This window comes from Chanodichthys erythropterus, chromosome 8, assembly GCF_024489055.1.
Source record: "Chanodichthys erythropterus isolate Z2021 chromosome 8, ASM2448905v1, whole genome shotgun sequence".
In the NCBI taxonomy this organism is placed as follows: Eukaryota; Metazoa; Chordata; class Actinopteri; order Cypriniformes; family Xenocyprididae; genus Chanodichthys; species Chanodichthys erythropterus.
Genome location: NC_090228.1, coordinates 32345145 through 32458365, shown reverse-complemented (window position 1 = coordinate 32458365; position 113221 = coordinate 32345145). Strand labels below are relative to the sequence as shown.

Genomic DNA, 113221 nt, shown 5'->3' with positions numbered 1-113221 from the left:
CATATAGGTGCATATATATGTGCATATATGTACCTATATAGGTATATGTATGCACATATATGTGTACATATATGTGTATATATATGCGTACATATATGTTTATATATATGCGTACATATATGTACATATATGTACATAATATAGGAAAACGGCCAATTTTATATATGTCACATATATTAAAAACCTATATCAAAACCTATATTGAGGTTTTTTCCATGTGGGCCATTGCAAAATGGTCAGGCTAACGTCTTGTGTTTATTCCACAAGACTTATGGATAAGCTGTTTGATTAATTATTAGGTTATTTTCACAAATTTCACTTAACCTGCTGTGGATGAACAAAGCTTTTCCTCAATAAATTGTGTGTTTCCCATTTGAATGGTCAGCATATGAGGCGGCTGCTGATCGCGCTGGGAGATTTAGCTTCAATTTTGATCAAATTATTTTCTAATCTGTTGCATATTATGTTGTGGATATATCCCTCAAATGCATACTGCAGTCCCTTTTGTCTTGCTCTCTCAGATATTTCACCTGTTCGCCAAAAATGACTAATTATCTCCTTGAAAATATCTACTGCGGTCAAGTGGGCCGCGCGTCGAAAATACACGGTCAAGCCAGCCGCACTTTTTTTTAGGTCGCTCGTCTATTCCTGCACTTACGGTAAGGGTGCTGGAAACGGTCTAAATGCAATTAAAGATGGCAGTTTCCTTTATACTCTTTACGTTCTTGTCATTTTTACGGTTAACTGCAAGAGACATCAGATAAGTTATATATTGCTTTTTTCCCCATCTTATTATGTCTCTATATGTGCTATACATCATATGTTAATGTTAATGTTAATATTAATGGTAATTATTATGAATCATTTATTAATTTGATTTTTTTTTTATTGATTTTAATGTTTTATAAATATTATACATTAATTATTATACATTATGCATATTAATTAATGCTAATATGAGTTTTATACATAATTTATTAATTTTATTACATTTTTTTGTTGTAATGTTTAATATTCGTTTATTGTTCTACATTATTAATGTTAACATTAATCTTAATAGAAATATTAATTAATATTGATCATTAATTTTACTATTAAATTAAAATTTTTGATTTTAGTGTTTTTATATATATATACAATAATTATTTAAACATTATTTATTAATTTTAATGTTAATTATCATACATGCTTAATGTAAATTGTTTTATTTTTATATATAAAACATATATACATCAAAAATAAATATTGTAAAAAGTACCTTCATAGGTTAGCTCATTCTGTCAACTGATATTTATTCAGGGTCACCCTGGCTATTACTGTACCAATTTTCATATCATTTTACTGTACAGTTTGCGAGAAAATTAAAGTCAAACTCGCCCACAATATCCATTTTCAAACACTCATAAAAACTTTTTCTTTACATATTTGCTCATTCTGTCAACTGATATTTATTAAGTGTTACTCTGGCTATTACTGTACTCATTTCATTCGTATCATTTTACTGTACAGTTTGGGAGAAAATTAAAGTCAAACTCACCTATAATATCAAAGTGCATTCAAGCACTTGCACTGTAGCCCATATTCAAACACTCATAAAAATATTTTCTTTATAGGTTAGCTCATTCTGTCAACTGATATTTATTCAGGGTCACACTGGCTATTACTGTACTTATTTTCATACCATTTTACTGTACAGTTTGGGAGAAAATTAATGTTAAACTCACCCACAATATCAAAGTACATAAAGTTTGCACCATGGCCCATTTTCAAACACTCATAAAAATCTTTTCTTTATAGGTTAGCTCATTCTGTCAACTGATATTTATTCAGGGTCACACTGGCTATTACTGTACTCATTTTCATATCGTTTTACTGTACAGTTTGGGAGAAAATTAAAGTCAAACTCATCCACAATATCAAAGCTCATTTCAGCACTTGCACTGTGGCCCATTTTCAAACACTCATAAAAATCTTTTCTTTATAGGTTAGCTCATTCTGTCAACTGATATTTATTCAGGGTCACCCTGGCTATTACTGTACTCATTTTCATACCATTTTACTGTACAGTTTGGGAGAAAATTAAAGTCAAACTCACCTATAATATCAAAGTGCATTCAAGCACTTGCACTGTAGCCCATATTCAAACCCTCATAAAAATCTTGTCTTTATAGGTTAGCTCATTCTGTCAACTGATATTTATTCAGGGTCACACTGGCTATTACTGTACTTATTTTCATTCCATTTTACTGTACAGTTTGGGAGAAAATTAATGTTAAACTCACCCACAATATCAAAGTACATTAAGTTTGCACCATGGCCCATTTTCAAACACTCATAAAAATCTTGTCTTTATAGGTTAGCTCATTCTGTCAACTGATATTTATTCAGGGTAACACTGGCTATTACTGTACTTATTTTCATATCGTTTTACTGTACAGTTTGGGAGAAAATTAAAGTCAAACTCACCCACAATATCAAAGCTCATTTCAGCACTTGCACTGTGGCCCATTTTCAAACACTCATAAAAATCTTTTCTTTATAGGTTAGCTCATTCTGTCAACTGATATTTATTCAGGGTAACACTGGCTATTACTGTACTTATTTTCATATCGTTTTACTGTACAGTTTGGGAGAAAATTAAAGTCAAACTCACCCACAATATCAAAGCTCATTTCAGCACTTGCACTGTGGCCCATTTTCAAACACTCATAAAAATCTTTTCTTTATAGGTTAGCTCATTCTGTCAACTGATATTTATTCAGGGTCACCCTGGCTATTACTGTACTCATTTTCATATCGTTTTACTGTACAGTTTGGGAGAAAATTAAAGTCAAACTCATCCACAATATCAAAGTGCATTTCAGCACTTGCACTGTGGCCCATATTCAAATACTCATAAAACTCTTTTCTTAATAGGTTAGCTCATTCTGTCAACTGATATTTATTCAGGGTCACACTGGCTATTACTGTACTTATTTTCATACCATTTTACTGTACAGTTTGGGAGAAAAATAGAGAAAAATATCTTGTGCAAACATACTATGCTTATAAACATGAAATTAAAAGTCATTTTTTAGTGCAGTATTGGACAAAAATACAGGGAAATACATCAACAATACACAATACACAATTAGTCTTTTTTGCATTTTGTATCTTTATGCCATTTAATGTAGTGAAAACGTTTTTAATGCTGATAACTGATTAAGTTCATAATTAATTTGAGAACGCATTATTTGTGGCCATGGGTACTAATTTCTTAAGCTTAGTTTCTTATGTCTACGTTTTTATAGCCGAACAGTTTAGTCTCTGGTTGTCAGTTCTGTTTATTTACGTTGATTATGCCAGTGAAGCTGTTTTATTAAGTTGACCTTAATCTTCAGTCTATTAAATTAATCTGCTCAGCTGGAATTCCTCACATCTCCCCATCATTGACTGAATCATTACAGTTTTATATGGTATTATAGTATTAACTTTATCTATTTAAATGAAAATTTAGATACAACAAGTGACCGATAACATAAGGAAAGACATATAAAATAAAAGTGATGCAGTGTCATGTCTTCTTTGAATATGATCACAGTTTTATAATTGTTTTGCTTCTGTTATTTCAGGAAACAACTATGTGCATCTTGAAGAACAACAACACTTTCAGCATGCTGTTGTACTCATTTATAACCCACAAAACTGCACAAAAGTGTGTGCTGTGGCTTCAGCTCCTGAGGACAATTATTGACTCTCTGCTGCACACTACTGCACACACCTAATACAATCATATTCTTATATTATGTTTTTGTTTTATTGCTAAAAAAATTACACATTTGCAGTTGTATCTGTTGGGAAATGTCATAACACAGGTTACATAATACCTATAACCAGGTATTATGTATCACCATCTTTCTGTAATTCAGTCTTTATAAAACTCTCGTTTAAATTGCATTAGGTTGTACTACAGTCTTCTGTTAACCAGTCTACTTTTGTAAGATTTACTTTTGCCTATCTTTTTTAAGTCTTGAAATTTGCCTTTTACTAAAATGTATTATTTTTATCATTAAAATATTACAGGAGTAAGCTGGAGCAGAGGCTGTTGCAGAATGACACCAAGGAGTTCTGCAAAGCAATGAGGACCATCACTGGTTACAAGCTTTTGGCTCAATAAAAAAACATATACAAAAACAAGCACAGGAAAAAAAAAAAAAATAATAATAAATTATGTTTTTCAATCAAAACATGAGCATGACTGTTTTCTGCTATTCACACTGAAATAATAATAATAGCAAACTATAATATTTTAATGTCTTGATCTAAAGTTATGCATTTCCATTTGGGTATTTTACAGGGTGCAAGAGTCAAATTAGTTTAGGTCAATTGTTTTATTTTAATATAAAATATCTTTCCTTACTTTATTAGCTTTCTTAACATTGTTTTGAAACTTACATATTTTAATTTACAGTAGGTTATAAATATGTTTCTGTTAAGTTTAGTATAATTTAATTTCAGTCATTTATTTAGTTTACTGGCCTGTTTGTTGTGCATGTTTTTAAGCAACTTTTACTGTGTATGACAGATAGTCACCTTTCCAAGAATGTTATTGGCTTTCACAAGCTGTCAATCACTTTTTTCTGTGACGACCAGTTAGTGCATCGATTAATAGGCTATACTATAGCGACTTTTTTTCCCTTCTTTTTATTAAGTACTTTAACACAGATTTCTGTCAGTTGCGCTGCTTGACTGCTTGTGGATTGAGTCAATTCTTCGCATGAAACGTCTGTAAAGAATGCACATATTCTGCAAAAAGGATGAGCAATCCAAGCCACAGGTAAACAATTAGCCATGTATTATAAGGCCAACATAGGCTATCATGAAGCAAGACATATAGCCTAATGTATATATAAAATACTGTAGCCTGTTTATAACGGAGAACATATATGACATAACACATGCATGAGTGCACAAACATAAAGCATTTAATTACTGAAGAACTAATTTTAATGATTTTTTTTTAACAATAAATTGGGCATTCATAATTTTGGTTGCTAATTAATTTTATTAGACTAAATTAAACAGTAAGTCATTGTCTGATTGGCAATAAAAATAGTAATTATTTTAAATTATGAAATAAACATTTTAATACATCTATTCATTAGCTCAAAATAGAATTTGGTCCATCCCAACATAAGTATTATTCATTGTTTGACTTTGTTCACCAAAGTGCATGGAAATGCTAAAGAAAGAGGCTAAAAGGACAAGCTAAATGACTAGGCAAATCGAAGAGCTAATAGGAAAAGCAGCATGCCTGATGCCTGATTAAAACTTGTATTCCTAATTCTGTTTGTGAATCCAGTTATTTATTTCTCTTTTTAAATAGCATTTTTTACATTTTTAAATTTCACTATTTTTTTATGAATTAATTTATATTTATATAGATAATCTTCTCATTGAGTGTTTCATGTTGTTTTATTATGTTTTTTAATGTTTTTAATATTAACATATATAAAGAGTAATATTAAATAATATATATTGTAAACAAATGTATGAATGTGTGTTTTAATTGTACAATTATTTCTTAATGGAATGTTTTTTAACTATTTCTGTGACATGCTCCTCTAAATGAACAAACTCATAGACACACAATTAATGGGTGAATGGGTAAAGTTTTAAGATAATTTTTAGTTTTTTGTTTTGTTTTGTTTTTAAAAAGCATATTAGAAGAAAATAGTGAGTAATTTTACATTACAATTATTGTTAAAATTAAATCATTTAAAGGTAGAAAAAAAAAAACGTATACACTGCATACATATGTTTATTGCAATCATTTATATCATATATATTCAAATTAAATGATATAAACAATCACATCACTTATATGATTTTCAGACGGAAAAGGTAGAAGGACATCCCTTTTACCTACAGTTTACATTTATTTTGGCCCCTAATGCTTAGGGGGCCAAATATGAGACATCAATTATAAATGAGCCATGGCATATAGGCATGCATAATGGATTGCATGATTTGTTGAAACATTTGTATGCGTGTGTTTTTATTTCAGAACCTTCAGCAAGTATTACACTTTAAATTGATATTCCATAATGTCTTAGATTTGTGGGTTTCCTAATATATATATATATATATATATATTATCATTATTTTTTTATATGTCATTTTTTTACATGTCAAAGTCGAGGAGAGTTTCCAAAAGCCTGGACCAATTATTACAAAGCATTCAAAAATATGCTAGACCTGGAGCCAATATAAAGGACTATAGTGTTTATAGTGAAGATGATCTATGGGGAGATGTCTGCAAAGACTTGGATATGCCAAATACCTTTGCAAATCGGCTAAAAATTTATAAAGCCACTGCTCATCTTTGGAAGGTATTTTATCTTCTGTTAAAAAACAACAACAACAACAAAACATTCAAATGACATTTTAGTATTATTAAGGGTTTACATTGTTTTGCTGATCATGTCTATTTTCAGGGCTCTTGTGAGATTTTGGCAGCATCTTTAAAGGAAGTCTGTCCTCCTGCTGAAAAAGAGACTGAACCTTCAGGTGTAAAGGTAGTAAAATTATATGTACAATATTTCATAAAAACAGCTCTGTTTCTACGTCTGTAATAATGAGAAAGTCATGAATTAAATAGTTTCTAAACTCTTTAATGTACTTTAAAGAGTTTAAGAATATACCTTCTAAAATGTAAAAGAACAATATGTTACTCACAATGTTGATAAGTTACCATGAAGTTATTTCTAACTTTTTTTTAATCAGGAAACTTCAGGGGTCAAGAGTGGCAAAGTGAGATATGATGATGATGTTGAAGAGTGTTACAACCACCGGTTCCTGCACTACACTTCCCAGCATCCCCTCTGCCCTGCACCTGCACGTCATCTCCATCACACGCACCTGAAGACGATCTTCATCAGCACTCATTAGGACTTGTATATTACCACTCACCCTGCACTCTTGTCTTTGTCGGTAATTGTTGTATGCCAGTGTGTGTTTATCTCCTGTGTTCCCTGTATGCTACTTTGGATTATCTAGTAAAGTTGGACTTTGATCGTATTCTCCTAGTCGTGCGTTTTTCTACACACCAGTAACGTAACAGAATTACCGACCGCCCTAAATGGATGAATGGGCTAAATTCATCGCCTTGGCTCAGGAGAGCCCTGACTTTTTTGTTTTTTCTTCACGTTTTTTCCTTTTTGCCATCAACAGTCCGCTGGAGGATGAGGAATTGAGGAAGTTATACCAGATCGGGGCAAGCTACAATGGACCTTGTGTGCTGCCTGATACCACCGGCTTGAACTGGACGGAAGCCATGCTTAAATGCGTGGAGTTCAAGCTGCCCCGATCCGGAACCCCTCCGTACCCAGTTCCCAACCAGAGACCCACCGCCGATGGAAACGACGACCCCACCGTGACGTCAGAGCCCACGCCAGGAGGATCGACCGAGCCTGACATCACTCCGGAGCCTGAGGTATTTCCAACTGAGAAGTTCGAGTCAGGGGTCCCTGTCAGCGTCGAGGGAGTAGGTGTTGAGGACGTCGAGCTGGAGAAAAGACCCGCCCACCCGCCCGTCACTGAGAGTGAGTCCACCGACTACAATACTACTTCTCCGCTGTTTGAAAACTCTCTACTGGACTTATCGATTCCTACCAGCCTCTCTCTGCCACATCCTCTACTGGAATCTCCATCTCTGCCACCTTCCCTGACCCCAACCAAGTCCGCTGTTCTTCCCGAGCTGTCTCCCATCAGTCCCGCTACACCACCATCACCTCCTCTCAGTGACGTGGTGACACCGCGGGACCACTGTGAGCCATCTCCTCCGAGGTATGAAGTTCCCGTGGCTCCGCCTCCAACATCTGTTCCCGTCTCTCTTCCTCAACCCATCGACCTGACTCCTTCGCCTACGCTCCTCCCTCCCTCGTCGTCTGCTGGGACCTTCGAGCCATCGGCTTCGCGGAGCTGCCTCGGACCGTCAACGGCACCTGGGTCGGACGTCGCACCGCCTATGCAACGGACTTATGGGCCGTCCGTTACTCTCCGGCCCTCCACCCCTACTGCTCCAGCTAGCTCCGCCCTCCCTCAGGCCCCGTCTCCGCCCTCGGTCGATCCAGCTACACCTCAGCCCTCAGGATCCCTGCATCCTCCTCGGATGGTCGTCGCTGTGGCTCTGTCGCGGTCGCCTGGGTCGTCGTCATCGAGCCGCTCCATCTGTCGTCCATCTGCGCCGTGGTTTCCTCCTCCATCGCCGCGGCCGCCTTCGTTCGTCCCCAAGGTGGTGCTGATGCCTTCACCACCATGGCTCCTCCCTTCATCAGCGCCACCGCCGATGTACAGCATCCTGGTTGGGGAATGGGCCTCCATCAGACTCATCCTCCAGCCTCACCGTCCACCTCCTGAACCCCCTCCGGCCTGCCCCCATGGATGTTCCTCTACGGCGCGAGGACGCGCCTTGCCGGAGGGGGGGCGGTACTGTTACAACCACCGGTTCCTGCACTACACTTCCCAGCATCCCCTCTGCCCTGCACCTGCACGTCATCTCCATCACACGCACCTGAAGACGATCTTCATCAGCACTCATTAGGACTTGTATATTACCACTCACCCTGCACTCTTGTCTTTGTCGGTAATTGTTGTATGCCAGTGTGTGTTTATCTCCTGTGTTCCCTGTATGCTACTTTGGATTATCTAGTAAAGTTGGACTTTGATCGTATTCTCCTAGTCGTGCGTTTTTCTACACACCAGTAACGTAACAAAGAGAAACTTGGTGGAGAGCACAATTCCTCCTTGGTAATTTGTCTGTCAGTTCATTCAGAATGTTTTGCTATGGTGACTGTACCATGTTGTGTATGATGTGAAGTGGAGCCACGTCAGATGTTTTGAGTTATATAGAATCAATTTAGCTTCGAATGGTTTTGCACTGTTAGTTACAATGCTTTCTAATTGCAATGATTAGGATGAAAGTGATGTGGGAGACAGTAATTGGTCTCCACTTTTGGAGCAAGAGGATGCATGGTCATCTTCTTTTAAAAAGGTAAACTTCTTTCTTTTTTCTTTTAAATAGCATTCTCTTTGTAGGTTACATTTGTATTTATTTAAAATGTTTTTACATTCTCACCTCCAGGATGTGTTGCCTAACAGTGACGCTGCAATCACAGGTCAACTAGTAAAGCCTGAGACATGCGAATCAACGTTTCCTGATCAGAAGGTAATTCTATTATGAAGTAAAATGTATAATTTACCTGTTCTATGTTTAATTATTATCAAGGGTTAACTTTGTGTTGATGATGTGTATTTTCAGGGCTCCTGTGAAAATTTGACAGCTTCTTTAAAGGATGACAGTCCTCGTGCTGAAAAGGAGTCTGAATCTTCAGGTGAAAAGGTATATTTTTACCAAACAGCTCAGTTTCTGCTTCAGCAATAGGGAAAGCATACTGGCAGAATATTAAAAGAAATGCACTTCTTTAACCATTTCATTATCCTATCACATCCAAACAATTATCAGTTTATTATCAAAAAGCAAGTTTAGAAATTACATGACAATTTACAAGTATTCAATGGGAAAATAACAGCCAGAATTTAAAGAAAAAGAATCAAGAAAAAACAATAATTATTTGCTGCCACCTTTGACTCAAAAGGTGTGCTCTCTTTGGGAAATGTGGTACTATCACACATATAACATAGATTTCTGTTAGAAGTTCACCATTACAGAGAAAAAGTTAAAAAAAAAAAATAAAAATAAATAAATAATATAATTTATTGGTTAAATAGTATTGGATATCTATTTCAATCCAAAATTATCATTGGAATTATTTTTGTATTACAGGAAAATGACAAGAATTCTGACTTTGCTGAATCATCAAAAAGTTCTACAGAAAGCAGTGAGGCAGAAGATCCATTCTTTAGATGTAGTTTGCCACAGGAGCCATGTTTCTTTTTTGTTGACAAAAAAGAATGGCAAGACCTCAGGAAGCATCAGAAAGGAAGATGTTTTCAGGGATTACAGTGGACAAAAATAATTTCCAGGGGAATAAGATCAATTCACCCATACTGCAGTTTTGGTTTCAAACGCCACAGTGTCAGAAATCCTGCAGTCACTAAAAAACACACCCCTATTCAAATGTTGAGGCTACTGCCGGTTTGAAGACTGCCCGATTAATGTTGCTGTGGAAGTCACAGATGAGGTCACCCTGAAGGCATCTCCTCCTGTGAATTGCACAGCTGTGTGCCACAGTACCACTGAACTAAAAAGGAGGCCAGTGCGTGCAGATTCACGTACATCTGTTGGAGAAACTCTGGAAACCAAACTACCCAGAAGTGTGTATTTGGATTCCATGCAAAAACTCCCAGAGAAGGTTATGCAGTCTGGGTGCAGAGATGAAGCACCAACAAAAGAGGTTCTGAAAACTATAGCATGGAGCCAAAGACAACTTAAAAGACCTCATTCAAATGAGCTTCTGAGTCTCCAAATATTAATCAATGAAAAGAAGGGCTCAGACAGTGAAGTCCTGCAGAGGGTCATGATGCACCCAAAGGGCATAATGCTGTGGTCAAAGAAAACACTGTCAATGTTTTACAAAAGGTGCAAGGACGACATTGTCTATCTGGATGCAACTGGAAGCATAATTCAAAAAGGAAGCTCCACAAGTCCACCATACTATGTGTATGAATTAGTTGTGCGCAATCCTTCCAAAGGGGCATCTCCTCTTCCAGTTGCAACCTACCTAACTTGTGACCACACCACAGCATCTGTCACATACTTTTTGCAGGCTTTTCAAACGGACATGATCAAGCTGTATGGGAAAAAAGCAGTCAAAAGGCCAATTATGATCATTTGTGATGGCTCCCTTGTACTTCTAAATTCTATTTCTTTTATATTCTGCAAACTAAGTCTGGAGGATCTTCTGCAGAAGTATTTTGAAGTCATCACTGGCCAATACCACGCAGAAAAGTTTGATCTTCCCATCATTCATAGATGCTTAAGCCACATAATGAAAAATGCAAAGGATCTGTGCAAAAAACAGTAGGTATTTTTGGGAAGGGAGAGTAGTTAATAATGCATCATGAAATAAAATTAACTTTTAATAAAATTAATTTTGCCTTTTCTTGTTGTAATTTTAGTATGCAGAAAAATTACAAGCTTGGAATGCGCACATTCGGGCTACTTGCATGTTCAACAAATCTGAAGCAGATGGATGAGGTGCTTCTCAGTGCCACAGTGGTGTTTTGTAGTCCCTGCAGTGGCGACAATGTGGCGAAGCATTACAACAACTTACTAGTGCTTATGCAACAAATAGGAACACTGGAAGTTGAGGAAAAAAACATTGTTGCTGAAGACTACAAGGTAATCAACACAGTGTGACTTTTATTCATGTAGAATGTTGACAGCACACAGCCATGCAGTATGGTCTGTAATCTCTGCCTTGACCTGCTGTGGATTATTTTTGAGGACATTGCATTCACAAGCATGTGTGTCTTACATCATATACCTGAAGACAAGACAGTTAAGGTTTATATGTTAATATTAGTTAACTACATTAGTTAACATGAACTATCAATAAACTGCACTTATACAGCATTTATTAATCTTTGTTAATGTTAATTTCATTATTATTCACACATTATTAAAATATTTTTGGTGGACTTTTAAAATTAGTTAATGAACTAACAACAAACTATACAACTTTATTTTCATTAACTAATGTTAATGAAAATTGGTAAATACAGTAACAAATGTAATGGTCATGGTAAGTTCATGTTCCTTAATACTTTAACTAATGTTAGTAAACGAACCTTATTTTTAAAAGTGTTACCAAATATTTTATTCAGGATGCTCCCTACCTCTTGCTTAATGCTTCTAGGAGTAGCTGATCCACAGTTTGATGCTGAATTATTAATTCCTTCTGTTTATTTACATGAGTATAATTACCTATATTTAGTACATGTGCATAAATGTTTAATTTCTTACAAAATCATAGACACATTTTTATTTATGTTTGAAACAAATACTATGTCAAATTACAGAACGTAGTGTGCTAGTACATAAACTTTAGAACTTAATTGGATAAAATGAAAAACTTTTCTTTCAAGAATGATGTGGGAAACACACCTCTCCAGAGCCACTTCCAGCAGGTGATAGAGAGAGCACCTCTTGACCTTGATGGCGAAGAAAACAATTATCATGCACCAGCATTCATTGCAAGATTGGCCAAGTATTTCCTCCCGCATGCAACTCTGTGGTCTGGTCTGATGCTAGGTAGGTTTTACCTAGGAGTCTTTTCTAAACTTATTATTGTTGAAATTAAAAAAAAAAAGTGTAAAGTAACTATTATAATCTCATTATAATCTCATTTTACTATTTCGTAATGCTTTAGGCGATATTGGCCGTCATGGTACAGGCTCAGCATACCAGCATTTCAGCAAGATTTATAAAGAAGTCAGTCAGTCCAAAAAAACAGGTAAAAATGTTTCACTGATAAAAAAAGTTAATTTGTGCATTAATATGTTGCCTGAAATAACTTATTTTTTTTTTTTTTTTTAATTCAGAACTTTACTCTAGACAATCGAACTCAGGGCATTATGGAAAAAAGTCAGTGGGACCTCAAAAAAATTAGGTTCCAGAGAAGGAGACTCACACGCCTGGATGACTTTGTGCAGATATATCAAAGGATGCATGATGCACAGCTCCGTGAATATGAAGACACAGAAAGATCAAGAAAGAAAGTAAGGAAATATTTTTGGTATTTGTACCTTTTACAAAACATTGTCAATATAATGTCCCATAAATGCTTGAGTAATAATTTCTTAAAACTAGAAAAAAATGTCTGTTACATGTGCATATACTACATCTCTTCCAGTCATTTCGAGTGGAAATGGAACAGTGGAAAAAGAAAAGTCAAAAACGTAAAGGAGTATACGTTTCTCCACTAGTGAAGGGTCTGCCATTCAAACATGTGAGAAGCAAGGTACTCTTAATTAGAGGGTATAATAATAATAATAATAATAATAATGATAATAATGAACTGTTAAGAGTCTAGAAGAATTTGCTGTGTAATTTACAATTATTTGTTTAAAATCAATGATATATATGCTACAAATGATATAAATAAAAATTGTGTGTGTGTGTGTGTTTGTCAGGAGAAGTCTTCGAAGGCACCCCCAAAAGTACATGAGGAAAAACAAGAAGTTGAGATCCAAAATCAGGTATTTTTTTCTAAATATCTTTCATATCTGAAATAAAAGACTGTAATTGATCAGGTGTGCAAGTGAATGGTGTAACTATGATACCAGTATAGCCTTTCAAGACATTGTCAGCAAGTTGTGTAGATACACTATTAAGAATGCATTTGAACTGTCATGTCTTACAATCTAATCTCTTAAAACAACATTCACAGCTTGTTAAGAAAAAAACTGTAAAATTGTATGATTGTTTACTGTCAAATTGGTTATAGGGAAGCATATTTGCTATGTTCATTTATGTAACTATTTCACATCACAGACAGAGAGGCAAGGTGATAGTGCTGATCAAATGTGTGTGGAGCCCAAAACACCTCAGCAGACTGAAAAACAGAGAAAGGTGAAATAATTTGAATAATTAAAATAATTGAATTTATGCTTTAATATGATGGTATAATTGTATTACATGGTTTAATATTTCATGATTATGACTTATTTTAATTTCATGGGCCCTCACATTTATCTTGTGGTTTTCTAGAAGGTCCCGATCCAAACTTAACACTGACACTGCTGTGCCATGTTTAAAAAGACATTAACATTAAACAGTTAAAATATGTTATGTTTACATAGCATCAATTTTGATTTGTAAGTTGCATTAAAATCTTAAGCAATGAATTGTATCTTCTATATTTATAGAAAAGTCAAGTGAAGAACATCAGGAGAAGACGGTCAAAAAATGAGGGTCCAATCTGGAACCAGTTAAATCCTTCAGAAATAACTGCTCCAAGAAGACTATCCAGGCCACCAAAAGTAAGCATGCTGCAACAAATCCTTCACCAAGATTTCTGGTTGACCTCTGATGTCATCAACCTGGCCGGCTACATCATGGCAAAGGAAAATGAGCACATTGATGGGTTTCAGTCAGTTCTGCCCTTTAGTGCCATTGCAAATGGAGGGATTGTTGGAACACCACAAAAAAAAAAAATTGTACAGATATTGCACATTCGGCAAAACCACTGGATCACAGTTAGCAATATATTTTGTGATGAAAATCAGCTCTCTGTGTATGACAGTAAAAGTGCCCCTCTGGACCCAAGAACCCTTCAAACACTGTCCTGGATGGTGAGGCCACAGTCAGACCATTTTGATGTCCTGCAGCCAGCTGTGCAGCAGCAGTCAAATTTCAGCAACTGTGGCCTGTTTTCAATAGCATTTGCATATGCTCTTTGCAAGGGTCATCCACCAGAGCTGTGCAAGTTTAATGAGGGCAGGCTCAGGGCACAGCTATATTCATCATTAACGAAACAGAGCATCACATTTAGCATGAAGACTCGAGAGGGTGAAGCTGAGGCAAACGTGACCAAAACTGAAGTACCAGTTTACTGTGTTTGCCGAACAGCTCATTACAAGGAGCTCATGGTACAGTGCTCCAAATGCCAGCAGTGGTATCACCCTACATGCATACATATACCAAGAATTGTAATTGGTAATGATCAGGTCTGGCAATGTGCCACATGCCAATGATGGACATTATATGAGGCTGCATTTCTTAAAACAAATTTTAAGAAATGCCACATTGGATGGAACCCTGAATGAGTGCAATAAGAAGAAATCTTTATTACCTGAAAGAGTGCAATAAGAAGAAATCTTTATTTTATTTTTTTTATTTTAGGAATATTTTTAATTTATTTTTACTTTTGTAAAGTACTGCAGTATTTTAACGTCCATTTAATTTATTTTTATTTTACATTTATTTTTTCTATTGTTTTTGTTTGTTTTATTTTAAAAAGTGTAAAGTTCAGTGTAAAGACTGAAATACAGATCACTATTTATGTTCTAACTAAAAAGAAATCAAGATATTTTTCCCAAGTGTGAAACTTTTTCTTTTTTTTTTTTTCTTTTTTAAATTGCTTGATTTTTAATAAATACATGCGGTTTAAGAATGCACTTTTTGGAGTGAGTTTGCCTTTATTATTCTCCCAAACTATACAGTAAATATGAAAATGAGTACAGTAATAGCCAGGGTGACCTTGAATAAATATCAGTTGACAGAATGAGCTAACCTATAAAGAAAAGATTTTTGTGAGTGTTTGAAATGGGTCACAGTGCAAGTGCTGAAATGCACTTTGATATTGTGGATGAGTTTGACTTTAATTTTCTCCCAAACTGTACAGTAAAACGATATGAAAATGAGTACAGTAATAGCCAGTGTGACCCTGAATAAATATCAGTTGACAGAATGAGCTAACCTATAAAGAAAAGATTTTTATGAGTGTTTGAAAATGGGCCACAGTGCAAGTGCTTGAATGCACTTTGATATTATAGGTGAGTTTGACTTTAATTTTCTCCCATACTGTACAGTAAAATGGTATGAAAATACGTACAGTAATAGCCAGTGTGACCCTGAATAAATATCAGTTGACAGAATTAGCTAACCTATAAAGAAAAGATTTTTATGAGTGTTTGAAAAAGGGGCCATGGTGCAAGTGCTAAAATGCATTTTGATATTGTGGATGAGTTTGACTTTAATTTTCTCCCAAACTGTACAGTAAAACGATATGAAAATGAGTACAGTAATAGCCAGTGTGACCCTGAATAAATATCAGTTGACAGAATGAGCTAACCTATAAAGAAAAGATTTTTATGAGTTTTTGAAAATGGGCCATGGTGCAAACTTAATGTACTTTGATATTGTGGGTGAGTTTAACATTAATTTTCTCCCAAACTGTACAGTAAAATGGTATGAAAATAAGTACAGTAATAGCCAGTGTTACCCTGAATAAATATCAGTTGACAGAATGAGCTAACCTATAAAGAAAAGATTTTTATGAGTGTTTGAATATGGGCTACAGTGCAAGTGCTAAAATGCATTTTGATATTGTGGGTGAGTTTGACTTTAATTTTCTCGCAAACTGTACAGTAAAATTATATGAAAATTGGTACAGTAATAGCCAGGGTGACCCTGAATAAATATCAGTTGACAGAATGAGCTAACCTATGAAGGTACTTTTTACAATTTTTATTTTTGATGTATATATGTTTTATATATAAAAATAAAACAATTTACATTAAGCATGTATGATAATTAACATTAAAATTAATAAATAATGTTTAAATAATTATTGTATATATATAAAAACACTAAAATCAAAAATTTTAATTTAATAGTAAAATTAATGATCAATATTAATTAACATTTCTATTAAGATTAATGTTAACATTAATAATGTAGAACAATAAACGAATATTAAACATTACAACAAAAAAATGTAATAAAATTAATAAATTATGTATAAAACTCATATTAGCATTAATTAATATGCATAATGTATAATAATTAATGTATAATATTTATAAAACATTAAAATCAATAATAAAAAATAATAAAAAAAATCAAATTAATAAATGATTCATAATAATTACCATTAATATTAACATTAACATATGATGTATAGCACATATAGAGTCATAATAAAATGGGGAAAAAAGCAATATATAACTTATCTGATGTCTCTTTACGTTCTTGTCCTTTTTACGGTTAACTGCAAGAGTATAAAGGAAACTGCCGTCTTTAAATGCATTTAGACCGTTTCCAGCACCCTTACCGTAAGTGCAGGAATAGACGAGTGACATAAAAAAAAGTGCGGCTGGCTTGACCGTGTATTTTCGACGTGCGGCCCACTTGACCGCAGTAAATGTCTGACACCGGTGCTTATACTGTAAACGACTTGCCAGACGCGAAAGCTTGACAGGCGTAGCAACAGTAACTAAAGAGGGCGGGGCTTAGCGAAGGGTCCATTGAGCGGGAACAAAAAATATGTTTTCCGTAGAGCAAGTATTAAATAACACTAACACAATTATTTGAAAAATTTAAGTAATTTATGTCCTGAGTATCCAGGTTTTCTTTATTAATTTTTAACATAAAGAGTGCTTGTGTGTGTAGGACACGTTTTCCTTATCTCAAGAACCAGTGATATATGTTTGTGTTTGTTGCATTCGCATCAAAAGCTCATTTATTCAAAGCTCAAGACTGATTTCGTGTTTATGATAAACTTTTCACGATATAGGAAGCGAAATGAGACGCGTCTTTAATGTTACTCATGTGTTTACATTCTGTTACTCACATATTAACGTAAATGAATGTTAGATAAAGCAAAATAATGTTACATTTAAAACACTGTTTCTATAGGTTTAAACACCAGAAACGCTTTAAACACAAACCTTTCTTCAGCCGAATCACAACAGATGCAGAAGCGCGACGCAGCCTTATGACGTCACACCATTAGACCAAAACAAAAGTCCCGTTTACAATCACACAAATGCAGAGAAAATTTCTTCTTCTGAATGTTCTTCTCATGTGAATTATGTGCTGCTCCCAGCCAAACATCAAAAACACACAATGACAAAAGCCTTCAGGATCAATGGTGTGGAAGACGACTGCTCCAATCGTAGAGCTCCACATTTCAGGACCCAGAAACCTTCAAAAGCCTGAAGTTTGATCCTGCGGATGAGACCCTGCTGTCTTCTGCTGAAAGAGTGCAACCCACATTAGCGCTGATAAAAAGGCTATAATAGAGGACATGACATCTATTCTTCCCTTGTTGATGAAGTATTAAAATGCTAATTTGTTCAGTTCTGTCATGTTGTACTAGAAGTGTGAAATGTTGAAAATGTGCAAGGCTATATAATGTCATGCGTATATTTTATAATTGGGATCATTTAGTGCACACAAAATAGTTCTGTCATACAGTTATATACAGTTTTCTGTTTTATACACACTGCAGTCTATTTGTTTTTAGCCTTGCCAAAAGTACATACTAGTTCATATTGACCTCATATTGGTACTCTGTTGTGTTCATTATATTGTATCATAATTATATACACCTTTAGATTAAAGGAGATATTTCTACATGTGCTGTTTTTGGTCTGCTACTCACTAGTGTGCCACGTCACCCCCTGGGTGGTTTCTACCGCAACCACATAACTATCTTGGTCACAAGCCACTTCCTCTATTCATATTACTCAAGGTTTATCTTTATAGATTCAGGAAGAGTTAGGTAGGTGTAAAATATTATCTTCTTAGATTATATTATCTCAGGGTCTACTTCTGATCACTACCGTATCTCTTAGGTCTGCGGTTCAGACATCAACCAAGCCTTCCTGGTTGGGGTGGGTTATGCCGCGTTCCAGGCAACCCGTAACCCGTGTTTTTCCAACCTTCTACCCGTGAAAGTGCACTGGAACGGCAGTCAAACCTGTGACTTCCCATCCGTGAACTCGTACTAGATCGACGTACTCCCATTTCCTTGCTCTGACGTCACACAGCCTGTGAAACAACAATGGCAGCCCCTAACGTAAAGTAAAAGGTATAACAGCTTCTCTTGCCTTATATGCCGTTTTCCTCCTCCATTTCACTCAAATAAGCAAGGAGTAAGCACCTTTGGTGATAGAAATGATTGTAAATTACCTTAAGCCCCATACGGTCAGCCATGCTGGTTTGTTTACAATCAGGCAGTTTGGCGTGACTTGCCTTGAATGCTACAAAGTCATGAGCGGTGGTTTGAAGTCGTGACTTATGGGCTCAAAAACCCACTGAAAATGCAGCATAAGCTTTCCGCTCTTCGCCCTTAGAGGACAGCTATGCCTGCTAATGCCTGAGACAATACTATCAGAGTTTGAGGGCAGTCCTCTTTATTATTATTTCTTGCTAAGGCAAAAGCCAAATACACTACTCTATGCCAGCTAGGCTGGAAGTTCCTTGGGCCAGATAAATAATTACATTTTAAAGCTTCTCTATTCAGTATATGTTCTCTCTAAGCAAATCATGTGTCTCCTTTGATCTTCTGAGGGCTGTGGTCTGGCACCGGCTTCCGCTTGCTGCTTGCTTGTAAGCTCTTTCTCTCTTCAACAGATCTTCTACACATATCAGAGAGCTCTAAGGGCCTGTTTTTATATTCACTTTTGACGCACATTATCTCTTCATTACACACATGTGGCTTCTAATTGCATTAACATATTACCTGCATGCGTCAAACGCTATATTACTTGCATCCATCACCCTTTTTTTACTTGCATTGATGAATTTCCTGTTTGCCTCAATGGCTTTAGTAATTCACACATTTTTTTATTGTACGTTTTGTCAGATTTCTACTTAACTAGACATTTATTTCCTAACTGTTACACACAACAATATAGCTCCCAGAACCCATGTTCACCCACACACACATGCGTCATCTTTCATCTTTACAGGATGTGGTTTACACTTGAGCGCACAGCATTTGTGTTATCTTGTTACGTTTAAGAAAACTTAGGGTGTACTCACACTAGGTGCTCTGAACCGTGCCCGAGCACGTTTGACCCTCAAAGCCCAGTTTGTTTGACAAGTGTGAGTGCACCATTCAGTGCCCTGGCGCTGTTTGTTTAGTCAGCCCTGGCCCGCTTGGAAGAGGTGGGCCAGAGCGCAGTTTGCATGCAATGTGAGCACTAACCGTGCCTCAGCACAGAACAGCTACTACCTTTGTGTGTGCTACTGTCATCATTACGCTGGCAAACATCTTTAATCATCTTTAATCAATTCATGTAATTAATTCGAGTGTATTTGGGTTTATAACGGGTCTGATTCTCACCTTATTGATGAACAGAAATTGTAGTTTGCGAGTAAAGCTTTAAATTCCACCATTAATGTCAGCTTCTGTAATAATCGTCTGATACATGCAAGTGAAAATCGCTGCGCGGCATAAATGATAAATATATTAGGCAGTATCTGTGCATTTATTCCTGTTTTCTTCCAATCAAAAAGTTGCATCGTATATGGCGTAAGCGCGCTCCGGTCTGGAACATTAAGTGCAGTGTGAGTGTAGGCCACCGGGGGAGTGGGAACAATCGCTCTCGGGCTCGGTTCAAGGCAACCGTGCCTAGTGTGAGTACACCCTAACATACCTATTTGTCATTTCACGAGTTCACAGTTACACATAATCTGTGTGCTGTCCAAGGATAGGGCTCTGAGCTCTGTATTTGACCTGAACCCTGTGAACTCCCCCCGTATTTCTGGTTAGGAAAGTTACCAGGCAGAACTGTCGAGAAACATAGGTGAGTTGACTGTGTGTGTGTATATATAATATGAGAGAGAGAGAGAGAGAGAGAGAGAGAGAGAGAGAGAGAGAGAGAGAGAGAGAGATGTGTGAGGCAGTTAGTGTTTGCAATTCTTGAATTTGTGTGTAAAGTTTTGGGGAAAAAAAAAGAGGCAAACTTTTGAAAATGTGTGTAAGCAGTTGAAAAAACTAACATCAGTGAAATGAAATGCCACTAAATAAAGTTTCAGTGTTGGCTTTAAGACAGATGTAAGCAGAAATATTTCACAATTTTAATTAAATATTGTACATCAGGAAAAAATAGAAGACACTTGCATGACACTATATTGTTTATTGATCATTTTGTAGAGTGGAAACCCTACATGCTACTCTCAAATGAATGGCACAGTCACGATCCTGAGGCTGTATTTTGATGGGGAGTCTGAACTCCGCCCTGATCTGCATTCATACTGCACCTCATATGAGGTTCAACAGGGATGCTCAAAAGAAATGGATGTGCTATTGTTCATCTACTGGCTGGCACATGCTGCATCCTACAGGGTGGTTGCTTCAGCCTTTGACATCCATCAGTCTACAGTAAAAAGGCTTGCTGAAGAGCAAGATGTGAATGCTAGATTTGCCAGGCTGGCAGGCTCTCCTGTTTTCAGAATGGCAGTCGGAGCCATTGTCGGCTGACATATTCTTATAAAGCCCCCATCAGTCATCGCTGCCTGTTACTTCAACAGGAAACTGAAGTTTCAGGCTGTGTCTGACAACTGAGGAAAATTCTTGGAGTCTGCATAGGCTTTCCTGGCTCTGTGCATAATGCAAGGTTCCTGAAACACAGTGCAATTTATTGCAAACAACTGTACCCACCTGAGGACTGGTGCATCCTAGGAGATGGGGTTTCCCTGCCTGATATCCCCCATATGCATTATGAGCCCCTATTGTGAGCCTGTTGCTACCCTTGTTGAAGCTCATTACAGTAGGCATCACTCCAGGGTAAGGCATGTTGTTAATCAGGATTTTGACATGCCAAAGTCATGCTGGAGGTCAATTTTTTTCCAACTTTGTTCCCACTATAGTGACCTGCTGTGACATGTGCTTTGCCAATGGTGACGTAATTGAAGCTGGAGATGTTAATGTCACCAACCATGAAGAGAATGCAAATCCCCAAGAACCCTGGGTCAGTCATGACCTACTGGTAAGAGAGTCAGACTGGTAACTAGGGATGGGCGATACCAATTTTTTTCTTTCCGATCCGATACTAAGTACTTTCAAGACAAGTATCGTCGATATCGATACCGATACTCCAATGAAATATTTTCATGTGTTTTTATATTGTTTTTTGATAGCCATCATTATTAATATTAAATAAACTGCAAAGGACATGATTCTTTTTTTACATGTATTAAAAAATACTGAACAATCAATTAAATGACCAAAGATATCACTGTACACTATATAACAAAAAAATTTAACACATCTCACAAACTTTTTTCAAAGTAAAAAAATTAAAATACCAAACAAATAATAATAATTATAATAATAAAAACTAACAACAGTCAATGGACTGGAATGTACTGAAAATCAAACCATGGATGTCTGTGAGGCTACAAACTTTTCAAATTATTTAAATGTCAAATCAGCTGAACTTCAGGTTGAATCTTACATTCAAGTCGTAGTCTTCATTTGTGCATACTGATATACAAGCCTGTGTAAGCCATGAAAAACCATGAAAACTGGTTTACAAGTTTTTGTTAAGGAACAAGAGAATGTTGACATTATTTCCCTTTAGCCTGTTTCTTCTTTGACTGATCAACTCCCCTGCCTTTGAGAAAATTCTCTCAGATGGAACAGATGATGCAGTGATCCCAAGATATTTTTTTGCTAATTTGCTGAGAGTTGGGAAGGTTTGCTCATGATTTCTCCACCAAACTAGTGGGTCTTGGTTTCGGGGAACTACTTTCTCCTCAGCATAGCGACACATTTCAATTATAGAATCACTGCTTCCTGACTGTTGTTGTTGTGCTGATATAACCTGCATGTCAAAATCCTCCCATATGCCTCCTTTAAATGTAGCTGATGTAGTATGTGGGGCCACTGGAGGAGTCACTGATGAGGCACAGCTTGCTGTAGGTACTGACACAGACCTTAGGACAGATGTTGAGGTAGCTTCTAGTGGTGCAGCAGCTAACTCAGATGTGGCCAAGTGAACATCCTGCATTTCAGATAGGAGTCGCTTTTTCACTGCTTCTACATGATCTTTGTCACGAAATGCCAGGTGCTTAAACCTCATGTCAAGAAAGGTGCTGGTAGCGAGGCTGTGTATGGTTTCAACCCCACGGAATCTGCGCTGACATTGCTGTGCCAGTTCTGCGGCAAAAGAGCAACCTTGACACTCACTGGCAGCAGTTGCTCTAAGAAGCAGTGATATTAGGGGAATGACCTTTGAAATAGAAATGTGTTTTTCCCCTGATACTTCACGTGTTGCCTCTTCAAAAGGTTTCAAGGCCTGAATGGTCAGGCGGATAATAGCCTGCTCTTCATTTGAAAAGCACAGGTCACTCTTTCCAAGTAGACAGAGGGCTGTTGTAACTGCTTCCTTTTGTTCATCTAGCCTCTCCAGCATATAGAAAGCAGAATTCCACCTGGTTTCAACAGAAATTATAAGTTTATGTTCTGTCACCTTCAGCTGCTTTTGGATCTGTTTAAGCTTCTCTGTGGCTTTTGTGCTTTGGTGGAAAAATGATACAATGTTTCTGCATTTTTCCAGCAGGTGAACGATCTCAGGAGATGCTTTTATTGCATCTTTTACCACCAAGTTTAATGTATGGGCAAAACATGGGTAATGCTTCCAACCAGCCTTATGCACTGCAGAAACCATATTCGCACCATTATCTGTGACAACTGCAAGCACCTTTTGAGTTATGCCCCATTCTTCAGCTATTCTTTTCAGCTCTGCACTAATATTGTCAGCTGTATGCTGTGCACTGAAATGGCTGGTTTCTTGCCAGTTGTTAATAAAATGACAGGACACAGTTAGATATGCCTCTGTGGACCTTGAGGTCCACATATCCGTTGTGAGTATCACATGGTCTTCATTTTGTAATGCTGCCATTACTTTGGCTTTACATTCTTCATACATGTTGTTTATTGTACTCTCCATCAGCTTTTTCCGGCTAGGGATTTGGTAGCGTGGATCAAGAGTCTTGACAAGTGCAATAAATCCTCTGTCTTCTACCACTGAGATTGGCTGGAGGTCCCTCACAATCATCTCTCCTATGCTTCTTGTAATTGCTGATGCTCTCTGAGAGTCATCTATGAAATATAACATTTATAAATAGAAGTTCTTAAAGCTGTGTTACAGGCAGTAAGAAATTATAACGAGAGTAAATCTCTCCCAGCTCTAACTAGACACTTAAACTATTTAATTTATTTATATAAATAATATATAAATTATTGAATCAAGAATTCCCACCAGATACTAGGAAACAGAAATGGATATAGGCTAAAAAAAAGTATCAGAATCAAAATCCTAGTTTAAACTAAAATGTCCACTTTAAATCTTCATACTGCAGTGTAATATTCTGCTCACCATCAATTAGGCTACTGCAATATCTTCATATCTGAAATAATTTGTATTGTATAAAGTATATAAATAAATGTGATTCGATTCTTTGTATTCAAATAACCTAATCACCACTTGCACTTGCTTGGTACCTGGATAATGTCCGCCTCTCTGAAAGGATTCTGCTAAATAGCTCTGCCTCAAGCCAGAAGATGGGGGTCTTGTCTCTGTTACCTCCTCTGCTCGCCTCAGCTGTACTTCGTCGTGCTCTTTGGGGTGTTTTACTTTTAGATGTTTTATCATATTGGTGGTATTGCAGCAATGGCGTATTTTTTTTTTTTTACAAACATCACACGAAGCTTCATCACTGTTGAGTGGAGTGTAATAACTCCAGATTATGCTTCGTTTTTTATCATTCATGACCACAGCCATGCACTCGACGCCTTTTACAAACTTGCGCTGTGCGTGCTTGCTTGTCTCTGAGAGAGTGAGCGCGAACACTGTCTCGACAAGCGGAGATACAGCGGAAGAAGATGTAGTTCCCATTGCCGTTCCTATTTAAGTAAATATTGCATGCTACTATTATTAATATATCCCAAAATCACAAAAAAAAAAAAAAAGATAGGATCGATACTTCTATTTGAGAATCGATCTATTTGATACAATGCCAGTATCGAAAGTATCGATACTTTAGGATCGATCCGCCCATCCCTACTGGTAACATGAAGGTTACAAGCTTGAGTCACACGGTGTAGTAGGAGCTGGAGGTGTGCTTTCTGACTGAAACTCTTTTCACAGTGAGTGCAAGTGTAAGGTTTCTCTCTGGTGTGAACTCTCATGTGAGTCTTAAGGTTTCCTTTAAATCGGAAAATCTTTCTACAGTCATGCACATGAAAAACGTCTCTTGGGAGTTCATTTTTAAGTGCCAGTTAAGGTGTCTCTTGTCTGGGAAACTCATTCCACACTGTTGACAATTAAAACAGTTCTCTCTGATGCCTCATGTGATAGGTAAGGGTTATTTCACATGTAAAACATTTTCCACACTCTAGGCACACAAATGACTTCTCTGCTGTGTGAGTTTTCATGTGAGCCGTAAGATTTCCTTTGTCTGAGCAACTCTTCCCACACAGTTTGCATACGTGATTTCTTATATGTGAAGCTCTTCCTACACTGTTTGCAGGTGAAAGGGTTCTGAGTGTTGAGGCTTACTACGTTCTCTCAGCATGTGGGAATTAAGGGTTTCTTTATGTTTGAAACTCTTTCCACAGCGTTCACATGAAAATGGTGAATTCTCATCTGGGAATTAATCTTTCCTCTGTGAATAAAGCTCTCTCACAGATTTATCCAAATGCTAATATTTTGTGTAAACAAACAGACATCTTAAAACACAAGTATGGAGTGCAACATTGCCCAGTATTAGATCTTCTGCTTTTCTCCTAATATATGCTGTCCCTGAGGGACATTACCATTAGAGTTCACTATGTTTTCTATATCTATTTTAAAAAAAGTGCTACATGTACTGTGCTGGACTAACTTGGGACTGGTCACAGCACTTGCATATTGTTGCCCTTTTGTCAGTTTAATTTCTTCTACTGCTCTCCTGATTTGTAAGTGGCCTGATTTAAAAGCGTCTGTTAAATGATTAAATGTAAATTTTTTGATAAAACTTGGATTTACATTTCCTCACAACGCAATGAAACTGCACAACTGTCTAAGTTAGGGGAGAGTATTGTTGATTTTGTGGCTGTATAAACCAACTGATAATACATAATCACTGTGGCATCGGGAGAGGTAGGGTATCACCAAAGTGTGGATTGCTTCACAAATCAAGTCCAGGCAGAGATCAAGCATCTAGTTTCTTTTTTTAATCAACTTAAACTTCAAACTGTACACAGAAAATAAAAAATACTATTCCAGCTTCTCTCTGTATCCAGACACACATAGGGTGTGTTCCAAACAGGATATATTACCCTCCGAAGGGCACTTTGGAGTGAAAACAATCATTGCCGCTATATTAAAAACATGAAGGTCAAAACTGGCCACTTAAAAGGGCCCTTGGGAATGAAGGATTTCGAAGGGTACAACTGATGGACACTTCGGGCCCCCATGATCCTTTGCACAGGGAAGTTGTTTGATGTCACAGAATGGGTACAGGAGGCACGGAGTCCGATTTTACCCATAAATATGTATAGTATTTTTCTATACTACTGTAATATTTATACAAGTTAGATTTGGTACATTATTGTGTTCAAAACAACATTGTACTTCAACAAAAATACTTTACAGCTCCCTTTATTAGTCCATTTAAACGTTTCAAATACATACACACAATATACATTAAATTTAACATAAAATACCGGCAATAGCTTATAATGTTACTACAGTAAATTAATGTGTTTTAATACAAAGAGTAAACCAGGGGAAAAAAGACGAAGGCCCCTCCTTGATTGTCTCGTTAAGATGACGCAGAAGTGCATTCCAAAAAAAAAAAAAGTTTTTGACCCCTACACCCTTCATCCCTTCGAAGCTCTCACTCCGGAGGGTAAACCTTTTCAAGGGATTAGGGCAGGGATGGACAACTCCGGTCCTGGAGGGCCAGTGTCCAGCAGAGTTTAGCTCCAACCCTAATCAAACACACCTGAACCAGCTAATCAAGGTCTTTAGGATTAGTAGAAAGTTATAGGCAAGTGAGTTTTTATCAGGGATGGAGATAAACTCTGCAGGACACTGGCCCTCCAGGACCGGAGTTGTCCATCCCTGGATTAGGGCACAGGCATGAGCCCTTCTGAATGGTACGCAGGGAACGTCTCTCTGTTCTCAACTTTTCTCCTTCACTTGCAACAGCTGTGCTTCCACCGCCAAGGAACCTGGCAAGTGTAGTCCCAGATGGGTTGGCCATCTTGGTTTGTAGTCCCCATGCTGCAACCATCTAGATGGCACATACCTTCCCTCTATGACACACCACCAATTAATTGTTGTTTATTAATCACGTTTGTATGCAGTGCATGGAAACAAATCCCCCAGTCATGTCACTTTACAGTAGTGAATAATGCATTTCTGTGTATTTATGTGTGGAATGCAATTCTAACGTCATGTATGAATCACGGGTTGCTTTACATCTGAAACTCTTTCCACACTAATGACACACAAAACTGAGTGTTTTCTCTTTGTGTGGAAATGAATGGTTACTTTATGTAGGAAACTCTTTCCACAATGATCATATGCAATGGCTTCTCTCCAGTGTGAATGTTCATGTGGAAACTAAGGGTTACTTCATGTTTGAAACTCTTTCCACACTGATCACATCTGAAAGGCTTCTCTCCAGTGTGAATTTTTTTAATGTGTGAATCACGGGTTGATTTAAGTCTGAAACTCGTTCCACACTGATCACATGTGAACGGCTTCTCTCCAGTGTGAATTTTCATGTGTTGTTTAAGGTTTCCTTTTTTAGTGAAACTCAATCCACACTGTTGACATGTGAAAGGCTTCTCTCCAGTGTGAATCTTCATGTGTGAATTACGGGTTGATTTAAGTCTGAAACTCTTTCCACACTGATCACATGTGAAAGGCTTCTCTTCAGTGTGAATTTTCATGTGGGAATTAAGGTTTGCTTTCTGACTGAAACTCATCCCACACTGTTGGCATGTGTAAGGTTTCTCTTTAGTGTGAGTTCTCATGTGGATTTTAAGGTTAGGTTTTTGAGTAAAACTCTTTCCACAACGAGAGCAGGTGAAAGCGAAGTCACTGTTGGATTTGGTTTTCTGATTTTTAATTCGTGATGAAGTCGTTTCAGTCTGTTTGGATTTTTCTGGATCCATGAAATCATGTCTCCTATATTGATCCTTCTCGTCTATTTCTTTCAGTTCTTGATCCTCTTTCAGTCCCTTCAGGTCTAAACCGAAAACAAGACAAATACATGTTAATGACAGTTTAATGCTTCAAAGCAACAGACATCAAAAGTATAAATACATCAAAACCAACTTTATGCAACAAAACTGGTTTGTTATTATAGACCTGAATTTGCCATTCATCTCTAAAATATTAGGAAATAGAGTCCCCCTAACTATGCTATGGTACTTGTGTACAATTTCAATCAGGATTTTAGCACCATCATTTATTAAAGTTGCCATAGATTGGAAAACTGTATTTAGCTTGGCATAGTTGAGTAATAAGAGTTCTGTACATGGAAATGACGGTCTGAAACACCATTGTTTCCTCCTTCATATGTAAATCTTGTATGTGCAAAAGACCACTGAAAAAGGGGAGAATCCCAACATAACACAGACTGTGATGGTGCAGTTGGGATTATTAATATTTACACCCCCAAAATTTGCATATGCCAGCCCATGTTCCAAGCCAGGCAGTATTAATGTGGAAGTTCATCAGAAGTTCTGCAGGTATTGTCAAGAAGCAAGCAAGGACAATAGTGAAAATGGTCGATACCAACTGTTAATGATCCATGATATATTTCGTGATGTTTGCATAATGTCTTTCTGAATGTGTTTCATCAGCATGTTGCTAATGTACTATTAAATGCAGTTAAAGTTACAATTTTTTCTTACTGTATTCATTGAGATCAGAGCCATGTCATTATTTTAATTTTTAACCTGAAAACACTTGTAGTCTGTATAATTCATAAATGCATCTTCATTCTTATTGAGTCTCTCTAACAGAGTGTAGCTTTAGCCCCGTTAGCCTTGCAGCACGCTATCAAACTCATTCAGAATCGAATGTTAGCAAACATCCACAAAATACATGCCATACCTTCATGATCTGAATCATCACAAACAGTTTGTAATAATCCATTTTGAGAGTTATATTTGTTGTGTGAACTTCTGTATTATTCATGCTGCATATTGGAGTCACAAGCTTGGGGACTCCAGCGTCCACTACCGCACTTCCAGAACCCCTTGACCTAAGTCCTCCGGTCCAGGAGCTCCCAAATCTGGTGGTTACAGAGCTAGCAGTCATGGGCCCTGTTTCCACCTAGTATTAAGATGTGTTTAGGTCGATCGTAGACACATTCCCGTACACACCTGGTACTTTAATCCATCTCTTTTGTCCTCTTTCAACCACTTCTGTTCTGATTTCTTCGAGGGGAGGGTCTATGGGCAGGTGAATGTGTTTTTTTTCCCCAGATCTTTCGATCCAATGGACAAAATAAGCTCACGCAATGTACATATGAACGCCCTGAGACAACGAAAAAATGTACAGAGAGCATTAGCTTTCGTTTCTGCTGATAGCCGCAGTACCACGTTAACCACTGTGCCAAACTTGGTTCTTTAGCTGACAAAGTTTAAATCATGTTTGGCTAGCATGCGCTTCCCATAATGTTTAAACATTAGGTCAGTAGACGGTCTTTTGCAGCTGTTCAAACACAAGCACTTCCACTACGAAAGCAATCCGGTCGAATAGGCAATTTTAACTACCTATGGAAATGGTTGAAAGTAGACTACACCTGTATTTAGCATAGTGCACTTGTAATCCGATCGACCAAAACGCATCTTAATACCAGGTGGAAACCATGATTCTACACACCCTAGAATAAACCACTCACTCATGCTCCCCCATTCAACATCCCTTATCCACTGGTCCTGCCTGGGCAGTGTTTAGCTTCTCGTTACCATTTTTGTATTTAAGCCCTCAGTTTCAAATGCCAAATGCTCTATTTTGAACAATTAGCATAGTGTCCAACGTTGTAAAGAGCTAAACCATTGTGCAGCATTTACAGCATTAAAGTTGAGTCTGTGGATCATGTGTTCTGAGGGGATTCAGGGAGAAATTAAAAGCAGAAGGTCTGTTCTTTCTTTTGATATACTGCATGTTCAGATATTCGTACAACAAAATATTTTGGGGGGCATTAAAATTGTGAAAATTATCAAAATAGCTTGTTATTTTGAGAGGTCCGTGAGCATGCAGAACTCAGTATTTTAAGTTTTAAACTGTAAAATTTCACTGAAAGGTGAACAAGTTTACTCCAACATGCAGATATCCACACTTGGGAAAGGGTCGTGCCTTAAATTTTTAAACAGCTTGCTGGTTGCAACATAAAACTTTGTGTTGTGTCAGAAACTAAGCAAAAATGAAGGGGGTATTTTTTAAAAAAGTTCCCCCCTGGAAACTGTGCGTATGACGTTCTTCAAAAATATCAATTTCTGTAATGCTGGACATGTTAATAAGGATCAAATGACTGAGTTCAGCTTTGAGAATGAAACCAACCTGTTTGTTCCTCAGGATCTTCATGTTTCACTCTGAATGTTTCTTCAATCATCATATCTTCACTCTCCTCTTTAATAAACTCCATCTTTGTTTGTTCCTCAGATTCTTCATGTTTCACTCTGAATGTTTCTTCAATCTTCAGGTCTTCACTCTCCTCTTTAATAAACTCCATCTTTGTTTGTTCCTCAGTATCTTCATGTTTCAAACTGAATAATACTTCAATCTTCATGTCTTCACTCTCCTCTTTAATAAACTCCATCTTTATAATGTATGTCAGTCACTTCACCAGGAGTTTTTCTGTTTTTGGACACTCTGTCATGTAGAAGATGAGAATATTTAACAGAAAGAAAAATTAATCCAAATTAAATTTCTGAGTGTGTCTCAATCAGATCTAGTTCAGTAGTTCAGCGCACTGGTGAGAGAGTCAGAGTTAATGGACTTGATCTAGACTAAAAACACTCAAAACTAGCACTACAAACTAATAGAGGAACACAAACTACACAGAATAACACTGATTCTTGAGATAAGAGACAAAACGTGTCAAATCCATCAGATGCATTAAAAAGCATATTTTAATTTGAACCATCCAACAACAATCAATTATGCAATAATGGTGTTCAGTAAAGCAGCTAAGTGAAAAAAAAACATTCTTGGGTTTTTGTTATTATGAACAATTCAGTTCCTAAATTTCTTAATTCTGTACCCTACTTTTTAATATAAAACATATATAATCAACGTTTTTGGCTGAATAAGACATGATATCATGTAGTTCAGTTTATGTTTTAATATTTTCACACAGTAAATTGAAAAAAGAAAAATATGTTTCTTTCAAAATTAACATATTTGTTGTTCACGTGCTATCAGAGATTTGACAATTCCCACTTCTGAAGTCGTGATTACGAGCTCATTGCATTCAAGTTTTGAAATTTTTACCTCGGAAATTTGTATTTACGATAATCCCGAGAGTGGGTGAAGGCAGCATCACTGATGGAGTTGACAAATACTGACGGTGTAGCCGTGAATAAAATCATGAAACAACATTAGAAGAATTCCCATATTAAATCACATTATATAGGCTTTTTGAGAGCACTTGTCAACCATCAGACATAAAATCAAGTTTTACCTGACTTTTTTTTTTCCTACTACTAACACAATTATTTAAAAATAAAAGCAATCAATGTGTTGAGTATCTAGATTTCCTTTAGATGTAACTTTTTAAGCATTTTTATTTTGATGAATGTATTTATTTTAATAAAATAAATAAAGAGAGTTTTTGTGTGTAGGACATGTTTTGTCCCTTATCTCAAGAATGGAAATGAGACGAGTCTTTAATGTTACTCATTCTTGTGTGTTTTCATCCTGTTACTCACATAACGTTAATAAATGTAGTGTTACTTGTGAAACTTGTAAGACAACTGAACATTTTCTATAAGATTAAAAGTTAAACACTTAAAACACAAACCTTCCTTCAGCCGAATCACAACTGATGCACGAGCGCGACGCAGACTTATGACATCACACCATCAGACCAAAATAAAAGTCCCGTTTACAATCACACAAATGCACTGAAAAAGTTCAGAGTTGATGTTGTGGTGAAATACATAATTAAATATGTGTTGACCAATGATGTACTGAAAATGTTAAGTGATCTACTAATGATAGAGTGGGATTCTGTCTAAAAGGCAAAATTTGAATGTCTGGGTGTAGAAACCATTTATCAGCATTAAAATGCAAAAAATCCCAAACAAATTCAGACTTACAAAGAGTTAACTGGACACTATTAACACTTGTAGTTATGAGTGATGTTACAAAAGAATAGTCTCTATTTATTAAGTCTTATTAAGAGAGAATGACTATTCTTCTGGTACTACCAGCTTATAAGGCCCATACTAGATCATAATTCTCATACAACAACTGCCTTACTCACTCCCAATAAGCAGTAACTATGCATTTATAGATATTATATAGATATTATTTCAACAATGCATAGCTGATAATAAACTGTACAATGTGGAAAAAATATAAATGCAAGAGGTGTAAAATATAAATACAATATATTACTAGCCACTCTTCATAATAAAAAGGCGATGATGGACATACCCCAAGCAGCCACTGAAAATTGCTCATCAGCATACTAATTTACTGCTTATTAATAGTTAGTAAGGTAGTTGTTAAAGGGTCATGAAACCCCCCTGTTTTACCCTGGTCGTTCACAGCTCAGAGTTTAAAAAGTCTGTGAAAATGGGCGTGTAAAGCTCTGGAAAAGTGAGAGTGTAGAGGGAGGGAAGAGGGAAGAGAACAACCAATGAAACAGAGACATAGAACACACTCATTATACAGAATAATGAATATTAATATATGAGCACGGAGAATATGATGACAAACTCACAAGCACAAGGGAGAAATGTGAAAGAATATTTAATAGGGCTAATAATAGGCTACTTTGATTACATTTACGAGCACTGCAGTCAAAATCAGTCTTTTAGAATAATCGTGTCGTCGCGTTCAGATACACCACTGTATCAGTGTCCAGTTTGCACATATAATTCATATGAAGAAGACTTGATGAAATTTGTGTGCATATCTACACCGTGCTGGTTAATGTTTGGTGCAGGAGAATGTGTGAGATAAAAACTTTAAATAGGGATACTTTATTCTGTATGAGCTATGAGCCACGTGGCTAGTGTTATTAAACTCATTGCGGAGCTCCACGCTGAAACCGAGCAAATGCGCGCTCTGCCTGTATACCATAAAAACAATCGTATTTTTCATGTGTTCATATTCAAACTCCAGTTCTGACCGCATCGCGGGCAAAATACAAACAACACTCATGTGCTGCTGTGCTGAGGGAAACAGCCTACGGCTCGTGGCGGATTGCTATTGTTACAGATCCCTTGTTCCCCTGGACTCTATTTCCCAAGATCCTCCTGTCTCTTCACCTGCACTCACTTCCCTCGTCAGCTCCCCATCGTCACTCATCACCTGCACCTGGACTCTATTGTCAGCACTCCCCATATATTGCACTCACTCCCTTCACTCCTCGTCCGTTCTCTGTTGTGTTAATGTGTAGTTTGGTGTTTCCTTGCCGTTGTTTATTAAAGTATCTTTATATTTGTGGAAATCCGTATCTGCCTCATCACTCTACACCAGCAACCGTAACAGCTATTTACATGGCGTAATTTGTTGGCGGAAAAGCTGAATGCTTTTCAAGCAAAGAAACCGATCTGCTCGTGCGTGAAGTTAAAGTGCGCGAGCAGATCATCTACGGGACAAGCAGGAATCCACCAAAGCTTCCCGAGGTGAAGAAGGCGTGGGATTAGCAGTGATTGTGTCCATTATAAGTATTAATAGGCTGAATTGAAAATAGGTAGCCTAATTCTAATACACGCAATGACTATTCATCATTACATTTTTATATTTATGTAGCCTACACAATAATATTCTTATACACTGTAATCCTTTTGTTTTTAATATTTGGCATGTTTGTGTGATGTACATCCCTGTGTGTAATAAGCAAAGTCAACGCGCACTGTGGACGCGCCCAGAGGCACAGTTTCTACCAACGCGCTCTAACAAAAAAATATTGCACCATTGACTTTAGACTTTAGACCAGGTTTGAGTTGGTCTATGGCGCAGTCTATTTTCAGCTCCTTAAAATAGCAATGCGCCGGCAATGCGCCTGAACACACCTCTTTTTTAGACCAGCACGCCCATGGGCGCACTAACTGGTGCAAATGCATTTACTAATTTAAGGACGTGGCGCTGAACGGCGCCGGACGCAAACTAGCAAACACACTTGTGCTGCGCCTTGCGTCGTATTGCGCCGGGTGTATTATAGGGCCCATTGTGTTGAAGCACTCAGGAAACAAACACCAACGACATGTCTCTGAATGACAGAGACCGAGGTGAGAGAAGTGATACTTCCTCATGCATAATACTGCAATTATAATCGTATGCATACTACAGCGCAGTGATTGGATTGTAACGAAATGTAGCGGTTATTAATCAATTTATGGATGAAATATGAATATAATAATTCATAAGGTTATGAATAAATTATGATTCATATATCGACCCAATGGGGAATTAAACATATATTGTGAATCAATTACAACGAATTAGAATCAATTACATATATGATTAGTTCTGGTTTAATAATTATTTAGAGAAACTGCTCGTTTGTCCAGCAAACTAGTCCCTCACAGAATATTATAAACGGAGTTATTCTCTGGCCATGAAAATAACTAAAGCATAAAGCGATCGAAAAAACGTTAAAGTGACTTGGGTTTTCCGCTGAAAGAACAAACAGAACAATCGAGCATGAATAACGTTTTAATATATGCAAACTACGAATACAGAGGTTCTAAATATATATACAAGAAAATACACACCTATGTACAAGAATAGAAGTAGAGAAGGAAAGAGAGAGAAGGCAAGTAGCAAACTCACAACCAGTCCTAAGCCAGCACGGAAATCAGTTTCATCATCTAAGATTGAGAAACGGCAGTATACTTGCATTGGTTGCGTGTGTCGAATTTCAGGTTAGCGCTGGTGCAGTTCGTTGGCTTCCTCCGTTCAGCGGGAAGGTTTGAACTGAGGACGAGAGTGAGTTTCGCTGGAAGATGGCGATCCCGAAGCTGAGCGCGGTGGCAGCGCGTGGTCACCGGAGGGGTCCGGGAAAAACGTGCACGAGATGCTCGTGAGACAATCGGGAGAGAACACGGGAGAGAGGGCGTCCTTGCTTTTATGACAGATAAGCCGACACACCTCCTTGAGGTGGGGTAGCCAATAACATGGGTGCAAAGTTGGCGGGAAAGCTTTTCCGTTGCTTGGCCTCACGACTTAATCTGCATGAGTTATGACTATCAATTCAGATCTCCAAATGGAGTGTGTTCTTCACAGTATCATTAAACACATAGAAAAATGCATTTGTCAGCGGTGTGACATATCTCAGTAAATAGCTCGTGTCCGGAGCTTTACGGCGAGACCAAACTCGATAGGTCAGAAAGGCATAGGAGAGAAGTTATGGTTTACAGACAAAATTATATCGTTAAAATGCACACTAGCACAAATACACTCATTTAAACACTAGGAAACATGCATAGGCCCTAAAAATATATGAAATATATATTTCAGCATAGTGGTAGTTTACAAATACAGTTGAAAATGTATGATTGTGTGTTTCTGTGTCTGTCTGTGTGTGTGTTTTTGTGTGTCCCTGTGTGTGTGGGGTGTTGGAATGTGGATCTGGTCAGTCTCTGGGGGGTTTTACAACCCAGTCCAGCATGCTAAAAGCATTCTGAACATTCCAAAGTTTATTGATTATCCTGATACGTGTGCATACGCTACAGATTCCCCCTTTCGGCCAACGAAGTTCCTGTGCGGACTTCGTTGGACGGTAACCAAGTTCGATGGCACATGGATCCGGATGGTCACGCAGCAGGTGGTTCCTACTGGTCCTTGAGGGAGGGCAGATAAGCACCTGTCCATGGATTCTTGCATCCCTTTGATCCCTTGGGATAGGATGAAGGCCAGGCCCAGGGCGAGTGCGTACTTGATTGCCATGGAGAGGCAACGGATTGTGTTGGCAGCAGTCCAAGCTCGGGCTCTAGGTGAGCTGGTCAGGACAGGCAGTCGTGAGAGTGCTTGGAGGGCTGCATCAATAGGAGTACTGTCACTTAGCTGGGACCCCCTTTGTCAATCCTCAGTTCCATTCCTGGATCTAAGGTGTGATTGTGATCCCTGGGGGAAGATGGGATTTCCAGTTCTGACTGGTCCTCTTTGCTTGAGAGACAGTGCACTGCCAGATGGCTGTGATAAAGGATGGAACTCAGGGGTACCTGGATCCTCTTACTTGGATTGGGCAGGCTGACACGAGTGGTGGTGTTGTGCTGATTGTAGATTAGGATGGCAGCATGAGTGGGGGTGTGGATGAGCAGTCGATCACCCACAGTCTCGGCTTGTGTTCCGATAACTGGGGTGCGAGGCTTGGCCGGGCAGCGTGTGTCGCTGGTCATGGGCTGCAACCGGCCCATTCCTTCAGTGTGGTTTCTGAGGAAGAGCTGGTTTGGGCAGAAGTACTGAAAGTCTTTGGTGAAACTACACCTGCGAAAGTGGGGAGCCGGGCACAGCCGTGGGTTGCTGTTGTGGTAGGCTACCGCAACTGAGGTGTGTTTCTTGGCATGGGTGTTACGTTGCCGCCACCTGACATTGACCGTGTCTTTGGGTCTGCCAGTAGCAAAGTCCAGCACAGTTTGTGTAGGATACTGAGGACTCCTATTCATAGCCACTCTGTCCATAGAGAAGCTAATTTCTCGCAGCAGGTCTGTCAACAGTGAGTGTGAGTGCGGAGAACCACCGCAATACCTTTCCAGGATTTGCAGGTGGTTTGCAGGGTTTGGCTCTGTGTTGCGAGTTGCTTTCTCAGTTGTAGGCGGAGCTTGTTGTGCTGCTGATGAGGGGAGCAGGCTGTGATGAGACTCAAGTCTCCTGGTTGGTACAGATGCAACGGCAGTGGCACCTGCCGTGCCATCAGTAGTTCTGTGGGGAACACCTGAGTTGACTCCTGTACGGTGTCTGTGATGGCCATGAGCATCAGAGGAGGTTTTACCGTCCAGTCTTTCTGGTCGACTGACCGTGGAAATGTGATTCCTCGGTTTTGCAGTGAAGCTCGGTGCTTTGCGTTTGCAGTCTGGACATGACGGTAAACTTGACATCCTCTGGCGTGCTCTGCCACATCTTGCTGCATGCTGGGCCAGTGCGCCACTTGTTTTAATGTCTCGTCCGTAGTTCTGGTGCCATGGTGTTTGGCACATGGTGTGTCGTGGGTGTATATCAGTTCACCCCCCTTTTGGCCCTGTGGCAGTACAAGCTTTGGCGCTGTGAGGACATCAGGGACATACTTTAGAAAGTTTATTCCCACACGCAGCATGTGGTCGGTCTCGTGCAGTCGTTTGTTGCTAGGGGCCGCCGTGGGACCAGATGCCGGGAACGGGAGGTTGGAGGGGTCTGAGTGGTGGTACAAAACATGTCGAATGGAAATGTTGGAAAGTTTGGTTGTCAGTGGCAGTGGCAGTAAGGTGGGAAATGTTGCAGGAACAGTCCGCTGGCTGCGGGTTGTTGTTGCCACACTAAGGGTGGGTGAATGGGGTGGGTGTGACCATAGCTTGTTATGCAGTGTGCCAGTCTTGGCAAGGGCATTAGTTTGGTCGTTCACACCTTTGTCACGCCCTGGTTGCTTCAAGCATCTTTTCACCTTTTCCCCGTAAACGATCATGTCGTGTGCTTGGGTGAGGTGATCACGTGTCTGGAACATGTGTTGATGTTTCACCTGCTTGTTGCATTCAGTCTTGAAACCAGTTTGTTTCCAGCCCAGAAGATGGCATGTGAAACAAGGTCTGGCAACGTGTGAGTCTGTGCACATGAGTTCCCTGATGTTATGAGCTGAGGAGACGTGAAGGGTTTTGAGGGTAGCTGCTGCTTCACCATATTGACATGACTGGGGACCCCACCTGCTGTTCTGTGGTTGGCAGGGTTGGTTTCTTAACCATCGTACCCCTGCATTTGCCTGTGGGATGCCCTCATGGTTGTAGGAACGTCCATCGACATAGGCCGTGGGCATTCCTTGGCATGCATTCTCTTTGAGGTATCTGTGACAGGCTGGTCGCTGTTGTTGGGGTACCAGTATCTCAAGTGTCAACGCTGGTGTGCTGTTATAGCAGTTTTGATAGGCAGCTGAATCTCCGCTCCGTGCAGACTTGTGCTTTCTGGCACGTTGTGGCAGTGGCACCTGCTGGTTCAGCCTCCTGAAGTCGCTGGTGGGTCGCCACTTGCTGTCTGGTTTGACAATGGACCAGGTAGGGACTGAATAGGTGCTGTTGCATGGGCAGATAACACCTTTTCCTTCTGTTGAATGAACAACCTCCTGTACTGGTTCATGTGGGGCGATGTGACCTTCGTACTGCCTGATTAAGGTGGGAGGAGCATTTGGGTGTGTTGCACTATGCACTGTGTGAAGTTTAGTGAGACCACAGCATAAAAGGTCTTTGTCAAATGTCACTTTGAATTTGTGCAAGACGTTTCTGAGTCTTCGACAGTCTGCATCATTCTTTAGCGCACTTGCATCTTTCTGGATCTGTTGGCCTTTAGGCTCAAACCTTGGGAAGGGCTCCTCTGTTGTAGTGTAAGCTGTCAGGTTGGCTGTCCGAGGTGCAGCGCTTTCCTGAGTTTCACAGGCAGGCTGGTTAGCGACTGTGGGTACTGCAAGGTGTTTGTCCTCCATCAGCTCCGTTCTGTGCACCTGTTCTGTGGGTACCAGTTTGATGGAAGTGATGGAGATGCTCTTGAAGGATGCTGTGAAACTTGTGTTGCTTAAGCTTCCTTCTGGGACCATGGCAGCTGGTATTAAGTTAATGACTGTTAACTTGCGTTCAAAGTCATAGGGGCCGTGGTCCATTATCCATTCTAGATGGTGGGCTTTGGGAATGCTGATGTCTGTGACCATGCATTCGTTGAGCCAGCTGTGAACTACGTAGGGTGACACTTCAGTTAGCGGTGTGGCTTTTAGAGCAAGTCCAAGTTCCACGCCTTCAGGTGACAGTGTGAAGGAGCCCAGCATGTGGCTTAGGGTTTGACCACATTGCCTGTTGAGCCAAACAGCACCCCCTTTGGTGTAAGGTGGTACTACAATTTCCTGTATGTTGATCCAAACAGCACCCCCTTTGGTGTAAGGTGGTACTACAGGTTCCTGTATGTTGATCAGGATGCAGACCTGTTGGATAGTCTGGCCTGACAGGAAGTTGGCAGTGTTGACAGGAACAACAGGAAGCTGTACAGTCATTGGGGCCCACAACAACTCATTTGCACTGTCCGTATGAGCACTAGAGTGCATCAGGATGTCTGGAAGGACCAGGAAGTGATGGGTTAAATGCCGGTTGTTCCATTTGAAGTTCACAACGCAGATGTCCTTGACGGTCATCATGGTTGACAGACGAAAGTCCAATGGGAAGCGTATTTGCATGTTGACAAATGGGAGGTCCGGTGTTCCTTCAATGAGGGCACTTAACAGCGTGTGGCTGAAGGCTGAGTTGTCTGCCCACAGTGTGAGAATAATGTCTGTTGTAGTTACATCATTCAGCTGTGAGTCTGTCATGACCTTGGAGCAGAGGGAGCTACAGTCTATGGTGGGTTGAAGTGTGCCGGGTAGCGAACTTGAACTGTGCTCTAAGACCGGGTTCCCGCGGTTAGCTGGGAGATTTCCCGCGACCTCTGTGACCTGACCGTCTGGCTCAGGTGGCCTGGGTGACTGGGAAGGCAGAAGTTCACACACTTGAGCCCAGATTTTCAGTGGTCTGGCGTTCAATAAGGGCTCAAAACAGTCTAGCAGGTCTTTGTGAGTGGAACAGAGAAACGTGTCCATTTGCGCTACGCACACAGGAGGTACCAGGCTCACTCGACCAATGGTGTGGTGTGTGGGAGCTGTGTGTTCAAGGTGGACCTCATTTGGACTGTGCGACTGCACATTCAGCTCACATCTTTGTGACTTGAGAGTCTGAGTTTGTCTTTCAGCTTCATTTCTCAGTCTTTCAAAAAGGTAAGGACAGGTTTCTGGACAGTGATCGGAGTCTGGGTAACTGGTTGGAATTTCTACAGTCTTTTTAGACGCAGTTCTCTGCTTGGCTTGAGCTTCGTCGACCAAGTCTCGCGGCTGCTGAATAGACATGCTGCTTGAGCAGGCCAAGGCTGCCAGATGATCACTCACCGCAGGGTGCAGCTCTCGGAGAAGCAGAGGGTTGAAGATGAAATCTTCCTCCGTTGCTGGCTGGTTACGTGCTCCGTAGTACCCTCTTTGCATTCGGCTGTAGAAAGTGTATGGGTTATTCAGTCTGCCCCGTTTTAGGTCCATGGCAGCAGGGAGCCCTTGATCTGATGCAGGGTCAGAAAGCTTTTGGATCAGAACCTGTCGCAGGTGCTGGCAGTTGGATGTGACAGCTGCTGGCGAAGGTTCTTGGCCGTTGGACGTTTTGGGCAGTGGACTTTTAACCCCATTTGGAATTAGGGCTTCTTGACTGGTTAGGGGAAACTCGGTGATGTGTGTTTCCCCTCCCATGCCACTTTTCAGTACTCTGTAACCAGTGTCAAGTTCATTCACATAGTCTCTTTGTTGTTTCGGAGCCATAACTCCTTTCTGGGCCTGTTTGAGATGATTTTCACAGGTCAGGGCTTTAGTGTGTCTGTCTTTCAGTGTAGTCTCTGCTTTGGCTAGGGGAGCTTCGCTGTGTTGGAGTTTTCCAGTCAGTTTTCTACGCTCCACCTCCAGGTGGAGCTCTGCAAGGGCTTTTTGAAGTCTTTGCAGCTCCTCCTGCAGCTCGGGTTTGGATTCGTCCGCTGTCCAACGCTGGTCCTGGGTCTCGACGAGTCGCTGATCGTGGTGACGATGAATCTGGGCCTGATTCCTCCGGGCGTCCTCCGCCTGGAGCTTGAGGTTGTGGGCGATGGCTCGGATGACTCTCGCCCACTCTTTGTAGCTCGGCATTGGATCGTGGGCCATTAGTCGATTCAGGTTGTCGTCCAGCTGCTCGTTGCTTAGGTGCTGGGGATCCACAGCGTCGTTGGGCAGGATTGTGCTGGTCAGGGAGCCCAACCCGGTCTTGAGTCCGTCCCCATGGGTGCTGGGGCTGGCTGCTCTGAACACGTTAGCTTGCTGTTGGCGAGAGAAAGACAGCACAAACAGAACCAATGCAAGCACGCGCAGGGCTAACGACTTATAATAATGCATGATTATATAATTCTTTGGTTTGGTTCCAGTTAACTGGTGCAGACAGTTAGTGGAATGTAGGCTAGACACTTAATTGTCGATAGCCAAAAGGACCACGCGGGTCAATTTGTGTGGGTGAGTGCCGGATTTGAATAAAGATTTTGACAGGCGGTAGCCCTAAGAGTCCTTTGATGACTCTCGCTGCTCGGTCGTCTATCTATTACTCAGTTTTCCGTGATGGCTCTCACAGGCTCTGCTTTTACATGAACTGAAAGAAACAAACACAGTAGAGAAGCAAAACAGAACAGGGTGGATGCAATTAAATGAGAAATATAGCAGTAAACAAATAGAAAGGAATAAAAATAGAATCGCAATAAACTAAAACAGAAGGGCTAGAGGGGAGAAGTGAAACTTAAACTTCCTATTCCAGCTGGGTTTATGACGGTGTCCGGCGAGTGCACTGTTGCGTCATAAAACCTAGAGGGATGGTATGGATCGAGAGCATAAGGGTTGGCCCGCACCTGAGTAATTGAAGAATATGTAATATTCTGTGGCTTTCAATTAGGTGAAATGACTGTATGTCACTAATTTAGGCCTGGGTGAATTGTGGGTGCTCAGATAAGAACTCAATGGCAGGCAACCTTTCCTCGACGTTCAAACACTCTACTGCGGTGTCCGTGGCCACCTGTCCCCTTTGTACCACGGTGCAACCTCTCAAACAGGGAACACCAGTACAATTGCGCACTTCGGTAAGGTATTTGCGCCAACGGCCCGAGTGACCAGTCAAGATTGAGTTTTCCCTGAACTCAGAGTCTGTCCCCTTTACGGGCAGTTACTCCAAACGGGCGGTTCTGTCGTGCAGAAGCCTGAGCAGGGAAATTAAACAAAATTGCCGCTTGTTGTCACCCCGGGTCTCGTTGCCTCCCTGTACCTGATACACAACTCGCTGATGTCCTTGCGTGTTGCCCGTGATACGGGGTCAGAATGTCCACGATTCACACACGGTTAGTGTAAGAAGCGCCAGGCCAGGTAGCTCCACTCACTGGAACTCACTGGAGCAACCGTCAGCTCACCCCAGGGCGCTAAAGGGCCTTATCTGCAAGTGCACAAACAATCAGGTAAACACGACTTAATTGTAAATTTAAAACTCAATTTAAATCTTGTTTAAATAGAATTTAACTAATTAAGTGTGTAGGATAAAAGAGTAGGGGTCTAAAATGAACTAGCTAGAAGCAGAACAAAAGTAAAAATAACAGAAAACAAAAACAAATCAGATGCACTTGATTCAAATTTGAATTAAACTCTGTTCAATTCAATTTAAATGAGTGCATAGAATAACAGGATGGGAAAAAGCGAAAAGAGGATAATTCAGAGGCACTTGATTCAAATTTGAATTAAACTTGTTCAATTAAATTTAAATGAGTGCATAGAATAACAGAATGGGAGAAAGAAAAGAGAAAGCCTTCCCTATTTGCAGATTTTTCCTAAAGAGAATTGCTTGTTGATAGCAAAATGCCAACTGATTGACACTACTTAATTTTAAAATTGAATTAAATGTTATTTAATTAAATTCAAAAATAAGTGTATGAAATAAGGGAGGCTTGGGTGTGCGTGAATATTATTGCCAGCCAATAACACACAGGACCCAGAACTAAGAGTGAATAAAATAAAACATTAAGTAATAAAGGGAATGAATTTCCAAAGTAAACTAAAGAAATAACTTGAGAGAGAGAAAAGACAAAAAGGGAATGGATGAAATAACACAAAGTGGAATAAAAATAAAATAAATAAACTGAAATAAAATAAAATAAAGTAGATCTGTGAATACAGGAAAAAGAATACAAGGGAAAAGAGAATTGACTTATCTGACAGTGTCCACCAGGGGCGCACTCTCAGAAAGTGAATTCCCTTGTTGGAAGGGAAACAATTTAAATTAAAAATTTAAACGTGTTTAAATTAAATTTAAATCAGTAAACCACATTCCAACAATGATTGGAAAGCATAACCACCAAAAGCAAATTACTTTTACAACTCCCCGCAGTATAGAGAAGCAAAAGATAACTTGGAGATAATTTCAGTTCAAAGTATGGAGCGGCTTTAACTCAGAACGTCCACGCGGTGGCGTCACTGAGTCCACACAACCAATAAGTAGGGAGGGGTGGCACACCTGAGCAGACTGCCCTCTGGCGTCTGGTCAGAGTTACTGCATCCCCTTTCTTTAATTCGTGATACAAAAACGAGCGCGCTTGTGGGTTTCTGACCCTTACGCTGTTTTAACTGCACGGTCACGATTACAACTATAGAACCTCAGCGGATTCTTTCATAAATATATGTGTACCGTTTTACTCACGGGTACACAACTCTGGGAATCAGTCCCTTTGGTGCAAACTTTAATGCACGCGAATATGTAACTTTTGCGGGATTGCTTCGCCGCTGTTACTAATCAACATTGGATCAGAATGCTGATACGAGCTCCAAATTATTACACATCAATCGATAAACCAGACGGACTGCTTTTCCGATTAGATCTGTAACGGGGATCACGTGGTTTTGGGTAGCTAGTCCAAACGACGTAACCCAGGAGCAACCGGCTATTGTGAATTTTTGGACGACACAAGAAATTCAGATTCAGTAGCGGGTAAATATAATGAGGCCTCGAAAGAGTGGTCGCAGGAATCTCGCCACGACCCTCTAAACTTGCTGAACACGATTCAATTCGTTTATTCAAGCGGAAATTAATATTCAAAACTGTAACTTACTGCAAAGATTGTCGTCCTTCACAGATACGAGCTTGAGATATCAATGGACTGCAGTGTATTTCACGGTCAACCAAGGCTATGCCTGCAGTGTTTCTAGACACAAACAGCAGCTTGTTAACGGTGCGTAGTGAGGACCCGTGCGTCTTCTCACTGAATAAAACGCGTAATAAATAAAAATGTAAGTTAAATCATACAAAATTATTCTACATTGCTCTTTTACCGAAAACCAAGTTTAAAACGTTGCTCGCGAATCCTCCACCAAATAATATATGTAACGAAATGTAGCGGTTATTAATCAATTTATGGATGAAATATGAATATAATAATTCATAAGGTTATGAATAAATTATGATTCATATATCGACCCAATGGGGAATTAAACATATATTGTGAATCAATTACAACGAATTAGAATCAATTACATATATGATTAGTTCTGGTTTAATAATTATTTAGAGAAACTGCTCGTTTGTCCAGCAAACTAGTCCCTCACAGAATATTATAAACGGAGTTATTCTCTGGCCATGAAAATAACTAAAGCATAAAGCGATCGAAAAACGTTAAAGTGACTTGGGTTTTCCGCTGAAAGAACAAACAGAACAATCGAGCATGAATAACGTTTTAATATATGCAAACTACGAATACAGAGGTTCTAAATATATATACAAGAAAATACACACCTATGTACAAGAATAGAAGTAGAGAAGGAAAGAGAGAGAAGGCAAGTAGCAAACTCACAACCAGTCCTAAGCCAGCACGGAAATCAGTTTCATCATCTAAGATTGAGAAACGGCAGTATACTTGCATTGGTTGCGTGTGTCGAATTTCAGGTTAGCGCTGGTGCAGTTCGTTGGCTTCCTCCGTTCAGCGGGAAGGTTTGAACTGAGGACGAGAGTGAGTTTCGCTGGAAGATGGCGATCCCGAAGCTGAGCGCGGTGGCAGCGCGTGGTCACCGGAGGGGTCCGGGAAAAACGTGCACGAGATGCTCGTGAGACAATCGGGAGAGAACACGGGAGAGAGGGCGTCCTTGCTTTTATGACAGATAAGCCGACACACCTCCTTGAGGTGGGGTAGCCAATAACATGGGTGCAAAGTTGGCGGGAAAGCTTTTCCGTTGCTTGGCCTCACGACTTAATCTGCATGAGTTATGACTATCAATTCAGATCTCCAAATGGAGTGTGTTCTTCACAGTATCATTAAACACATAGAAAAATGCATTTGTCAGCGGTGTGACATATCTCAGTAAATAGCTCGTGTCCGGAGCTTTACGGCGAGACCAAACTCGATAGGTCAGAAAGGCATAGGAGAGAAGTTATGGTTTACAGACAAAATTATATCGTTAAAATGCACACTAGCACAAATACACTCATTTAAACACTAGGAAACATGCATAGGCCCTAAAAATATATGAAATATATATTTCAGCATAGTGGTAGTTTACAAATACAGTTGAAAATGTATGATTGTGTGTTTCTGTGTCTGTCTGTGTGTGTGTTTTTGTGTGTCCCTGTGTGTGTGGGGTGTTGGAATGTGGATCTGGTCAGTCTCTGGGGGGGTTTTACAACCCAGTCCAGCATGCTAAAAGCATTCTGAACATTCCAAAGTTTATTGATTATCCTGATACGTGTGCATACGCTACAGGATTGAATGAGCTTTATGTCATGAATATATGTCAAGAATCTACGTCAGCATGTTCGAAAGTAACGCTATGACGTTAGATTTTGTGACGTTGCTCCGACTCAGCTTTTCAAACAGGAAGACAGAAATCGCTCTGAAAAATGCAAAAAAAAAAACAATTTTTCGCTTATGAATAACATTAATGAGTACCTGTAGTGTTTTCAATGATGTGCAGTCTATACATATCTGTTTACATCTCAAAAAAAGTGTTTTGGGGTTTCATGACCCTTTAAGTTTATGTATTGGATAGGATTAAGAATGTAGAATAAGGTCATGCAGAATAAGGCATTAATATGTGCTTAATAAGTACTAATAAATAGCCAATATTCTAGTAATATGCATGGTAATAAGCAACTAGTTAAAAGAAACTAAAATAAAGTGTTTCCAATAATCTGTTATTTAAACAGTGATTCAATTATATATAGAAAGCGATTAAAGAACGCTCCCTTTACAATCGCTGGAGCTGTCAATCAAACAGCACAAGTTTATCAATGAATGAGTCCTGGACTTCTCATGCAACCCTTCATGCCACTATCTACATATAATGTAAGGATGTTTTTGATCCTGTCTGTTCCTTGTATACGATACTCTGCTGCCTGCCCTTTGGACCCTTTGCTCTGTTTTTGGATTTATGATTGTTATCTGCCAGCCCTGGCCCATTGCCTGTTCCTCGACTACGATTCTGCCTGCTCTCTGCCATACCTGTTTGCCACTGTTTGATCATTGCCTGTTTGACCACGAGTTCTGCTAATAAAGCTTGCAGATGGATCTTACCATGAGTCCCGCTTCATTACAGTATCTCCAACTGTGATCATCATAAAGAACTAAGTCATATACACCTAGGATGGCTTGAGGGTGAGTAAAGCTTGGGCTATATTTCATTTGAAAGTGAACTAATCCTTTAACCATGAGAGCTGTAATAGTAAAAATGTGCTAAAAGAGACAGTAATACTTGGCTTTTTCAAATGAAAAGATGTTAGCCAATCACAGCAGTGGGAATTTACACTGAAGTTTCACAGACACGCCCCTTAAAACAGTGTTCAAATCAGAGGGCTAAAATCAGGGTTGCAAAATAAGCCTTTTATTTTTTAAAGGATTACAAATTTTGATGTAAAAAGCATACTAACATTACATTATAAGTGCAGGAAACATCACAAAAAAATAAAACGATGCAGTTCATTACAGAAATCATCTTACTCCCAGTGTTCATGTTTGATTTATCAAACATTCATATGCAGCCAATCCATCATACAAGTGATTGTAGACAGAGAACTTGTTTGACAGAGACGGTTTTCAAAAACTTGCACTTTGAAACCTGTTTTCAAAATTTACAAAAAATTTACAAAACAATAACACTGGCATCAAGTGGTTCAAGTCTTACTTTTCAAATAGATAATTCACTGTAAAGTATGGTAGCTTTGTTTCAATAGCAGCACCTGTTACTTGTGGGGCCCCCCAGGGTTTTGTTATTGACCCTATTTTATTTTCCTTGTATATGTTGCCCCTGGGCTCAATTTTTAAAATAGTTCAATTAGTTCAGAATGCAGCAGCTAGGCTGCTGGTGGGTGCTAAGAAAAATCACCATATCTCCCCTACTTTAGCTTCTCTCAAGTGGCTACCAGTGAACTACAGGATAAAATATAAAACTCTTTTGTATGTTTTTAACACAGTACATGGAATGGCCCCTGCATATAGCAGTGCAACTTGCTTTCAGTCAAAACAGCAAAAACATGCATTTTAATATAAATAAGCAATAAGCTTATTGTTGAGGTTATTGTTAGTAGTAAATTACAAATAAAATGAATTAACAAGCAAGTTTTCTTTACAATCTTTACAATGGCTGGACATTTGGAAAATGAACTATATTTATAAAGACATGTTAGCAAGATCGATATAATTAATGTTAAATAACATGATTTGAACATGCAACTGAGATTTGATCATAGTCACCGCTTACATCCATATTGATAAATGCCAAGTTCCCTTCTGAAAGAAAACTCACACTGGGTCCTGAGACGCTTTTGGAGAATGTCTCTGCGTGACGGGTATCTGAAGTAACTGTTAAATCACAGCAATCCTATTGACCAGCCTATGACTTCATACTAGTGTGACCAGAAAGAAATGAGTGCCTAGAGAACATCTCATTCTCTTTTCATCTTCAAGGACTGTTATGTTTGTTTAAAGCCATTGTTCAAATCAGGTAAGTATGTCTTGAGTAAGCATATGTTTCAAGTGGTGTGTGGATTTGTGTTCAAGGTTTTCTGACACTTAATCATACACAACTTATGCGTTACTTGTTTGGGCGACGAGCACACACAGTTCTTGAGAGAGATGTTTGCATACACTGTGAACCTTTCCTCTTTAGGAAACCCCAATCTTGTTTGTCTATCTTACTGAGGGAAGAGGGACAGGCATCTGTACCCAGCAGCTCAGTCTCTCTCACTGAAAAGAGACTGAGATTGTGGGGGTCTCAGATTAAAGAGTTAGAAAGAAGTGTTACCTCTCTCTTTAGTGGCTGGAAGATGTCACTGATGTCAAGCCAGGAAGAGCAGGATATAACTGCTGATGATATAACTATGATTTGTTTTCCTTCCTGAAATTCCCTTCCTTTCCTACCTCCACACTGAGATTGAGAGAGCATGGAAGAATCCTTATTTGACCCGCATCCGCCGACATCAGCAGGCAATTTATGCAGATGCCGAGGGGGTGCATGAGCTTGGATACATGCCGATGCCCCCTTAGATGAGATGTTTGCTAACTATCTCACAGCTGGAGAGGCATCGACAGAAAGATCTGGCCCTGCCCTTATATGGCAGCACATACACGGCAGCAGGTCATGCTGCACTGCAAGGGGAGTGCTTTAAGTATACCAAGCTCAACTGCTGAAGACTAGACCAGCATTTAGTTCTAAATTTTAATCTGACCATGCCAGTCTGAGTCTACGCTTAAACACCCAGGGGGTCCTGGCTGTCCCAGTTTGGCCCGCAGACCGGGCCAGAGGGCTAGAATCACCTCTCATGCCCCTCCTCTTCTGAAGAGCTGGAACACTTTTGCATAGAAGGCATTATGCCCCCATCCCCCTCAAGCCTGGCAGCTAGTGATCCTGGCCTCTCACTGTGAGAGTCGTCCAGCCAGGGCCAGCCTTCTGCATTAGGCTAATAATGCAAGTAACAGGCCCTCTGGCCTCCTCAATCTGCCTAGGTTTAGCTGAGACTCCCCATGTTACTAGAGTAAAAGCGATTTGCTGAGCTATGGTTCCCTAGTGGTGTTAGGCACAAACAAATAGTCAGGTGTTGCAGGCTATCACAGAAAGCCTCCCCTGTGGTTGTCCTTTGAGCATTGTTAGACTTCCTTTCAATTAGAGAGTGAAAAGCACTATGTTGAAGTCTCCACTCTCTAAAGCTTTGGTAGTAGCATTGTGTAGTTTGAGGCTTTTAGAGCAGGCTGTCCACCGAAAGCTCCTTGATTACCATCAAGTCGCAGGGTTGAGTGTTTCAGGCCTCTCCTGTGGAATTTCTTCCCCTTGAGGCCTCCATTCCTCCAGAGCTGAGTTCAGACTGCTAAGAACTTGTCTTAGAGCAAGATTCTCAGGCCTTCACCTTTGAGCATTGTCTTGGGTCAAGCTATGTCAACTGCCCTTGTTTCACAAGTTTGTTTCCTCATAACATCTTTAAGCTAATAAGGCTGTCCATCTTCAACTCGAGCTTGGATGTAAATTTGAAATTTGTACTCCCCTTGTTTAAAGTGTTGTCTATAGAGTACTGCACTCCCGGAGTCTGATCAGTAGGTAGAAGGACTCTTGTGATGTTGAGAAGATTCTTGTAAAAAGAACCCCTTTGGTAGATCAGCTCCTGATAGAGCTGGAGGTACGCATCTCATTAGTGACCCTATGTAGAGTACCCAACCTCAGTGCTTTGGAAAAGAAACACTCTGTAGAGTAACTCCTCTCATTTGTAAGGGTTGGAAAGTGCTATGCTGAGTCCTGTCACAGTCTCTTTGTATAGTGTGAGTTGATTACTATCTCTTTTGCGGCCCCTCTCATTTGGTTACCTCTCCTGTAAGAGATTCTGTTTATAAATCAGACGGGTTGTTGGCTAGACTGGGTCACAAGTTAGACCAGGTCAGCCTTCCTGGTGGCTATAGGGATTGACATAAAGTCCCCCTAAAAGTGACTGGACAAGGCTTCTTTCGGCCCATTGGCCATACTCCCTTAAAGGATCCCCTTCCCAGTCAAGATGCTGGTTCCAAGCCTTTGAGTGGCCTTTGACAAGTCCTTCTGTTACTACGAAGGTACTTCCTTATTGAGGCATGATGGCACAGGCAGTAGCCATAAGGAGTACTGTCACTGACACTCCTTTGTGACCAGAAGTGGTGAGAGTGGTTTTTAGCATTTCTGTTGAAACTGCCATTATTTGTGCTTGGTCATAGCCATTTTTGGCATGCACTCTCCTCAGCATGGCAGCGTGGGTATTTTGTTCCAAAAAAGGATGCAGTGCGAGTTCCCTTTCGAAAGGGAATGTCTCGGGTTGGTTCCCTGAGAACGGGGAACAAGACACTGCGTCTCCCTACCATTCCTCCGGGCTGCCTGTGAACAGTCCCTTCAGATGATAATTGGATGACATATTCTCTAGGCACCCCTTGTATACTTCATAGTCACACTAGTATGGTGTCATAGGCTGTGGCTGGCCAATAGAATTGCCTTGACAGTTGCTTCAGATACCAGTCACATGGAGTTGTTCCCCAAAAGCATCTTAGGATGCAATGCCTCATTCCCTGTTCTCAGGGTACCAGGGGTACAGTTGTAACCCAAGAAGCTTTGCATGGAAACGGCTGTTTATCCAATTTTCTGTCGTTTGTTCATTTCACATATGAGGATTCATCATACACATTTATTCTGACATGTTATTTCAGTAAAAAAAGTTCAGCTGTATTGTTAATGCAATTAAGAGAAAATATAAGACATCTCTGACTGATTTATCATGCAGCTCAAAGCATTATTGGTTGAATTTCTAAACAGTCTATTCTGATTCATCAACCCAGTTTCACTGATGATTTATTATAAATCCCAAACCCAGGATAGAGCGGTTGAGTGAATGCGGTCTGGACAGTGTGGATGAGGCTCATTGTGTCAGAGACGCTGTAGAAGGACAGAGTTCCTGCACTGTGATCCACATACACTCCTATTTTCCTGCTGATGGGCTTTACAGGGAGTTTAGTCCCTATGTTATTGTGTCTGAATGAGTAACTGGAGGAAATGCAGAACAAACTCCAGGACTGATCATTATATCCAAACCGACATTCATCACCCCGTCTCTTCCTGCTGATGCTCTTATATGACACTGATATAAACACACCAAGACCACTCCACTCAATCTCCCAGTAACAGCGTCCACTCACACTCTCTCTACACAACACCTGAGCATTATATCCATCAAATCTGTCTGGATGATCAGGATATGACTGCACTGTGTCAGTGAATCTAATCACTCTGTTCCTCTCAGACAGACAGAGGTTTTTATTCACTGTGTTTGGATCCAGAGTGAGCTGATGGGAATCTGATGGAGATAAAACACATCAGAATAAGGAATTATGAATCTGATCTTTTAATGTATCTGATATACATCTCTGTATCTCTTCATGTTCAATATATCATCAGTGTCTCAGTACAGATTACCAGATATCCTTTGCAAATCATCATTTACATGATCAGCTATAAAACTCTTCTGTCATGTTTTCTTTCTCCTTCTACAGGAAGAACATGCACACACTCAGTGAGTTTTTCTGCTTGTTTTCTCAGTGACTTACATTGTAGGAAGTCGTTCCTGGTCCTGGGAACAATGTTGGTGAAAGTGACTGTGGAAATCAACAGACAAGAAGAGTGTGATTATCATGTCAAGAGAAAATGATCCCTGCATCCATTCCTAAGACATTTCTAATATGATCTTCTACATGAGGATAATTTCTGAGAGCAGATGAATCTCCAGGACTTTACCTCTTTCAGAGATCTTCTTGAGCTCTTCTTTGCAGAAATCCTCCAGTTTGTCTCTCAGCTGAAGGAAAGATTCTCTCACAACATCAAAAGAGGAGAGAGAACTGAAGGGATCGTCATTTATGTCTGTAGATTCAGGAGGAGCTGAGAGAGACTGGAAACTCTACAGAAAACAGAAATCAAAGCTCATCACCTCCACACTTCAGCCAATAACCTGCACTACTGTCAGATTTGAGCAGCTCTTGTTGATCTTTAGTAACTCTCCTCAATCCAGCACTTTCACTGCATCAGCTTCATTCTTCTCATATTCATTATATCATGTTAGAGCTATAAGTTCTAGTGTTTGACACTTACACTATATGTGAACTTTCTAGGAAAACACTTGATGATCAAACATCTGGCAAAAACATAAACGTAATAGAACAAGAGCATCAATGGTGTCACATGACAGGGTTGAGTAGATTTGATCAGGAAAAGCAATTCAAAGGCACGAGTAGATTGACTATAATTTATAACTTTTGAACAGTTAGTGGCTCTGAAATTCACAAGGACTCTTAGGACACAATCCCAAGGTCAGATTTTGTGGTTTAAATACGCTGAAGCATTGCTGATATACAGCCTCACTTCCTGTCAAATTCATTAATGTGTTAATGAAAATTATTATAAAATGATTATATGATTTTGGGAAACAACACAAAAACATTGTAGTAAAGTTAAGTAAAGAGATGACGGGAAATCTAGCTGGGTGAAACTGGTACCATCAAGTTCATGGATTTCATATTGTTGGAAAAAAAGGTTAAATATGTTTTTAATCTCAATATATATTTCAGAAAAAATGTTTCCTAAGAGATTTCCAGAGCTGAACTGCATTTCTAAGTGTGTCTCTTTCAAAAGAAGATGATCAGATGAAAGTCTGACTGATGATCATATAATAACCGAACACACAGATCAACACTTCAGTCAACGGCTCATTCTGCTCTCATGAAATGTTTCTCTGTGAGTCTCTTGCTCAAGTCCACTATGATCCTGTTCTTCTAGATCTGTTACCTGCAGGAAATGGATGTGATCCTGTGTGTGTGAAAGCTGCTCCAGCTCAGCATCTGTCCTCCTCAGATCATTGATCTCCTGCTCCAGTCGCTCCAGTCGTCCTTCAGCTCGACTCACTGCAGTCTTTTCCTGATCTCTGATCCGCTGTGTGGCCTCAGAGCGGCTTCTCTCAATGGAGCGGATGAGCTCAGTGAAGATCCTCTCACTGTCCTCCACTGCTGTTTCTACAGAGCGCTGTTAGGACACACATCACAATCACACAGTGGCTACAGTAAGTCCTGACTGAGACTTCTCAAACTTCTCTTCTTTTCCAGACTCACCTTATGAGACTCCACAGCCTCTCTCAGCTGCTGAAGATCTTTCTCTCTCTGCTGGATCCTCTGCTGGAACGCCCTCTGCGTCTCCTTCAGCTGGGGCTAAGTCATCACACAAATCATCAAGTAAACAGATATGAATCCAGTATCAGTGAAGTGGTGAGACTGAGGGGTTAAAGAACTTGTATGGTAATATTATAGGTTCAATTATTTCATCAATGCTTGGTTTTATAGGGATAGTTCTCCCAGAAATGTAATTTTTTTTTCATTCCCTCTGAAACTAAAACAGTGTTCAGACAGACAGGGTGAAAACAATGTAAAATATAAGAAAAATAATGAGTTTTTTTTAACATTATATTAAATTTAAATTAAATAAAATTTACATTAAATTATGTAAATATATTGTAGTAGGCCCTATAAACAAAATTATGAGCCTGTAAATGATCATAATGAGACCTCTTTAAGTTCATACCTGTTTCTCTGTCCTCTGTGCTGCAGCTGATACAGTGTCGTGGTTTTTATGTTCATCCATACACATCACACATATACACTTCTGATCAGTGCGGCAGAAAACCTCAAGGATCTTGTTGTGTTTCTGGCAGATCATCTCCTGCAGTCGTCCAGTGGCTTCAGTCAGATTGTGTCTCTTTCCTTTAAAGAAACTCTCATGTTGTTCAAGGTGATTCTGACAGTAAGAGTTCAGACACACCAGACAGGACTTGACGGCTTTGTGTTTTCTTCCAGTACAGGCGTCACACTGCACATCTCCAGCTCCAGCGTAACAGTCAGCAGGAAGTTTTCTCTTCTTCAGTTTCTCCACCACTTCAGCCAGCATTGTGTTTTTAGCTAAAACAGGTCTTGGACTGAAGGTCTGTCTGCACTGAGGGCAGCTGTAGACTCCCATCTGATCCTCCTGATCCACCTGATCCCAGCAGCCTGTAATACAGATCTTACAATAACTGTGTCCACAGGAAGTTGTCACTGGATCCTTCAGGAGATCCTGACACACTGGACACATGAACTCATCTTCAGAAAATCTGGCTTCTGCCATTTTACTGCATGAATACAGAGACACAAACACACAACAGCTCAACTACAGTTTAGTTTCAGTTTCTCTGAACTGAAGAGTTTCCTGTTTACTGGTTCTGTGTTTGAGTGCCGTGTGCAAAACAGGCATGTCTGTAAAGCATGCTGCAGTAATAGTGTCCTGTACAAGAAATGATAACAATAGCACTTCAGTGCAGTGGTGTTTATTGACAGTCTTTGATATCCAAGGTGAGAAGAAAAAAATAAATAAAATATACACCATTTGGCTGAAAAAAACTAACTTCCACACATGAAGAAAACACTTTTTAAACCACTCTCAGCAACACCACATTTGTACTAATGTACTCATATATTGTTGATATGAGCCACACCCTGCTTCATTAAAGAATGCAACTTTTCTAGGCAACTTGTACCTCTTCAGCTTATAAAGAATAATAATGACAACACAACTGAGATTTAAGAAGAAAAAACATTTATTGAAATAAGTGATTTATAATTAATAACAATGACAACACAACTGAGATTTGAAGATAAACAGAAGTAAGCTGTTTATGAGGTACAGCTATCATAAAGAGATGCCTTGGAGGAAGAAACATGTTCAATGACATGTTTGTGTGTAAACAAATGAAAAGAAGTTAGCTGTTTATGAAGTACAGATGTTATGAGAGATATATAGATAACTTGTTTATGGGTAAACAGTGAAACAATTGGAAGTGATAACTTTTGTATAAAAACAAACTGTTGATGAATTGGAAATTTATGTGTAAAGAGACAGATTATGAGTGATAACTTTTGTATAAAAACAAACTGTTGATAAATTGGAAGGTAATGTGTGGAAAAATGAAAAGAAACCCCAACAACAGATGTTTGTATTAAAGAATGACAGACAAGTGGTATTGTAACGCCTTTAAAGCATATATTAATTGCTAATTAAAGAATGACAGACAACTGGTAGGCTAATGTAACACCTTTATTAAAGCATATATTAATTGCTTATTAAAGAATAAAAAACAACTGGTAATGCATTTGTTAGTAACATGTTAGTAGATTAGAAAGGAACTAATCTGTATTAGAAAGAAAGGCAGTCTACCGTTGACGGATGTCTTGATCAGAAGCACAGGACGCAGCAGAGGAGAAGAGTCCAGAACAAAGCGACGAGTCCTCTATATATAGATATATGAGGGGAATTTCCAAGAAGATGACATCAAGTGGTCAGATAGTCTATAAAAGGCTGGAACATGAAGAGAGCAGGAGGGGCTGCTTCACACCTGAGGCTGCTTCTCTGACACCAGAACCAGCTGATGATGCCTCCATCGCTGATATTGCCTTGACTGAAGAACTTTTAATACTTATACTTTATTTAATTACTTGTATAGAATGTTAGTAGAATATATGTAATGCTAGTAATACTAATGTAATAAATAAATTAACTTATAACTAAACTCAGCCTCGTGGCATTAATTTAAGTCACTGTGTCATGTTAGCACACAGACAAGATGTTAGGATCCAAGCGCAGCTTTATTATATTTCATTATATTACCCCCCCTCAAAGGAGCGGCTACCAGACGCTCCACCAGACAAACTAAAAAAAATCAAAACCACAAAAAACATAGGAGGGAGGTGGACTGAAGGAGGATCAGGGGGAGGGATGGCGGGCCAAGTCCAGGGTCCCGACTGATACCAGGGAGGTGCTGGCGGAACTGACCAGGCAAGTTCCAGAGGGTCTGGAGTCCTGGCTGATTGCCAGGGCGGCGCTGGAGGAACTGACCAGGTGGGTTCCCGAGGGTCTGGAGTCCTGGTTGATTGCCAGGGTGGCGCTGGAGGAACTGACCAGGCGGACTCCAGCAGGACAGACGGCCTGTACAGCGGCGGTAGCAGGGCAGACGACCTGGGCGGCGGCGGCAGGGCAGACCAAGGGTGCTCCGTGGCCGCATCAGGGAGAACAGGCAGCTTGGCGACGGCCTCCGTGGCCGTATCAAGGAGAGCAGGCAGCTCGGTGACGGCCTCTGTGGCCGTATCAGGGAGAGCAGGCAGCTTGGTGATGGCCTCCGTGGCTGTATCAGGGAGAGCGGGCAGCTCTGGGACGGCAGCAGGCTGCTCTGGGACGACAGCAGGCTGCTCTGGGACGGGAGCGGGCTCGGGCTGCTCCGGGACGGAAGCGGGCTTGGGCTGCTCTGGAACAACGGCAGGCTGCTCGGGCTGCTTCGGGACTGCAGCGGGCCTGGACTGCTCTGGGCTGTCGTCACCAGACCCTACGTGCGTTCTCCAAACACGCAAAACTGTCAAGACATAAAAGAGAAATACAGTTTTCTTGGCCATGTCAGGACTCACCGGGGAGGCGTTCGAATCCAAAACCTCCGGGTCAACAGCGGGCTCTGGAATAGCCTCCTGGCCTTGAGGGATGGAACCCCTTCTCCTCTTTCTCCTCCTTCGTGAGTGAGGCGGTGACTCGGTACCCACCTCCTCTGAGGGCTCTGGAGTGAACTCACGGACAGAAGCGGTCTCTGGAGCAGACTCACTGGCTGGAGCGGACTCACTGGCTGGGGCGGACTCACTGGCTTGGGCGGACTCACTGGCTGGAGCGGGCTCCCTGGCTGGAGCGGACTCACAGGCTGGAGCGGGCCTTGGAGAGGACATACGGGCTGGAGCAGGCTCCCGGGCTGGAGCGGGTACACGAGGTCTCCGAATCGGCTTATTCTTATGCAGATACAGGTACCTGGCGAAGTTCCAAAAATTTAGCATCTCCACCATCTCCATGTTCCACTGCAGTAGAGGGTCATTCAAACAGTTATTACATATGTCCTTGAGGACCGCATCAGGGAGGCTAAACTTCTCCGCCCGTGACCAGAACCTCTGTATGAATGCCTGCATCTTCATACCCCCCTGCCGAAGTGCCACCAAATCCTGGGGATTGCTCAGAGCTCCTCTTGTGTCGGTCGGGGACCGGACTCTCGTGCTGCTGGATCCTTGCATTGGTGGTTTGTTCTGTCACGTTAGCACACAGACAAGATGTTAGGATCCAAGCGCAGCTTTATATAGGGTAATCCAAAGTCATAAATCCAGAAAACAGGCAAGGGTCAAACACCAAGGGAAACAGTCCACAAAAAACAGAAAACCAGGGATACACGGTGCATGTAACACAAACCACAAACAAAGGCAGAAACAACTGAGTATAAATAGACATACACTAATGATGAAACACAAAACAGCTGGTGCAATGAAGGGATAATGAGTCCAGGAAGTGGGTAATGGGAAATGCAGTTCACAAGTGGGGTGAGGGACAGTCCGGGTTGGAGTGCCCTCTAGAGGCAGACAAGGGCACTCCCAGTAATGGTCATGACACGTTGAGCCTTTACAGACCACGGAGAAGTCTTCTGTCTGATTGTAAGTATTTTAAAATGCTTATAATTTAGGTCAGATTTGACTTTCTTACCTAACTTGAGAATAATAAAAATAAGGTAAAGGTGCTTAGTGACGCATCATAAAACAATATGTATAATTTACACACACACACATACATAGTGTATATAAACCAAGACAAGTCACAAATAAGTCAAGTAATCAGGAAGACTTTTAGCAGTTCAATTTCATGTGAGATGAGCAGACAACCCTCTCATCTATTTCAATTTAGGGATTGTGCCAAAATAAAGAAAATCTGTGAAAAAACTATTTTATTATTTTATTAGTTTGTTAGAGTAACAAAGATAAAATAATTTCATAGAAGTAACAACTGCCAAACACATGAGAGAGAGAATGTGTAAGTGTTTTTATATCTAAGCCATCAAACCATTAGTTGGAACCTTAAAGAAACAGATTAAGAAAAAAAACATGAGAGGAAAAAGATGCAGAAGAAATAACTGCTCCATACCACGTTACAAGGAAGAGAGAAATCATGCAACATGGATGCAGACAAACTCATAAAGACGGTCATTTAAAATGCTGTGCTACCACACTCTCGTAGGATGAGAAAGTCCTGTCCCCTACAAAATGCAACTGTGTCTGTGGGACTGCTAATAGACCAACTTGTGAGGAGTGTAAATGGCTCTTGGGTGTATATAAGGTTAAAAGTGCAGACAGATCCTGAGGGGCCAGACCATGCAGTGCCTCAAGCCCCGGGTATACTTCGGCCGTTCAGCGCATGTGTAAGCAGCAAAGAAGAGTCCACTAGGTGACAATACGCACAATACTGAGCACAATATGCAGTCGTCAAAGAAGAGTTTATAAAGATCGAATCAAAAACAAGATGAGTAAACTCAGAAGCATGCCTTCTCCATCGTTTTTGATTCCTGTTCTCTTGGTGTATCTTCTGAACTATGTTGCAATGGTGAATGCACTTTTTTTCTTCTCCGATCCTGCCCAGCTAATGTCCCATTGATGACACAACTAGTAAACTAGTCTAGTAAAGAGAATAGAAAAAATTGTACTGCGCATGTGTCGCATGTGTTAGGAACCCCAGCCAGAAGTGCATAGTAATAGTCAATGTGGGAAAATCAAAAGTATTAATAATCAATTACCAATAGTCTAGCAATTAATCAATAGTCTAGCAATATTTCTGAGATAATGAACATGAGAGTCAAAATATGCATTCCCATATGCATTATGAGCCCCTATTGTGAGCCTGTTGCTACCCCTGCTGAAGCTCATTACAGTAGGCATCACTGTGTGCAAGGTGCAAGGTGTGTTGTTAATCAGGATTTTGGCATGCCAAAGTCATGCTGGAGGTCAATTTTTTTAAAGCTCTGGAGGTGAACCCCAACTTTGTTCCTACTATAGTGACATGCTGTGATATGTGCTTTGCCAATGGAGACGTAATTAAAGCTGGAGATGATGATGATGATGTCACCAACTGTGAAAAGAATACAAAACCCCAAGAACCCTGGGTCAGTTGTGACCTAATGGTAAGAGAGTCAGACTGATAACACAAAGGTTATGGGATCGAGTCTCAGGCTCCCTTGAACACCTAACCCCCAATTGCGCCCCACAGAAAAAAATAACTGCACACTGCTCTGGGTATGTGTGTGTTCAATACCATCTACTCCTAATGTGTGTGTACTAACTGGATGGGTTAAATACAGAGGACAAATGTATGATTCTCTTTCCTCAATCTCCATAAGTTATGTCAAAAGTTCCCCCTTTTCCTCTTTCTGTTTCTTGGTACCATGTCAGATGGGCCAGTAAAATAGAAATTATTGCAATTTATTGAGGAATTTATTGCAATCAGCTGTACCCATCCTGAGATGACTGCAAGACTGATTTCATTAGGTCACCCAGTTTTTATCCAACTTTCCATCCATCCGCTAATAGCTTTAGCCTGCTAGCATCACTAGTGGTCTCGCCTTCCACTCTTTCTTTTTTACATTCTTATCACTCAAGAAATTACAGTTTCTTTGCACAGGGCCTGTGCATCCAGAATTCATTCATCCAAGCCCTCCTTCACTCTGGCGCCGACAACCTTTTCATAGTCCCTGTGATAATTGTCCTAAGTACCTGCTTTTTAGCATGTTTGCACTGCAGGAACTGGGGAATGTGGAGGTCAAGTCAACACCTCAAAACTCATTGTTTTGCTCCTCAAAACATTCCTGGACCATTTTTGCTTTGTGACAGGAGCATTATCCTGATGAAAGAGGCCACTGCCACCAGGGAATACTGTTTTCATGAAAGGGTGTACATGGTCTGCAACAATGCTTAAGTATGTGGTATGTGTCAAAGTAACATCCACATGGATGGCAGGACCCAATGTTTCCCAGCAGAACATTGCCCAAAGCATCACATTTCCTCTGTTGGCTTGCTTTCTTCCCATAGTGCATCCTGGTGCCTTGTGTTCCCCAGGTAAGAGACTGTCATCCACATGATGTAAAAGAAAATGTGATTCATCAGACCAGGCCACCTTCTTCCATTGCTCCGTGGTCCAGTTCTGAGGCTCACGTGTCCACTGTTGGAGCTTTCAGTAGTACACTATGGGTTCAAATGTACTATAAGTAGTATATAAATACATTTTTTAAATACAGAGACAGTATATTAAAAGCACATTCAAGTTCATATTTCATGGTGTCTCAAAATAGCACAGCTGAGTACACTTTGATGTTCTTAAGATTATCTTAAGAAGTACTAAAGAAGTTAGTATAGTTTAGTATAGAAGTTTAGTATATTAAGTACAGTAATTAGTGCACGAAAATAGAGCACATTTTTTTCACCTGGGGATGCTATGAACCAGTCAATTAACAAACATAATTTGGCCCTCGTCAAACTCGCTCAAATCTCAATGCTTGCCCATGTTTCCTGCTTCTAACACATCAACTTTGAGGACAAAATGTTCACTTGCTGCCTAATATATCCACCCACTAACAGGTGCCGTGATGAAGAGATGATCAGTGTTATTCACTTCATCTGTCAGTGCTCATAATGTTAGGCTTGATTGGTGTGTTTATGTGTGCATTTAATAACAATGTTAAGTAAATCAAATAATGCACAGTACAACATTCATTATTTCTCTCATGTGTTTTTATTTATAATCTTTCATTGCAGCATTTATCACAGAAAGACAGAAGAGTGAAATATAGCCATTTGTGAATGTAAAAATATTTGGAGAAAAAAATTAAAAGATTAATTTCATATTCATAAACGTGTGCCTTGAGGCAAAAAAAAGAACTGAACTAAAAAAACAACAACAACAACAACAACTGAGCAAAGCAGATGGTCAGGTGCAGCCACAGGAGTTCATACAGTATATTGCAAAAAGAATTTGGACACCCAATAAATTCCATGGCCACAGGTGTATAAAATCAAGCACCTATGCAGACTGTTTCTACAAACATTTGTGAAAGAATGGGTCGCTCTCAAGAGTTCAGCGAATTCACGCATGGTATCATGATAGTCCATTCGTGAAATTTCCTCACTGCTAAATATTCCATGGTCAACTGTTAGTGGCATCATACCAAAGTGGAAGCAACTGGGAACTACGGCAACTCAGCCACAAAGTGATAGGCCACGTAAAATCAGAGCAGGGTAAGCACATCCTGAGGCGCACAGTCCACAGAATTTGCCAACTTTCTGCAGAGTCAATAGCTACAGACCTCCAAACTTTGTGTGGCCTTCAGATTAGCTCAAGAACAGTGCGTAGAGAGCTTCATGGAATGGGTTTCCATGGTCAAGCAGCTGCATCCAAGCCTTACATCACTAAGTGCAATGCAAAGTGTCGGATGCAGTGGTGTAAAGCACGCCGCCACTAGACAGATTACACTTCTCTGTCTGGCAATCCAAAGGACAGTTTGGTGGAGAAGGGATTATGGTGTTTGGTTTCAGTGAAAGGAACTCTTTTTCCCGGTTTCACAGACAAAGCTTAAGCTAGTCCTAGACTACAATTCATGTTTAAACTCAAAGAAACTTGTACTGGCTTAGGCTAAGTCCTGTCTGTGAAACTGAGCCTTAATGCTTCAGCATGCCAAGACATTTTGGACAATTTCATGCTCCCAACATTGTGGGAAGTTTGTGGATACCCCCTTCTTGTAACTGTGCACTAGTGCACAAAGTAAATTCCAGGTTAACAGGTTTGGGGTGAATTAGAGTGGAGACACCTTCTTGTCCAACATCAGTGCCTGACCTCACAAATGCACTTCTAGAAGAATGGTCAAAAATTTCCATTAACACAATCCTAAACCTTGTGGAAAGCCTTCCCAGAAGAGATGAGGCTGTTATAGCTATTAAACCCTACGAATTAAGAACGGTATGCCCTTAAAGTTAATTTGCAAGTAAAGGCAGACATCCCAAAACATTTGGTAATACAGACCATGTTTAAAGACAAAATTAGAGACAAAATTAAAGACAAAAGCCTAAATGATAAAAATTAGCCTAAATTATATTAAAAAAAAGTGAAGAATGTAAATTGTCACTAAGGTGGACAATCACATTTGGGCCAGATTCATCTGCGGCTTGACCGTAGCCTTACTTTCACACAGATACGAATTTTCTGGTGCCATTTTAAACCGCCGAGCCATTTAAATCTCTTTCCACACAATGAACACAAATGTGGTTTCACATCTGCATGACTTTTCTGATGTATCTGTAAGTGTGATGGCAAAATGAATTTCTTATTACACTGATCACAACTAAACGGCCTTTCTTCAGATTGAATGTGTTGAACACTACTTTTTCTAATCGTCTTTCCACTATCAGAGCAAAGCAACTTCTTTCCACAAGGTTTTTGCAAATGACGTTTCAGGTCACCTTTATATGCGAAACTCTTCTTACACTTAAGACATGTGAAAGGTTTCTCTTCCGTGTGAACTCTCATGTGAGTCTTGAGGTTTCCTTTAATTCTGAAACTCTTTCCACAGTCATCGCACGTGAAAGACTTCTTTCGCCTGTTATTTTTTAAGTGCCTTTTTAAATGCCAGCTAAGACGTCTCTTGTCTGGGAAACTCATTCCACACTGTTGACAATTAAAAGAGATCTCTTCTGAGTGAAGCTTCATGTGGAAAGTAAGGGTTAGTTCACGTGTAAAACATTTTCCACACTCAAGACACATGAATGGCTTCTCTTTTGTGTGAGTTGTCATGTGAGCTTTAAGATTTCCTTTGTTTGAGCAAATCTTCCCACACTGTTTGCAAACGTAAGGGCTCTCACCAGTGTGAACTCTTATGTGGGCATCAAATGTTTGCTTATATAAGAAGCTCTTCCCACACTCTTTGCAGGTGTAAGTACTCTTAACACTGTGACTTTTCATGTGTAAATTAAGAACTGGCTTAAGTCTGAAACTCTTTCCACACTGATCACATTTGAATGGCTTCTCCCCAGTGTGAATGGTCATGTGAGTCTTAAGAGTTCCTTTAAGCGAGAAGCTAGTCCCACACTGATCACATGTGAAAGGCTTCTCTCCAGTGTGATGTCTCATGTGGGAATCAAGGTATGATTTATATGCAAAGTCCTTTCTACACAGTTTGCAGGCGAAAGGTTTTTCAGTGTTGAGGCTTACTCTTTTCTCTGAGTGTATAATCTTCAGGTGGGTATTAAGGGATCCTATATTTCTGAAACTCTTTCCACACTGATCACATGTGAACGGCTTCTCTCCAGTGTGAACTCTCATGTGGGTATTAAGGTTTCCTCTGTGAATGAAGCCCTTTCCACACTGATCACATCTGAAAGGCTTCTCTCCAGTGTGAATTCTCATGTGGGAATCAAGGTATGATTTATATTTGAAGCTCTTCCCACAGTGTTTGCAGGTCAAAGATGTTTGAATGTTGAGACTTACTCTTTTCTCTGAGTGTCCTGTCTGCATGTGGCAATTAAAGGATCTTTTCAATTTGAAGCTCTTTCCACACTGTTCACATGTGAACGGCTTCTCTCCTGTGTGAACTCTCATGTGGATATTAAGGTTTCCTTTGTGAACGAATCTCATTCCACACTGTTCGCATGAGAAAGGCTTGGTGTGAACTTTCATGTGGCATTTAAGGTTATGTTTTTGATTGAAACTCTTTCCACAATGAGAGCAGGTGAAGTTACTTTTAGATTTGATCTTCTGAGCATTATTTAGTGAAGACATTTCAGTCTGAATGGATTTCTCGACATCATTGAAATCATGTCTGTTATTTTGTTCTTCCTCTTCTATTTCTTCCAGTTCTTGATTCTCTTCTTTCAGAGCCATCAGGTTTAAAGTGAAAAAATAAAAGACAAAAGTTAATGGCATTTTAAGGGCTCAAAGCAACAGGCATCAAAACCAATATTGTGCAACACAACTGCATTGCTGTAGACATTCAGGTCAATAATATTAGCGAATTATTCACTAATATTCACTAATGCAATGATACTAAACGCATTCAATCAGGATTTAAGTACCATCATTAATTAACAACGTGATCTGCTTTGGTATCTAATTATGACTGCATCTTTCTTTTAGTGCCATTATCAACTTTTATGTCTTAAACTCTTTCCACACTGATGACATATAAAATAGTTCTCACCTGAGTGTTTTCTTTGTGTGTGAACAATAAGAGTTATTTTACGTAGGAAACTCTTTCCACAATGATCACATGTGAATGGCTTCTCTCCGGTGTGAATTTTCATGTGGGAATAAAGGTTTCCTTTCTGACTGAAACTCTTCCCACACTGTTGGCATGTGAAAGGCTTCTCCCCAGTGTGAGTTCTCATGTGGTTGTTAAGGTTTTGTTTTTGATCAAAACTCTTTCCACAATGAGAGCAAGTGAAGTTACTTTTAGATTTGGTCTTCTGAATTTTTTTTCGTGATGAAGCCCTTTCAGTCTGTATGGACTTTTCAACATTAATGACATCACATGTCTTGTTTTGATCTTTCTCTTCAGTTTCTTTCAGTTCTTCAGTTTCTTCTTTCAGTGGCATAAGGTCTAAAGCAAAAAACATACAAGTTAATAGCAGTTTAATGGCTAAAAGCAACAGGCATCACAACCAGGATAAAAATATTAGAATATCAGAACCAACATTGTGCTACAAAACTGCATTGTTATCGACCAGGAGTGACTAACCCTGGTCCTGGAGAGCCTCAGTGCTTAAGAGTTTATCTCCAACCCTGATAAAACTCACCTGCCTATAGCTTTCTAGCAACCTTTCAAACCTTGATAAGCTTGTTAAGGTGTGTTTGATTAGGGTTGGAGCTGAAGTCTATAGGACTTTGGCTCTCCAAGACCAGGCTTAGCCACCCCTGTTAATAACCAATCCTGAATCTGCCATTCAGATTAAAAAAAATTAGAAAATACAGTCCCTTTTCCCTAATGCAGTGGTACTTGTGAACAATTTCAGTCAGGATTTAAGAACCATCATTAAACAAAGCTATGAATGACATGCTTTGGGCATTTTATCATGAGTGCATCTTTCTTCTAGTGCTATTAGCTCTTTTGACAATGGATCACATTCTATTGGATAGTTTTAGAATTATGTTGTCACTTGTTGATAACCATTAGCATGGTTCAAGTCAAATCTATCCAAATGCTAATATTGTGTGTAAACAAACAAACAAACAAACATCTTAAAACACAAGTATGGAGTGCAACAGAGCTCAATATTAGGTCCTCTGCTTTTCTCCTAATATATGCTGTCCCTGAGGCACATTATCATTAGAGTTCACTATGTTTTCTATATGTATTAAAGGGGTGGTTAATTGAGATTTCACTTTTTTAACTTTAGTTCATGTGTAATATTGCTGCTTGAGCATAAACAGTATCTGCAAAGTTATGATGCTGAAAGGTCAATGCAAATGGAGATGTTGTCTTTTAAAGTTATGGCAGTTTAATGCCTACAAAAACGACCGGTTTGGTCTACAACACTCTTCTTCCTGGGTTGGTGACATCATAAACCCTGTTTTAACATAAACATAAACCCTGTTTATTACCTTTACAAAAATGCTACTTCTCAGTCATGTATTCAGCTACAGAAAAGCTTTAATCAGAACAATATGGAGCAGCAGTAACATTTTCAAGTGACATTAAACATATATTAAAAACTGAGCAAAAAAAGATTCTGCTTGATGCTCTTCATCATTACTGCCATTAATTATATTTCCACTGAAGCAAAGACTATGACTTTTACCTGTAATGGTAAGGGCAGGGCTCTCAAGTCTCACGCATTGGGCGTGAGACACACGCATTTCAACCCGTTCACACGCTCACACGCCACATCTTGTATTTCTCACGCAGAGAAATCTCCAGGATAATGCACAACAAGTTGCGCCGCTATTAGAGGAATCAAGCGAGTTCCCCATAGAGTTCAGAAGGCCCTGCCACGCACCAGTTAATCTAATAAAAAAAATATAGCTACCGAACAGCCAATCAGAAAATAGAATTACTGTATCCGGGTAAGATTTAGATATTCCCGCCACAAAAATATTTATGTTCTGATTCCAACGACACATTCTGTGATTCACGGGCTCGCGCACTGATTCAGATGCTCGCTGAAGTAGTTAGCTACAGAGGAGGATATCTGTCAGTCACATTGATTCACATCTGGCTACAGACTGATCGTGATCGATGTGGGACCATATCCTATGAGTACAGTAAGTCATACTTGGGTAAAATTGGTTTTATATTCGCACATTCGGACTTCTGATAAATTCAGACTTTCCAATAAATGTGCAATAAATTAATGTTTGCGAATTTTAAGCAGCGACATATTGACAACCAATGATTGTCAACTTACAACATTTTTCACAGTCGATCAAAATAGGCAAGTATTGTTTTAATGGCATATTTACTTGTGAATGTCCACTAAATGTAGTGTGATTAACAAGGCTATTGAATACGGATGGCCGAATGTGCGAATATAAAATCAACTTTACCGAAGTGTAAGTCATCTCATCAAATTGCTGGGGAATATTTGTGTCCAGGCAGCTGGTAGGTTAGTTAACAGTTTGTCCAGAGTACTTTTACGTGAACTTGCCTGGCTAGTAGTGATGGGCATTTTTCCAAAATATTGTATTCGAATATTTGGGCTAGAAAAAATTTTTTTTTAAAGCTGCAGTCCGCAACTTTTCTTGTGTTAAAAATGTACAAACATTATATAATGAGAATATACAACATGAATCCATTTTCCAAACCGTGTTTCTGTCTTATCCTGAATCATTACGGTACACTTATAATAAGTGTTTATATTCAGACTATTTCAGACCAGACTGGTAGGACTCGCCGCAGAGTATGTAACTTCGTGACTCGCCATAGACATACCATGAGACATACACGGAGAAAAGTAGCTCCGGCTAGAATGTTCCTCCGCAAGACGCGTGCAGTTCTGTTTATTAACCGCTAGAGGGCCAAAAATCGTGGACAGCAGCTTTAAATTACGATTATTTAGAGAAAATGAGAGACGTTTTTTATTTTTATTCAAGATGTCGTCACCATTTCTGAACAAACTTATGATTAGGTAATATACAAAACAAGTTTGTGTTTTATCTTAAAGTTTTCATTCGGTTTAAAACATTGAACAATATGTGTAAACAAAAAATATAGGCCTAAAGAACAAAAGCATTATAGGCTCAAGCAGCGAGCGGGAAAAAACACTAGTAAAGCAGAGCGCGCCTGTTATTGTGCCGAATGTAACGTACATATAAGGTACACTAGAGTCGGAATATGGTTACCATGTTTATATTGTTTCACATTACAATGTTGAGGAAAAACAACAATAAAATGTGTATGATTATATTACCATTATCTATCACTCACTCACATGCACACAAATATGCTGAATTAAATAAATATTTTTTTATTTGTACGAATGTGTCATTTTTCATATCAGACCCCCGTCGGCGCCGAAATCTCACTCTGAACTCAGTTCAAAACTTGAGAGCCCTGGGTAAGGGTCATGGCGTTTCCGGACTACGTGAATCATGACAACGTATTCCAGACAGCGAATTGCAATTGACTGGGCCAGCTAACCAATCTCAGTCCATTGCATATTTCTGAGGGAGGGGCCTCATGGAACCAGAAACTCATTTTTAGGAGAATGGAAACAGTGGTGTAAAAAGGTAAAATATATATATTTTTAAACTAAGCATTAAGACATGTTAAACTGCACCCCATAAACACAATCAAGCCTAGAAAAAAAAAAAAAAACACTGAACCACCCCTTTAAAAACTCACTACATGGACTGTGCTAGACTGGTGATAGCACATAGATATAGTGTTGCCCTATTGTTTTTTCTACTGCTCTCCTCATATGTAAGTCACTTGGGATAAAAGCATCTGTTAAATGATTAAATGTCAAGCCAATGGATTTAAATTTCCTCACAATGTGATGAAATGACAACTTTCCAAGTTAGGAGAGAGTGTTGCAGCTTTATCAACCAACTGATGATACATAACGAAAATAATCACCAATTAATTGTTTATTAATCACATCTGCACACAGTGCATGGAAAAAAATCCCCCAGTCATGTCACTTTACAGTAGTGAATAATGCATTTCTGTGGATCCCACACTGTTTGCAGGTGTAAGGACTCTCACGTGTGTGACTGTTCATGTGTGAATCATGAGTTGCTTTATGTTTGAAACTCTTTCCACACTAATGACGTATAAAACATAACTCACCTGAGTGTTTTCCCTTTGTGTGGGAATTAAGGGTTATTTTACGTCGGAAACGCTTTCTCTTATCTCCAGTGTGAATTTTCATGTGTTGTTTAAGGTTTCCTTTATCAGCGAAACTCCTTCCACACTGTTGACATGTGAAAGGCTTCTCTCCAGTGTGAATCCTCTTGTGTGAATCACAGGTTGATTTAAGTCTGAAACTCTTTCCACACTGATCACATGTGAACGGCTTCTCTCCAGTGTGAATTTTCTTGTGTTGTTTAAGGTTTCCTTTAACAACGAAACTCTGTCCACACTGATCACATGCGTAAGGCTTTTCTCCAGTGTGAATCATCATGTGTCGATTAAGGTTTCCTTTATCAGTGAAACTCTTTCCACACTGTTGACATGTGCAAGGCTTCACTCCAGTGTGAATCTTCATGTGTGAATCAAGGGTTGATTTAAGTCTGAAACTCTTTCCACATGTGAACGGCTTCTCTTCGGAATGAATTTTCATGTGTTGTTTAAGGTTTCCTTTGTCAGTGAAACTCAGTCCACACTGGTGACATTTGAAAGGCTTCTCTCTAGTGTGAACGATCATGTGTCGTTTAAGGTTTCCATTTCTAGTGAAACCCATCCCACACTTTTGACATGTGAAAGGATTCTGTTCAGTGTGAATTTTCATGTGGTTCTTAAGGTTTTGTTTTTGTCTGAAACTCTTTCCACAATGAGAGCAAATGAAGTTACTGTTTGATTCAGTCTGTATGGATTTTCCAACATGAACAATGAAATCACATCTCTTATATTCATCTTTCTCTTCTGTTTCTTTCAGTTCTTGATCCTCTTCTTTCAGTGCCATCGGTTCTAAAGCAAAAAAAAAAAAAAAGATCAAAGTTAATAACTCAAAGCAACAGACATCACAACCAGAATATAAATATAAAGATATCAAAACGAACATTTTGCAACAAAACTGAATTGTCATAGACCAATCCTGAAACTGGGAAACGTGCCAGCACGATTTGCAGTATTTTTTTTCACTTTGCAGCAAAACGGACTTAAAATACTCAGAGACACAAGTAATGTATCAATTGAAACTATAGAATATCTTCTTTTATTTGTGTACACTCAGAGTAAAAACAAAATGTTGTGCTTTTTGCAAAATAAAGAAAACTAACATGATGCGTGAACGAAGTCCAATCTGATAGTTCTCAGAAAATGAACTGTAACTTAGTAAATACTAATCACAAAAAAATTACACTTATGTTTAAAGAAACGTTAAGATGTCAGGTTTTAAATTGTTTAAGTCAAATCAAAAACAAACATTCTGTGTTTATGTAATATGTATGAAAAGAGAGCCATGTCAGAAGTCCGTGATTCAGCTCATTATCCACTGATGCGACCACGCCCACGGAGCGTGCGCTATTCAGACGCAAATTCAGTCAATACATGCATACATCATCTCAATCGTGTATTTATTGTCTTCAAAAGTGTTTATCTGTATGTTAAAGCCATGGTTAGCGACCTCTGGAAGACATGCTGTTAGTTCCTGAATGTCCTGTTCTTCTTTAGATTAATTTATCCATTGCTCACAGTGATGACAATAAATATTAAATAAATATTACTCCTCTGTATAGAAAATAGACATAAACATGAGAATCCATCAATATTTCTCCAAATGTGCATGCTTTTAAGCTAAAAGTCTATATATGCCACAGAGGTAACATTATTGTTCAGACACTTTGCATCACAGAAATACATTATATTTTAAAGTATATTATAGAAAACCATTATTTTTAAATAATATTTGACAGAATATATCATCACTTGCATTGAGCTTAGTCAATACTCGTCTCAGTTGAGTCCAAATGGTACTCTCCTCGCATTAAGGGTTGTTCTTAGAGTACAGCACTCCAGAGATCTAGTCGTAAGGTTAAAGTTTTTTTGTGGGACCTCCTTGGTACATCGTTATTAAGAGATTCTTTTAAGTAAGAACCTCCATGGTAGGTCAGCCCCTGTTGGAGCTGGAGGTTTGCCTCTCATTAGGGACCCTATGTAGAGTACTCAGCCTCCAGAGTGCCCTAAGAAGCACTCTGTAGGTCCTAGTTTAAGCAGAGTAACTCTCCTTGATTGCAAGGGTTCATAGTGCTATACTGAGTCCTGCTGCCTAGGATGCCTGTCTCTGCAATCCAGTCTGAGCTTGTTACTGTCAGTTTGCAGTCCCTCTTTCTGGATGTCTCCTCTATAGGCAAGTGTGAAGGAGGTTTTGAATGATATGAATATGAATGAGGTTTTATGAATGTTTATGACAACTGTCATTAAGTGTCATTCGCTCAGTTATGTCATTTTTAATGCAAAGATGACATTGTTTGAGATGTCCGAGTTATGACAACTTGACATAAACCAATACATCATAACCTGTCAGTGTCTTTGTCATGACAACTTGACATCATTTAGCTTTATGGGTTAACATTACATTAAACTGTCATGTGGTTGGTTTTGACATGAGGCCATTATAATAGTGTCATAAATATGTATCTTGAGCTCAAGTACAGTGGTACAAATTGAACTTGTCAGTAAAATGTCATTAAGTGATAATACTCTGACAAATAATTTTATAACAGCGTCATGACTATTTTTCATTTTATGTTTTTATTTTGTTTTTTGTTTTTTTTTAAGTTTCCTCCAACAGAAGGTCAGATAATAGACAATTTCAAATTTCTTAAAAAATATGACACTGTTATAAAATAATGGTAACACTTTCTTTTAGGGTCTTTTAACTAGTTGCTTATTACTATTAGCATTCATATGGCTAAAATACTGGCTATTTATTAGTACTTATTAAGCACATATTAATGCCTTATTCTGCATGATCTTATTCTACATTCTTAATCCTACCCAATACCTAAACCTAACAATTAACTATAATAAGCAGTAAATTAAGAGTTTATTGAGGGAAAAGTCATAGTTAATCATTTATATGTGTTCCCTATACTGAAGTGTTACCAAAATAATGTAATGTAATGTTAACCCATAAAGCTAAGTAGTTTTTTTAAGTTAAATCTGCTATTAATCTGCTATGTCATGTTTATGACAGGTTATGATGTTTTACTAATGTCAAGTTGTCGTAACAAAGACATCTCAAACAATGTCATCTTTGCATTAAAAATGACATAATTGAGCGAATGACACTTAATGACAGTTGTCATAAACATTCATAAAACCAAGATTATGAAGGTATCATGTCAGTCTTATGCACACCCCTTCAAGTAAAGTGTTACCGATTGTTCAACTGCTGTCCTCATCTGTAAGTCACTTTGGATAAATGTCTGCTAAATGATCAAATGTAAAACTAATAAAAGCTGGATTTACATTTCCTCACAATGTGATGAAACTGCAACTGTCCAAGTTAGGAGAGAGTATTGTTGATTTTGCAGCTGAAAATAATCACCAATTCATTGTTGTTTATTGATCACATCTGCACACAGTGCATGGAAAAAAATCCCCCAGTCATGTCACTTTACAGTAGTGAATAATGCATTTCTGTGGATCCCACACTGTTTGCAGGTGTAACCGTGTGTTCACACTGCCGCCAGCGAGAGCATCAACATTCGCCTTGGACGCCCTGCCAACAACGCTTTACTGTTCGTTCAAACCACCGCCGGTGGGAGGGTCAAGTTGCGGCAACCTATCTGAATCCTCTCAAGCGAGGACCTCTGCATTCTGATTGGTTGCTGCCAACTGCGTCATAGCTCATTACCATAAAGTTGACTTGATTTCAACTCTCCTCGATGCTCTCACCGTCCAAGACGCGCCGGTTTGCTCTCGCCGGTGCTCGCCGCCGGCTCTCATCGAAAATGAATGACTTCCTGTCACTTTGACGCCCTCACCGCCGGCGGTGGGAACATACAGTAAGGACTCTCACCTGTGTGACTGTTCATGTGTGAATCATGAGTAGCTTTATGTTTGAAACTCTTTCCACACTAATGACATATAAAACATAACTCACCTGAGTGGTTTCTCTTGGGAAATTGGGAATTAAGGATTACTCTACATTGGAGAAACTTTCCATACTGATCACATGTAAACAGCTTCTCTCCAGGGTGACTGTTCATGTGGTGTCTAAGGTTTCCTTTATCAGTGAATCTTTTTCCACACTGAACACAACCAAACGGCTTCTCTCGAGTGTGAATCCTCTTGTGTGAATCAAGGGTTGATTTAAGTCTGAAACTCTTTCCACACTGATCACATGTGAATGGCTTCTCTCCAGTGTGAATTTTTATGTGTTGTTCAAGGTTTTCTTTATCAGTGAAACTCTTTCCACACTGTTGACATGTGAAAGACTTCAGTTCAGCGTGAATATTCACGTGGTTTTTAAGGTTTTGTTTTTGATCAAACCGCTTTCCAAAATTCAGAACTTGTGATGAAGTCGTTTCAGTCTGTATGGATTTTTCAACATCAATGAAGTCACATCTCTTAAACTGATCTTTCTCTTCTGTTTCTTCCAGTTCTTGATTCCCTTCTTTCAGTTCTTCGTCCCCTTCTTTCAGTTCTAGATTCCCTTCTTTCAGTTCTAGATCCCCTTCTTTCAGTTCTTGATTCCCTTCTTTCATTGCCATCAGGTCTAAAGCAAAAAAATACAAGTTAATAGCAGTTTAACAACAAGCAACAGACATCACATCCAGGATTAAAATATAAAAACCAACATTGTGTAACAAAACTGCATTGCCTTCCTGAATCTGCCATTCAGGTAAATTCAGGATTTAAGCACCATCATTTAATAAAGCTATAAAGTACCTGCTTTTCACATCTTATCACGAGGGCATCTTTATTCTAGTGTTATTAGGTCTTTTGACAACGGATCACAACATTCTATTAGATAGCTGTAGAATAATGTTGTCACTTGTGGATAAGCATTAGCACGGTTTAAGTCAAATCTATCCAAATCAACAAATAGACGTCTTAAAGGGGTGGTTAAATGCGCTTTAACTTTAGTTAGTGTGTAATGTTGCTGCTTGAGCATAAACAGTATCTGCAAAGTTAGAGATATTGGAGATATTGTCTTTTAAAGTTATGGCAGTTCACTGCCTACAAAAACAAGCTTCTTCCCGGGTTGGTGACATCATAAACCCTCAAAACACGCCTCCGGGAAAACGCAACAAAGTGGGCGAGGCCATGTGGTGCAGCATGTGGAAGCGAAGAGTTGTGTACACCGGACGCGAGTGGTGCGGCGCCTCAAAAGATAATAGAACCCATTATAATAGGTGATATTTTCTACACTGGATGCGGCGCTGAAGACAGATTCCAGAATCTACACGAGTTCAATGCTGGATTTACACAAAGGCTATTACTGAAAGATGAAGCAGTTCCTACTTTAAAAGCAGAAGCTGCTGTTTATTGGCTTCAAACTGTATGTTTTATTGTTAGTAAATGTCTTTTAAACCTATAGTTCTGTTGCTATTTTTAATGCATCTAGGACATATACAAAGAGCAACTCGTTTTTGCTTCGCTAGCCAATTAACAAAATGAAATACCATTAATAAACGTCCTTTAAAAGCCGCGATTGCGATTGACCCTCTTCATCCAAGTCTAATTCGGCTCAATTTGATACAGCAATATAGACGCCATTATTTACATTTTGACTGAAGCAACGGATGGTAAGGGCCGTGTCATTTCAGCGAATCAAGATACACTGGGCCAGCTACCAACCTGCTGACCAATCTGAGCACATTGTGTATTTCGGAGGGAGCGGCTTCATAGAAGCAGGAAGTCAAATGAGCCGTTCATATGACAGTGAAAACAGAGGTGTAGAATAAAAGGTAAAATATATGAAAAATACAGTGTTTAAAAAAAAACTAAGCATTACGACATGATAAACTGTGCCCCAAGAACACAGTAAAGCCTAAAAAAAACCAAAAAAAAAACCACTGAACGACCCCTTTAAAAAAACAAGTATGGAGTGCAACAGGGTTCAATATTAGGTCCTCTGCTTTTCTCCTAATATATGCTGTCCCTGAGGCACATTATCATTAGAGTTCACTATGTTTTTTATATCTATTACAAAAACTCACTACATGTATATAATGTACTAGACTAACTGGGGACTGACGACAGCACTTGAATATTGTTGCCCTATTGTCAGTTTGACTGCTTCTACTGCTCTCCTCATCTATAAGTCACTTGGGATAAATGTCTGCTAAATGATCAAATGTAAAGCCAATAAAACCAGGATTTACATTTCCTCGCAATGTGATGAAACTGCAACTGTCCAAGTTAGGAGAGAGTATTGTTGATTTTACAGCTGAAAATAATCACCAATTCATTGTTGTTTATTGATCACATCTGCACACAGTGCATGGAAAAAAAATCCCCCAGTCATGTCACTTTACAGTAGTGAATAATGCATTTCTGTGGATCCCACACTGTTTGCAGGTGTAAGGACTCTCACGTGTGTGACTGTTCATGTGTGAATCGTGAGTAGCTTTATGTTTGAAACTCTTTCCACACTAATGACGTATAAAACATAACTCACCTGAGTGGTTTCTCTTGGGAAATTGGGAATTAAGGATTACTTTACATTGGAGAAACTTTCCATACTGATCACATGTAAACAGCTTCTCTCCAGGGTGACTGTTCATGTGGTGTCTAAGGTTTCCTTTATCAGTGAATCTTTTTCCACACTGAACACAACCAAACGGCTTCTCTCCAGTGTGAATCCTCTTGTGTGAATCAAGGGTTGATTTAAGTCTGAAACTCTTTCCACACCGTTGACATGTGAAAGACTTCAGTTCAGCGTGAATATTCATGTGGTTTTTAAGGTTTTGTTTTTGATCGAAACCCTTTCCAAAATGAGAGCAAGTTAAGTTACTGTCAAATTCAGTCTTCAGAATTTGTGATGAAATCGTTTCAGTCGGTATGGATTTTTCAACATCAGTGAAATCACATCTCTTAAACTGATCTTTCTCTTCTGTTTCTTTCAGTTCTTGATTCCCTTCTTTCAATGCCATCAGGTCTAAAGCAAAAAAATACAAGTTAATAGCAGTTTAATGGCCCACAAGCAACAGACATCACATCCAGGATTAAAATATCAAAATCAACATTGTGTAACAAAACTGCATTGCCTTCCTGAATCTGCCATTTTGGTAAATTCAGGTTTTAAGCACCATCATTTAATAAAGCTATAAAGTACCTGCTTTTCACATCTTATCACAAGGGCATCTTTATTCTAGTGCTATTAGGTCTTTTGACAACGGATCACAACATTCTATTAGATAGTTTTAGAATAATGTTGTCACTTGTGGATAAGCATTAGCACGGTTTAAGTCAAATCTATTCAAATAAACAAATAGACATCTTAAAGGGGTGGTTAAATGCGATTTATTTCACTTTTTTAACTTTAGTTAGTGTGTTATGTTGCTGCTTGAGCATAAACAGTATCTGCAAAGTTACAGTGCTGAAAGTTCAATGCAAACGGAGATATTGTCTTTTAAAGTTATGGCAGTTTACTGCCTACAAAAACGACCGGTTTGGACTACAACAAGCTTCTTCCCGGGTTGGTGTCATCATAAACCTTGCAGAACATGCCCCTGGGAATGCACAACAAAGTGGGCAAGGCCATGTGGTGCAGCATGTGGAAGCAAGAGTTGTTTAAACCGGACGCGAGTGGCACGTCAAAAGATAATAGAACCCATTATAATAATAATCTGTGATATGTTATACACTGGATGTGGCGCTAAAGACAGCTTCCAGAATCTACACAAGTTCAATGCTGGATGGCTATTACTGAAAGATGAAGCAGTTCCCACTTTAAAAGCAGAAGCTGCTGTTTATTGGCTTCAAACTGTAAGTACGTTTTATTGTTTGTACATGTCTTTTAAACCTATAGTTCTGTTGCTGTTTTTGGTTGCATCAAGGACATAAACAAAGAGCAACTCGTTTTCGCTTCGCTAGCCAGTTAGCTAAATTCTACAAACACCAACAAACGTCTATGTTCATAGACAAACAGTTATAAATTAAATTGCTATAAATTAAACTCTACCTTTACAAAAATGCGACTACTCAGTCATGTATTCGGCTACAGTAAAGCTTTAATCAGGATAAAACTGTATATTGAAAGCTAACAAACAGCAGTGACAGCATCTAAAGACTTTGACACAAATACAAAATGAAATACCATTAATAAACGTCCTTTAAAAGCTGCAATTGCGATTGACCCTCTTCATCTAGGTCTAATTCGGCTCAATTTGATACAGCAATATAGACGCCATTATTTACATTTTGACTGAAGCAACGGATGGTAAGGGCCGTGTCATTTCAGCGAATCAAGATACACTGGGCCAGCTACCAACCTGCTGACCAATCTGAGCACATTGTGTATTTCGGAGGGAGCGGCTTCATAGAAGCAGGAAGTCAAATGAGCCGTTCATATGACAGTGAAAACAGAGGTGTAAAATAAAAGGTAAAATATATGAAAAATACAGTGTTTTCAAAAAAACTAAGCATTAAGACATGATAAACTGTGCCCCAAGAACACAGTTAAGCCTAGAAAAAAAAACACTTAACCACCCCTTTAAAAAAAACAAGTATGGAGTGCAACAGGGCTCAGTATTAGGTCCTCTGCTTTTCTCCTAATATATGCTGTCCCTGAGGCACATTATCATTAGAATTCACTATGTTTTTTTTATACCTATTAAAAAAACTCACTACATGTATATAATGTACTAGACTAACTGGGGACTGATAACAGCACTTGAATATTGTTGCCCTATTGTCAGTTTGATTGCTTCTACTGCTCTCCTCATCTATAAGTCACTTGGGATAAATGTCTGCTAAATGATCAAATGTAAAGCCAATAAAACCTGGATTTACATTTCCTCACAATGTGATGAAACGGCAACTGTCTAAGTGTGACTATTCATGTGTGAATCGTGAGTAGCTTTATGTTTGAAACTCTTTCCACACTAATGACATATAAAACATAACTCACCTGAGTGTTTTCTATTGGGAAATTGGGAATTAAGAATTACTTTACATTGGAGAAACTTTCCATACTGATCACATGTAAACAGCTTCTCTCCAGGGTGACTGTTCATGTGGTGTCTAAGGTTTCCTTTATCAGTGAATCTTTTTCCACACTGAACACAACCAAACGGCTTCTCTCCAGTGTGAATCCTCTTGTGTGAATCAAGGGTTGATTTAAGTCTGAAACTCTTTCCACACTGATCACATGTGAACGGCTTCTCTCCAGTGTGAATTTTCATGTGTTGTTTAAGGTTTCTTTTATCAACGAAACTGATTCCACACTGACCACATGTGAAAGGCTTCTCTCCAGTGTGAATCATCATGTGTGAATCATGGGTTGATTTAAGTCTGAAACTCTTTCCACACTGATCACATGTGTAAGGCTTTTCTCCAGTGTGAATCATCTTGTGTCGATTAAGGTTTCCTTTATCATTGAAACTCTTTCCACACTGTTGACATGTGAAAGGTTTCACTCCAGTGTGAATTTTCATGTGTTGTTTAAGGTTTCCTTTATCAATGAAACTGATTCCACACTGATCACATGTGAAAGGCTTCTCTCCAGTGTGAATCTTCATGTGTGTATCATGGGATGATTTAAGTCTGAAACTCATTCCACACTGATCACATGTGTAAGGCTTTTCTCCAGTGTGAATTATCATGTGTCGTTTAAAGTTTCCCTTATCAGTGAAACTCTTCCCACACTGATCACATGTAAAAGGCTTCTCTCCTGTGTGGATCTTCATGTGTCGATCAAGGCTTCCTTTATTACTTAAACTCATTCCACACTGTTGACATGTGAACGGCTTCTCTCCAGTGTGAATCTTCATGTGTCGATTAAGGCTTGCTTTCTGACTGAAACTCATTCCACACTGTTGGCAGGTGTAAGGCTTCTCTCCAGTGTGAACTCTCATGTGGTTTTTAAGTTTATATTTTTCAGCGAAACTCTTTCCACAACAAGAGCAGGTTAAGTCACTGTTATATTCAATTTTTTCAGTCTGTGTGGATTTTCCTACATCCATGAAATCGTGACTATTATGTAGATCTTTCTCTTCTATTTCTTTCAGTTCTTGATTCTCTTCTTTCAGTGCCATCAGGTCTAATGCAAAAAAGATAAATGGAGGTTAATGGCAGTTTAGTGCCTCAAATCAACAGCAATCAAAAGTATGAAAGTAACAAAACTGGGTTTCTATTATTGACCAGTCCAGAATTTGCCATTCATCTCTATAATATTAGGAAATAGAGTCCCCTCTCTTTGCTATGGTACTTGTAAACAATTTCAATTAAGAATTTAAGCACCACAATTTATTAAAGTGATACGTGACCTGCTTTTGGCATCTGATCATGAGTGCATAAATACTATTAGCTCTTTGACAATGTTTTACTGGATAGCTTGAGAGTCATGTTGATAAGCATAAACTTGAGTGTCATTTGTTGATAAGCATAAACATGGTTTAGGTTAAATCTATCTGCTTATATTTTGTGTTAACATACCGACATCTTAAAACTAGTATGAAGTGCAACAAGGCTCAGTATTAGGTCCTCTACTTTTCTCAGAATATATCCTTAGATTACAACATAATGAAATTGCACTGTCCACTGTTAATGCAGTGTATCATTGATTTAGTGGCTTTATCAGCCAACTGATAATACACAATAGTAGAATTTTACTGTTTAATTTTATTAATTAGGTTTGCAAGCCCAGGTCCACAACTGCTCTTCCAGAACCCCTTGACCCAAGTCCTCTGGTCCAGATTATTACAAGTAAAATATCTAGCTAGAAATTTTACTTCATAACTTGTTTAAATATGTTTTGTTTTGTTTTTTTTTTTGTTTTTTTACACAAACACTACATTATTAACCCTCCAGAGCATACGTTTATAGTGGATGGAAGCAATTTCTTCAGCTCATACTCACTGATCCCTGTCACTGCCATTATAAAGCTTGGAGGTGTCAGGATTTTTATGTCATCAGAAAGAAGAAAGCCATATACACCTAGGTTGGCTTGCCGAATACACCTGGTACTTTAATTAATACAGATTTTGATCTCCATATCCATTTACATATATATATCTTCCAAGGGGTTTTTTCCCTCCTAGGACTTTTTTTCCCAGTGCTAGCACACTGGGTTTTTCTCCTAGGGGGGTTTTTCCACTCCAGGAGTCAGCCGGCTTAATGTAGCACCATCTTGTATATGTTACATATTACCACGCTTGTTTGTACAGCTTATTTTTAACCACTTCCCTTTTTTCTGTGCTTCTAATATGTAAAGCTGCTTTGAAACAATTACCAATTGTAAAAGCGCTATATAAATAAATTTGACTCTTTGTCCACTTCTTTCCTAATTTTTTGAGTGGAGTGTCTATGGGCGGGTAAATGTATGTTTTTTTTTTCAATCTAACAGACAGAGTCTTGTTCCCTGTTCTCAGGGAACTATGGTTACATACGTAACCTGAGACGTTTTATTGAACAAGACTGTTATACTACAATGTAAGAAACACAATAAATAACACATATACGTTATGTATCATTACAATTGCCAGTAGAGGGCGCAGACGCAGATTTTGAACAATTAGCACAGTGTCCGACATTGTAAAGAGCGATACCATTGTGTATTCTGAGGGGATTCAGGGGGAAATTAAAAGCAGAAGGTCTGTTCTTTTTTTTGATATACTGCATGTTCAGATATTCATACAACAAAATATTTATCCCTTTCCGATGAGGAGGATATTGCATTCTGGCGCTTCTCCATTCGAGTGCTGTGATTGGCTGCTGGCATCAGAGGGGGCACACACAGTGTGGCCCACCCTTCTCTCCCCTGTGGAACTCATTTGCATCAAGCACAAAGTTGGAAGTCTTTGCAGTGTCTTTAAAGTTTACCAATGCATTTCTCATTTTCCAAACAACCACCAGAATACCTTTGGCAATATTCTAAACAAATAGAGACTAAACATGATGGAAAAAGACTGAATTGTCATGCATTCATTCAATTGTACATTAACAGCTGTATTTGTGTCAGATGTTGCACTACAAATAGCTGTCACTGAGAATACTTATTTATGTGAATAAGTATGAAATGGATGTGTAGTTTGCATCAGTTCTAAGGTTTTCAAACATAGTTTTGAATGGATTTGGATGGATCTTTGTGATCTCTCTTTGTTTCACCCATTGCTGCTAAGGTCCCGAGGAATTTTTATGGCAGTCTCTGGCCAACCTTAGGAAGTAGTCTCTAGATGGGTGAAGGGCAGAAACTGCCTGTGGACCAATGAGAAGTCCTGTCCTTCCCACTCTTGGTACAAGAGGTTTTCTTCTTGCTCTCAAATAGAGGTCTGGATGTTGTCCTTACAACTTTATCTGATGGCGTTGGACAGTTTGTTTGTGTTAGTCCACCAAGATCCAATCAAAATGTAGCAATCCTTTGTAGGGGTCGACCGATAATCGGCGTGGCCGATTATCGGCGCCGATATTAAGCATTTTTATTGTTATCGGCATCGGCCATTTTCAAAACCGATTTGCCGATAAAACCATTTTATTTTGAAATGCGCGATCTGGCACTGATCCAGCCACCTCAGTCAGACCGCACCGCTCTGTGGCTTAGACTAAGCCCCGCCCATCGTCCATCTGATTTGTTTGGAGTCACGAGCCTGGCCAATCAATACGGCTGGCGCGGCTGGAAAATGTTCCGCTCTCACACTGAAAGCACAGGAGCTGCTTCAGTGATCATCATCACACATCAATAAGTTATCTCTCGAAGGTAAGAATGCAGTAAACGTTCCTGAAGTTGCAATAAATCACTACACTGAAGTTGCAAAACACCTAAATATAATCGATTTATGATGACAAGCCCCGTTCAGTTATTATACTCTGAATTCCCGGTCAATGTCCGTCATTGCAGTGATATGCTTTAACGGATCATCACATCAGTGCTGAGATAGTGAAACTAAAACCTACTTCTCTCACCATTCGGCCAACTTAACGTTATATTGTGAATAGATTATCAACACGAATTAATTTACTCACGTCTGCTGCGTTTTTTTTTTTTTTGTGTGTTGTTTACATAGCTTCATTGAACAGCGTCCGTTCCGTTAGGGCTCTTAGTCAAAAAATTGCGCATATTTGGAGAAATGTTGCTTTATTCTAACATGATTGCAAAATAATTTATCATACAGATTCAGAATTACCATTATGCAATTTTGAAGAGCTGAAAGGGCATCATGCGCGAGCTCTGACGCCCTGACGCGACGCGAGCTCCCTATTATGATTTAGTTATCTCCGCGGCAGCGCTCTCTCATTTGACTAATAACCCTATGCTAATAACGTAAATTGTCAATAATCTCACATTGCACGTTTCTGGATGACGCTGTCCTGTATACTACTAATTGTTACCCATTTTAATTTACTTTATAAAACTTCAGTGAGATTGTTTATTTTCCATTATTTGTTCATTTGTTGCTGTTTAAATTTGCTTTAAGTTTTACTTTGTTTATAGAATGCTGCTGATGGATGCTCCCAGCACTTTTTATGTTTGTTGTTATTATTAATATTAATGTTGTTATTATGAACAGTTCTCAGAATTAAAGATGTGTTAAAATAATTTAAAGAGAGTCTTTGTCAGAGGCCTTTTTATTCTTAATTTTGACATTAATTTTCATTTTTACACTAGACACATATCGGTTCAAAATATCGGTTATCGGTCTCCTTGATCTGTAATAATCTGTATCGGCATCGGCCCTGAAAAATGCAAATCGGTCTATCCCTAATCCTTTGTCCGCTGTTATGGACAGAGTGGCCCGGCCATAAACTAGGCCCTAGAATGTGCTGTTCACTACAGGGCTATTCTCAAAAAGTTCACCCCTGGGAATTGTGCGCATGACGTTCTTCAAAAATATCATTAATTTCTGCAAAATATCATTCATTTTCTGCTGGACATTTAAATAAGGATATGTATTAACCACTTTTTATTTGTATTTAATGATTTACATTTAATGATATTTCTGTTATTATGGTCAAACTTATATTATTATTGTTTGGAGTGTTACTTGTAATGCCTAAATTCCCCCTCAGGGATAATGGACTATATGCACGGTTACTTCCTAGTTGTTGTTAAGCCAGCTTGGGCATTTCCGGTGAAATTTTAGCTGTTCATTCTGTTGTCGCTGTACATCGACACAAAACCATCAGTGGTTGACTTTTTAATGTTGTATTCATATTTTAATGCAGTTTCACATTTACCTAAGTTTTATTGATTGCAATAATGACAAAGCTATTGGGACTGTAATTAGACACACACACGTTTATTTTCCAGCACTTCAAATTTTATTTTTAATGTGATGACCACAAACATTATTTGTTCATCCTTCTAAGATTGTCCCCATTGTAAAACCGGATGTTTCAAAATTTAGGAAATTCAACATTTGATAGAAAACACTTATTTAATGGGTCATGAAACCCCAGAACACATTTTTTGAGCTGTGAACAGATATGCATAGGCTGCACATCATTGAAAACACTAAAGGTACTCAATTTTATTTATAATTTGACATTAGTTATTTTTGCATTTTTCTGAGTGATTTCTGTCTGCAGGTTTGAAAAGCAATGTTGGACCAATGTCACAAAATCTGACGTCTTGGCTCAATGTATGGGCTGCTCGAACATGCTGACGTCAACAGTTTCTGCATTTATGCATGAGAAAAAGCACATTCAATCCAATCACTGTGGTGTAGTATGTATAAGATTATAATTGCTGTATTATGCATGAGGAAGTATCACTTCTCTCGCCTCGGTCTCGTCATTCAGAGAAATATTGTTGGTGCTCGTTTCCTCAGTGCTAAAACACAAAAATGCATTTTCCTGCGACCAGAAGGTGCATGTGGATTGTTTTGCTGTAATCTACCAGCACAAATGGAAAATATGTTTGCATAAGATCGCATTACACATTACATGTCACAAAAGTGCAACTCATTCACCTCTGCGTTTGCGTTCGAACTCGCGAGCCGTATGTATGTTTCCCTCAGCACAGCAGCACATGAGTGTTGTTTGTATTTTGCTCACGATGCAGTCAGAACTGACGTTTGAATAATATGAACACATGAAAAATACAATTGTTATTATGATATACAGTGGGGCAAAAAAGTATTTAGTCAGCCACCAATTGTGCAAGTTCTCCCACTTAAAAAGATGAGAGAGGCCTGTAATTTTCATCATAGGTACATTTCAACTATGAGAGACAAAATGAGAAAAAAAAATCCAGAAAATCACATTGTCTGATTTTTAAAGAATTTATTTGCAAATTATGGTGGAAAATAAGTATTTGGTCACCTACAAAAAAGCAAGATTTCTGGCTCTTACAGACCTGTAACAACTTCTTTAAGAGGCTCCTCTGTCCTCCACTCGTTACCTGTATTAATGGCACCTGTTTTAACTCGTTATCAGTACAAAAGACACCTGTCCACAACCTCAAACAGTCAGACTCCAAACTCCACTATGGCCAAGACCAAAGAGCTCTCAAAAGACACCAGAAACAAAATTGTAGACCTGCACCAGGCTGGGAAGACTGAATCTGCAATAGGTAAGCAGCTTGGTGTGAAGAAATCAACTGTGGGAGCAATTATTCGAAAATGGAAGACCTACAAGACCACTGATAATCTCCCTCGATCTGGGGCTCCACGCAAGATCTCACCCCGTGGGGTCAAAATGATCACAAGAACAGTGAGCAAAAATCCCAGAACCACACGGGGGGACCTAGTGAATGACCTGCAGAGAGCTGGGACCAAAGTAACAAAGGCTACCATCAGTAACACACTACGCCGCCAGGGACTCAAATCCTGCAGTGCCAGACGTGTCCCCCTGCTTAAGCCAGTACATGTCCGGGCCCGTCTGAAGTTTGCTAGAGAGCATTTGGATGATCCAGAAGAGGATTGGGAGAATGTCTTATGGTCAGATGAAACCAAAATAGAACTTTTTGGTAAAAACTCAACTTGTCGTGTTTGGAGGAGAAAGAATGCTGAGTTGCATCCAAAGAACACTATACCTACTGTGAAGCATGGGGGTGGAAACATCATGCTTTGGGGCTGTTTTTCTGCAAAGGGACCAGGACGACTGATCCGTGTAAAGGAAAGAATGAATGGGGCCATGTATCGTGAGATTTTGAGTGAAAACCTCCTTCCATCAGCAAGGGCATTGAAGATGAAACGTGGCTGGGTCTTTCAGCACGACAATGATCCCAAACACACCGCCCGGGCAACGAAGGAGTGGCTTCGTAAGAAGCATTTCCAGGTCCTGGAGTGGCCTAGCCAGTCTCCAGATCTCAACCCCATAGAAAATCTTTGGAGGGAGTTGAAAATCCGTGTTGCCCAGCGACAGCCCCAAAACATCACTGCTCTAGAGGAGATCTGCATGGAGGAATGGGCCAAACTACCAGCAACAGTGTGTAAAAACCTTGTGGAGACTTACAGAAAACGTTTGACCTCTGTCATTGCCAACAAAGGGTATATAACAAAGTATTGAGATGAACTTTTGTTATTGACCAAATACTTCTTTTCCACCATAATTTACAAATAAATTCTTTAAAAATCAGACAATGTGATTTTCTGGATTTTTTTTTCTCATTTTGTCTCTCATAGTTGAAATGTACCCATGATGAAAATTACAGGCCTCTCTCATCTTTTTAAGTGGGAGAACTTGCACAATTGGTGGCTGACTAAATACTTTTTTGCCCCACTGTACATCAGAGCGCGCATATGCTCAGTTTCAGCGCGGAGCTTCGCTTTGTGTTTCACCCTGTAAAACCCAAATATATATATAAAAAAAAAAAGAGCAAATATTTTTTGACCTCTCAGATATTGCTTTAGGAGGCCTCTGATGTAGAAAATAAAGAGTTTTTAGGGAAATGTTGTAATATTGCAACGTTGGGCCTAGCTGGGAGCAGATTTTCTGTATTTGTATTCACTTTGTCTGAACAGATATACAGAGCATTTAAGCATTAATTTGCAGGGTTGATTGCTTACTTAGCCCCATAACAGTATATATCATGAATAATAATCACATAACAATCATATTTATGAATAAGCATTTATTAATAAAAATATTGAAAGAAAAATTGTATTTATAAAACTTTTTCTTCTATAACTTTCAATGTGGTTTGAATGAAGTCTGTGTTTTACAGTGATAGTCCCTAAGACTGTCCCCAAGTTCTTTTCATCTGAGAAGCACAGGCGAACATGGCACTTGCTACAGTGTATTTGTGTGTATCCATTATTGCAGTGTCTACAGCGTCCTCTCTTCTTTACTGGGAAATGTGCAATCATGTCTTTGCGTACATCCAGTGGGCGGGTTTTCCGATGACATCTTGGCATTCTGAAATGGAAAAAGTAAAAATAATAATAATAAGTGAATAATAAAAATGGGTCTTATATTGTAGATAAACTGAAAGAATACAGGGTGGTAGACCATGTGTCGAGGGTAGAGATCTAAGTATATTATCCATCAAAGTATTATAATTTCAATGCAAATGCTAATCAAAATTCCACTACTACATTCAAACAATTCTGTCTGGCTGGCCTATTATGCTCTCTACTTATCATACTAAAGGAACACATGCATCCCCCCAGAGCACTTACAGGTTCATGTTCAAGACCATTCACACCGGTCCCTGAAGAATGCAAAAGGCATCCCCCCAAAATCATTCAGAGCTCCTAATGCTATAAACTGCTACTTGGCCAACACTCAAAAAAAAAAAAAAAAAATCTCAGGATCATTTAGAAGTTAAAAAACAAACTACAAATATACAGGGAGTTTCATTGCTCTGGATGATGGAGTTCTAAATCCCACATACAGTTTATTCCTGTGTTTAATTATGGTCTAAACTAAACTAAGTACAAATTTAACAGAAAAGCACATTTAGAACTTAGTTACAATGAATCTAACAGTTTAAATTTCGATTTGTGACCATGTGAGAAGTGCAGTGTCCTTATGTAATGTGTAGGAGCACAGGCTATTTTGACTACCACTCTTTGTAGAATTACAACATGGACTTAACAAGCTCTAAATCAAATTTGATTAATGTTTTCCAAAATAACTAAATATATCTGTTATAGACATTGTAAAAAACACCAAAAAAAAAATATGTAAGGAAATTTACTTACTTGAGTCTTGACAAATCCAGTCATGTAAAAAAAGGAGATGAGCTTGACGCAAAATCTGCAGTAGAGTAACTTCATGGACCTATAAACACTTATTCTATCCAATAGCATTGTGAGGACAAACAATAGAACCCATTAACTATGTAAATGTGGTCTTGAGAGAGAAAAAAAACATTTGCAAGCCTTTTTTAAAAATTGTTGAAAGTGATGTTGTAATTCTGCAACAGTGGGCTTTACAGGGTTAACAACAATAGCCATGTGACACATAGCTCATACAGAATAAAGTATTCGAGTTTAATGTTTTTATCTCACACCAAACATTAACCAGCACTGTGTATGCACACATTTTTATCAAATCTTCTTCAAATTAATTATATGTGCAAACTGGACACTATCTGAACGCGATGAAACGATTATTCTGATGAAGGACTTCGAGCATGGACCAAATTAAACTGTCTTAAATCTCTGTCTGTTAAACTATGTCGTTTAACATCACACGAAAGTGTGAAAACTGATGGTCAAATTGAATTTAGCCGAGGAACAATGAGGTATGTCTTTATTTTCTATGCTGTCTTACGCTTGAATAACTAAATTAATGCTATGCCTGACTATTTAAGTGATTATATTCTGGTTATAAATCAAGCATTACACTACTGATGCTCAACACTGGATCAAATAACACAGTTCAGCTTTGAGAACAAAACCAACCTGTTTGTTCCTCAGGATCTTCCGGATTCAAACTGAATACTTCTTCAATCTTCATGTCTTCACTCTCCTCTTTAATAAACTCCATCTTCGATTGTTCCTTAGTTTCTTCCGGATTCAAACTGAATGTTTCTTCAATCTTCAGGTCTTCACTCTCCTCTCTAATAAATGCCATCTTAGTTTGTTCCTCAGTTTCTTCTGGTTTCAAACTGAATACTTCTTCAATCTTCAGGTCTTCACTCTCCTCTCTAATAAATGCCATCTTAGTTTGTTCCTCAGTTTCTTCTGGTTTCAAACTGAATACTTCTTCAATCCTCAGGTCTTTACTGTCCTCTCTAATAAATGCCATCTTTATAATAGTGTGTCACATAGATCTCAGTCACTTCACCAAGAGTTTCTCTGTGTGTTCTCTCTCTGTCATGTATAAAATGAGAATAATTAACAGAAAGAAAAAACACCTCCAATCTAAATCCCTGAGGGAGTCTCAATCAGATCTAGTTTAGTTCAGCGCACTGGTAAGTGTGTCAGAGTTAGAGTTAATAAATAAAATGATCTGATTAGACTAAAAACACTCAAAACTAGCACTACAAAGAACACAAACTATACAGACTAGCACTGATTCTTGAGATAAGAGACAAAGCATGTTTTAGAAGTTAGTCTTTGTTGTATACATTATTTAAACTGATATATTTGTAGACAAAGGTCTCAGCTAATGAACCACGCAAGGGAACATTTTTGTTTTGAAAATATTTTTCTCAGAAATGTGTTTACATTTACTCAATTCATAGTTTAATTTGTGTCACCTCAATCAGATGGATTAAAAGGCATGATATTTTAATTTGGTCCATCCAACAACAGTGTAAAATCTTCAATTATGTAATATCACCAGTAATGCAGCTAAATGAAAAAAATAAATAAAAACTGTAATCAATGATCTTAGGTGAATCAGACATGATATCATGCAATTCAGTTTCTGTTTTAATATTTTAACATAATGAACCAGGGGAAAAATACGTTTCTTTAAAAATTAACAAATTTAGACAGGCTAAATTACATGCATTTTTCAAATTTAGATCATGTATTAAAATAATACTAACACAATTATTTAAAAATTAAAGTAATGAATGTCCTGCGTATCCATATTTTCTATAGATATAACTTATTTTGATGAATGTATTTTTTTTTTTTTATGTGTTTGTAGGACATGTTTTGTTCCTCATCTCAAGAATCAGTGCTATTCATGTTTGTGTTTGCTGCATTTTCATCAAAAGCTCATTCATTCAAAGCTCACTACTCGCCATGACTGAATTCGTGTTTATGATAAACTGATTCACGATATAAGGAGCGAAATGAGACGCATCTTTAATGTAACTCGTGTGATTTCATTCTGTATGCTCATATAACGTTAATACATGTTAAACTGCGTTGCTTGTAAAACGTTGAAAACAACTCAACGGTTCATATAAGTTTAAATTTTAATAAAAGCTTAAAACACAGACCTTTCTTCAGCCGAATCCCAGCAGACTCAGGAGCGCGACTCAGCCTTATGATGTCACACCATTAGATCAAAATAAAAGTCCTGTTTTCAATCAGACAAATGCAGAGAAGATTTAAAATTCATGTCAGATGAATTCAGAGTTGATTTCTCGGTGAAATACTTATTTAAATACGTGTTGTCCAAACTAATGAACGAGTGTGAGATTCTGTCTCAAAGGTAAAACTGTCTGGGTGTAGAAATCATTTATACCAACATTAAAATGCAAACAGTGAGAAATATGATTATATATGATACAAGTAAAAATATATAATCACAATAGGATTAAAAGTGTGTGTGTTGAACTTCATTGTGTGTGTTGAACTTCATATGAATTTCTTCTTCTTCTGAATGTTCTTCTCATGTGAAATGTGCTGCTCCCAGCCAAACATCAAAAACACACAATGACAGAAATCCTTCAGGTGTGACACTGATTTTATACAACAGTCCAACAAACAGAAGGGTAAGACAAGGCAGAAAAAACAATTAATCATTTCACACTTAAGTTTAAAATATTCTGGCTGACCCCCCCCAGCGTGAGTTTTTTAACGTGACCATTATAGGATGTACCACTTTATTATTCCCACTGTGGCACGTCATTGCTGGTCACGTCACACACTCTAAATGTATTGTCTTGTTAGTACTCATGTTTATTTAAATGTCTGAAACCACATTATCTGGTTGTTAAACTGTGTTAAAACACTGCATATGAACAGTGCTGTGCGCATCCGACTGTGGTTAGCGCAAGCCAAAGCGCGCGCGCACATTTGAATTTGGCAGTTGATTACATGATGCGCTGAACGATTTAATCACACCGGTGTGACCGTACGCATCAAAGGGTTAATTACAATGAATTACCATTTAAAGCAGAACTAAGCAAGATTCGCGAAGCTCCCCCTACAGGTTCCTTCAGTGAATGACACTGTCATAAATACTCCAAGCGCAGCTCTGGACTACAACGACTACAACACTCGCCAGCGCAGTAGTTTTGCAAATACAGTACAAGAAAGAGGAGGTGGGTAATTTGCAAATACAGTACACTCGATGGAGGTGGGTAATTTTCTAAATTGTCTTATAAAGACATAATATATACATTGTTTTTGAATTACCATAAAGCATTTTGTCACTCTCGCGTGAACGTGAACATGAGGCGAGATTGTGTCGGGTCGGTGCAGCTCAAGTTGCAAGTGCTGTATTCTGGCGTAGACGTGCCAGAGGGGGTTAGTGATCGCCTCAAACACACCACTACAAGTCATGTTATTTCACTGAAAGAAGTTCAGCGGTAGTATTAAAGTAATGAAGAGAAAATAAGAGACTCTATTAAGGCAAGGAAATTTTATTTGTATAGTATTTTATACACAATGGTAATTCAAAGTGTGTTACATAAAGAAGAACCAAATACATAATAATAAAAATGGAACACATATATAGAAATAACAGTAAAAACAGAACTTAAAAAAACTTCAATCTTAAAAATATATCTTAACTATGGCATATGCTCTCAAAGAAAAATGCAGAACAGTTAGTTCATGCGTTCATGACCTCAAGGCTAGATTACTGTAATGCTCTACTGGGTGGTTGTTCCTCCCGCTTGATAAACAAACTACAGCTGGTCCAAAATAAAGCAGCTAGAGTCTTACTAGAACTAGGAAGTATGACCATATTAGCCCAGTTCTGTCGTCACTGCATTGGCTTCCTGTTAAACATTGTATAGATTTTAAAATCTTGTTAATTACTTACAAAGCACTAAATGGTTTAGTTCCCCAGTACCTGAGCGAGCTCTTAAATCATTATAATCCTTCACGTTTATTGTGATCTCAGAATTCAGGCCAGCTGATAACACCTAGAATATCAAAATCAACCGCAGGTGGTAGATCCTTCTCCTATTTGGCACCTAAACTCTGTAACAATCTTCCTAGCATTGTTCGGGAAGCAGACACACTCTGTCAGTTTAAATCTAGACTAAAAACACATCTCTTTAACCTGGCATACACATAACACATTATCAATTTATATTTTCAAATATAAAAGGATTTTAAAGGATTATTAGGCTGCATAAATTAGGTCAGCGGGAACCGGGAACACTTCCTATAACACCAGATGTACTCGTTAGTACATCAGAAAAAGAATGGCATCTATGCTAATATTAGTCTTTCTGTTTATCCCGAGATTTACCGTAGTCAACCGGATCCGGGCTGTATCCAGCTGAGACTAAGGACCTGTGCCTTGACACGACCACAACGCAGCCCTGAAGTATCAGCAGAGATTGAGTCAACTAGATCATCCATTGTGAAGGCCTCATCGACACGACAGCCAGTAGCACAATTCCACAACAGACCGTCCATACCGGCATGATGAATACGATCCTCAATTGGATGGAACTGAAATAAATACTTTGATTGTTGCGATCCTATCAGACTTATGATAGCAACCTGATTCATAACAAAGCACTGTTCGCCAGAGGAGAACTGGCGCCCTGACTAAGCCTGGTTTCTCCCGAGGTTTTTTTCTCCATTTTAACACCTATTTGCACTTTTTTTGCCACTTTTTTGCCACCTGATGTCACCTGTTAGAGTTTGGGTTCCTTGCCGCTGTTGCCTTTGGATTGCTTAGTTGGGGACACTTTACATTTGACTTGACATTTGATATTCAACAGTGCTTTGATCTGCCTGCATTGACACTATTCTTTAAGAGCTGCTGTGCAGCCAAAATTATGTACCAGTTATCAATGTAAAGCTGCTTTGACACAATCTGCATTATAAAAAGCGCTATATAAATAAAGGTGTCTTGACTTGACTTGAATTCCGCTATCTGGATGGAAGAGCTAGGAAGTTTCAGGGAGTTTTTTTTTTTTTTTTTTTGTCAGAGCGGATCTAAATGGATCTTCCTCACATGATAGGACCACTGCCTAGCTCTACCTGTTAAGGCACTTCAAACTGATACACAAAGTTTCAATCTCCCCTTTTGGAAAAAGTAACAGTTTTAATCTGTGTCTCTACAGTAATCTTAGTTTGGTGTGTAATAGGCAGCAGATTAGATGGGTTTGCCAAACGGTTTGAGAAGGCCTTAGGCTTTCTATCACGTAATAAAACAGAAATAGAGAAAGCAACAGGCACACTGGGTTACCGCTTGTTCTGTAAACATTTGACAAAGTCACTGTTATCATAGCGGGGACCCGACACACATCACTGAGAGCTGTCATCGGTTGTTTTTGATTCACCTAGAACAGATGGAGGAGGGTGAGGGCCCTGGCGTTGTGGCAGGGGCCGAAGAGCTCTCGCAGGGGCTCGTTTTTTTTGTTGATATCTGGGGGCTCGCAGCAAAAGAGTGGGAGAGTTTGGTTCCAGCATACACCAGTTCCTCCATTTTCTCTGAGAAGCACAGAAGAGGGGATGCTGGAGAGAGGGATAACGTGTCCTGTGAGAGGGGCTGTTGCTCTGGTGTTACCGGAGGCTGTAATATGTTGTCCTGGCTTCCCTGGCTGTTTTCCTGAAAGTCATCCTTGGGTGCTGAATCTTGGAGCAGTTCTAATACGTCATTGTCTCTCGGTGAGCTCTGTGGGCAGGGCTCAGTCAGGATTGTGTGCATGAGCAGTGGTTGTTGTGGCTGCGTGGTGTTATCATTGACCTTGTGGGAAGTGTCAACCACATGTCCATTCAGGTGCTGAAATGAAGTCCTGTGGTCAGTTGTACTCTGTCCAGGTGTGTGGGGCAAGGGGGGCGTGGTTTAGCGAACCCTGCAGCGGGGGAGAGCGTCAAGAGAGGCGCGGTGAGTGAGTGGGTTAAGTGCAAATAACAAACACCTGTCTCTTGTTGCAGTAATTGGCATGGAGAGAGTATAAAACGCCAGGAGAAGCAGGAGCGAGTGAGAGAGAGAAGGACTGCCGGCTGCCACACTCCAGGATTCCTGTGTTTATTTTAGTTGGAGTGATTTTCTTGATTTATGACCGTTTTGTGCCTGTCTGCACACTTTTGTTTTTGGTGTTAAAAATAAAGAGCAGTCAGCAGACGAAAGCCGACCCTGTTGTCTTCCCTCCTACAAACTCGAACATTGTTACACTGGTGCCGAAACCCGGGAGGGAAGATGGATGCCGCCGCCACAACTGCGTCCTCCACTACACCATTTGCAGAGCTGATTACATCCCTCGCGATCATGCAACACGACCAACATCAGGCCCTGCTGGACTTACGACATGATCAGGAGAGGCAGTTCCAAGCCATCCTCCAAGCCCAGCAGGAAGACCGCGAGAGGTTCCGGAGCTGGATAGACCGGGAGGTTCGGCCGGAAGCCACGGTCCATCAAGCTGTGCCCGCCCATCTCCCGCTCAACAAGATGGGGCCTGAGGACGACCCGGAGGCGTTCTTGGACTTATTTGAGAAAGCGGCCGAGGTCCACGGATGGCCGTGGGACCAGTGGCCGATGCGCCTGGTCAACTTGCTCTCCGGGGAGTCCCAGGTAGCGGCACAGCAACTTCCGGTGCGGAATCTCCTGGTCTTCGAGGATTTGAAGAGAGCCATCATTCAGCAGGTCGGCAGGAGTCCTGAGCAGCACCGCCAACGCTTCCGCTCCCTGGAGCTTGGCGAGTCCGGCCGACCCTTCGTGTTGGCCCAACAGCTCCGGGACTCCTGCCGCAAATGGTTGCTGGCCGACGGAAGCGACGTGGAGGAGATCATCGATCGAGTGGTGCTGGAGCAGTTCGTCACTCGGCTTCCTTGAAGAACGGCCGAGTGGGTCCAGTGCCACTGCCCCACGTCGCTGGAGTCGGCTATCCATCTCTCGGGGTGAACCTTTGCCATCCGCCTCTCTCTCTCCCTCTTTTTCTTCTCCTTCTCTCTCTCGACCTGTCCCTTTACCCAGGTCCCGTCCGCCCGGTCCTCCTAGAGTAAGGCCAGAGTAAAGTAATGGCCAGAACCATTATGCAGCTCCCCGAGTCCCGCCCAGGGGGGACCCCGCCCCTGTTTCTCCGCTCTCTCCACGTCAGCCACTTAACCCACTCCCTGCCACTGGAGCGGCGGGGAAGTCTGGGCCAGCCTGCTGGCGTTGCGGGGACCCGGACCATTTTGTGGATAGGTGTCCCGTTATGGAGGTGGGGACGATGATCCGGGTCCCGGATGTCCCGCAGGCTGCCCCCGGTCAGGCTGGGTGGTACCAAATACCTGTGAGTATCAAGGGGGGTACCTATCAGGCATTGGTGGATTCAGGATGTAACCAAACCTCAATCCATCAAAGTTTGATACAATCCGGGGCATTGGATACGAGCCGCATGTTTAAAGTACGGTGTGTGCACCGGGACGTGGTTGAGTATCCTATTTTGCCGGTCATTATTAAATTTCGGGGAAAAAGGAAAAATGTTGAGGTGGCAGTTAATCCGCACCTCCGGCATCCGTTAATTTTGGGGACGAATTGGCCAGCGTTTAAAGAATTATTGGGAATTTTATGTACGGATGCCTCTTGGGGGGAAAATGCGTCGGAGGGGAGTGTGAGTGTGCAGGTGGGAGAGACTGAACCGGGACCACTGAGTACTGCCTCGGGGGAACAGAGCTAAATTGAGAGAATTATTCTCTCGGAGCGCGATGATTTTCCCCTGGAGCAGTCTCAGGATGAGACGCTGAAACACGCATTTGAACAGGTCAGGACCATCGACGGTCAGCCTCTCCAGCCTGAACAACCGCTTACCTATCCATATTTTGCAATAATTAAAGATAGGTTGTATCGAGTGACCCAAGACACTCAGACAAAAGAAGATACAACCCAGTTATTAGTACCTAGGAGCCGCCGGGAAATGCTTTTTCAGGCGGCTCATTCCAATCCAATTGCTGGTCATTTAGGACAGGTAACGACACTAAATCGCCTCATGACCCGATTTTTTTTGGCCGGGCATTCACGAGAATGTGCGCAGGTGGTGCGCGGCTTGTCGTGAATGTCAGTTGGTAAACCCACCGGCCACCCCAAAAGCGCCTTTACGCCCCCTTCCATTAATGCAGGTCCCCTTCGAGAGAATTGGCATGGACCTCATCGGGCCGTTAGAGCGATCAGCGAGAGGGCATCGTTTTGCATTGGTCATTGTGGATTATGCAACACGATATCCAGAAGCAGTGCCGCTCTGCAACATTTCCGCTAAGAGTGTTGCTGACGCACTGTTTTCTTTAATCTCCCGAGTGGGGATTCCCAAGGAAATCCTCACTGATCACGGCACGGCGTTTATGTCACGGACGTTACGCGAACTTTACGAATTATTGGGCATTAAATCGATTCGGACCAGCGTCTTTCACCCACAAACGGACGGGCTGGTCGAACGGTTTAATCGCACGCTTAAGACAATGATTCGTAAATTCGTTCAGGAAGACGCCAAAAATTGGGACGGATGGTTGGAACCCCTGTTGTTCGCTGTGCGAGAGGTCCCGCAAGCCTCCACGGGGATTTCCCCCTTCGAGTTGCTCTAAGGTCGCCAGCCCAGAGGGGTGTTGGACGTCATAAGAGAGACTTGGGAGGACGGACCTTCTCAATCTAAAAACGAAATTCAGTTTGTGATGGACCTGAGAACAAAACTCCACACTTTGGGGCGGCTCTCTATGGAGAATTTGTTACAGGCCCAGGACAAACAGAGCCGGCTGTATAACAGGGGAACCAATTTGCATAAATTTGCACTGGGAGATAAAGTGCTTGTATTACTCCCAACGTCAAGTTCAAAATTACTTGCAAAGTGGCAAGGACCGTTTGAGGTCACAAGGCAAGTGGGAGAGCTCGATTATGAGGTAATACGCTCAGATAGGAGAGGAGCACGTCAAATTTATCACCTCAATCTCCTTAAAAAATGGAATGAGGGAGAATCAGTGATGTTGGCGACGGTGATTAGCGGAGAGGATGATCTTGGACCAGAAGCGAATATAAAAAAACAATCTCTCGCTCTGGCCCCAGGGGGAGATCACCTCTCGCCCTCCCAACTCATTGATTTGACTACATTACAGGCAGAGTTTGCTGACATGTTTTCTCCCCTACCTGGTCGTACAAACCTCATTCAGCACCATATCGAGACAGAGCTTGCCTGAACACAAGAAAAAAGTGGTTCAGGAGGAATTAGGGGCAATGCTTGAAATGGGGGTAATATAAGAATCCAACAGTAACTGGGCGAGCCCGATAGTTTTGGTTCCTAAGACGGACGGCTCAGTGCGGTTCTGTGTGGATTTTCGCAAGGTGAATGCTGTGTCGAAATTCGACGCATATCCAATGCCGCGGGTTGACGAATTGCTTGACCGGCTTGGTTCGGCTCGTTTTTTTTCGACATTGGACTTAACGAAGGGTTATTGGCAGATCCCCTTGTCTCCATTATCCCGAGAAAAAACAGCTTTCACGACGCCGTTTGGATTACACCAATTTGTTACACTTCCTTTCGGGCTGTTCGGGGCACCGGCTACCTTTCAGCGGCTGATGGATAAGGTGTTGCGGCCCCATGGTGCATATGCGGCTGTCTATCTAGATGATATCATTATATTTAGTAATGATTGGCAGCGGCATATGCAGCATGTGAGGGCGGTATTGAGGTCGCTGAGAAGAGCTGGGCTCACGGCCAACCCGAAGAAGTGTGCGATTGGGCGCGTGGAGGTAATGTATCTGGGTTTTCACTTGGGACATGGGCAGGTGCGTCCTCAAATTGATAAGACTGCAGCAGTTGCGACCTGTCCGCGTCCCAAGACCAAAAAGGAGGTGAGACAGTTCTTGGGGCTGGCGGGATATTATAGAAGGTTTGTGCCTAATTATTCGGACCTCACCAGCCCCTTGACTGATCTTACTAAAAAGGAAGCACCAGATACGGTCCAGTGGACGGAGCCGTGCCAGCAGGCGTTTACCCAAGTAAAGGCTGCTCTGTGTGGCGGGCCGTTGCTTCATTCTCCTGATTTCTCTCTCCCTTTTTTGTTGCAGACAGACGCATCGGACAGGGGGCTGGGTGCAGTCCGGATGGCTCCCCGGCCTGAGTCGGGCGGTGGGGGTATGTGGCAAGGGGGGCATGGTGAGTGAGTGGGTTAAGTGCAAATAACAAATACCTGTCTCTTGTTGCAGTAATTGGCATGGAGAGAGTATAAAACGCCAGGAGAAGCAGGAGCGAGTGAGAGAGAGAAGGACTGCTGGCTGCCACACTCCAGGATTCCTGTGTTTATTTTAGTTGGAGTGATTTTCTTGATTTATGACCGTTTTGTGCCTGTCTGCACACTTTTGTTTTTGGTGTTAAAAATAAAGAGCAGTCAGCAGACGAAAGCCGACCCTGTTGTCTTCCCTCCTACAAACTCGAACATTGTTACAGTGTGTTTGTGCCAAGTTGAGTGGATTTGCACACACTGCTGAAGGATGATGGAGGGAGAAGTAGATATTGTCCTTTAGCACTCTTGAGCCCAGTTTGTTTGGGTGCAGGCCATCATGTGTGAACAATTGTCTCTGACTACAGAAAAGATTGAAGTTGTCGATGAAATTTAGTCCCTTTAAGTTGCAGGTTTTTTGCAGCCATGTGTTAAGCCCAAGCAACCGTGTAAATCTATTTGTTCCTCTTGCTGGGAGTGGTCCACTGATGAACGACTGAACTTTTAGTCTTCTAAGCATTTCAAAAAGTTCATTAAAATCCCTTTTAAGGAATTCTGACTGCTCTTTCCGAATATCATTCTTCCCAACATGGATGATTAGTCGATTTGCAGTCTTATATTTAATCAGAATGCTCTTAAGTTCCCTGTTTACATCAGAAACTGTTGCTTGTGGAAGGCAGCATGTAGTTGTATCCCTGCTGCTAATGTTTCTGATAATAAAGTCACCCACTATCAGAGTCCTGGGCTCGGCTGCTCAATGAGCTGAGTGCCGCTGTCTGCTCAACCATGAACGGCAGTTAGCATCGGTGTTAGCTGCTGGCTGATTTGATCTGTGGCCGATCATGTTTGGGGATTCCTACACATTCATTAACACTTCAACTCTGTTCTCCAGATGTATTGGCGGTGGTAGGGAGCTAGTGTTTGGGGTAGAGGATGCTACTGCATTAATATGTAATACTCGGGACAATCTGATGTCTCGATTGCCTTTGGGTCTCGCTGCCTGTTTGTGCCATCGGTTAATATGTTGATCAATTTCGGCACTCAGTGTGGTCTGTTTAGGGGCATTAAGGCCCTTTCACACAGGACGCGGCATGCGCTGCGCTCGCTGCTGGGTTCAGCGCAGCCCTTCAGACACAAGCGATTTGCGCTACGCTGGCCAGAGCAAAGTGGGCGGAGTTTTCAAAACTTTCAGCGGGAGATCTAAACGTCTAGTCATTTGATTGTTGTTCCACCTGTCGGTTAGCAGCAAGATATGTATCTGTCCCGTGCTAAGAAGCGAGCGATAGCACTAGCCCTGCTAGTAAGAAGAAGAAGAAAGAGGAGGCTGTGGGTGCATGAAACCCTCAGGTCCAGAGAACAGTTTGGGGAATTCAGGCTTGCGAAGGAGCTCCGTTTCCACAGCGACCGGTTCCAGGTGTACTTTCGGCTCAGTAGGGAGCAGTTCGACAGTTTGCTGGGCAGAGTCGGACCTAGAATCTCAAGGATCCATTTAAGTTACAGAGAGCCAATTTCTTCAACGCAGCGTCTGGCAATTTGCCTGAGGTGGGTGATTTATATTGAAATAAAATCTACTACTTTTAAGTGCTGTCTATAATGTGTTATATTTATATGTAACACACACACACACACACATACATACATACATACATACATATATATATATATATATATATATATATATATATATATATATATATGCACATTTATATATGCATATATACATATACACACACATTCTATATAACACACACATATACATACATATAACGTTGCATTATATATATATATATATATATATATATATATATATATATATATAATATATGTATGTATGTATATATGTGTGTGTGTATGTATGTGTGTGTATATAATATATATATATATATATATATATATATATATATATATATATATATATATATAAAAAAATACACACATTTTTTAAACACAAACCGATGTGACTGCACTACTCCTTTCATTTCATAGGCTACATACATAGTAGGCTACGTTTTGCAGGAGTTCCGTGATCATGTCTTTATCCCGCTCATGCCCACACACCAGTTTCTTAATTTGAGGTTAAAGGTTTTGCTGTTTTAATTGTACCAGTAGTTAAGATTTTACTGAACACCATAATGTCATTAATTTCAGATACCTGGCAACTGGTGACTCCTACACCACCATTGCTTCTAGTTACAGAGTGGGCATCTCCACTGTGGCAGGCATTGTGCCAGATGTGTCCAAGGCCATTTGGGACAGCCTGGTGGATGACTTTCTGCCTGTACCAAAGACTGCTGATTGGCAGGAGATTGCCACTGGCTTCAAGGAGAGGTGGAACTTCCCTAACTGTGTGGGTGCAATTGATGGGAAGCATGTGGTAATCCAGGCACCACATAATTCAGGTTCCCAGTATTTTAATTACAAGGGAACATACTCTCTTGTACTTCTGGCGGTTGTAGATGCAAGGTATCTTTTTAGGGTGGTGGATGTTGGAGCTTTTGGTCGGAACAGCGATGGAGGAACCCTTGCTGCCTCTGCTTTTGGACAAGCCCTGCGGGAAGAGAAGCTGCATCTCCCAGCAGATGCTCCTCTCCCTGGCGCTGATCACCTGGGGCCCATGCCTCATGTCTTTGTGGGAGATGAGGCTTTTCCCCTCAGGTAAGTTATACTGATTGCAAATCATGGTATAGTGTGTGTGTTATACATACATTATACACAGTATCAAGTAATTAGTTTTATCTTGGGTCTTGAGTTTGACTCTGAACAGAAATAATGTCTGATTTTTACATTACTTGCTGCATCAAATTTTGACATAATTGCTTTTTTCACTGTCTGATGCCTTGTTTTCACATTTTTGTATAGCATTATGTTACATTTTATTTTATTATTGGTTTACATTTAGTTGTAGTCTGTATCTATATATTTGTCTTATCTTCTCATTTTATTACAAGGAGGAATGTGCTGAGGCCCTATCCTGGAAGAAACCTCTCCCAATCAAAGAGGATCTTCAACTACCGCCTTTCACGAGCCCGAAGAGTTGACGAGAATGCCTTTGGGATTCTTGCTGCACAATGGAGAATCTACCACCGGGTGATTGGAGTGAGCCCTGCAAATGTGGATGCCATTGTGAAAGCAACAGTGGCCCTTCATAACTTCCAGAGGTGGAACTCCACAGCAGAAGGACCTTTCCCACAGGAAGAACAGCGCATCCCTGCATTTACACGTGCAAGGAGAGTGGGAACCAACAACTCCACCCAAGAGGCCATAGCTGTTCGGGAGTCCTTCAACAGGTACTTTTCTTCTGCCAGTGGTGAAGTCCCCTGGCAACACAACATAGCCTGATCTGCCCACCTGTCATCTCTGCACCCCTCACCTGCTGCTGCTTTTCATAACACAAAGGCTCTTTTAAGAGCCACCCACTTATTCTTGAAAGATCTGATTCCTGACTAAACATACACATTGCATGCACACGTTACATCTGTCATGTGTTTTAATAGTTTGAAAATTTTTTTGATTTCATTTGCAACTGCATAGTTCATACACTAAAAAATGATTCATCACTGTAACATCTGAATCAAAACACAAATAATGAACTCAGTTCTGTTACAGAATAACTGGATTTTTTAACAGTTTGCATGGACAATGTTTGTCCTATCCTTTATGTAATGCAGAACATTTAAGGTTAGTTTTCAGAATGTGTGTGCGTGTGTGTGTATGTTTTAGAATAAAAAATTAAAGTATTCAAGCGTTAAAGCTGACACCAAGGAACAAATGATATCAAGAAGCTATTTCTCACGAAAACTCAGCCCTATGTAAAACAGACAAGAACTCCATTTCAACTTCACTTTTTTTTTCCACGTGACAGGTTTCTAAGACGTGGGGCCAGACTTAAAAGAAAAAGCTCCTCCTCATCTGCAGACTGGTTGAGCACATTCATCAACTGATTATCAAACTCATCCTTCTGCCACTGCCTTTTTTTGGTCTTCATTGATCTTTTTGGTGCTGGCGTAGGCTGTGGAGTGCTGGGTACTGCAGGTACATGTGATACATGGGGTGCCGAGGTAGATGGGGTCTCCCCGGTTTGACTAGGAGGGTCAGACAGACTCAGAGTATCAGAAGATTCAGTGGCCAGAACTGCAGGAGTAGATGGGGAGCTGGGAGACACATCAGTCAGGGTAAGGGTAAAGGTTTCAGTTGGGTTACCAAGTGGTGATGACTGAGCAGCCAGGGGTGATGAGGTAACCTGGAGGGTGTGGGGGCTAGAGGATCTCTCTTCTAGGGACGGGGACATATTGGAGGAAGTGGCCCTCTCTCTGACATGAGGCTCCAAGAAACTCATAATGGAGAAATACCTCCATGTGGTTTTCTGTTCTGCCCCTGCACCACTCTTCTTCTCCCTCATGGCTTTTCTCTCCTTTATATATCTGTCCCTGAGATTTTTCCAACGCCTTTTACACTCATCCTCTAAATAAGTGGAGGAAATTTGTTACTTTTTTTAATAACACATTTGAAAACTGTACCTCTAACAGGTATAGAGCTATCCATGGGGAACACTTATCAAAACCTAAACTATGTTAACACATATTGCTTACTAACATGCTACCTGACTGTTAAAACACACCTGACATGCCTACTTTGAATGTAAATCTGTATGTTTATGTGACAATCATTCCTACCATATTATGTCTTTTAATAAAACATTTAATAAAAAAAAAAAAAAAAAAACGGTACTTTGCTGTTCACCACATTACAAACTGTTGAATGTTATTCAGTGTATTTATAATATTGCATTTACGATAACAACAGAGCTTCCCAGATGAAAAAAAAGTATAGTATATTGTAGTATACTGTATATATTATATTATTTACAACACTTTGTTAATGAATGCTACAGCATACTGTAATATTAACTATAGTGAACTGATAAACTGTAATAAATACCGTAGTATACTTTAGTATTTACTACTGTAAACTTTAGTATAATATATAATATAAAAACACTATAATGTTTACTATAAATAATTATAGTATTTTTTTTATTTATCTGGGTTATTTCAACTAAGTAATGGAGGAGGCGAGAGGAGGAAAAATGACTTTTAACAGACGCTGCTGCTGCCCGTGTCCATTTCACGTAACTTACGCTATGTTTACACATATTGCCTACATAAAACAAGCTACCTGACTTAAAACCAAACACACCTGGCATGCCAACTTGAATTGATATGTGTTTCCATGACACAGCTTTTCTTCCGACGTCTCTATAGGAGCGTAAACTTGTATCATACAGCTCTGGGAATTCCGACACACACAGTACAATCTTTTCGTCCATTTTGCTTTCTACGTTTGTTTGGATGCTCCGTTTCTATTGGCCGCGCGGGTAATCGTCACAGAGCGCAGCGACAAAAGTTGAACTATTTTGAACTTTGACCGCGGCGTGCGCTGCGCTTGCGCTTTGGCCGACGCCGTCCTCGCGCGGCGCAAGCCATTGAAATGAATGGGTTTCATAGCGCAGCGCATACCGCGTCCTGTGTGAAAGGCCCTTTAGATTCATGGGACTCACCGGCTGTGTGCTGAGGACGTCCATGATGAAGCTCTGTTGTGTGTTCCTTCTGGTTTGGTAGTCCTGCAAGTAACTTTGTTTCAAGAACTGCAATCCTTTGTAGAAGTCTGTGGCAGTTTGTGCAGCAGGTGGATTCTTCAACCAGAGGAGGCATATTATTTCTAATCCTTTTGGATGTAGGCAGCTGTGTTTTCCCTTCTCTGGAAAGTAAGCTGATGGCTGCTGTCAGTGGGAGGTTGGTAGGATAAAAATTCCCCCTTTTTGTAGCAATCTTTCAGCTAAGAAGTTTGTTGGTGCCAAGATTTGTCGTTTGAGCACTGTGCTGATTTGCTGTAGTTAAAATTAGGAGATAAAATATAAAAGCAATAGAGCAAAGCGCAGAGCTGTAAGCAAGAGCGTCCGAACAGTAGTGAAGCAGGAAGTAGCGAAGCTCATCAATAACATCTCTCTAGAATCTCTCTAACATCTATTCTGATTCATCAACACAGTTTCACTGATGATCCAGAACCAATCCAAAACCCAGAATAAAGCGGTTGAGTGAATGTGGTCTGGACTGTGTGGATGAGTCTCATTGTGTCTCCAGAGACGCTGTAGAAAGACAGAGTTCCTGCACTGTGATCCACATACACTCCTATTCGATGCCTGATGAACTCTTCAGGGAGTTCAGTTTCTATGTTATTGTGTTTGAATGAGTAACTGGAGGAAGAGCAGATCAAACTCCAGGACTGATCATTATATCCAAACCAACACTCATAACCCCGTCCCTTCCTGCTGATGCTCTTATATGACACTGATATAGACACACCAAAAACATCATCACCACTCCACTCTACTCCACTCCACCCAGTAACGGCGTCGGTCACACAAACTCTCAGTACACAACACCTCAAGATAATAATCAAATCTTTCTGGATGATCAGGATATGGCTGATCTGTTTTAGTGTCAGTAATCACTCTGTTCCTCTCAGACAGACGGAGCCGTTTATTCACTGTGTTCAGATCCAGAGTGAACTGATGATAATCTGATGGAGATAAAACACATCAGAATCAGGAATTATCAATCTGATCTTTTAATGTATCTGAACTCTTCATGTTCAATATATCAGCAGTGTCTCAGTAAAGTTTACCAGATATCCTGTGCAAATCATCATTTACATGATCAACTATAAAACTCTTCTGTCATGTTTTCTTTCTCCTTCTACAGGAAGAACATGAACACACTCTGCTTGTTTTCTTAGTGACTTACATTGTAGGAAGTCGTTCCTGGTTCTGGGAACAATGTTAGTGAAAGTGACTGTGGAAATCAACAGACATGAAGAGTGTGATTATCATATTAAGAGAAATATCATGTTGAATATTTCTGATTTGCGATCAGGGCTGCTCCGAAGTTCTTCTGAGCAGGTTCAGTCACTCAACATACATCACACCACAGGAAAATCTGAAAAGGTACTCTGTAGAACCATCAAGATAATCAGGACATAATTGTCGGAAGGGGAGGAATCGTCCCAAATCCAGCCCGATTACCAGTGGTGTGTACCCAGCATAAGACGTTTTTATTATGATGATCTGTGATACGAGACGATGGACTTTACCTCTGTCAGAGATCTTCTTGAGCTTCTCTTTGCAGAATTCCTCCAGTTTGTCTCTCAGCTGACAGACAGATTCTCTCACGTCATCAAGAGAGGAGAAAGAACTGAAGGGATCGTCATTTACGTCTGTAGATTCAGGAGGAGCTGAGAGAGACTGGAAACTCTACAGAAAACAGAAATCAAAGCTCATCACCTCCACACTTCAGCCAATAACCTGCACTACTGTCAGATTTTAGCAGCTCTTGTTGATCTTTAGTAACTCTCCTCAATCCAGCACTTTCACAGCATCAGCTTCATTCTTCTCATATTCATTACATCATGTTAGAGCTATAAGTTCTAGCGTTTGACACTTACACTATATGTGAACTCTCTAGGAAAACACTTGATGATCAAACATGCCAATAACACAAATGTGACAGATCAAGTTCATCAATGCTGTCACATGGATGGGTTGAGTAGATTTGAGCAGGAAAAGCAGTTCAAAGGCAACGAGTAGATTGACCATTTTTTATAACTTTTGAGCAGTTAGTGGCTCTGAAATTCACAAGGACTCTTAGGACACGGTCACAAGGTCAGGTTTTGTAGTTTAAATACACTGAAGCATTTATAATATACAACCTCACTTCACTGTCAAATTAATGTTACTGGGAAATAGTTACATTATTATAAAAAGATTATCTGATATGGGAAACATTACAAAATTTGTAGTGAAGAAAAATAAAGAATGATGGGAAATCTAGCTGGGTGAAACTGGTATCATCAAGTTCATGGATTTCACATTGTTGTAAAACAAAGTTTAAATAGTTTTGATCTGTTGCTGTCTAGAAGCTCAATACAGTGGTGTGGAAAAAGTGCTTGCTCCCTTCCTGATTTTTTATTTATTTTTTTGCATGTTTGTCACACTTTAATGTTTCAGATCATCAAACAAATTTAAATATGAATCAAAGATAACAGTAAACACAACATGCAGTTTTTAAATGAAGGTTTTTATTATGAAGGGAAAACAAAATCCAAACTCACATGGCCCTGTGTGAAAAAGTGCTTGCCCTCTGCTGTTAAAACTTAACTGCGGTTTATCACACCTCAGTTCAGTTTCTCTAGCCACATCCAGGCCTGATTACTGCCACACCTGTTCGCAATCAAGAAATCACTTAAATAGGACCTGCCTGACAAAGTGAAGTAGACCAAAAGATCCTCAAAAGCTACACACCATGTTGAGATCCAAAGAAATTCAGGAACAAACGAGAAATAAAGTAATTGAGATCAGTCTGGAAAAGGTTATAAAGCCATTTCTAAAGCTTTGTGACTCCAGCGAACCACAGTGAGAGCCATTATCCACAAATGGCAAAAACATGGAACAGTGGTTAACCTTCCTAGGAGTGTCCGGCTGACCAAAATTACCCCAAGAGCGCAGCGACGACTCATCCAAGAGGACACAAAATACCCCACAACAACATCCAAAGAACTGCAGGCCTCACTTGCCTCAGTTAAGGTCAGTGTTCATGACTCCACCATAAGAAAGAGACTGGGCAAAAATGGCCTGTATGGCAGAGTTCCAAAACGAAAACCACTGCTGAGCAAAAAGAACATAAAGGCTCATCTCAGTTTTGCCAGAAAACATCTTGATGATCCCCAAGACTTTTGGGAAAATACTCTGTGGACTGACGAGACAAAAGTTGAACATTTTTTGAAGGTGTGTGTCCCATTACGTCTGGCATAAAAGTAACACAGCATTTCAGAAAAAAGAACATCATACCAACAGTAAAATATGGTGGAGGTAGTGTGATGGTCTGGGGCTGTTTTGCTGCTTCAGGACCTGGAAGACTTGCTGTGATAAATGGAACTATGAATTCTGCTGTCTACCAAAAAATCCTGAAGGACAATGTCCGGCCATCTGTTTGTGACCTCAAGCTGAAGTGAACTTGGGTTCTGCAGCAGGACAATGATCCAAAACACACCAGCAAGTCCACCGCTGAATGGCTGAAGAAAAACAAAATGAAGACTTTGGAGTGGCCTAGTCAAAGTCCTGACCTCAATCCTATTGAGATGCTGTGGCATGACCTTAAAAAGGCGGTTCATGCTTGAAAACCCTCCAATGTGGCTGAATTACAACAATTCTGCAAAGACGAGTGGGCCAAAACTACATAGCACTGTAACAGACTCATTGCAAGTGATCACAAACGCTTGATTGCAGTTGCTGCTAAGGGTGGCCAACCAGTTATTAGGTTAAGGGGGCAAGCACTTTTTCACACAGGGCCATGTGGGTTTGGATTTTGTTTTCCCTTCATAATAAAAACCTTAATTTAAAAACTGCATGTTGTGTTTACTTGTGTTATCTTTGATTCATATTTAAATTCGTTTGATGATCTGAAACATTAAAGTGTGACAAACATGCAAAAAAAATTAAAAATCAGGACTTTTTCACACTACTGTATATCTTTTCAGAAAAATGTTTTCTAATACCTCATTTCTACCAGCACAAACTGGGTGCTAGTTCAGAGCTTGTGCTATTTCCAGTTTAGAGTTGGTTCAAATGGTTCACAGGCTAGAGAGCCAGCACAGAGCCAGGTCTTACATCAGTGTATACATCTCATCTTTCACAGCAACGCTAGCATGGCAGCAGCAAACACAAACACAAAGCTTGTTCGAGATGCATCCGCTTCTCCTGACCAATCGGCTCATAATATCAAAGCATCGCGAAATCGATCCAAAAGTACAAGGAGTCGTATGCTCTACAAACGCTATCGCGAACCCGTGGCACTCCGATGTCACAAGCATTAATGGAGTGGATATTGAGAGTGTTGAAAAATACAAATATTTGGGCAATGTCTTAGATCATAAATTGTCCTTTTCTCCAAATACAGAGATTTTGTGCAAGAGGGGGCAGCAAAGATTGTATTGCTTGCGAAAATTAAGGTCATTTAATGTGGACAAAACATTGATGTGTATGTTCTCCAGATCATATTTTGAGTCGCTGTTATCTTTTTCACTGTTGTGCTGGTTTAATTCTCCAAATGTGAAAAATAGGAATTGTATTGAGAGGATTGTAAATCAAGGAAATCAACACTTCAGTCAACGGCTCATTCTGCTCTCATGAAATGTTCTTTCTGTGAGTCTCTTGCTCAAGTCTACTATGATCCTGTTCTTCTAGATCTTTGTTACCTGCAGGAAATGGATGTGATCCTGTGTGTGTAAAAGCTGCTACAGCTCAGCTTCTCTCCTCCTCAGATCATTGATCTCTGATCCACTGTGTGGCCTCAGAGTGGCATTTCTTAATGCAGCGGATGAGCTTAGTGAAGATCCTCTCACTGTCCTCCACTGCTGTCTGTGCAGAGCGCTGTTAGGACACACATAACAATCACACAGTGGCTTCAGTGAGTCCTGACTGAGACTTCTCAAACTTCCCTTCTTCTCCAGACTCACCTTATGAGACTCCACAGCCTCTCTCAGCTGCTGAAGATCTTTCTCTCTCTGCTGGATCCTCTGCTGGAACAACCTCTGTGTCTCCTTCAGCTGGTGCTAAAGGACAAACCAATGACAGGAGAAACATCACATAAATCATCAAGTGAACAGATATGAATCCAGTATCTGTGAAGTAGTGAGATTGAGGGGTTAAAGATCTTGCATAAGATTAAAGGTTCAATCATAAGTGTCAGCATTATTTCATCAATGACTAGTTTTATAGAGATAGTTCACCCAGAGATGTAAATTCTTTCATTGTTTACTCATCCTCATGTCTTTAAAAAATTGAATGATTTTCTCTTGCATAACACAAAAGAAGATATTCTGAATCAAATATGGTAACTCCTCAATTATATCAAACCTCACTGGCTCATGCATGTCACATGACTAAACATGCCGCCAGAATTAGACTACCCCCTTGGATTTCTTGATTGAAACTTATGGACACCATTGACTCAAATATATGGAAAGATAAAACATTTCTTAAATACCATTTGTGTACCTCAGTCTTTATTCACCATAAAGACTGAGAGGACTAACCTGAACATCCAGAAAATATTTTTTCAAGAAATGTTCAGCATTTGTACTGGCTCATCAATTTATCATGTGTTCTGTGAGAGCTGTGAATGGAGGGAGGAGAGTGTTTTTGTTCAGCTCTATGTTCTTCTGAATGTCTAATATATTTCTTCATCTGTTTGCATGTATTGTTTTGCAGAGTGTTCATTGTCAAACTACAAATTGTCACAGACCTGCCAGGCTCCACCATCACCCAATCACAGCGCACTCCCTCACCAGAGTTCTGAGCACACACACCTGTCATCAATCAGCACCCCAATAAGCCACAACATAAAGAGCTCACACTCACCTCAGTCAGCATTGGTCTGGTTTCCACATAGACATCTTATATGCTTACTTCAAGGACTACTGTATACCCACCGTCTCTACTACAGGTTGTTCCTAGTCTCCTTCCATGTTCCTGTCTCCATGTGAGTTTCCAAGTATCAGCTCTTCTCTGCCACGATCTCCAAACCGCTACCATCCACGATTTCCACTCCTGCAACAAAAAGGACAGTATTAACATCCAGTTATCTTCCATCCATTCTCATAATTACCATTTACTCACCTGCATCACAGTGTCACTCTGCTGGTTGTTTAATAAACATCACTTACCTGTATTCCGTTGTCTCCTTCTTCTGTACTGTAGCAGAAAACCGGACCAAACTGTAGAACACCAGTATGAGTTCCCCAGACCCGTTTCAAGAGCTTGTTGACGTATCTCTGCCAGCAATCACCTCTGCCAACACCACCATCACTCCTTCACCACCTGTTTATGCCAGTCCCATGGCCAAACTGGCACCCTTCTCTGGTTCGGCAGAGGATTGCAACGGATTCCTCCTGCAATGTTCGCTGATCCTGGAGATGCACCCGCACTTGTACCCTGATGATCTTGAAAAGGTAGCTTTCATCATTTCACAATTAAATGGCAGACCGCTTTAATGGGCTGAAACTATTTGGTTGCAAAATAGTACAGTCACCCAGTCTCTCACCAGTTTTGTGACCCACTTCAAAGAAGTATTCGGTAGACCAGCCGGGGATTCATCGATTGGTGAGCAATTATATTATTTAAAACAAAGTACTATGACTGTGAATGAATATGCCCTTAAGTTCAGGACCCTTGTTGCCGCTAGTGGATGGAATGAGCAGTCTCTGTTAACCACCTACCGTCAGGGCCTGGATCCATGAGTGCGGTTGCATCTCACTGCATACAAGGATTCCATCGGGCTAGAACGATTCATCCAACACTCCATTCAATTCACCACTTGTATGCAGTCGTGTCTTGAAGAGCACCAGGGCCAGTCGCTGCTAACATCATCCCTCCACCGGCCAGAATCCATCAGCCCTCTAGAACCAGCCAACGAACCCATGCTGCTGGATCAAACCCGGTTGACATTTACTGAGTAATGCGTCATGCCGTATGGCCTGGTCAACGCCCCTTCCGTATTTCAGGACTTCATCCACAAGGTGCTCCGGGAGTTTCTTCACAAGTTCATTCTGGTCTACATTGATGACATCCTGATATACTCCCGGAGCATGGCCGAACATCACCACCATGTTGTGGAGGTCCTGAAACGCCTGAGGGAGTTCCATCTGTTCCTCAAGGCTGAAAAATGCTCTTTTCATCAACCCTCAGTGCAGTTCCTTGACTACAACATCAACAGCAGTGGCACCCAGATGGATGAGGGGAAGTTTGAAGCCATTAAGAACTGGCCAACTCCATCCACAATCAAATAACTCCAGAGATTCCTAGGATTTGCAAACTTTTACCGTAGATTTATTCAGAACTACAGCTCCACCGCAACCAATGACCCGCCAGGCTTCACCATCACCCAATCACAGCACACTCCCTCACCAGAGTTCTGAGCACACACACCTATCATCAATCAGCATGCCAATCAGCCACGGCATAAAGAGCTCACCTCAGTCAGCGTCAGATCTCGTTTGCACATAGACATCTTCTATGCTTACCTCAAGGACTCCTGTATACCCACTGTCTCTACTCCAGCTTGTTCCTAGTCTCCTTCCATGTTCCTGTCTCCATGTGAGTTTCCAAGTATCGTCTCTTCTCTGCCACGTTCTCCAAACCGCTACCACCCATGATCTCCATGATAACATGTCATATGGTCATGTTACAATATGCCCCACCTATGGGTGCCCTACCTGCTGCCTGAGGGGGCAAGTGGAGCTCCACTCAAGGGCTACAGCTATGGCCGCTGGGCATGTGCACATCAATATTATGTCATTTAATTACTGTATTTGCATTATTGTAAGCATAGGTTTAGGGTTGTGGTAGGTGTAGACATTAGTAAAGCACAAGTGGAGGTGACATATTTCCTGTCTGAGAGTGGAGCTCCACTCAATCATGGTCTACAGCCAACCCTTCTCGGTTTTAAAGAAACTGAAACTAAAACAGTGTTCAGACAGAGAGGGTGAAAACAAGCACTGCAACAATGTAAATTATACGAAAAAAATATGTAAATATATTCTAGTAGACCCTATAAACAAAATTATGAGCCTGTAAATGATCATAATGAGACCTCTTTAAATTCATACCTGTTTCTCTGTCCTCTGTGCTGCAATTGATACAGTGTCGTGATTTTTATGTTCATCCATCGTACACAGTAGACATATACACTTCTGATCAGTGCAGCAGAAAACCTCAAGGAGCTTGTTGTGTTTCTGGCAGATCATCTCCTGCAGTCTTACAGTGGCTTCAGTCAGATTGTGTCTCTTTCCTTTAAGTAAACTCTCATGTTGTTCAAGGTGATTCTGACAGTAAGAGTCCAGACACACCAGACAGGACTTGATGGCTTTGTGTTTTATTCCAGTACAGACATCACACAGCACATCTCCAGCTGCAGCATAACGGTCAGCAGGAAGTTTAATCTTCTTCAGTTTCTCCACCACTTCAGCCAGCATGGTGTTTAAAGCTAAAGCAGGTCTTGGACTGAAGGTCTGTTTGCACTGAGGGCAGCTGTAGACTCTCTTCTGATCCTCCTGATCCCAGAAGCCAGTAATACAGATCTTACAGTAACTGTGTCCACACAAAGTGGTCACTGGATCCTTCAGGAGATCCTGACACACTGGACACATGAACTCATCCTGAGAAATTCTGGCTTCTGCCATTTTACTGCATGAACACAGAGACACGAACACACAACAGCTTAACTACACTTCAGTTTCAGTTTCTCTAAAGTCATGCATTTCCTGTTTCCTGGATCTGTGTTTGAGTGACGTGTACAAAACTAAAACACTTTTTAAACAACTCTTAGCAACACCACTTTTGGGCTGACTTCTATTTATCCCACTCTGAATGGTGTTTCACTTTCAGCTTATAAAGTTGACGGATTAAACCATGTAAACTTAACAGATAAGTACTAAATATAATACACACTAATTTTATATATAAAATTATTTTATATACACACACCGACAAGGCATAACATTATGACCACCTTCCTAATATTGTGTCGGTCCCCCTAGCCCTGATCCGTCTAGGCATAGACTCCTCTAGACCTCTGAAGGTGTGCTGTGGTATCTGGACCAAGATGTTAGCAGCAGATCCTTTAAGTCTTGTAAGTTGTGAGGTGGAGTCTCTATGGATCTGTAGGAACCATGGACAAACCAGACAAATGAATCATTCAGATGATTCTTTCAAAACATAATTCTGGAAACCAAAAGTCAGAGAATCTAATTTTCGACTCCACACCCTCTACAGAAAAAAACCCTGCTAGGTACTTTTATGACACTGATGCTTCCTGACAGAAGGAGAGGTGACAAACTTAGCTATTTGTGACAAACCAAATGGTCACCAAGAAAATAAAGAGTCTTTGATCTCCAGATCAAAAGAGACAGAGACAATGCAGACCATTGTGTTTTTCTGAGTAACTGGTCACATGTAGCATGTGTAGACATGATATAAATTTTATGTAGTTAAAAGACGTTTGATAAGTCCATTTAAAATAGTTTGGAACCATTCGATGCAGTTTTAGTTGTAGAAACAGTTAACAAGAACATGTGCCCAGTTATGTTTTAGAACACTCACAACTCATGTAACTGTGTAACTATTGAATGGTTGAATGAAAGTATTTAGTGTCGGATATGTTTATAATTGTCTTCTTCTCCTCTAAATCATGGCTTAAATGAAATCTGTGTAAAATGTATCATATTCTGTTTAATAGAAATTGTCTAAAACGGTACCCTCTACTGAAGCCGGCAATTCCAGAGACGGAGGTAACACTTATGTATGATTGGGGCGGAGAAAAGCCACCTTTTGTAAAGGGACGATATCTGATTGGCCAAAACTCCTCTCAGAGGTGGGACAAACACCTACGTTTAAATAGTCATATCCCAAGACAGTGAAAAAAAAAAAAAGAGTTAACAGCGTAAGCAGAACAAAGAGTAACCATGGAGTAACAAGAAGAACAGACAATCAGCTCATTCAAGCCATCCAACTTTCACTCACTTTTCTTTTCTTTTACTTAATTTTCTTTTCCGTTGAGAGTCTTGTGTTCTAAGTTTTGCCGTAAAGTTTCACTCCAGCCACGACAAGAGACTTCCTTTCATTTTGCCAGCAAGCTCAAATGTCGTTTGGTTTTTACCTAACACAATCTGGACCTGAAAGACCCTACAACAAATCATTGAGTCGGAAAACTCTTCTCTACACGCCGACGAGGAGATTCACATTTAAAGTCGATTCATGCAAGTACTTTTGCTAGGAATCCTGTTCATCATATCACTCTCTCTCTCATTTTCTTTCTTTCTGCAACACGTATGAATGTGTGTGTGTGTTGGTGTAAGTTTAGTTTTTGTTAGAATAAATAAAGTCTCTTGTATATTTTAAAAGAAAGTGTCTTGTATTATGTGCTTGTAAAATGTAATGTCTTAAACTGTCAATCTTAAAGTTACCGGGCTCTAATCAGTGCTTTCACGATAGTGGGTATTCATATCCGCTACAGGAGCTTATTACGGCTCGAGCAGATGAACACTGGACGATTCAGTTGCTTGGTCGTAAACTAAATTACTCTTTATAATTCCCTATAAATTAATTATTTCATTTGAGCTAATTTTGCTCCTTTTCCTTACAGATTGGACTTGTCTGTTCAGCACATCCCACAGATGCTCAATTGGATTGAGATCTGGGGAATTTGGAGGCCAAGTCAACACCTCAAACTCATTGTTGTGCTCCTCAAACCATTCCTTAACCATTTTTTGCTTTGTGGCAGGAGCATTATCCTGCTGAAAGAGGCCACAGCCACCAGGGAATACCGTTTCAATGAAAGGGTGTACATGGTCTGCAACAATGCTTAGGTAGGTGATACGTGTCAAAGTAACATCCACATGGATGGCAGGACCCAAGGTTTCCCAGCAGAACATTGCACAAAGCATCACACTGCCTCCGCCAGCTTGCCTTCTTCCCATAGTGCACTCTGGTGCCATGTGTTCCTCAACGTAAGAGACTCACACGCTCCCGGCCATCCACATGATGTAAAAGAAAACATGATTCATCAGACCAGACCACCTTCTTCCATTGCTCCGTGGTCCAGTTCTGATGCTGTCCACTGTTGGCTCTTTCGGCGGTGGACAGGGGTCAGCATGGTCACCCTGACTGGTCTGCAGCTATGCAGCTCCATACGCAACAAAATGTGATGCACTGTGTATTCTGACACCTTTCCATCAAAATCAGCATTAACTTCTTGAGCAATTTGAGCTACAGTAGCTCGTCTGTTGGATCGGACAACATGGGCCAGCCTTCGTTCTCAATGTGCATCAATGAGTCTTGGCCGCCCATGACCCTGTCGCCGGATCACCACTGTTCCTTCCTTGGAGCACTTTTGATAGATACGGACCACTGCAGACCAGGAACACCCCACAAGAGCTGCAGTTTTGGAGATGCTCTGATCCAGTCGTCTAACCATCAAAATTTGGCCCTTCTCAAACTCACAC

At 40.1% G+C, this 113221-nt stretch overlaps 5 protein-coding genes across 9 annotated transcripts; all 5 read right to left on the bottom strand.

Moving 5' to 3' along the window:
- Nucleotides 1-21993: 21993 nt before the first annotated feature.
- On the bottom strand, nt 21994-26716 carry LOC137025148 (E3 SUMO-protein ligase ZBED1-like). Its single transcript, XM_067393179.1, has 3 exons — nt 26550-26716; nt 24551-24693; nt 21994-23567 (listed from the first exon to the last, which is right to left on the bottom strand). The coding sequence occupies exons 1-3, from the start codon at nt 26714-26716 to the stop codon at nt 21994-21996; spliced, it is 1884 nt and encodes a 627-aa protein (XP_067249280.1).
- On the bottom strand, nt 25555-31548 carry LOC137024757 (gastrula zinc finger protein XlCGF7.1-like). The gene is made up of 3 exons (XM_067392624.1): nt 31499-31548; nt 30037-30348; nt 25555-27709 (listed from the first exon to the last, which is right to left on the bottom strand). The coding sequence occupies exons 2-3, from the start codon at nt 30293-30295 to the stop codon at nt 27003-27005; spliced, it is 966 nt and encodes a 321-aa protein (XP_067248725.1). The 5' UTR covers nt 30296-30348; nt 31499-31548; the 3' UTR covers nt 25555-27002.
- A 14746-nt stretch (nt 31549-46294) lies between these two features.
- LOC137024738 (tripartite motif-containing protein 16-like) lies at nt 46295-53707 on the bottom strand. The gene is made up of 6 exons (XM_067392592.1): nt 53051-53707; nt 52585-52680; nt 52265-52498; nt 51221-51380; nt 51034-51081; nt 46295-50783 (listed from the first exon to the last, which is right to left on the bottom strand). Exons 1-6 carry the CDS (start codon nt 53627-53629, stop codon nt 50260-50262), a joined length of 1641 nt encoding a protein of 546 aa, XP_067248693.1. The 5' UTR covers nt 53630-53707; the 3' UTR covers nt 46295-50259.
- A 6413-nt stretch (nt 53708-60120) lies between these two features.
- LOC137024716 (zinc finger protein 721-like) lies at nt 60121-102141 on the bottom strand. Of its 4 annotated transcripts, XM_067392558.1 has the most exons (10): nt 101667-102141; nt 88003-88082; nt 86507-86917; nt 76627-77757; nt 74173-74652; nt 71650-72264; nt 67668-68507; nt 63582-63980; nt 63124-63252; nt 62845-63025 (listed from the first exon to the last, which is right to left on the bottom strand). In XM_067392558.1, the coding sequence occupies exons 3-10, from the start codon at nt 86850-86852 to the stop codon at nt 62991-62993; spliced, it is 3975 nt and encodes a 1324-aa protein (XP_067248659.1). In that variant the 5' UTR covers nt 86853-86917; nt 88003-88082; nt 101667-102141; the 3' UTR covers nt 62845-62990. The 4 variants fall into 4 exon arrangements, with proteins under 4 accessions (XP_067248655.1, XP_067248658.1, XP_067248656.1 ...); XM_067392554.1 differs by having other exon boundaries at nt 60121-63252; XM_067392557.1 differs by having other exon boundaries at nt 60121-63249.
- Nucleotides 102142-102379: 238 nt separating this feature from the next.
- LOC137024766 (E3 ubiquitin/ISG15 ligase TRIM25-like) lies at nt 102380-110454 on the bottom strand. Of its 2 annotated transcripts, XM_067392638.1 has the most exons (6): nt 109829-110454; nt 107654-107771; nt 106679-106774; nt 106418-106592; nt 103259-103418; nt 102380-102688 (listed from the first exon to the last, which is right to left on the bottom strand). In XM_067392638.1, the coding sequence occupies exons 1-3, from the start codon at nt 110399-110401 to the stop codon at nt 106680-106682; spliced, it is 786 nt and encodes a 261-aa protein (XP_067248739.1). In that variant the 5' UTR covers nt 110402-110454; the 3' UTR covers nt 102380-102688; nt 103259-103418; nt 106418-106592; nt 106679. The 2 variants fall into 2 exon arrangements, with proteins under 2 accessions (XP_067248739.1, XP_067248740.1); XM_067392639.1 differs by lacking the exon at nt 107654-107771.
- Between the last annotated feature and the right edge of the window lie 2767 nt (nt 110455-113221).

Bases quoted from the DNA above. Each gene is read 5' to 3' on its own strand.
- LOC137024738 (XM_067392592.1), bottom strand. From the start codon at position 53,629: ATGGCAGAAGCCAGATTTTCTGAAGATGAGTTCATGTGTCCAGTGTGT. The intron at 52,499-52,584 runs GTGAGTCTGGAA...GTGTCCTAACAG, and splicing joins AGGCTGTGGAGTCTCATAAG to CGCTCTGTAGAAACAGCAGT. The intron at 51,082-51,220 runs GTAAAGTCCTGG...TGATTTCCACAG, and splicing joins CAAGAAGATCTCTGAAAGAG to TCACTTTCACCAACATTGTT.
- LOC137024716 (XM_067392554.1), bottom strand. From the start codon at position 86,852: ATGGCATTTATTAGAGAGGACAGTAAAGACCTGAGGATTGAAGAAGTA. The intron at 72,265-74,172 runs GTGAGTTATGTT...TTTTTGCTTTAG, and splicing joins TCCCAAGAGAAACCACTCAG to ACCTGATGGCAATGAAAGAA. The intron at 68,508-71,649 runs GTGAGTTATGTT...TTTTTGCTTTAG, and splicing joins TCCCAAGAGAAACCACTCAG to AACCGATGGCACTGAAAGAA.
- LOC137024757 (XM_067392624.1), bottom strand. From the start codon at position 30,295: ATGGAGTTTATTAAAGAGGAGAGTGAAGACATGAAGATTGAAGTATTA. The intron at 27,710-30,036 runs GTTGGTTTCATT...TTTTCGGTTTAG, and splicing joins AGATCCTGAGGAACAAACAG to ACCTGAAGGGACTGAAAGAG.
- LOC137025148 (XM_067393179.1), bottom strand. From the start codon at position 26,716: ATGGCCAACCCATCTGGGACTACACTTGCCAGGTTCCTTGGCGGTGGA. The intron at 24,694-26,549 runs GCCAGTGTCCTG...GCATGACTGTAG, and splicing joins GACAACTCCGGTCCTGGAGG to AAAGATTTTCCGATTTAAAG. The intron at 23,568-24,550 runs GTAACCTTCATG...TATATTTCATAG, and splicing joins ACACCGTGTGACTCAAGCTT to ATGACTCTCAGAGAGCATCA.
- LOC137024766 (XM_067392638.1), bottom strand. From the start codon at position 110,401: ATGGCAGAAGCCAGAATTTCTCAGGATGAGTTCATGTGTCCAGTGTGT. The intron at 107,772-109,828 runs GTATGAATTTAA...TTTTTGTTGCAG, and splicing joins CACAGAGGACAGAGAAACAG to GAGTGGAAATCGTGGATGGT. The intron at 106,775-107,653 runs GTGGGTATACAG...TTTGTCCTTTAG, and splicing joins AACAACCTGTAGTAGAGACG to CACCAGCTGAAGGAGACACA.